Source organism: Lygodium microphyllum, chromosome 2 (assembly GCF_053477565.2).
Source record: "Lygodium microphyllum isolate KBCC chromosome 2, Lygodium_microphyllum_v1.1.10, whole genome shotgun sequence".
NCBI classification, from domain to species: Eukaryota; Viridiplantae; Streptophyta; class Polypodiopsida; order Schizaeales; family Lygodiaceae; genus Lygodium; species Lygodium microphyllum.
Genome location: NC_141136.1, coordinates 97,577,663 through 97,721,841, shown reverse-complemented (window position 1 = coordinate 97,721,841; position 144,179 = coordinate 97,577,663). Strand labels below are relative to the sequence as shown.

At 41.9% G+C, this 144,179-nt stretch overlaps 1 protein-coding gene across 6 annotated transcripts; it reads right to left on the bottom strand.

The window, feature by feature from the left end:
- Positions 1-42,758: 42,758 nt before the first annotated feature.
- On the bottom strand, positions 42,759-108,165 carry LOC148040060 (magnesium transporter MRS2-I-like). Of its 6 annotated transcripts, none has more exons than XM_087696547.1 (14): positions 108,025-108,165; positions 107,781-107,880; positions 107,273-107,508; positions 88,519-88,548; positions 88,253-88,439; positions 88,018-88,139; positions 86,737-86,811; positions 62,785-63,012; positions 62,577-62,621; positions 62,456-62,500; positions 62,324-62,353; positions 43,515-43,634; positions 43,282-43,416; positions 42,759-42,895 (listed from the first exon to the last, which is right to left on the bottom strand). In XM_087696547.1, the coding sequence occupies exons 3-13, from the start codon at positions 107,465-107,467 to the stop codon at positions 43,330-43,332; spliced, it is 1,164 nt and encodes a 387-aa protein (XP_087552673.1). In that variant the 5' UTR covers positions 107,468-107,508; positions 107,781-107,880; positions 108,025-108,165; the 3' UTR covers positions 42,759-42,895; positions 43,282-43,329. The 6 variants fall into 6 exon arrangements, 5 of the variants coding, with proteins under 5 accessions (XP_087552673.1, XP_087552667.1, XP_087552677.1 ...); XR_015693663.1 differs by lacking the exon at positions 42,759-42,895 and adding an exon at positions 44,189-44,379; XM_087696541.1 differs by lacking the exon at positions 42,759-42,895 and having other exon boundaries at positions 42,902-43,416.
- Positions 108,166-144,179: the final 36,014 nt, after the last annotated feature.

Here is a 144,179-nt window from a genome sequence, read left to right as displayed (position 1 = left end):
GTGTACCAACTGCTACTGTAGGTTGTCCAACTGGCTGTGTAGGAGCACGTGGCTCCTCCTAGAATATAACCTTGCGTATCTCTACCACCTGCTTAGGCTGCCTATGTATCTTGTCTTCATGGAAGACTACCTCATCGCTACGAATGACTTTTCGCGCTTGCAGATGCCAGAGGCGATAACCCATCTCACTTGCATCTCCATAGCCAAGGAAAACACATTTGACACTCTTAGGATCCAACTTAGTATGCTTCTTTGGGCACATGGCAGAATGCTTCACATCCAAAGACACGTAGATGCACATTAGACAGAGGTTTCCCAGTCCATACCTCCTCTACAACCTGAAAATCCAAACCACTGGAAGGTGATCTATTTATGACATGCACAACTATCTAACTGCCTCAGCCCAAAAGCTATGTGGTAGGCCTGCATGGCTAAGCATACTGCGTACATGCTCTTGGATGGTTCTATTCATCCTCTTAGCCAAACCATTCTGGGGTGGGGTATAGGGGGCAATCAACTGATGCTTAATACCCCTCTTATCACATAGTTGCTCAAAGGCACGTGTCACATATTCTCCCCCATTGTTAGTCCTAAGGCATTTCAGTCTATGTCTAGTCTGGTTCTCAACCAATGTAAGCCATCTCTGAAACATAGCCAAGACTTCTGACTTGAGCTTAGTGGGATAAGCCCAGAATTTACACGAAAAATCATCAATAAATGTCACAAAATACTTTGCACCACCCATAGATTGACATGGCATGGGTCCACAAACATCCGAATGTACCAATGCTAAGAGCTCACTAATGCGTGTCCTACCAGACTTCTTATGCATATTCCTAGTTTGTCTACCATAAAGACAATTCCCACATGAATCAAAACATGTATAGTCAAGGGGTGGTAAGTATTGCAAACCAGAAAGCATTTTCATTCCCTTCAAGGACATATGGCTCAAACGGGCATGCCAAAGAGATACATGTGGGATGGAATTGACTTACAAAACATGGTCAACAAAGGACCCATAAACTACAAGAGGATAGAGGCTGCCAACCTTGGCACCTCTAGCAAGCACAAGTCTGCTACGGGTGATCTTCTAGGCAGAATCCCCAAATGAAACATGAAATCCAGCACCATTAAGTTGCCTTGCAGACATAAGATTGCAGGTAAGTGCAGGTACATGATGTACATTTTGTAACAGAAAAGTACTACCAGTAGAGAACTACAGTCGTACATTCCCAATGCCAACAATAGCAAGTGACTTGTCATCACCCAAGCGAATTGAACTAGAGACAGTGCAGTAGGAGTGAAACTACTCACGACATGGTGTAACATGAAATGAAGCACTAGAATCCAAAAGCCAACACTATGCATACATAGAGTGAACCTCGGTCAATGGCATAGCATCACAAAAACTAGCTACAAGTATGTACTCCCGATCGGAGTCATCAGTCTATATGACATCTATCTCAATTTTCACAATGAATTTCACAGGTATCATGCTGCGATCAGAGAACTTTTCATGTACTTTGTCTTTCCCCTTCTCTTTGCACTTCTCATTGAGCAACTCGTGACATTGTGGGCATATATGACCCTTCTTGCCACAATGATGACATGTCACATTAGTATTTCTCCCATGAGACTTGTTGTGCGACTTACCACATGACTTACCACGCGACTTAGACCTAGACTTCTGCGAGTCTCTGCCACGGCCATTCCCACTTTCATTCTTTACAGTACCATCTCTACCTCTAACAATTAAAGCATGCGACACACGAGAGGCATCCAAGTTCTTATGGTTGATCTCTTCCTGCAGAAGAGCACTCTCTACATCAGGCAAGTTCAAAATAGAAGTAGGAGCACATAAGGTAGTGTGGAATACATCCCATGACTCACTCAAAGTCCCAAGCAAAAACAATGGAGTAACCTCATCGTTGAAGGTAATGCCATGTGAAGTCAAGTTCTTGAGAATAGCATGGAACTGGCTCAGTTGAGTAGACATCGTCATATTCTCCTCCATGCGTAGGTCCATAAGTTGCTTTAACCAATACATCTAACTTGCCAGACTTTTTTGGTCATAGAGTTTTTTTATCTTATCCCAAAGCTGCTAAGCACTCTGTGCTTCCTCAACCACATTGTAATGTACCTGTTCAGTGAGAGACAAGATGAGGGTGGACTTGCATAACTCATCAAGCTCATCCCATTTGTCATCAGTCATAGTTTCAAGCTGCTCACCATGCATCCTTAGTGGCTTTATTTGTGATTTTTGCACCAATACTTGCCAAACTTGGCTCTTCCAATAGGCATAATTTGTACTATCAAGCTTAATGATGTTGAAGATAGCACTATCATTGGAGGAAGAACCCATAATGCAGTCCAAAACGGTGCAAATAGTTCAAAACTGCTTGCTGTTTTTTGTTGTAAACAACCAAAATACCACCAAAACCAAGGCAAAATGACAAGGAATTGATAGCTAATGATGTTTCCCACCAAGTACCATCAAAAGTAAATAAAATCAGGATGATTCAGCATGAAGATTCCACGTCAATCCATAAATAACTGCTTGTTGTAATAAATTATAGCCAGGTACAATTAGAGCAAATTGCAGGCAAAATGAATGCACCAAGTCAACTACTGACTGTCAAAGCATAACCAAGATCAAGTGGGCATAAATCGGCATGTGACAGTCATATGAACATCGAGTAAACACCCAAGCATGTCAAATGAATTCGTTAGTAAGCCAGCACACCCCCTGTGTAATAGGGCAAAGTGTATACAACACTGACAAGACCTGACACAAATAGGTGTATGTTGAGAGAGTACAAAGCCCAAATCAGCCTAAGTACATGCATGCGGACCATGACATATCAACCATGCAACATCCAAGTGAAGAAGATCCCAGTCTCAGAAGACTCAAAGCTCAATAGCACAAACCGCCTGCTCAATGTCTATCAAGCATCCAAAGATGCTCCCACTGGCACAAAAGTCATATGGATCAAGCCAAGAAGCTCAAGAAAGGAAAATGATTGCACCGATGATGGAAGATCCAAGACCAAGCATCAATCAAACATCATGAGCATATAGGCTATGTAGCCTCCAATTATAGCATCCATAGACATCAACTGTACCCCAAATACAACTCTGGAAAGCCAAGAAATATCCCAAGTAAGTTTTGGGAATCCAAATTCAAGCCAAGACAAGGCTCTAGTAGCAATGGGCTCCAAACAATGTAACTAACATGTAGTAGTGGCATAGGCCAAGCATGTCAAGACCAGTCAGGCATAAGCAAAGTACATGCCATGAGTACATCAAAGATGAAGCATCCAAATGCTTTCCAATGCCAAACTCAAGCTCAATCAATGATCTGGTATGAAAGCCAAGTGTAAAGTTGATCCCGAATGTCAATACATCATTGCATACATCCAAGCCATAGCTCGAAACCAATAGGCATAACCAAAGGCAATCAGAGGCACTTTAGCCCACTGTTATATAGCAGTGATTTACTGTTTAAAACTGAGTATCTTTAGGTCCAAATCATCACCAAAATGATGACAAAGCATTAGCACAACATCCATGAAGCATAGGTATTAATGGCATAGCATACGGGTATGCGATAGTGTATGTAGATGAGCTCTAGGACTTGTACACTTTTGTTGTAAACTTGGATAGACCTGCTGCTATATATTACAACCAATGTGTGCTCAAATCAATGCCCCAAAGCTCAAGAGAAGCATCGGTAAATTGCAACCAACATTGCCAAACATTGTTTTAGTGCCCAATGTAGAGGGTAATGACTAGGGAGCCAAATCATGTAGCGTGTAGATGCAGTCCATGCCTGTAGAAAATAGGTGCAACCAACATGGCAGGGAAGGAGCACATCTGTGCTTCAATATGACTGATGGGGGCTTGGGTAAGGTGCTAAAGATGGCCTACAATAGGCCCAAGCTAGCCTCAAAGAGCTCCAAGTAAGGCAGTCGGCATAGGAGCTCCAATGAGCACGAGATAAGGCTGCCCCCTTCCTATTAATACCATGTGTGACTAGTAAACCAATGAAAACTTTGAAGAAAAAGAAGCAATACCTCTAATACAATGCCCTAAGGATGCCTAAAGGGGCCGAGTAGGTGCTTGGGAAGTTGGGGAGTGATAGAAGCTCAAGAGAATCAGCTATGGTTGCCAAGAAGGAGACCCAATGCGTGTAGGTAATCAATAGGGAGTTGAAGACCCGATGTGAGTAGTCATGAGTCCATGCTCTGATACTAGTTGAAAGGTGAGAAGGATCAAAGCTTGCTTGGAAGAGCTATGGCAAGAGAGCAAGAGCAAGAAAGAGAGAGACCAACAGTCACCATGTGTGATTGAGCCTTCCTTTATTCAAACTATCACTAAAAGAATAAAGAATAAAGTGACAGTGACGGGCGCTTGCCACCTGCAGTGTGTAGTGGCGGGTACTGTCAGTGTAGTAATACATCGGCGGCTAGAAGGAGGCACCTTTACCCCCAATAGTTGAAAGTAGGATGGGCCAATTTATTAACTATATATAATGTACATCCTCTCGGTATAGTGAGAAGTGTAAAGTTCTTATCAAACACTTCCTTGATGGCATGTTTTCAGCAGCCCATCAAGACCCTAGGTGACACCATCCAAAGCTCCCTTGGAATATTACGGACTTGGCTACCTAGGATCGCTTGAGTCTACCTTGTAGGAGAAGATCTAACCAATTCACATGAGAATTAGCCTGAAAATAAGGTCTCTATGCAATACTAAGGTAACCTAACAATTTATATAACAACATGCAATTGTTTTTGCAAATCAGCCCGAATCAAAGCGGTCCAAACCAAAGTGGATCTATGTCAGACTTGGTTGTTTAAAGAGGGTAAGAAATGAGGGGGACCTAATGCATTGCGCAAGCCCTCTACCTTTAAGGCAAAGTCTCACCCTAGCCCCCTAAAATGACAACGAGTTAGTTTCTAATTACCTTATCTTTTGAAAAGCCTTTGTTCATGTAGATTTAAGGAAAGAAATCCCTTATGCACATATGGTTCCTTTCTATCTCTACTGTATTTAGCTAGTTACTCAATCTTAACTTTTAGATGGTTGAAATGAGAAGACTAGTGTTTTCCTATGGTTAAATTGGAAAGCCATGTTGGGCTCTTTCTCTAGTGCTATATTTTTTTCTCCTTCGGTAGGAACTTGATAGAATCAACTTAAGTCTATATCCTTAAACATATTTCAATACTTCATAACTTTAATGTTGTGAGCCTAACCCTCCTTAGATCCAACTCTCAAAAAGGGTTTAACTCCCTTTAATTTTTTTTAAAAAAATGGTATAATCTACTTGTACAAGGAAAAGTATGAGTTCCACTAAAGCCTCTTATCTAATGTTTCTTTGCATTGTTTAACATTCGCTACCTTCATCAATCATTTATCCATATAAAGTTCATGGTCAAATTCTACTAGTTATTGTGCAATAACTTGGGTTCAATCCCATCATGGAAGAGAATGATCCTTCCAAAAAAATTCCTCTAGAGTATTGTTGGTTTAGAATTTGCCTATTGAGCTATGAAGTACCATAAGATGTCCAAACCTAGGGGTTGTATTGCATGCATGACTAGTCTATTAAGATTAATAACATAACTTTTAGTTAAGATATATTGTATTATAACAGAGAAAAAACTTGGGTTTGGCTCAATGCAATGTCGTTTGCGCATGCCACCTCTGGCCTTGCTCCCATATTCCTTCACTGTGGCATCATCAACAATCTCTACAACTTATTAGATGTTCTACTCTCCTTGCACTCTTTGATGTTCTTGAAATCATGCATTCATCGAATTTGAGGCTTGCAAGGATATAAAGACAAGGTTGATAGATAATATGACTAGGTTAATGTATGGCTCTTTGTGTAATATGTTTCCTCAAGTTTGAAAGGTAGATCTTCTTGAGAGCTATGGGAGAGGGAATAAAAGAGTATAGAATTTCTCACAAGTTTGAGTAGGGAGGGTAGGGGAAATTATGATCTTGAGAGGAAGGTAGTGACTTGTAGAGGAGGATTTTTAGGGAATGTGATGATGGATGAGGAAGCTTCAATGATGATGAGGGTATAAAGGATGGAGGATATCTAAGTGGGAAGGTAGTATGATGAGTCTTCTATGCTCTTTCGATTCTTCTAACTTCTCTCACTCGTCCACCCCCCCCCCCCTCTCTCTCTCTCTCTCTCTCTCTCTCTCTCTCTCTCTCTCTCTCTTAATAGTGATTGAGAATGATTAAGAATGATCAACCTTAATACCCTCATGTAAGGGTGTTATATAGCCCCTTTATTACGTGGCTAATTGTCCTCCCCCCTTAGAGCATATCACCATTTAAGTTGAGTGGACAAGGAAATAGATGATTCAATTTAGTCATGATTTAGGTGATAAGGTTGAAGGCACTTAAATTGGTATGCTTAATATGCACTCCTTCATGAGTGTAGTCACAATGCAATTCTTCTCATGGGATACTCTCTTCTTATTTCTATCGATTCTAGATCATTGGTTCAGAAACGTCACATGGTTTAGAAGCATCACATCCAAAATTAGTTGCCTTGTTTGTCTCTTGAGACCAGCATGGTAGCAATGTTAGGTGAATGATGGGGTGATAGAAACAAAGGAGAAATAAAATAATGATTTTTTCGTTACCTTTTTATTCTATATGTTGTTTATTTACTCCCTCCTTCACATCTATTATGCCCCCTTGGTATGCTTAATATGCACTCCTTCATTAGTGTAGTCACATTGCAATTCTACTCATGGGCTAGTCTTTTCTTGTTTTTATTGATTCTGAATCATTGGTTCAGAAGCGTCGCATGGTTTAGAAGCATCACATCCAAAATCAGTTGCCTTGTTTGTCTCTCAGACTAGCATGGTGACGATTTTAGGTAGATGATGGGGTGATAGAAACAAATGAGAAATAAAATAAGGATTTTTTCCTTACCTTTTTATTCTCTATGTTATTTAATTGCTCCCCCCTTCACATCTATTATCCCCTAGTGACTTGTAGAGGAGGATTTTTAGGGAATGTGATGATGGATGAGGAAGCTTCAATGATGATGAGGGTATAAAGGATGGAGGATATCTAAGTGGGAAGGTAGTATGATGAGTCTTCTACGCTCTTTTGATTATTCTAACTTCTCTCATCCCTCCCTCTCTCTGTCTCTCTCTCTCAATAGTGATTGCGAATGATCAACCTTAATACCCTCATGTAAGGGTATTATTGTGTGGCTAATTGTCCTCCCCCCTTAGAACATATCACCTATTAAGTTGAGTGGACAAGGAAGTAGATGATTCAATTTAGTCATGATTTAGGTGATAAGGCTGATGGCACTTAAATTGGTATGCTTAATATGCACTCCTTCATGAGTATAGTCACACTGCAATTCTTCTCATGAGCTACTCTCTTCTTGTTTCTATTGATTCTGGATCATTGGTTTAGAAGCGTCACATGGTTTAGAAGCATCGCATCCAAAATCAGTTGCCTTGTAGGTATCCATGAATGGATGCACCTATATAGGGAGGTGTAGTAGTCACTCATGCTCGGCTTGGATTGTGCTTCTACATGTGATTCCCTAGGCTTAGTAGTGAACCCTCACATGTGCAGTGTCACAAGGGTGTAATCTTGAGATATGCCTCGATGTTGTATCTTTCTATATCATGAATACAAGGACCCTATATTGACATATCTTGTGTGTGCCTTTTGACTATGTCCTTTTTATGTCTCATGACAGTTTACCCCATTGGAAGTCTTATGAAGGTCTGTAACACTTGGTATTATAGCAACTCTAGCGCAAAGCAAACTAGCTCAATAGGGGAGCCGTCTCATGGACACAAGGAAGATCCTAGTGTAACGTGATGTGATGACCCCAACACAACATGACACGACGTGACATGACATGGTGTGATGCCCCCCGGGCATGATACCTACTAAAAAGTAAAAGTGAACCTAATGTGCCAACAAAGTTGAGAGGGAGCCATAGCACGATAGAGACGTGCAACATACCATTCAAAATAAGTTGGAGAGAATTGAAGCTATGGAAGGGCACTTTTTTTGAAGAGGAAAATGAGTTGTGTCATTGTCTCAAGATCACATACAGGGAGGAGTTGCAACTCAAACTGGTGAAGCAAACATGGAAGATGATCAAGGAGTTAGAGAAGACTCACAAAGGAACAAATGTGTTGTGCAATCTAAAAGAGAATGCTAAAGAGCTAGATGAGGACCTGGAGGAGGTTGATTAAGAACTAATCATGGTGCATGAGAGAGCTAGGTTGTGGCAAGTCAAGATGGTCCAAAACCTTAACACAAAGCAAGCATCATGCTAAGGTGGGACTAGGAGACACATCTTGATTTGAAGAAGCCTAAGACCGGGACTATACTTGAAGTAGATGAGAGACTAAAGAACCCAAGAGTTGAAGAATGGATTGAAGCTAACCAAAGAAGAGAAAAAGAGTCAAGAGAAGAAACAAGTGATAAGTGAAGAAGAGTTTGGGTCAAATGAAGAAGAGGAAGAAGAATATCGCCAACTAGGAGCTGACTGCTATGACCCCCAAGACCATTGCATAGAAGAAGGATATTGTGAAGATCAATATCCAATGCTACCTTGAAGACTACCCAACAAAATGACAAACCCAAGGAGTTCAACCATGAGAAGAAGAGATATAGTATTATATGAAGGGAGAAGGATGAATAATGGATGTGAGTTCAAAGATAGAAAATATTATGTAGGGGTTAGGTTACAAGAAGGAGAATGAAGATAGGTGGATATGTGAGAAGGACGAGCCCTTGCACCCACAGGTTGTAGCCCAACTTGAAGATGAACTAGTGTTAGAGGAGATAGAGTTTGAGAAGGGGAAGGAGATGCTTGATACCAATCAAGAAACACCTCTGCTAGTTGAGATTGAGGGTAAGGCTAGGTTGGTGCCCTCCTTTAAGGCACATAATACATTTGATGATGAATAAGATAATGATATAGATGAAGAGATAGACTTGGAAGATGAGAATGGAAGGGTGAAAGTAACTTGGGTAGCAAGGCATCCACTACATGGAGCCAATAGTTAAAAATTAGATGAGGAAATAGGTGATGAAGAAGAGAAGTAAAGAAAGAAAAAGAATGCAAAGAAGAAGAGAATGGAGAGGATGAGCTTGATCCTACTCTTGGAACACCTCATTCCCAACAACACATAGAAGAAGAGAAGGGTGAGGATGAGTAGATCTTGGAACACCTTTACCCCAACAATCCAAAACCCAACAACAAACCAACCCAACCAAGCTCAATGATGATAGATTATAAAGAGAGTTGAAGTAGCAAATCATGGGAATATGGGAAGAGATAGAACAATATCATAGAATAGAAGGAGAAAATGACTTTTTAGATGGAGCCATTGAAAAGATAGAAGAAAAGATGAGATAAGAAAAGAGAAGAAAAGAGATAGAAGAAAAGATAAAGTTAGCTAGGATGAAGACGAGTGAGAAAGAAAACATAGAGCAAGTTGAGAAGAAACAAGTAGAAGAAACTAGGAAGAAGAAAGTTAGGAAGAAGAATGAGCAAGTAGAAAGAGGTACAGGAGCCAAACTAGATGACAGAGTATGGAGAGCTAGAAAACCCAAAAAGGAAAATGAGAAGTAAGGGAAAGTTGAGTTAGAAGTTGCACAATGCATGCTAGGTCTAGGCATGAGTGCCAAGGAAAAGAAGATAGAAGAAAAATTAGGCAAGAAGATCAAGGAAGAAGAGGAGAAAAAGATAGACCTCAGCAAGCAAGACCAAGAAGATAGAGGGAAAGAAAGACAAGAAAGAGAATGAGAAGAAGAAGAAGGCAAAGGCAAATGCCAAGACATGGAGTTAGGCCGCTCACACCAAGATGAGAGATGAGAATGAGGATGCCTCCAAAACCCCCCAAGTTAAACTTGTGTCTAAGGATGAAGCAACCCCTACATTCAATCTAAGGCCTCATCCTATCCAAACTAAATTAGATCAAAGTAAGAACCAAGTGCAGTTTATAAATGGAGTCATTTGCTATGAATTTGAACACGAGGAGGTGAACCCTTATGAGCTTGGATAGAATGAGTTAGAGGATGAAGTCTCAAAGAAGGGAGAGCATGAGAGAGTGCTCACAATATGGTATGATCACCAAGGTGACTTGGTGCCATGGAAAGGAACCTTGTGAGTTGAGCCTTGGAGAACCCTCCAACTCACTCTTAAGGTGAACATCTTTGGACTATGGAACTCTTTGGGACCATACTCAATATTGATAAAGTTTGAGATCTCGGCATTCAAATGGTATGCAATGTAAGACAATGCCATCCTAATCCTATCGATTCGTGACTCGCTAAGCACTCCAAACATGGGTACCACCCAAAACCAATTTGCTACCTCTACTTTCAATGCCAATAATTGGATCTAAGTGTGAAGAGTTAGTTCATACTTCCCAAAGAACTTTAAGTCCAAATGAAGCTAAGAAATTCCAAAGAGATGCTATATACCAAGACCACACCATCCATGCAAAAAGACAAGCTAAACCAACTAGTTTGTCTAAGTTGAAGGCAAATAAGAAGGATCTAGCAAGGATGCCAAGGAAAACAACCCAAGTACTTGACTTGGCAATGAGGGCAAAGCATCTTGGTAAGCAAACCAAAAGACTTAGGTCTCCAAGGCCTAAGGCAAAGGCAAGAAGGAAGGAAGGAATTGTGCAATGTATAAGATAATGGACTGCTTCTCTTAAGGCATGGCATAACATGGTGACAATTGAGCTACCATGCCTTGATCCCAACAACACAACAACTTGGGATTGCACCTTCAAAGCTTGGTATGCAAAGCCAGAAGAGAAAGCCAAATAAAATTATGACTTTGAAGCCTCCACTCCTCAAATTTAATTGAGTCAAGGGTGGATTGGAATGAAAAAGAATAGAAAGGATTGAGACTAGATCCGTTGAGTAGGGGTGCATGTAAGGGTAAGGGATTTATATGTATACCATGAGATTTTTTTACAGATGCACCTATCTAGGGAGTAGTAGTCCCTCAATCTTTTGTTGGGTTGTACTTCTATATGTAATTCCCTAGGCTCAATGGTGAACCCTCACACGTGCAGCCTCATGAGGGGGTACTCTGAGATGTCCCTTAATGTTGTATCTTTCTATATCATTGATATAAGGATTCCTTATTTGATATATCTTATGTGTCTTTCTACTACTCCATTTCTGTGCCTCATGATAGATTACCATTGGAAGTCCCATGAGGGTCTATAAACCCCCCCTCTGTTGTGACACACACACACACACACACACGCGCACGCACGCACGAGTACAATTATATTGGGACTTATTACAATTGTATTGTAGCCAAGAATTTGAGATCCATCATTCAACTTGGGATATTACAAGGAGTATTCTCAAGTAACACTGCTTCCCACATGTGAGTGGTGCGAAGCAAAGTAAATATGTCCACCTATGTTCCATTTCTTTCTCTTAGTCCATGATCTCCTCTATGCATTCCACACCCAACATAAGGAGATTTTGATGCATATGATATCTCACCTCAATGAGTAACCTATAATATGTAAAACATTATGTCTAGATGTTTCCATTATCCATAACTTTGGCAACATTGTTCATATCATACCTCAAAATGCAATTTAATTTATCCTTGATGCATATGACATCTTGCCTCAATAAGTAACCTATTACATGTAAATATTATGTTTGGATATTTCCATTATACATAACTTTGTGAATAATCCCCTTCCAAGCATAGAAAATCTGCCATATCTCGGGCAAGAGAAGCTGCAACTACACTTGCATGGCCTCCAAACCTGCAAGAAATGCTCTCTTCAACTAAAAAATTAGCCTTCCACTCAACAAGAATGAGGCACACATAATACATCTTCATCATCTTCATCTTCATCCTCACTCTCTCCCCCTTCCATGGTTGAACGAAACAAGAAAAGCACAAGAGAGGGAAGAAAGCAAGAGTTGTGCCAATGCAAGAGAGAAGGAAGGATACATGCAAGTGGGATGATAAAGAAGAGAGAGGAGGTTGCAACTACCTCTCTCAACTACTTTTCCCCCAAAATCACATGACTCCCCCTAATCCTACCCTTTCATTTCTTCAAGGGTTTTTTTTTACATGAGTATTTAGACCTTAGAAAGGAGGCCTATGAAAATTGAAACATTAAAACCTTTCGACCTTTGTAAAAAACACACACAATTTCTCATGCTCATGGCTTTACAATGCAAACTTGTCAAAATACCATGGCCAATTATGAAGAATTTAACAATGATAGCACACATTCACAGGAATTAAAAAGCCAAAATGCTTGGATTTCTTGGATCTTTATTGATGTAGACCACATACTATGCATTTTCTTGCACAAATTTTAGGGTTATCATTCCTCCTCTTCCAATCTTGTGAGCTCTCACTAACACTTTGAAAAGACACTTTGCCTTGGAATAAGCACACCATATTGATGAAGAACTACAAATCCACTTCACTTCACATTAGATCACCTCAATTTGCACCCATCCAAAGACACCCTACTTCTTTGCACTTCACTTTTATATAAGCTTCAGCTTCTTCTTCACACAAACACTATTAAAATCTTCTACTTTCACTTTGAAAAGAGCAAGGCAAAACACCCCCCAAAAGGAAAATAAGCATGCTCAAAATCTTAAGCAAAGAAGGAAATGTGAATTACCACCTTGAAGCACATCGTCCTCTTCTCCATGGAAAATACTATGGAAAATTAACCCACAAAATATTCATCTTTAAGTGCACCCTCACTCAAGATCCAACTTGAAGAACTCCATCCGGTTGATGCATTTTTGTGTTTGGTACAAAAGGGAAGAAGGTGGTTTTATCTAAGAAAAATAAACTATCCTAATGGCTATTTTGATTCTTGTGTAAGAAAGTAAGGCTTGTAGAAGCACATGAAGGGATAATTGTAATTGTAGAGGGCAGATTAAACTTTGAATGGTTAAAGCATTAAGGATTTGATTTTCTTTTGTAAGAAAGGAGAGTTGTCGTTAATGACAAATAAGGATGAGGAAGAGAGATGTGTGGTACATATGTAGTCCATGTGGATTAAGTGAGAAGAAGATGAACATGAGGTGATGAATCAATCTTGCATAATGGCAAGATGAAGTCAAACTTGGTGTGGTTTTAATCTTTGCCTCATGCTTGATTGGCCTAGAAGATAAAAAATCTCATGCGATGAGAAGAGCTCATTGTAGATGGTGTTGTAGTGAGTGCATTGGATGTTGGCTTGCTGGTAGAAGGAGTGCGGGCATGGCAGCTTGTTGAATGCTTACATTTTAATTTTCCCTTGATAGATGCACTTGCAGATGTTGTATATTTGATTTCTCATCTTACAAAGCATATTAAAAAATCCAACTACATGCTTTAGAGCTAGACTCAGTGTGTGTATCTAGTATCTGTCCATCACATCTACATCACTAGTATCAGTAAAAAGGATTGCAACTATGGCTATAGTAGCCACTTTTATAGTCACACAATTCTGACATTTGTTAATAAATTCATAGACATACTTATTCATAGCTACTCTTTTGATGCATATATCTATTTTTATATGTGCATTGTACCTTTTGCTCAAGTAAGGGTTATAAGGAACCATCTATTGATTATTGATATTTCCCTTCATGGTGACAATTGAGGTGATAGTGTTTCCATCATCTCATCTTCCATAAAGAGGATACCTAATGCCATCAACTATCATTGTGGATGATATATTGCACATATACCACTTACTGCATCAAACATTATGGATGTAAGGACTCTTATAGTTCAACGCATGGCAAGGAATATGTATATTGTAGTAACTAGTGATTCTTTTGAAGAGGGCTAGAAATCTCTCCTTGTTAGACAAATCTACAAAGACTAATATGTGATTGTGGGAAACTTAAGTGGGCTTGAAATAACTTAATAATGACAAAAATGTACGTAGATGGGGAAATTATCACTTTTGAAATTCAATTACAACAATGTAGCCAACAAGGCCACCAAACAATTTCTTTTGCAAGAGTGTTCACATCATGTCAACATGTTTTGCATGGAAAACCCAAATGGTAAGACCAAACTGATCATATGTAGTCTTACTAGGAAAAAGGCCATCATTGACTTAAGGGCATTTTGGATTCTGTCTCATAGTCCCCAAAATGTTTTATTTTCCTCTACTTCACACATTTGGTGTTATGTATTGCTACAATTGGCACATGTGTCTCAAGGCCCCTATGAAAGAGAACAATAGACATATGTGCATGTATACATGCAAACCTAGCACTTGCACATCGGAACCATCTATAATACTAAGCATTTATGCAATTCGTGATGCAATTGTGACCAAAAATTTGACTGATTCCATTGATGTCAAGCAAGTCTACATCGCTCAATAGTATACAAGCTATCCAAGTGAATTCTTGCAACAAACTAGGACCATGTAATATATGTGCCTCTATGCACTCAGTGCAATTAGTAAGCAGAAAATTGCTATTGAGTGACAATTCCTTGTTATCCAACAAGCATCATGCATAAGAACATTTACATTGTTGCAAGGAACTCTGTCTATCACCCATAATCTCCCAATGGAAATAGGAGCACATACAACATCGGCATGTAGGATTTGTGTAGTATAATATGGACATATAAAGCCCATTTGAAAATATAGACATGACTATCACAATATTCCAATGCATCATTGTTAGTCTACTAGCATTATAATAGCAATCTTTGTTCTTATGGGCACAGAGCACTATCTAACAATAGGCCATGCACCCAAGATGGACATTCATAATTATTTAGCAATGATATTATATAATCATAAACCCACTAATAAAAAACATTGTACATACACATTGAGATAATGCATCATGTTCTAAAGTTCACTAAGCAAGTCTGACATGAGATACATTAAGAGATTGGGCATAACATGCAAATGTTGGGAAAATCATGGTGGACAGTGTGATATACATACATTGCCCAGACTTAGATCTTTCTTATTTTTGCACCTCATAAAAAATGTTCTTATACTATGGCATATTGAGCTATAAAGTCTAAAAGTGCAACAAGTTTCCTATGAAACTAAGAAAACATTTGTACCAAGAGATGCAAAGGTGAAAGAGCTAATGTATGCACAAATGTTTTGCAACAATGATTTCCAATTGAAATGTTACGTTGATCAATCTTAGTCTCACAACATCCCCATCGCTTCACAAAGCAACAATACAAACTATGAGAAGAAAGACAACCAATAGAATGCACCTCAAGATCTCAAAAGGTCAATGTATGGTGCTCGAAATATGACATGCAAAACATGGAGGTTAGAACAAACGCCACAACTCATAGGATCAAACATAGGCATAAAGTATATGTATTTAAAATTTAACATCTGAATCACAATATGCTAGAGACACAACATTATTAGTGTTCATTGCACATGATCAGTGTCCATTACTATGATATTCACACCTTGGTGACAAGCATGATTGGTATATGTTTATGGAAGTTATTAGTGAAACATGTGTAGAAGCATGGTGAGTCTTCCTTCTTATTCTTGAAACACATTGTTGTACATTTATTGAGCTCTCAAATACATACATATGGTTCAATAAAGCATCCTCCCTTTGGAATCTATGAAATTAAGCCCTAATTATGGAATTCTCCCTATGCTTTTGCCGCTAGAGTTTAAGATACATCTATGTAAACCCAACATATAGTTCCTATCATTGAACAAGGAATACCACACATTGAGTAGGAACATCATACTACTTGCAATGAAATTGAACATGGTAGTAGATCTCTTGAGAAAAAATCCATAAGAATAAAGAGTGATACACATGAGTAGATCTCGACATTATAGTACTTTAGGGATAGATGATCATGACTTGCATCACTCTTGTTTGGACATAATGCATTTAACAACACTCACTTTAACTTTTTGAATGTTAGAGCACAATGATTACTCTTATGTCTTTTATCCGCATTGTATTTATTTCTTTTTTCATTTGCCACATCAAGCACATAACCATGCACATGCACACATAAGCATATTCATGGCTAGACACTCTACCCATACCTCCTTGGGTAGTTCTTTTAATACTTCTCTAGGAGCTAGTATGAAATGGGTGGCCTTAGCCGGCTATTCTGAAGTAAATACCCTTTTTCCATGAAGTATATATTAGTATTTCAAGATTCTAGGGCAATCTTTTTTAGTGAGAGACTATAAACAATTCTTGACTTGAAGCCCAAAAACATATTTAATACAAGAGATTGTAGGTGTACTAAGAAAAATGTGATGTAGCCTTGTTAGATAAGGTGGTTGAGTTAAGCAATATTGTGGACATATTCCCGATTTGTGACCTTTTCCAAGCTTTAAGTTGATCCCTCAAGTCTCCATTTTGCTCACTATCGCACGGGCATTATGCAATCCTTTTGCATTATTAATGAGCGAGGAGTCCAATATCGTTGCTTCTCTCTCTCTCTCTCTCTCTCTCTCTCTCTCTCTCTCTCTCTCTCTCTCTCTCTCTCTCTCTCTCTCTCTCTCTCTCTCTCTCTCTCTCTCTCTCTCTCTCTCTCTCTCTCTCTCGTATTGCAGCACTTCAACCCATGTGATGCCAATGCCAATGGCTAGTTACTTCAAAGGCTTTTATAGCCCCGGGGTAGCATTCTTCAAAGCAACAAAAAGAATGATGCAATCGAAAAAGAGATAAAAGGTCCTAAAACTTTCAATGTTGGAATCTATTCTCTAAACCCACTATAAGGCCTTCAATCATGAACCATAAATACTCAAAATTTGGTTTCCTTGGATGCACAAACCCACTAGCTCAATGAAGATTAATGCTTGTAGCTAATGCTTACGGATTGATGGAAGTGATGATCTTGTCTTCTCCTCTCCTTAACTCTCACTCTCCTTCTCTTCTTGAAGTAGGTAGCACCCCTCTTCAAATAAGAATAGCCCCAAAACTTACTCTTCTTTTCACTCAAGTACTCACCCTTTCTACTTCCCCTCATACAAGCACCCCTCCCTTCTTCAACAACAACACTTGCATGTTGAATATAGATCTACATCTTCTCTTCTTCAACACACAATCATGTGGCTTGCTTCTGTAACCTCTAGAACAATGTGCCTAGACTCTTTATGGGCTGTCATGACATCATCTCCTCCACACATAGCCTCACAACTTGTTTTCATGAAGTCTTCATCATCATGGATATCTTCAAGATCAGTTTGCTCAATGTTTGTCCTCCCACCCCAGCCATATGATGAATCATGATCAGCATGGGATTCAAAATCAAGCACACCCTCATGGGCTATTTACTAATCACAATCCCACTAAAAGTGTCAAATTTTTGTCAAAAACTGATCATCAGGATCATACTATACCTCATAAATATAGTATTTATAAAGCATGGTAATATGGAAAACCTTAAACTCGCTTACAAAGTTAGTGCACCATAACTCAAGAGTATACATTTATGAAACAAGAGCATCCCAAAATGTCTTCTTCATGAGATACATGAGATTATGGATTTTCATAGGTCCATGAGAAGTTAATGGCTAGTACTTTCTTTATTTGTGGGGGCCGGTTATGTAAGCATTCCCATATCTCATGGATTAGTTCTCGATTTCCAAAAAAGTCATCATAATGTTTTCCCTTGTTTGAATTAGGTGTTTTAAGTGGACTTAGTCTTGACAAATGAGGAGTCTAACATGCTTGGAATTGCTAATACATCTAATAAATGTAGAAAGGTTAGTAAGAAGGAGGCTTGTAACAATGTACTTTTATATTAGAAATGTTGTGAATTCAGTTGGAGTACTTGATCTATAGGTAAGATTTGCATATAATTTGAAAGGTTTTACCCCATGCAAGATGGTTACCACCTTTGTCTTAGTTTTCAGTAATTCCTAGCTTCCTTGTCATCTTGCCTTAAAATATACTATGTATAATAGGCAATCTAGTTTAGGGTAAAGAGTATCCACGCCCCTTATATCGTACTTGTCATTGATGAGCTCAAAGCTAATTGCATATTCAATTGAAGGTACGAATTTTAGGTTTATTGAATCTATACCTCTCTTAAAGGGTCATATGCTTTTGTTGTAGATATGTAGACAAACGTTAAGCTTGTTGGAGGATATGGTGCTAAAATAACCAAAGAGAAACAATATTGTCACAAACTTATAGAAACATAAACTCCATTGGTTATGTTACAGAGAAGGAACAATAATATGAAGATTCAAAAATAATTCGAAGCTAAAACCTTTTTCACATCTCATCTTTAGGAAGAGAATTAGAACCTTTCTAATCTTACAATACATAAGTTTTTAATCCAAATCTCTCTTCATGCTCTCTAGCTAAAGTATCACTTGTGTGCAAACAAGTGATGTACAACACTTGTTCCCACATCTCTTAAGTTGGAAGATGGTAGATAAGTTTACTATCAAAAGGAGATTATGCACATCTATGGGAGGCAATTTACCATATAGGTTAAAGCCATTAGTTTCATGAACAACCATTTGAGAGGCAATTATGTCATTGATTTCTATAGATGAGAATAAAAGTTTTCAATTTACCTTTTTCTAGGGAGAACATTTACGGTGCCAAATCCTAGGAAATAATAAAGTCAATTTCCTTGATGCCGTTAATAAAGGTTTCTTACTGAACTTTTTGGATAACTTGGATGAACCACTTAGCAAACTTTGTAATTTGGATTATCCACTAGACTTGTGCCAAGCTAACTATGCGTGGTGTTACTAGATTAATTTCCAAGAAGGGTATTGGTATTGTTTCCCATTGTTTTGGGCCCTAGTGTTATAGGGCCATTGCTAAAGTGTGACAGAGAAGATTAGCACATTTTCTTTAAACAAACATTCATCTAGCTTAATATGGCCTTATCAAATGCAAGATTATCATCAAAAGATCGACTATGATAGAAAATCCTAGCAAAACTTTAGTACGATTCCTTTATACATGAAAAATGCTTTCAATAGTTAACATAATTATCTAAACATGATGTGAAAGCTTGGACCTTCAAAATTTAGTCATCCACAATTCAATGTTAGGGATGAATCATTTAGTAATCCCATTCTCATTATCTTAGCTTCTTATTGCTTGTTTTTGCAATTTCAAAAACCTTTCAAATGATGGGAAATTGTTTGTCTAATATAATCAACTACTAAGGAAATATTAAGTAGACTACTTATGTTTTGAGTCTCAATGTGTGTTCCCCATGAACTAGGTGGTGTCAATTCAATATTCACAAGTAGACTTATTAGCATCCTTGAAGTTAGTATGGACAAAGGATAAAGTTATCGACAAAGGAAAATTGTTTAGGTTCTTTTTGAATTCTGTAAGTGTTGTCCTATCTGACAAACATTAGATTGATGTATTCTACAAGTGTTGTACTATTAACATAATGATATATTGGAGCTAATATTTTCATTTTGCAAACAAAAACCACTACCTTTCTCTATTTAATAATACTCACCTCGACTAAAACCATCCCACCTTGAAGTTATTATAAGATCTTAACTTGATTTATTGGGTGGTGAAGATGCATCACATGAATAAGTTGAGAAAAGTGACCTAGTTCAAAAAAGATGATGGTCTAGGAACTTCCCACTTAAAGAATCACATTTCGGGCCCTAAAAGTGCCAATTTTATTCCTGCTTAAAGCAAAAGAAATCACTTTGAATAGATTGTGATGAAACTTATTTTATCCCCTCCTCATTGTTACTCCTACTTGATTCAAGGTAAATCACTTTAATCCTTAAGCTTTATCCATGAAAGGAAAAATCAGATCAATTGGAAAACTTGGGTGAAGGAGCATGTGTGGATATGTAGATCAACTAGGTAGAATAGTTTACGCCTCCCAAGTTTTCTCTACTTTACTAGCCAAAATGTTTCAAGATTAACCAACTTTTCATGAATATGAATAAGATTTTAACTTATAGATGCAAAGACAAGATTCACCTAAATAGTTTATTGAAGAAATAGTGGATATATCCCATAAGTAAAATATAAGCTATTTCGAACTTTTTCCTATGATCCATGTTTTAAGAGGTTTGAGCATCATATATCTTTAATAATAATCCTATTGATAATCTTTCTTTAAAAGGACATTACTCTAATATTTGCAACAAACAACGATTGAAGTTTAAAATGTTGAAGCTTTGAGAAATCTAGAATCTAATCAAATATACAAATTTCCTAGTTTTCTACGCATCAACCAAAGAACATTCTCCATGATAAAATTCCTCAACCAAAAGCCCTCCTAAAAAACTTGTTCATTTTGAACTCTTTATTTAGAGTATTATTGTTCTCATGCTTGCAATTGGACAAAACTTGCTATCCCCTTTGTACAAGCCTTTGGGAATCACATATCCAATTATTTTTGGTATAATGCCACATAATACTCCTCTTATGTAACTATGCTTCCACTTCCTATGGCTATTACTTCTCTTTTAGAGGATGGAACATTAGAGATTTTGGTTTAAACCTATTATTGAGATTTTCATATTTAGTAAATCAATCATTTAGTGTTTTGAGTAGTTGGTCTATTTTTTACCTTGGAAATAAATTGTTCATTCATGGAAAATAGTTTAATGTTGGTTGGCTTATTGAAGATTGGCAATGATGGCTAGAAAACATGGTTGTAATGATTCTTGTCTAATACATTTCTAATGTCTCACGAAAAAACTTTATGTTACTAACTATATCACTAGCTTTTGAATAGTGTTGAAAAAGCACATCACAAATGCCTTCAACACCCTTACCAATAGAAGTAAAGATTATTCACACACACCTATGCTCATGTGTGTGCACATAGACATGCACACGTACGTACCCAATCTCTCTTGACCATCAATTTAATTATATTCATATGATTAGCATTTTATCAATTAAGCAAGGACACTGTCAAGATATAGTTGAAATACAACACATATATCAAAGGTTTTCTCTATATTTCATGAAAGTAAGGACTCCAAAATACAAACCAACATATTATGTAGCATATGAACATGCATTTGTATTTTCGACTCCTATCAAGTAAATTGAGATATACATGTGAAATATTAATAATTATGAAACTACACGTTCTAGTTACCACATGTGGCCCAAAGCTCATAGAGGGAAGTTTTTCTTCATATGGTGTACTGGTGAGGTTGTTCTCTTTCTTTTGTAGATTAATCCACTAATGTAATTAAGAACATGCTATTTCTTCCTTGCAATCTCAAAGTTTTGAAATTAAGAACATAATGTATGAAACCGTATAGAAATGAAGATGCAAAAGTCAAAGTTAAGATTAGATAAGAACAACCACAATCAACAAAGTCCAACATGTTTTAAAAGTTTGATCCTATAATAGTGACCTTAAACAATCTCATGATTCATGATGAAGGAACTTTTGTGGAAACATTGCAATCTGTCATGTCAAATCCACTTTTATAGGTAGCCCAGATTTTATTCCTTTCTTCAGATATGAATTTTTACAGAAGTTTACTTTTTTAAACCCTGATAATTGTGAAATTGTCACCCTCATTTATAATATTAAATAACAACATAATCAACTCTATGTGGGTGCCCACGCCTTTTAGACAAGAACCCTTTTCTATAATAGATTCTTTATGAGTGTGATTGAATCTAAAGATAAATAACAAGCAACTTGTCTAGATGATTCTTATGGCCCATTTACAACCAAGCACAAGAAACAAATAAACATGTTGCCAACAAGAGAACATTCTTTGAAAACTCATGTCTTCTAAGCTTCATACACTATCTATAGCCTTGATAAGTAAGGATGAAAACCTAGCCACATAATGGAAATGTTCTCACCTCAAAGTTTAGGCAAATCAAGCTTGTTTACCAAAATTCATAATTGCATTAAGATCTTTCATTGACTTATTTTTCACTCTCTTGCTCGATTAGAAGAAGTTTTTGCATATATTTCTCAATTTTTTAGAATGTGTATATCAAACATAAAAAGTACACACTTAAGGTTTTTTATGTGAATAAACAGAGAGAAATTTCTCATAATAAGGAACATTCTTATATATGACACACCTTTTGACCTAGAAACTTCATCTTCAAATATATGTACCTAGTCATATGTGATTTATTCACCTAAATAATGTGTTTCACTTTTGTAATGATTGTAGCTATGTGCAACACTCTACCTAGGAAATTTGTTTTATACAGTAAAGCCCACTTAACAAGTATGCCACACAAAGCAGTTGTATTGTTAATCATTCAAGATATGCAATCCAATCTTTGTTGTCTAATAAGAGAACAATAATAAAGATCATTAGTGCCTAAAATGTGATAGTTTCATATAATGGTCTATGAGTAACATTTATAATAGTCACATGTGATAGGAACACATAGACTCACATATGCCAAGAGTCATTGTTGGGATCAATATGAAGGATGATGTGACTATTTTCCTTGTTTGCATTTTTTTCTTTTTTTTTGGAAAAAGTGATATATGCCAAGGGTTATTACTGGGATCAATATGAAGAATGATGTGACTATTTTCCTCATTTACATTATTTATTTTTTTTTTGGAAAAAATGATATATTACATGGGTTTTTTATCATGGAAGATTAACCAAGTCACCTAGCTAATATGAACAAACTTTGTAAATGCTATTTGACTTGGAAGCCTCAAAAACTATGGTAGGGTTGGACATTTTAGGCTAGAATAAGTTAATTCTTGATGCTTGCCAACGTAGGAATATCTTCTTCACTTGAGGTGTGGATTGAGGCTTGTGATACTTCTTCCACCCAAGCATCTTTCATCTCTTGATTTGTATGCAATCTTTGATGAGAGGATCCAGCTACATGTAACAAGGTAGACAAAGTGAGATTATGATGTTTGGAAATGTTATTGCTTTTAAAATGTAGTTGCATTTTGAATAGACCAAATATATTGAAGGATCTTGGCTCTCTTCCAAATATAAAGGATTGTTGATAGACCATTAGCTCCACCAAAAGAATTTCCATTCAATTAACTTTGAAGGTGTGGAGAGACCATGATGATACTGTCTAACAATGATAGAACATCTACATTATCTCTATAGTTTAGAAAAAAGATGAGGTAGTGTCAACAAAGAAAGCTAGCACTTTCAAGTAGGGGTAAATAAAGATGGCACATTGGGGAACTCAATCCACATTGGCACCTTGAAGGGTCACTTGGATCAAAGTCCATGGTCCACTGAAATAAAATGAGTGGGTAGTCTTTGAGCATCCACTATCCATGGATAAGAGCATTTAGATCCATTTTCTCATACTCAAATATAATAAGAAAAATTTCATTGAGTAGGTGTTGAGAGACTAGAATTTTACACCCTCAAACTTCATAGTTTTTCGTAATCCAAGCTTTCAAGTATTCCATTGGGTCTAGCCCCATGATAATTAATACCCTAGCCTAGTAACAACTAATCCATTGATTCATACCTTCTTTAGAAACAATGATAAAGGCCTTACTTGGCTTCCTACTTGATGCTTAATGCTTGATTGTTGTTAGTCACATTGGCGGGAGCCTATACTATTAACTACTTGTTGAGGCTGTAGTTGCTCCATCTCCTCCTCCTCCTCCTCCAGCCTAGGATGGTATCTAGTGTTATTGAGGTCGTGGTGCTATTGTCAAATTATAGATGTGATCATAAACCTTCTTTCTGGAAAAGTTGCTGAAGACCTACTCTAGATACCCTGCGGGCCAAATTCTCCATATATGAGTAAGGTCCCATGCCTTGTTGGGTTGTATTAGTGCTAGTAGTGATAACCTATTGGACCCTAGTCTAGTTAAACTGGTGTTCGTTTAATGGATTATCTAGAACAGAACTAAACGAAGCATCTAGAAGATCACCATGATGAAGATTGTCTAGTGTGTGGATGAATAAGTAGAAAAGAGGGACTCAGATTTGATAAGGCTCTTTCTTTATCATGTCTCAAATAGAAGTAGTTCTAATGGTGCTTGAGCACGATGTGCATCACAATGAGGTCCATTTGAGAAAGCAGTGCTTGAACAAATGTTGGTACATGCACATGAAGTATGCATATGGTGACCAGATGTTTAGTCATGTGTTAGCCTCTGATATAACATTGAGGCAAAGTGTTGAGAGGTAGTTATTGCGATTTCATGCATTTAGGGTCATCTCATAGCTTTAGCTTGGACTATATCAAATCCCAAGCTTTGGGGGGAAGAGGGATACAAGATTACATTGTTGAAGAGGGGATGGAGCCAAAAATGAGAGAGATCAAAGCCTATGCAAAGGCATCATTAGCATTAGATGGGAGGGGAGCAAAGAAGAAGGTCATCTACATGAACCTCACCTCCAAGCAAGGTGCATAAGGGAGTGTTCCTCTCAAACCAAATTGATGTGAGGGGAAGGAGCATGCATGCTCATATGATAGTGTGTCAATCAAAGTGGATTTTTTGACTCTTAAGGATGGTTGAACTCTTCAAAGAGCCATTTTTATATAAAACCTAAAAAGTGCACCTTGTAGAAGAAATTGCAATTGTGGGTAGGTTTTACTTGTTTTATGACACCTTACTGAACCATGGCTTGGTGAACTTTAGTGTTAATGAAGGTGCACATGCAACCTTGCCTTTCATCTAAAAGAAAATTTTATGACACACCTTGTATCCCATTTTGAAATTGAAATATAACACTATATCAAACGAAGTGCATTCTTTTCATGGTGATGATGAGGTCCTTCATACATTGTGACACCAAAAGCATGATGAGTCTAGAAATCGTCAAGGAAATGAGAGATTTTCCTCTTGCCTAGATAACCACTTTCCTCAAGCCATCATCTTGCCTTTTCCTAACAATAAATTTTGAAAATTGGGACTTAACTAGCACTAGCTCTTTACTAGTGCCTTTACCGTGGACCAATGCACTAGGACATTTCTAATTTATGGGTTGAACATGATATTTTAATAGGTTGAACATGTCTACAATACTAGTATGAATGACTACTTTTAAGTGTTTTCAAGAAACTCAAACTTCCATTTAATAAGACATGTCCAATCCTTAGAATATGAAATCTCAAGAATTTGTAGAATTTTTTATTGAAAACTATACCTCAACTAGATAAAGAAGCTTTTGATTACTTTAAATTTTTTAAGGTTATTGTAGTTACTATACTTTGGTTAATCTAAAAAATATGCATGAAATGGATTTCAATCATTTGTATAAAAAAGAGAGAGAAATTTATTTCACGAAGGGCACTTTAATGTTCTATTGAGTTGTGGTTTGATTTGAAAGTGCCTAACCCATTGATGCTAGTCTATATCTTGAACTCTCATTTTTGAAGGATTAATGATGTTATACACCTCCATAAGTGGGGGTAGGTCTCCATGGCTCAAAACATGCACAACACTAGATACTTTATTACTACCCCTTGGGAGGGTAGGACTCCTAGAAAAATCCATTATACAATAATTGCTTGATCTATCTTTGTTTGAGTACTATTGGGGGTAAAGGCGCCTTCGCCTGGCCGCCTATGTATTACTACACACTGACAATACCCGCCACTGCACATTACAAGTGGTGGGTGCCTGTCACCGTCACTTTATTCTTTATTCTTTTAGTGACGGTTTGAATAAAGGAAGGCCCATTCACACATTATGACTATTGGAGTTCCCATTTTATGTCTCTCTCTTTCTTGCTCTTGCTCTCCTGCCACAGCTCTTCCAAGCAAGCTTTGATTCTTCTCACCTTTCAACTGGTATTAGAGCATGGTTGCTTGACCATTCCGACTTGGTTTGTGGCGTCTTCAGCTTCCTATTGAATCCCTATAGTCATTGGGTCTCATTTCCAGTAGCCATAGCCGTCTCTCTTGGGATCCCATCACTCCCCAACTTCCCAAGCACCTTCTTGGCCCCTTTGGGCACCGTCAGGGCATTGCATCAGAGGTATTTCTTCATTTTCTTCAGGGTTTCATTGAGTTCATAGGTATAACAGGGTTTGGAAGAGCAGGGGCAGCCATAGCTCCCACCATTGGAGCTTGTTCACACCAAATTGACTCATGATTGAGCCCCCTTTGACCTTGGATAGCCTTAGTAGTAGCAACAAAACCCTCCAACTTGGCAGCATGATTTGTGCAAGTTCATAGCAGCCCTTGGACAGCTCATTTTCCACTTGTCGATGATCACGGTTGTTTTCTTAAGCACTGTGGCATTCTTGGCAATGATCTTTGGCATGTTTTGAGCCTTGAAGAGGCCTTGGGCAGTGAGATTGAGCTCCACATTGGCTATATGTATAGTAGTAGGCGTGGTAATTCTGCAACTGAAGCTTATTGAAGCATTGGAGCTCACTCCTATACCGATTCATACCCGTATGCCTATGCAATGCTTGCGTAATGGATGGCACTCATTTGTTGCTGATTTGAGCCACTATCTACTCAGTTTTGGAAAGTGAATCACTATTGTACATAGGCGAAGCTCATTTGCTTATGTTTGGATATCCCTATTGGATTGGGGCTATGTCTTGGATGTATACATTGATGTAGTGACTCTCGGGGATCGACATAGAGCTTGGATTTGCTCTCAGATCATTGGTTGAGCTTGAGCTTGCTTCACATGGCATTTGGATCTCCATCTTTGATGTACTTATGGCATGCACTTTGCTTATGTCTGACTAGTCTTGACATGCTTGGCTTATGCCATCTCTATACATGCTAGTAACATTGTCTTGGAGTTGATTGCTAATGCAGCTTACTTGGGCTTGACATTTGATTGCTCGGAGCTTGCTTTGGCTATTTTTTGGCTTGCCAGAGTTACAGTTTGGATGTAATTGATGTCTATGTATGCTATGTATGGATGCTACATGGCCTACATGCTCGACATGTCTCATTGATGCTTGATCTTGAACACTTGTCGTTGGTGCACTCTTACATGCTTTGTTTGAGCTTTCTTGCTTGACATTTACGTCTTTTTTTCCAGTGGGAGTATCTTTGGATGCTTAACAGACATTGAGCAAGCGGTTTATGCTACTTGAGCATTTGGATACTTGAGATTGGGACTCTCATTTGGATGTTGCATGGTTGATATGTCATGGCCTGCATACATGTACTTGGGCTGATTTGGGCTTTGCACTCCCTGAGCACACACCTATTTGTGTCAAGTCTTGCCAGTGTTGTGTACACTTTGCCCTATTACATAGGGGGGGTGTGCTAGCTTACTGATGGATTCATTTGACATACTTGGGTGTTTTCTTGATGCCCGTATGACTGTCACATGATGCTGATTTATGCCCACTTGATGATGGTTATGCTTTGATAGTCAGTGATTGACTTGCATTCATTTTGCCTACAGTTTGCTCTCATTGTACTTGGTTGTAATTTATTACAACAAGTAGTTATGCATGGATTGTGATGTATTTTTCATGCTGAATCATCCTAATTTTATGTACTTTTCATGGTGCTTGGTGGGTAGCATCATTAGTTATCAGTTCATGGTCATTTTCTGCCTTGGTTTTGGTGGTATTTTGGTTGTTTACAACAGAAAACAACAAGTAGTTTTGACTTGTCTGCATTGTTTCAACTTGCAGTATGGCATCCTCTTCCACTGACAATGCTATCTTCAACGTCACTAAGCTTGATGGTATGAATTATGCCTATTGGAAGAGCCAAGTTTGGCAAGTATTGGTGCAAAAATCACAGATAAAGCCACTAAGGTTGAGTGGAGAGCAGCCTAAAACTATGACTGATGACAAATGGATGGAGCTTGATGAGTTATGCAAGTCCACCCTCATCTTGCCTCTCACTGAACATGTACATTACAATGTGGTTGAGGAAGCACAGAGTGCTTGGCAGCTTTGGGATAAGATCAAGAACCTCTATGATAAGAAAAATCTAGCAAGTCAGATGTATTGGTTGAAGCAACTTATGGACCTCCGCATGAAGGAGAATGTGACAATGTTTACTCATTTGAGCCAGTTCCATGCTATTCTCAAGAACTTGACTTCGCAGGGCATTACTTTCAATGATGAGGTTACTCCATTGCTTTTTCTTGGGACTCTAAGTGAGTCATGGGATGTATTCCGCACTGCCTTATGTGCTTCTGCTACTACTTTGAACTTGCCTGATGTAGAGAGTGCTCTTTTGTAGGAAGAGATTAACCATAAGAACTTGGATGTCTCTCATGTGTTGCATGCTTTGACTGTTAGAGGTAGAGATGGTACTGGAAAGAATGACTGTGGGAATGGCCATGGCAAAGACTCGCAAAATTCTAGGTCTAAGTCACGTGGTAAGTCACGCAACAAGTCTTGTCGGAGAAACGCTAATGTGACATGTCATCATTGTGACAAGAAGGGTCATATACGCCCACAGTGTCATGAGTTGCACAATGAGAAGCGCAAAGAGAAGCGGAAAGACAAAGTACAGGAAGAGTCATCTAATCGCAACATTGTGCCTTATTTCCAGTGTGAAAATCGAGGAGATAAATCTCATGCAGACTGAGGACTCCGATGGGGAGTACGTACTTGCAGCTAGTTCTTGTGATGCTATGCCATTGACCAAGGTTCACTCTATGTATGCGCAGTATTAGCTTTTGGATTCGGATGCCTGATTTCATATTACATCATGTCGTGAGTGGTTCCATTCCTACCGCACCTGTCTTTGGTTCAATTTGCTTGGGTGATGACAGGTCACTTGCTATTGTTGGTATTGGGGATGTACGACTGCAATTCTTTATTGGCAGTACTTTTCTATTACAGGATGTACATCATGTACTTGCACTTACACACAGTCTTATGTCTGCAGGGCAACTTGATGATGCTAGGTTTCATGTCTCTTTTGGGGATTTTTCCTGGGAAATCACATGTGGCAGACTTGTGCTTGCTAGAGGTGCCAAGGCTAGCAGCCTCTATCCTCTTGTAGTTGATGGATCCTCTGTTGATCATGTTTTTTTTGTGGGTTCCATCCCATATGTATCTCTTTGGCATGCCTGTTTGGGCCATATGTCCTTGAAGGGAATGAAAATCCTTTCTAGTTTTACAGTACTTACCGCTCCTTGACTATGCATGTTTTGATTCATGTGAGCATTTTCTTTATGGCAGACAGACTAGGAATATGCATAAGAAGTCTAGTAGGACACACATGAGTGAGCCCTTAGCATTGGTACATTCTGATGTCTGTGGGCCTATGCCCTGCCAATCTATGGGTCGTGCAAAGTATTTTGTGATATCTATTGATGATTTTTCACGGAAAGTCTAGGCTTATCCCATTAAATAAGCTTAAGTCAGATATCTTGGCTATGTTTCAGAGTTGGCTTGCATTGGTTGAGAACCAGATTGGGCATAGGCTGAAATGCCTTAGGATTGACAATGGGAGAGAATATGTGTCACGTGCCTTTAAGCAGCTATGTGACAAGAGGAGTATTAAGTGTCAGCTAACTGCCCCCTATACCCCACCCCAATATGGTTTGGATGAGCGGATGAACACAACCATCCAAGAGTGTGTACGCAATAGTAGGCTTAGCCATGCAGGCCTACCACCACAGAGCTTTTGGGCTGAGGTAGTCAGTATAATTGTGCATATCATAAATAGATCGCATTCTAGTGGTTTGGAATTACAAGTTGCAGAGGAGGTATGGACTGGAAAACCTCCGTCTTATGCACACCTACGTGTCGTTGGATGTGAGGCATTCTGCCATGTGCCCAAGGACAAGCATAATAAGCTGGATCCTAAATAAGAGTGTCAAATGCGTTTTCCTTGGCTATGGAGATGCATGCGAGATGGGTTATCGCCTCTGGGATCCACAAGCGTAGAAAGTCATCCACAGCCATGATGTAGTCTTCCATGAAGACAAGATGCATCGGCAACTTGAGAAGGTGATAGAGATACACATGGTTATATTCCAGGAGGAGCCACGTGCTCCTACACAACCAGTTGGACAGCCTACAACAACAACTGGTACACATGACTAGGGTATTGGATAGGATGTTTGACATGCAGTAGAGCCTGCAGTGAGACGCTCTACAAGAGATAGATGTCCACCTGATATATTTGAGCCCTCGATACATTATGTCTTGGTTTACAGATGTAGGAGAGCCTCTCACCTATGATGAGGCTATGCGCAGGGGTGACAGTCACTCCTAGGAGAGGGCGATGCAGTCTAAGATGGACTCCCTGCATAAGAATATGACTTGGGATTTGGTTGCATTGCCTAAGGGCAAGAAGGCTTTGCCATGCAAATGCGTGTACAAGCTAAAAGGTACCCTTGGGCACCCCAAGCCGGCTTATAAGGCAATACTTGTTGCTAAGGGTTTTAGACAGGAGCATGGAGTTGACTTTGATGAAGTCTTTTCTCCTGTGGTCAAGATGACCACCCTACGCTTGGTTTTGGCCTTAGGCGCATAGCTTCATTGGATTTATACCAGATAGATGTCAAGAGTGCATTCTTACATGGGGATTTGCATGATGAGATTTACATGGAGCAACCTAAGGGCTTTGCAGAATCTGGCAAGGAGTACCTAGTGTGCAAGTTAAAGAAAAGTCTTTATGGCTTGAAGCAGGCACCTAGGGAGTGGTATCATAAGTTTGATGCCTTTATACAGTCACAGGGCTACAATAGGACTGCTAATGATCTGTGTCTTTACACGAAGAAAGTCTGTGATGGCTCATTGCTTATTTTGGTACTTTATGTGGATGATATGCTGATAGCATGGAAAGCTCATGATGAGCTAGATGCTCTTAAATCTCAACTGAAGAAGAGCCTTGAGATGAAGGATTTGGGACATGCCTCTCACATTCTTGGTATGTGCATTAAGCATGATGGGCATCGGGGACTACTCCACCTTTCAGAGAGGGAGTACATTTATAAAGTCCTTGAGTGTTTCCACATGTAGGACATGAAGCTTATTGGTTGTCCATAACCTTCTTATGTGAAGGTCTCAGAGACCGATTGTACATAGCAATGTCCATAGACAAATGAGCAGAGGGTCAAAATGGCCATGATCCCTTATGCATCAACCGTGGGCAATTTGATGTATGCCATGATAGCTACTTGTCTATATATTTTCTTTGTAGTTGGTGTTGTGGCACGCTATATGGCTACACCTAGCAAGAAGCATTGGGATGCCGTGGGTGAAGGGTATCATAAGATACCTAAAGGGCACAACAGATATGTGTATTTGCTATGGCAACTAGGATACAGGAGTTGTGGGGTGCACAGACTCCGATTATGCAGGACATACAGATAGTAGGAAGTCCACTTCTGGCTATGTATTCACCTATGCTAGAGGTGCTATCTCTTGGATGTCCAGGGTTCAAAAGTATACGCCTCTATCTACCAGTGAGGGCGAGTATGTTGCAGCCACTGAGGCCTGCAAGGAGGCCATATGGTTAGGCTGTTTGGTTCATGACATTTAGATTAATGCTATACCTACACTGCATTTGGATTCTATGAGTGCTATTCAGCTAGCCAAGAATCCGATCTTCCATGCAAAGATGAAACACATTGAGGTGAGGTATCACTTCATATGTGGGGTTGTGGAGGGGACACGTTTGTTGGCCTTGTCAAGTTCTCCACTGACAAAAATCCTACAGATCTGCTCACGAAAAGCCTCACTACTAAGCGCTTTTCCTTCCTCAAGAGATCGATGGGCGTTGGATGAGATGACGCTTTTCCTCATCCTGTTGTACATGTGTATATTGTACTATCTTTTTTTTTCTTTTCACTCCTCACTGGGGCAAATTCGCCTTTAGGTGGGAGGTTGTTGGGGGTAAAGGTACCTCCACCTAGTCGCCCATGTATTACTATACTAACAGTACCCGCCACTGCACACTACATTTGGCGGGCACCCATCACTTTCACTTTATTCTTTATTCTTTTAGTGAGAGTTTGAATAAAGGAAGGCCCGATCACACATTGTGACAGTTGGAGTTCCCATTTTATGTCTCTTATTTTCTTGCTCTTACTCTCCCGCCATAGCTCTTCCAAGCAAGCTTCGATCATTCTCACCTTTCAAGTACTACCCCTTGGGAGGGTAGGACTCAAGGAGAAATCCATTATAAAATAATTGCTTGATCTATCTTTGCTTTCATAGACACCATATCCATTCAACCACCCACAACTGGAGCTCTCTCTATCCTTCTCTATTAACTAGGATCAAATTGGTATCCCTAGTACCCACCTAATTAGATCCACATGAGATATATCATTCCAATATTTGATCCTCCTCTTCTTTGGTGATGGGGCTCTAAATTATGGGTTTCCTATATATATCCTTTAGGTAAACAAAGACCTTTAGATCAATGAAGCTAGGAATCTCCAAGTAGGATGGATCATGTGAAGAAACTGGATCTAAATGAGAGCATGGTCCTCTCTTGAGGAATAAGGCCATCTTTATATACTTGGTCTTATGGTTAGGTAGTTGTTTGAATAACATCTTCCAAGCCTATTTTTCAAGTAATATCCTACAATGCGTAGGTTTGCTACTTGAAGGTACTTGTTGAAATCTATAGCCTATCATGTGGTGTAGGTCACCTACTATTAACCAAGCCAATGTGACTCTATTATATCAAACTCTAGTTTTTGGTCCAAAAAATCAAAACTCTTTAGGCTAAGATCTAATATTAGATACAAAAGAAGCATCTATGTGAAATAAAAACTATACAATAGTTATCTGTCCTTTAGGCAAACAAAGACCTTTAGATAACGAAGATAGGAATCTCCAAGTATGATGGATCATTTGAAGAAACAGGATCTAAAGGAGAGCATGGACCTCCCTTAAGGAATAGGGCCATCTTTATATACTTGGTCTTATGGTTAGGCAACTGCTTGAATAAATCTTCCAAGCCTATTTTTCAAGTGATATCCTGCCATGTGTAGGTCTGCTACTAGAAGGTACTTGTTGAAATCTATAGACTATCATGTGGTGCATGTCACCTACTATCAATCAAGCCAATGTGACCCTATTATATCAAAATCTAGTTTTTGGTCCAAAAAATCAAAACTCTTTAGGCTAAGATGTAATATTACTTACAAAGGAGCACCTATGTGAAAACATGATGGGTTGAGATCCTCTTCACCGGCCATGTCATAAGCCACTCACAACAACTTTGCTAAGAAGGGACTTTCTGTACACATGTGAATCCATAATGATTTGACCACTAGACCTTTGAGAACCCAAATATCGACCAAATTACATTGGTCTTATTATCTTAAGCTCCTAAAAATAAATCATTTGACCACCCTAGACTTTTTTATGGCCCAACTATTTACCAAGCTACTTTGGATTTATTATCTCAAGTTCCATCATTCCTATCCATAGACTTTTTGGTAGCCTGACTACTTGCCAAGCTACTTTTGCTTTATTATGTCTAGCTCTACCATTTCTAGCCCATAAAGAATTGTATCCTTGGTTTGAGCTGCCCAATATCATTTGCAATGAAATGTGTACATGGATCAACAAACATGCAATAGCACATCCATTCTTCTATAGACACCCTTCTAATGGCACATTAACTCACCTACGATGGAGTTCCTTAAGCCATTTCCCTCTCCTTGTTTGTGTTTATCCATGGCTTGAGAAAATGTCAAATTGTATTTGCTAATAATGCAGGCTTGTTCCAAGAGAGGACTCAATTTAAGCAACATGCACAAGAATAGGACACTAATCCACCCCAGACAAGACATCAAAAAATTATCCAAGTTGAACAATTTGACCTAAAAGTCAAAGGTTGAGTTTTACATTGCAAGAAATAAGATGGTAATGCACTCAACAAAAGACATCAAAAAGTTGTCCTACTTCAACGATCAAACCTAAGCAGCATTAGTGGCTAAACTTTTTTCAAGTTTGATATCAACAAGTCTTTGTAAGATAACAATAGCTACAATTGTCCCAAGCAAAGCAATTGAAAGGAGTAAACTACAACAAGTTTTGTTGGGACCAATAGCATTTGAAGGAAAAAAGAAGAAAATCGCTACATTTAAGCATTTAAATGACACATGTTTATTTGGGCTACTTATGGCATAGTTGTCCCTCTTTCATTTTGATTATAAGTTGACTAAAGACATTGAGCTGTTTGCACACAATATCAAGATCTACCTAAATTTTAAGTTGATTAAAGATGTTGAGAAGTTGCACAAAATATCAAGATCTACTTGAATTTAGGCCATTGTAACACTCAAAATTTAGGAACCTAAAGAAGCTAATGCCAAAAGAAATAAGGTCTTAGAAATTTATTTGCCTTGATTGATCTCATTAGCATCATTTTAAACAAGGTTTTGCATAAGTTCACACAAGGATGTTGCACCTTTATGGTATTTTCTTGGAAATTGATATGCTAGCATCGGCATTTAGTTTGTCCATTTGTTAGAGATTTATTATATAAAATATGCATTAATGATGCTTAACGTCTTTGTTAGTATCAAAAAATGACACTCAATGTGTCCTTTAGCTTGAGATTCAATTTTATATCTACAATTTGATGGTGTTCATATTCTTCATAAAGATTAGTGCTACGAGGTTATCCAAATAGACTTGAAGAAGTAGGGAAAGTTGTTACTGAACATGACCAAACCACATCCATTATTTAGTCAGAGGTAGTAGCTCACTTTAGTGCATCTCAAAGTGAAGACCTTGAAGTGCATGGACCATAGAGTATGAAGCTTCTATGGATGCATCAATGCAAGTTGAGAGAGAGAGAGAGAGAGACAATGACACAGTATATGCGGGTACAAAGATTGTACTGCTAAGGTTTTAGATAGTACTTCCCTGATGAAATGATACTTCACCTATATGTGCTTTGTCTTTGCATGAAGGACAAGATTCTGTGCTAACATGATAGAACTCTGACTGTCACAATGGAGGAAAAGAACCTCTGTGATACCAAGCTCTCCAACCAAGTGAAAGCCATAGGGCCTCTTTGCATGCCTCAGTGGTAGCCATGTACTCTGCCTCTATAGTAAGCAATGTAACTCACTTCTGTAGCTTGGATATCCAAGAGACCAATCTCCTTGTGAAGTTAAATACATACCCTAAAGTAGACTTCCTGTAGTCTGCATGTCCAGGATAGTGTACATCCATAAAGCCAACGACAGATGCCTTCTTCTTCCCAAAGCAGATGCACAAATCCTTTGTGCCCTTGAGGTATCTCATGATACCTTTCATTGCTTCCCAATGCTTCTTGCCAGGGTTTGCCATCATGTACCTACTAACCACTCCCACTGCAAAGGCAATGTCAGGACGTGTAGCAACCATAGCATACATCAAGCTACCAATACATGATGAGCATACGAAATCTTGGCCATTCCAGCCTTCTCATCATTAGATGTAGGGTTGTCCTCTCTGCACCGAGCTTCACATATGGAGGCAATGGAACATCGATTGGAGTCCAAGGCATGAACATCCTTACTTGCAATCACCATGTCATCGACATACAAGACGACCAAGATAATCAAACTTCCATATGTTGCCTTCTTGGTGTATAAGTAGTGATCCACTTGAGTCCTATGAAAGCCCTGAGACTACATGAATGTATCAAACTTGTGACACCATTCTTGAGGTGCCTATTTCAGCCCATACAAACTCCTCTTGAGTTTACATACCATTTTCTCTTTGCCCTTTGCAACAAAACCCTCAAGATGCTACATATATATGTCCTCATGTAGATCACCATGTAAGAATGCAATCTTTACATCCATCTATAATCTTCAGCTGCAACTAAGCCTAAGATGGCTCTCAAAGTAGTCATTTTGACTACAGGAGAGAAGATTTTGTCAAAGTCAATCCCATGTTCCTGCTTGTACCCCTTTGCAACTAGTCGTGCTTTGTACTTTGGTGAGGAACCAGAAGTGACTTTCATCTTATAAACCCACTTGCATGGAAGAATCTTCCACCCTTTCGGCAGATGCATCAAATCCCAAGTACCATTCTTTTAAAGAGATTCCATCTCTAACAACATAGCCTTAAACCACTTCTTGTTGTTGTGTCTGTTCATTGCTTCCTTGAAGCATGATGGTTCACCACATTCCGTCACCATGACATAATCAGTAGTATACTGAGCACCAAGAAAAAACTTATCAGGTGGCCTTGAAGGTCAGGTCAACCAACAAAGTCATGGTTTAAAAATTGCGGGCTGTGGGGCCTACAAATCTACATTTACAACTTGATGTCCTAAAATTTCAGCATGATGTCATGCCACATATAGCTATCCTAACTACATGTTATCTTGTTGAGAAGACAATGGTGCATCATGGGTAACACCTTGCTAATCATTTCCTGCATTTAAAGGAATATATATAGCAAGTATTCGTTGTTGTCAACTGGGCACAATTTGTTGTCCAACATCTATATCTTCTCTAAAAACAACCCTTCTCACCTTCTCTATCTTTTTGAGTTGCTTATGCATGTGATCTTCATAGAAGATAACATCATTGTTGCATACTACTTTCCTTTTCTCGGGATCCCATAATATGTAACCCATTTCACCCTCATCACCATATCCTAGGAAAATGCATTTACAAGACTTTGGCTCAAGTTTGCTGCGTTTCTCTTTACGAATATGCACAAAAGCCTTGCAAAACCAAATAGTCTCAAGTAAGCATATGAAGGTGGCTTGCCCAACCACTCTTCCTGAAGGATTCTCCCCCCCCAAAGACCTGTTCAATGAGGCTGATTGATCAAGTGAACCACTATCATAACAGCCTCTACATAAAATCCATGGGGTAATGTAGCATGAGACATCATAGTGCAGATCTTATCCTGAATGGGTGGATTCATATGCTTTGCAACTCCATTTTAGGGTGGATTATGAGGGGCAGTGATCTCCCTCTTTATCCCTTTGTTATAAAAGTCATGAAAGGTTTTGGACATGTATTCCCCACCATTGTCATATTTTCAACCAATGCCACGAATTCCTTTGGACTCTTTAAACCTCTAGCAATGACCCTAGATCCCTTACAGATCTTCCATTTTTCATCACTAAAGGTGGTATGATAACCATTATCATCTAGTTGCCTCCCTAGGCTAATCAAGCTCTTCTTGAGCCGGGATACATGCCTTACATTCTAAATCATGCTAAAATAGCAGCTGCACACTCCCAATACCTACAATATCACATGCATAGTTGTCCCCCAAGTGGACAACACCATGTCTACCCACAGTATAATCGGAGAATCACTCACATTGAGGAGTAAGATGAAATGAGGCACCTCAATCCAAGATCCAAGTATGCATGTCATCATTTGTATCTACTACCAAGGCATGTGCACTAAAGCAAGAAGAGACAAAGAGTACATCATTACTACTATCACTCTCATAGACTACATTCACTTCTTCTATCTTGACACTACTCTTCTTTGTTGGCTGACTATCCTTCTCATCCTTGTTGTCATCAGTCTTCTTACCCTTCCCGTTCTCTTTCTTCCATTTGTAGCAATCACGCTTGAAGTGACCCTTCTTGCCACAATGATGGCATTCTACATTTCCCCCCTGAGATTTACTATGTCCTTTGCTTTCATATTTCCCCTTCTGTTGAGACCTATCTCTAGTATGCAAAGCACTGGAAGACTTCTTGGATGCATTCTTTTGTTAATTCATCTCTTCCATAAGCAAAGCACTCTCTACATTGGAATACATCAACATAGAATTCGAGTTGCTCATGGCTATCCCAAAAATATCCCAACTTTCAGGTAGAGTACATAACAAGAAAGTAGCCTTAAACTCATCATCAATATTGAACTTCAAGGCAACCAGCTTGCTGAAAATGGAATTAAACTCCCTGAGGTGTGTAGACATGGCTATAACCTCTTTCATGTAGAGATCCATTAACTTCTTCAGCCAATAAACTTTAGTTATAGTACTCTTCTGAGCATACAACTCCTCAAGTCTCTTCCAAATGGCATAGGCAAGATCCAATCCTTCTATGTTAAACAACAAGGCATCAAAAACTAAAAGTTCAATGGTTGAACGAGCAAGCTCATTGAGCTCATCCCAATCCTCTTCTTCCGTGTCCTCTGGCCTTGCTCCCTTCATCTTGATAGGCTTCACTTGCTTCTTCTGCACCAAGATGTTGTAGCATTGCTTTTGCCAAACTAAAATATTATGTGCCCCTTTAAGCTTCTTGATGTGCATAAGATGACTGCTATCACTGTTGCTACCCATGATTTTACATATCAAACTGATAAGAGAACAAGCCTAACCCGTCACACAAGAGGTACAAGAAACCAACTTGCAATATACTTCCAAAATATCAATTCTAGTTAACAATCATATTTTAGCATGACAGTGACATTTCAGACCAGTAGCATGCATATAGACATCACCAAATAGCAACAAACAAATCTAGGTATACAAACTACCTACAAATGGTCTTTGCTATTCACAGTATACAACAACAAGATGTTTGCACAAACTGATTTGTTTTTAGCTCAAAAAATGAGGCATAACACATATCCAATCACTGCTCAAGCATGTGACCTTATGTTAGCATCAAAACCATGCGTATGAGCTTGACTGAAAGCATACAACCCTGTCAAAATCACTTGCAGATATAGCAATTACTGTCTGCAACTTCATATAGCCAAGACAACCTTTCCCAAGCTCCAAATCAAGCATAAAACATCTCCAAAATCACTTCCAAGTGATTAGCATTCATGGTATGCATTGTTTCACTAGTACCCAAGAGATGACCCAAATGCAATAGGCATACCACTAACCTCTACCAAGTATATTCAACCCTACTATAAATAGCAGTAAAAATGACAGTAAAACTGAGTATAATATTTTTTTAAATGGGCCAAATGCATCTTAGACCCAAGGCATATCATCTCCCAATGTAGTAGCACCAATACATGACCATTCGGGCATCCCGAGAAGCGTATATGAGCTTGAACAATGAAGCAGATGACTTCTTAGACATGTTAATCATAGACTTATTGTTGTGTATAGCAATGAATTCATTGTCAAATGAAGCTCTTTTAGTGCCAAAATCAGCTCCAAATCAATCCCATAACATAGGCATAACATCTCTTAGTATTTAGGCATCAATTAGCAACCAGTAGGCATCAAATGTTGATGTTGATGCCATGTTTTACACTATTTGTGGACTATTATAATAGTTCAGAACAAAAGCAAAACAGTCCCAAATGTCAATGCCACCATAAGATCCAATGTACAAGCATAAAACCAAGCGTTTGAATGCTCAAATGAGCTGCCAACCAATGAAGCCCAAATGGAGTAGGGAAGCTAATAGAAACTAAATGTCTATTGTAAACAAATTTGTTGTTGTCCATGTAGTTGTGCCTGTAGGTTTGGAAGGGCTGGGGCCTGCTCTTGATGTTGAGGAAGGTGAGGAGAACCCTCAAGAACCCAAACAAGCTCCTAGTTGAAGCTCAAATGCAATGGTGTGACCAATGCTTCCCAAGAAGCAAAGAGCAATGGTTGCCCTGCTATGAACTGAGTGCAATGTCTTTCTCAAGAGACACAAATGCACTGCCCAATCAAGCTCCTACTCCAAAATGCCAAGCTCTTATACCAGTTTGAAGTGCACGAACCACAGAGTACGAAGCTTCTATGGATGTAGCAATGCAATTTGAGATAGAGAGACAATGACACAATATATGTGGTTACAAAGATTGTCCCGCTAAGGGGGGGGGGGGGGGGGGGGGGGGGGGGGGGGGAGGGGGGTGTGTGTGTGTGTGTGTGTGACATAGTATAGTGCCCTAATGGGTGGACACGGGCACGGTGGCCCTTTATTCCCAACAGACCTCTTGTTTCTAAGGCATCTTATTGTTCACCCTACTAAAGAGACCATAATGTGAATATTTTTTAGTCTTAAACTCATATTGGTGGTGGAGATATTTATTAGAGCACAATTGGAGCCTCATCGTTTGTATTTGACAGCTATTACATGGCATGGAGACTTTGTATGCGTGAGAAGACATATGCAATAAGCTATCACTGAAAAGTAACTTGAAATTTTGCAAGAAGACAAACTTAAAAAGTACAAGTCAAATGTGTGTATTTGTCTCAAAACACTCAAACCTTTTAAGCACACTAGAGGCATATGACTAGCATCATGAGTCATGCATTCACCATACTCTATTCACGAGTTTTACAAAGTTAACTTTTCACTTTCCCATTACCAAAATTTTTAAGTCCAACTTTTGAGCATAAACATTTGAACACAATTCCAAAGTTTCCTCTATCTCAAATTTTTCAAGGTTCAACTTGTGTGCTAAATTTAGAGCATAACTCCAAATTTGTCTTTATCATTACTATTAATTTAAATTCTAATATTGTTGCACTTCTTCTTTCTTTTTCTCTCTTTGCTTAATTTAATTGACTCCATTGTTAATTATATCATTGTAGTCCTCTCACTTAGTTCAATAGCTACTAAAAGGGGACCATCAAATGCTATCCATGAGTGCTTTATGCACCTCCAAAAAAAAAAACATGCTTGGATTTACAACTCACCCAAGTCCTCCCTTATGGTTGCTTTTCTATTTAATGTAATTAATGCCTAAGATATACATTTCAATGTCAAGTCAATATCACACCATAGTGTCTAAAAACATTTTATAAGGACATAACTTGTGTTTTGCTTCATTTTTCAAGTAGGTTCTATAAAACTAGCCTTGAAAACATCAAAACAAATATCAATATGAGTTGGCAAAACTAGTAGGTAAGATGCATCATGAAGATGAGTCTTACAAAGTAGCTTTTACGTTTCTTCACCTAAGGACAATGTGGTTAGAGATTATTCTATTAGGGCTACTAAGACATTCATGTAGAATGTCTCCTAATTGACAAGATTTTTTTCTCTCTCTTGGATAAATAGGCCAAAGCTTATGGTAGCCTAGAATTTATGTAGAAAATTAGCTTCAATCTCTTTGGTGTAGCTTTAAAAAACTACAATGTCTTCATATTTTACAATGGTCTAATTCATACTAATGTTTAACACCATGCAATATTAATGACCCAATATTGCATAGCCTTGGATTGATGGCCATTACTAATTACCTTTCATAGTAAGCAACAATAGCCTTGGATTGATTGTTTAAGAAACTAAAGATAGATTCAGATGCCATATATCAAATCTCTACTTGTGAAAGCATCCTCAACATGAAGCAAAGTTAAAATTTACTTCCCCTATACCAATATCCAAGACCTTAGAAGTAAAGGAGTCCAATGAAGTGTGAAAAAGTTGAACATATAAAATATGAATGTTGCAATCAACAAAGCTAATGCGTACAAATGTGAATGACTAGGCATCAAGTAGCGCATTAGAGTAAACAAGAAAAGTAAATAGAGTATGAATCTATTGAGCCTTGAAAGGAAGGTTATTTTAACAAATTGTCTCAAATTATTTTAAAGAGGTGACCATCACTTGCAAAAAAGAGAAGAGAGTCATCAAACTTATCAATACCCAACAAGTTCTAGTAATCGTAAGGTAGCCATGGAATATTGCAACATGCACCTTTTCACGATTGAAAGCAAAACACTAGGTGAGATCACTGAATACTTTGAAAAATACATGTATACAACACTAACACATATTTAGACATTTGATATTATATTATTAAATTATACAATTACACCTTAATTTTTTTTTAATTATATTTATACACTATATACAAGAACTAACTATGCGTAATATATTTATAATATACAAATCTAGAATGCTTTCAATTAGAATCTACACTACAATTTGCAAGTTTTGCAACATGAATTTGAAATATAAAATTAGCATCACGATACATGCATGATGGATCTTCCAATGGTAATCCTCTCCATTTGATCAAGCATATTACCCTAAGATACCCTCTGTTAAAGTACTAAATCTCCTTCCTATAACTCCAACGGACTTTTAGTTGTCGTTTTGGCATTTGTTGCCACACACATGCACGCACACGCCCACAAATCTTGCTCTCAAAAAGGAGCCATAATCAACCTAGCAAGAGAAGCTATCCCGTAAGAGTATAATGCTAAGTGTTATGATTGTGGAGTTGGTCTATTTAGGAATATGAATTTCAATTCACACATTCTCAACTAATCTTGCCACATCTATTAGATATTTCGCCAAATATGAATACGAGCTTTGGTTCGCATATTCTCAACTAATCCTACTGCATATGTTGTAAACAAGCTACGTATTTAGCCACCCGAGCATAATATCATACAAAAAGTTTCAAGACAACTCTAATGCAGCTAGAAGGATACTACATAACTACCATGAACACCATAGTTCTGTAGCCACCTATCACCATGCTACCTTCTCTACTATCACTTGATAACGATGAATTAGGGACTAAACACTTCGATAATGCAAGAGACCCCATGGAACTCAGATGATCACAACCACATGTTCTCACTTTTGTAGATAGTGCAAATATTATAGCTTTAAACATTTTTGACATTACAGCCAATATCTAGAGGAAATAAGGCCCAATGCCCATCATAATAGGTGAAGATTGCACCATTATCTGTCCCGTATCCATATGTCCCTAGGAGCTTACCAAATCAAGTACCTCTCTTGTGATTACCTAATCCTATGTTTGACTCTGTAAACCTTTCAAAGGTGGGTTTAGATGCAACAGACAAAAGACACAATACATAACAAAAATGTACATAATTCTCATTTGATCCAGCGCCAATCATAGGTCATTTCCTTGGCATGACCTGCTAGTCTTTTTCAAGACCTTTCTGGCTTGTTTAGATCAAGCTCTAGTTTGTCTGTTAACTCCATAACCTTGTTGACCCACATCTCTGGCATTGGGTCAGAAATCCTCCCGAACATTTTCTCGTGTAGCAAATTATACCCACAGATGGGACGAAATGGCCCTTGATGTGGCCACGTTCATGTACATATAAGAGGCAAAAGGTGCTAATGTACAGATTATTGAAGGCATGTATACCTGGGCCACAAGAAATACATACGCCTTGAATCATTCTATAAAGTTGCGAGGAGATCAAACAATTTGTCAGAGCATAGCCTTCAACCATTCAGAGCTTTCATGCATGATGTTACAAGGACCAGGACCAGGACCAGGACCACTATCTAACAGCTCTATCATACCTGGTGAATAAGTCGTTCCATAACAAGACTAATAGCAAAAAATTTGGTTGGAAGGACAGGCAAGAATTTAATATATAATCAACAACTCATTTAAACACCCACAATATTTACTTTCCACAAGATCTTTCTCATATATAGCTCAATTTTCATTTAGATTTCCAGCCCACCCATTGCCATCGTGAATTCATTAACAGATTACACGACCAGAATACTAGCCCAAATTACCTAAAAGGGCTCCAGCACAAATAAGAAAACCAAAAAAAGCCCAAACGATTAGCTGCCAATGAGGCCTTTGTAACGGGCATAGGATATTATGGAAGAGAAGAGGAGAAAACACATCATCCCAGTCAACAGGACCACCTGCAACAGGGAGTCCATTATACAGTTATTATATAATCAGATCAAACAATGAAGCACAAGTTACTCAAAACAAGAAGGGATGTAGCTGGGCAGCTTACCCATTTGAACACATAGTTATGATTATCATTCCAAGGGTAAGGGATATTCATTCCGAAAATTCCAGCCACCGATGCATACAAAGCCATAACCACGGTGCCCGCATTCAAAACCAACTCAAGCTGCACTCAACAAATTTAACTTCTCAGCAGATCAAAACATGGGCCAGCCGAAGCTATCATAAATTAAGACGAATAGGAAAAATAGAAAACCGATCTACTCCAGCGGTATTCAATAACATCACCAGAAAGAACAGAAACTAAACAAAGTGTGTCATATCTAAAAGAGAATGCTACTGGACCTGCTCTAAAAGTGTTTGCCTTCTGACCATTCTTTAGCCAAAATTTATATCAGCAATATAATATTTTTAGTCTCAGAAGTTTTTTTATCAATTAAAGATGTTTAAAAGGCCTAAATACATACTGAAACGGGCACCAAGTTTTTGGGCCAACAAGTGTCAATGTGTGGTGACTGAACACTCTAGCTCCAGTTGTATGTTGATTTTTCTTCCGGAATATACTGTTCAGCTAAATTAATAGTTTGCTAAACTGTGGTCTACTGCCCTTCAAGCTTCCAAAGGCTGGAGATGACTTAATCTAACGACTCAACAGTGGAGGAAGATAAATGCCCATAACAATGCCCTTATATAGGGCATTTTTGGTGTGTTTTGTCTTACCATGTAAAATAAAGGTTATAATTGTAGCAAGGGAGGTCCATAACTTTTGTTGCTATGGTCCGCAAAGAGGTGGCAGCTCCATGGATAAAGATCATTTGTTCCACCCAAGTTTGACCCACTTTGTAACTTCCTTTTTTTGTTATAGAAGCCCCTGGCTTCTTATGTTGTTTTCCATGAGTCTTTGACAGTACCTGGTTGACCATATGGCCCTATATAAATGATCATGTCCATACTGTGAATACATCATTAAATGTTCCATGAAATGAATTACGATCAACTACAATGTAATACCGAAAAGATCATGATTTATCACCTAAAGTCGTCGTCTTCTCTACCTCATCCACCAAGCTACTATTAGTAGTACTACCACTACTACTATACAGAAAGGAGACATCATCATCATCATTAGGGTGAGAACCCAATAAAGCTTGTTCTCATTTTCAGTCTGGAGTCATGGACAACAAAGGAGGAAGGTTGAGCGCTGCAGGATGAAGGCGGAATGGAGTGTGAAAAGCAGGAGGGTAAAAACTGCAAGCAAAACTAAAAGAGAAACAATACACATGGCCGTAACTAGGACAAACCCTTGTTCCCAAAACACTTGTCTGGAAGCATGTTTCATCTGAGCCAAAATGTGTATGTTTCAGGAATGTTTGTCATAAACTTTTGACTTTTGCATCTCTGATCAAGCATTTCTTTGCAGCTTCTTCTATCTTATGAACCATCAAAAGAGGCAGCACAACTCACTATGCTTGAATCACCTTATCTTCACCTCTATGGAGTCATGCATGAATGGCCAGCACTCCTCGTTGACCCAACTGTTTTGCAGCACAGTCTCACATAGTGGTCTAGATCTCCCTTGTATGTGAGAAGGCTGTGATGGTCGATGCATGTAGAACCCCACCAAGAAGAGAAGTGAGCTCCTCTAGTGGTAGCTCTCAACCTATGTAAAGGATCTGTTTGTATACTTAGTCCATGTATACACGACTGGTGGCTAATCAGAAGCAGATCCTTAGATGTGTATGTACATGCATACATACATACATACATACACATGTCACACATGCATTGTGTGTGCGCACGTGCATGCGCGGCGTGCGCGCGCGTGTGTGTCTGTGCATACATTGTTATGATTCCAATACATACATCTTACAAAAGAAACAAAAAGTTGTCTAAGCTAGAGCTTTAAAATGCTAAAATTGATAAAAAGCGTGCTAAACTTACATGCACATATATCTCATTAGACAAAACAACAATGGGAAGGGGAAACGAGACTCATTGAGAAAAACTAGCTCAAGTAGAGAATTGTATGTCTTTTAAGAATGGTCCTCATGGGACATTAAGCCCTGATGAAAATATCCCCCTAAATAAGGTGGCAAGTATGGTGCCCTCAAAAGCGCATAATGATGGCATGGACACATCAATGGTATCAACCTCAGTTTCACCCCTTCTTCAAACATGGGTGTCAAGCTATGCTGATATGTCAATCTATCCAAGATCACCCCCTCGTAGGTGCATGTCCCCATCTTTGCAGGAGGAGGAATTGCAACCAACGGCACTAAAGCATGGCTGGTATCAAATGTCAGCCCCCTGGGATGCATGAAGTTTGTCAAGGCTCTCTATGTGAACCCCTTGTGTTGGCGCAACTACCACCATAGTAGCTAGGATTCTCTATGCTTACAAAGCTCAAAAAGATAGAATATGAGCTTACACTAGTCTGTCACCCTTTTCATGTTGGTGTGCGAAAATGCTTAACCATGGACATATTACATGTGGACAGACTAGATGATAGTGTAAATGCCATTTGCTTAACTTTTCAATGCTTACCCGCAACGGGAGTTGTATTAATGGATGGGAGTCTCGAGTTGTAACTTGTATATTTGCCACATGTTTTTGATATTTAGTTTTGAAATCTATTCTTATTGCAAGAAGTGCAGTCCGGCTGACAAGATTTGCTTAATAAAGAGGAGAAATGTGGGAGATGGGAGTAAGAAGTGAAACACACAACGTGATGAAAGAGACTTGCAATAGGTGATTGAAGTTTCCGTGGTTTTCAGACAATATGGGATGCTAAAGAATGCAATCGTGAGATGAAGTCTATTGCTATAATTTCCATCAATTAAAAAGGGAAACAAGAGTTTTTTGGTGATTGAAAGATTGGTATGTTGCAAAGATCATGTACTGTTATTAAAGGATGAATATAAGACTTTAATCAATGGAAAGTTCAAAGGATTCACAACAGGAGTAACAAAATTGCAAGTTTCTTTGGAATGGAAAGATTTGCTCACATAGTCATGTTTAATACTCACATGATTTGAAATTCTTGAGCTCTTAAAATTCTAGAGTTTCTAGTGCTTATCCACGAAAAGGATGCTGAAATGTATGTTTTTCCACACTGGAATATAGATCTGGAATAAAAGTGGCAGTTACAGTTGCAGTCCAATCCCTGCAGCAACAATATCTGCAATGGATCTTGAAGCTTTGTAGTATTTTATCAAGGGAAAATATGTTGAAATACATGTTTTTCATGCTGAAATACATGTATAAAACTAAAAGAGAGAATTTGCTGCATGTAGCTCTATAGTCTTCGCAGCACTCCGCACTACCTGCAACAGCAGTATCTTCAACGAGCCGCTCCTAAATATAAGGAGACCTGTAAATCTAAATATTTAAGCTCTTATATGGCTGGCTTGAGCTCTCAACGGAGATATGCTATAGGAAACCTTGTTTCGCTTCCCAAGGAGCTGATTTGAAAACTTTTCTTAAGAGAGATTCTTGACTTTTGTCTTGTGGTGTTGTCTTGGGAGTCTATACTGTTGAGAAACCCTTCACCCGCAGTTTTACATTTAGGGTTTCGCATTTTGCGTTTAGGGTTTCACAGTGGACAAGCCCAAAAAGGTGTTGGGCGCCCACAGTTGGGAGCCACTCTAGACAGCCAACACCCTCCCTCTGCCTCTATCACTCATTCTTCACGGCTAATTCATTCAGTCCGTCACCTCTTCTTTCCAGCCTCTCCACTACCCTCACACCCCTTCACGAGGACATTGCGGTTCTGTCTTCATCATCTTCCTTGTGCTACAGCACCCTTGTTCCCTTGTATCACATTCATTGTTGGGAATAAAGGCCTCGTACCTTTAAATGTGCTCGAGTGTGAACACACCCTTAGCACTCATACTTACACATACATATCTATCTAAAAACCTTAAGGTACACTCTCGTCATTGTACCTACAAATGTGCTCACTCTCTACATTGCTCTATCTTACTCTCTCTGTCTCTCACTGCGCGTAACAACTGACTATCTCAATCTCCGTGCCGGACCCATCACTACAAACTAGTATCAAAGCTGACAAGAGATAGCGCAGGTGTTACAAGAGTCCCAGGTGGACTCAACTAGCAAGAGTTGTCACAGTCGAGCAGTCAGTTGTGGCAGGCAAGCTCGTGAGCAAAGGAAATAGTCTCAAGTGACCAGCGACATGAGCAGGACCAAGCGACTGGTCCAACATGGACCAGCGGGCAGCAATGGGCAGCAGCACTCGACACTTGACGGTTTAGCATGCAACGGGCGACGGCTGTTGGTGCGCGACGGGGACAGGACCAGAGGGGCGAGGATAGGTATGACACCCATCATCCAAAAAAAAAAAATCTCTTCAAAAAAATCTTTTTTCAAACTCCTTTCTCTAACCAGGGTTCGCGCGCGCAAGTACAAAAGGTCAGATTTGTGCAATTTTGGCCCAAAAATTAGGGGCTTCTCAAGACTGAGTGCTGTTCATGGAAAATTGAGGCATCTATGTCAGAAATTGCAAACATTGTATGCATTTGAATTGGGGATTTCACCAAAATTATTGAAATTTTGCTCATCTGAGTGAAATTTCTCAACATTGGACCTATAAAATTTGGGGCTTTTATCGTATTGGTGAAATTCTACTCAACTGAGTCAGATTGCCTGACATTAGTGCACATTTCAACCCGAAAAATTTGGGGCTTTTGCGAAATTTTATGAAATTTTGCTAATTTTGCCCGGTTTATACTTTCGGGAACATGTATTAATGCAATTGGGACAGATCAGTCGGTATAATTTGGGGATTTTGCTGAAATTGCTGATGTAGAAAGTGATCTACTCATGAAAGAGATGAATCGGCAGAACAATGCATCCAATAAGTCTTCCAGTGCTTTGCATACTAGGGGCAGATCACAACAAAAGGGCAAATATGATAGCAAGGGACGCAGTAAATCACGTGCCAAATATGTTGAATGTCATCATTGTGGCAAGAAGGGTCACTTTAAACGTGATTGCTACAAATGGAAGAAAGAGAAAGGAAAAGGCAAGAAGACAGATGATAGCAAGAAAGAAAAGAAGGATATTCAGCCTAAGAAAAGCATTGTCAAAATTAAAGAGGTGAATGTAGTCACTCATGACAGTGATAGTGGGAGTGCCATACTCTTTGTCTCTTCACACTTTGGTACACATGCTTTACTTGCAGATACAGATGATGACATGCATACCTGGATTCTCGATTCAGGTTCTTCCTTTCATCTCACCCCTCATCGTGAGTGGTCCTCTGTCTATACAACAAGTCGACATAGTGTTGTCCATCTTGGGGACAACTATGCATGTGAGATTATAGATATTGGCAGTGTGCAGTTACAGTTTCAGAATGGCTCTGTCTTTACACTTCAACATGTACAGCATGTACCTTAGCTCTAGAAGAGCTTGATTAGCACATGGCAGCTAGATGATGATGGTTTTCATACCACCTTTGGTGATGGAAAATGGAAGATCTGTAAGGGATTAAGAGTGATTGCCAGAGGTTGCAAGAGTGATACTTTGTATCCACTTCATGTATCTAGTGTGCGTGACCATGTTGTTGCCGTGACTGAGCAGCCAAGTGTTTCCTTGTGGCATGGCCGGTTGGGACACGTCAGTCAAACAAGAATGAAAATGCTTTCTCGTTTGGGTTACTTGCCTTGTCTTCGTTATGCTGATTTTAGGCACTGTGATCATTGTATTTAGGGCAAACATGCACAAATGTCTCATAAAAAGTCTCTTTCTTTGAAATCTTCTCCTCTAGAGTTAGTACATTCGGATGTATGTCAAATGCCAGGATTATCTTTAGGGGGAAAGAAATATTTTGTCACCTTTGTCGATGATGCTACACGAAAGGTATGGGTTTACCCTATTCATAGCAAGGATGAAGTGCTTGACAAGTTTAAAAATTTATTGGCATTGGCTGAAAATCAGACAGATAAGACACTTAAGTGTCTTCGCTCTAATAATGGTGGAAAATATGTGTCCAAGGCCTTTCAAGCATTTTGTGACAGCAAAGGGATAAAGAAAGAGCTCACTGCCCCTCATAATCCGCCCCAAAATGAGTTGCAGAGCGTATGAATTGGACCCTACAGGATAAGGTCTGTACAAAGCTGTCTCATGCTGCATTTTCCCATGGTTTTTGGGGAGAGGTTATTATGACAACCATTCACTTGATTAATCGGTCACCAAACAGGTCTTTTGGGGGGGGGGGGGGGGGGGTTCCCCAAGAAGCGTGGTCGGGCAAGCCACCTTCATATGCTCACCTGAAAGTGTTTGGCTGCGAGGCTTTTGTGCACATTCGTAAAGAAAAGCGCAGCAAACTTGCGCCAAAGTCCTGTAAATGCATTTTCCTAGGATATGGTGACAAGGGTGAAATGGGGTATAAATTGTGGGATCCCAAGAAAAGGAAAGTAGTACGCAACAATGACGTTATCTTCCAAGAAGATCACATGCATAAACAGCCCAAAAAGACTGAGGAGGTCTGTTGGGTTGTATTCCGGGAAGAAATACCTTTTGGACAGCAAAATGTGCCAGCAATACAGCAGCAAATACCTGCTGTAAATGAACCTGTAAATGCAGGAAATGATCAGCCAGCTATTGCCCATGATAATGAGCCACTACATGTGCAGGAACAGCCAAGACAGCAAGCTATTAATGCTGATTTGACGGCTTAAATGCTAGAACAACATACTGAGAATAGATATTTGCAAGAACAGCCAGCAAACAATGACCATTGGGCTAGGAGATCGTCTAGGGCTACTAGACGACCTGACCGATTTGTCCTTGGTGCAAACAATGTGGCTGGTCTTGCTTCAAGGAAGCAATGGATAGAGAGGACAATAAGAAATTGTATAAAGCCATGTTGTCAAAGATGGAATCTCTTGAAAAAAATGGCACTTGGGACTTGGTGCAGTTTCCTAAGGGGTAGAAAACACTTCCATGCAAATGGGTTTACAAGATGAAGGTCATTTTTGGTTCCTCAGAATGGTTACCGCAAATCGTTTCTGGTCTCAAATCTTTGGGGCCAAAGTACAAAGCAAGATTGGTTGCAAAGGGGTAGAAGCAGGAGCATGGAATTGACTTTGATGAGATTTTCTCTCCTATAGTCAAGATGACTACATTGAGAACCATTTTGGGCTTGGTTGCACTTGAGAATATGGACCTCATACAGATGGATGTAAAGACTGCATTTTTACATGGTGATTTACATGAGGACATATATATGCAGCAACCTAAAGGATTTGTTGAACAAAGAAAAGAGAATATGATATGTAAACTCAAAAGGAGTTTGTATGGGTTGAAACAAGCACCAAGAGAATGGTATCATAAGTTTCATACATTCATGCAGTCCCAAGGCTTTCAGAGAAGTCAAGTGGATCACTGCTTGTATACCAAGAAGGCAACAGATGGCAGCCTGATTATCTTGGTTTTGTATGTTGATGGCATATTAATTGTTGGCAAGGATACTCATGCCTTGGATTCATTGAAGCAAAGTCTTCATGGCAACTTTGACAAGAAGGATCTTGGTGATGCATATCACATTCTTAACATGCGAATACTCAAAGATAGGTCAACAAGCTTACTCTATCTATCTCAACAAGAGTATATCGCCAAGGTTTTGCAACATTTTAATATGGAGGGGGGGAAAACAATTGGGGTTCCATTGCCTCCATATGTGAAACTCAGTGCACAGGACAGCCCTACATCTGATGATGAGAAGGCTAAAATGGCCAAGATACCATATGCTTCAGCTATTGACAGTTTGATGTATGCTATGGTTGCTACATGTCCTGACATTGCCTTTGCAGTGGGAGTGGATAGCAGATACATAGCAACCCCTGGCAAGAAGCATTGGGATGCAGTGAAAGGTATTATGAGATACCTCAAATGCACAAAGGAGTTGTACATCTACTTTGGAAAGCAGAAGGCATCTGTTGTTGGCTTTACGGATGCAGACTATGCTGGTCATGCGGATTGCAAAAAGTCCACTTCTGGGTATGTGTTTACTTTCACATGAGGAGTAGTCTCTTGGATCTCCAGGCTACAAAAGTGTGTTGCATTGTCTACTACAGAGGTAGAGTATGTGGCTGCCACTAAGGCATGTAAGGAGGCTTTATGGCTTTCACGTTTGGTGGGAGAGCTTGGCATCACAAAGTTACCTATTCTCCATTGTGATAGTCAGAGTGCTATCATGCTAGCACGGAATCTTGTCTTTCATGCAAAGACAAAGCACATACAAATGAAGTACCACTTCATTAGAGATGTACTTGGCAGCAAGAGCATTGAGCTTGTCAAAGTGCATACAGATGATAATCCTACAAACCTTCTCACAAAGGGTCTTCCAGCAGAGCGGATTGCTCATTACCGACAGATGATAGGAGTTGGATAGATATATATATTTCAACTTTGTACATACCCATACTTAGCTGATTCTTTTCTCCTCTTAAGGCACATTGCCTTTAGGTGGGAGGTTGTTGGAAATAAAGGCCTCATGTCTTTAAATGTGCTCGTGTGTAAACACACCCTTAGCACTCACACTTACACACATATCTATCTAAAAACCTAAAGGTACATGCTCATCATTGTACCTGCAAACATGGTCACTCTCTACATTGCTCTATCTTACTCTCTCTGTCTCTCATTGCGCGTAACGAATGATTGTCTCGATCTCGGTGCTAGACCCGTCACTTTGGAAATAAAGGCCTCGTCCCTTTAAATGTGCTTGGGTGGAAACACATCCTTAGCACTTGTACTTACACATATATATCTATCTAAATACGTAAAGGTACACTCTCGTTATTGTACCTACAAACGTGCTCACTCTCTACATTGCTCTATCTTACTCTCTGTGTCTCTCACTGCGTGTATCGACTGACTGTCTCGATCTCCATGCTGAACCCATGACTACATTCACTTCATAATTCAGATCTTCATCATTCCATTCATTAGAGTTTTTTCTCTCTTCTCTTCTCTTCTCAGTTTTTGCTAAGTTCACTCTGTGTTCCTCCCTGCAAACCCTACTGTCTCGCTGGTACGTCGTCTTTTTGACATGGTATTAGAGTTGGATCTGCTCAAACATAGCAAAGATCCTCCACTCCAATGTAGGCAAAGACCGGTGGCGGGTTCGGCATCCACTTCTCTTCTTCTTCCGTTGCATCAACATCCTAACTGGCGACTGCTCCCTCCCGCATTTACTATTTTCCAGCTTGCGTTCAGGGCTCCTGCTTCTGCCTTCTACTCCCTGTTGCTGGCGACTCAGCCAAACTACTAGCGGCTCCTTTGTGCTATCATGGCTACTGTTCTCTGCAACCTGGCGGATCAACTTGACTACTAGCGTCTCAGCCAAACTGCCGACGTCTCATCCCTAACTACTGGCGGCTCCTCCATGTCTGCTGGCGGCTCCTCCCTAGTCTGGTGCAAGCTGCATTTGCACCTAGCAACACCCTCCTCCAACTAGGAGCTCGCTTCCAGCCCTTCCACTACCCTCCCACCCCTTGCAACAGACATTGCAGTTCGTGCTTCACACTACCCTCACACCCCTTGAGGCGAACATTGCGGTTTATGGTTCGTGGCTAACCTCTTCCATTTTTTCCTTCTTCAACAAGGCTCACTGGAATCCATGGCTTCTTCCCCAATAGATGACCAGTATACTGGGTGTTCCTACTGCGACAAGAACGGTCATTCCACCAATGACTGCCAACTTCGAGCTTTGCTCCCCATCCCCCGAAGTATATGCATCTCCCACCCGGCACTACCTTTGCCATCTCTCCTTTCTAGGCCACACAGATCGTTCTGCATCGACTATCAGAGTACTATGCTCAAGGCAATTAGACACATTCGATGCACACTAAGTCCTTTCGAGCACATGGAGGATAAATTGGTGCCACGACCTCCTGGAGATCGTCGCAATGCCAACGGCAATCTTCTCCACCTATTTTCGAGTACAATGGCTATCATGGCCTGCAATTCTGCAGTCTGCTCCATCAAGAGCAATGATTGTTTGATACCGTCTCCTCGTTAATCCACTCCTTCAAGAGTCCACTCCTTCAAGAGACAAAGGTTGCTCAACTCCTTTCTCTTCTTCGGCTTCTCGGTCCACTCCCTTGAGAAGCAGTGACTATTACCCACTCATTGCTCAGTCTGAGCCCCACCCTTCACCCTCGCCTACTCAGGTTTGAGAGGCCAACTCTGGGCATTCTTCACCACCCCAGATACCTTCTTCGGCACGATTGGCGATACTTCCTTCATCCTCAAACATTTTGGAGTCCGTGATCCATGAGTTTTTGGATTCCCTATCTACCTCAAAGGGGGATGATCTTTCTTTGCTCTCGGAGGGGACATCTACATCTACTCCGCCTTCAGAGGGGACTCCTATTTCTCCAGTTTCAAAGGGGATCCCCATCTACCGCTCAATCCTTTGCACACCCTAGCGAAGGCCTTTTGCCTTCTTCTTCTAAACTTGGATGGGGTGGCTTTCTTCCAACGGTCAGCTCACCAATTGATACCCAAGATCTCAAGAATCTACCTAGATCCGGGCCTTGAAGGTTCAGCCACGACTTAACAAGGCCTTCATATTCCTTCTTGCATGGATGCACGGAGCTAGTGGCTTCTCTCCCCAAGTTGAGTTTCGGGTTCTCCAGTTCACTCTGTCTACTGTTCTTTACTGCAGGTTCCCTTTCAGGTGGAAATCTTGAATCTTAGGGATCCTCTACATCTTCTTTCTTCTCTTCTTGTCTTGGTCACTTGGTCAACATGGAGGCAACTCCCAAGATCGAGTACAGGCATATCCTTATGGTTCTAGGCACCACACAAAGTCTGACATTTCTCCTATGCATTACATGTTTTCATCATCTTTGTACTAGGGCGCTTGGGCAAGTGAACAATTTCCCCACGAGAGACACCGTCAAAGTGGCACCTATTGCATAAGCATTCTTCAACATGTGGCATTCCATCTCCACCTCACTCCTCTTCTTCCCCTTTTTGGGCTTGAGAGGGGGTATTGAGAAACCCTTCACCTGCAATTTTGTGTTTAGGGTTTCGCATATTGCAGTTAGGGTTTCATAGTGGACAGCCCCAAAAAGGAGCTAGGCACCCGCAGTGGGGCGCCACCCTAGACAACCAACGCCCTCCCACTGAGCCCCACCCTAGGCAATCTGTTGTCTATTTATATGCTGCCTCTGTCACTCATTCTTCACAGCTGATTCATTCAGTCTATCACCTCTTCTCTCCAGCCTCTCCACTACCCTCACACCCCTTCAAGAGGACATTGCGGTTTGTGGTTCGTAGCTATCTTCATCATCTTCCTTGTGCTACGGCACCCTTGTTCCCTTTTATCACATTCACTCCATGATTCAGATCTTCATCATTCCATTCATTGGAGTTTCTTCTCTCTTCTCTTCTCTTCTCTTCTCAATGTTTGCTAAGTTCACTCTGTGTTCCTCCCCACAAACCCTACTATCTTGCTCGTACGTCATCTTTTGACATATACAGACCCACCACGCAATTCACCTACCAACGTATAACAAAAAAGCACATTCATTGAAGAGGATCTCTTGATATGCCAAGCAATGGCCAAGTGTAATGATCCTCTAAATCTACTCCTTTTCAAACCTAGCATGGGGTGTCCACAGCGTGCACTTTCTTTCAAGGTATCCAGTGGTCATACCAAGAAGTCATTGAGTGTCAGAGAGAGTAGATGGTCCTAATAGAATGCCATGTTTGTGCCCAATGTGTTGTTCTTCTTTGCCAAGTCCTAACTATGTCCAATCTAACTATGCCTTGTGTAATGACATGTTGCTCATGCTCAAGTTGACCAAATGCATAAGATGATGCCTCCAAGCTATCGCAAAGGTGGTATTGTCTGGGGACTAATCTTATGTAGCACAAATGAAACATCAATGTATAAATACCAATACCCTAAGTCTTCTATTGCTAGTGGTCATGAGGATTGTAAGCCTTGTCTAGTGTACATGTCCTTAGGGTATCCTTGGATCCATACTCGATGTGGAAAATGCACACACCAATGTGTACATACCAAACACCCTAAGTCGCTATCTATTGAAAGTTGTTGCAAGGATTCAAAGGCTAGCCAAGAGTAGATGTCCTTGGGGTGCCCTAAGTCCCACACTTGTTAAAGAAAGTACATTGTCTTAAACAAGGCCTCGGTCACAACCTTGTATATACATTGTCTTGTGCAAGAAAGACCTTACTTCAAATCATATGAGAGGTCATCTACCTGCCATCCATCATAATACTCCTCAGTCTCCCATGTATACTCTACCCCTATTGTAATATTCACTACACCATCCTCATCCCCCTTCTACACAACATTGAGGGTATCATCCTCCTCCCATTGTCCATTTGCATACCTCCATCTATGGATCAATCTATGTCCCCCATATAGGAGCATCATAAATAAGTGTGGTTATTACCAAAGTGTCAAATAACCAAACTTCATCCTCAACTCGTGGAATTATATACAAGTACATGAAACTAGCCTTCCTTAGGAAAGGATGGTGAAATACATGATTTCTAGCAAATCACGAAAATAATATTTGAATATAGCCTGAAATAAATAATTTACGACTTTAAAATGAATAGATCACTCCTAATTGACCCCTAAACTAGCGTCTCTTGTGGTGTTTCTTAAAGTTATATTCCTCGGACCTCGATCTTGTAGTACAACTGAGAATTAATTCCAATCCTCACAAAGATTGAAGGCCTGGGCACAAACTCAAGAGATACAACTTCGATTCTCCACTTTCTCTATTGGTTGAGCACCGTTTCCTACAAAATCTGGAATGTGTCTCGCCAAAATGACCAACAGCAAAATCCCCAAAGCTGCCCCTTGATTTGAAACCCCTATGGGTACAAATTTGGTCTTCTCCTCTTACTCGCAAGTCAATCTTGCTGTGGAATCTTCTAACAAATCTCGTTCGTGCATGACTAATATTTGATGGCACACTTCCCAAGACAGCTGAGACATATTAAATGATTGAGATTGATTAATAAAGTAATAACAGGAGACACAGCATGTGAGTGAGTGTGTGAGATTTGTCAAATATGAGAGCAAAATCAGTGTTTGCAGGAGAAAATCATCAATTTCTGCCGTTGACTGCTCCCAAACAGCCCAGAAATCAATCGCATGGTTTCTACAGGCTGTTATCAGCTGCTGGGTGCCTTGAAAGTGCTGTCACCAGCTGAATATTCTCTCTTCTCTGTTGTCAAAAGCATCTGAGCAGCAATCACCTGCTCCCACAGCCCTCTCTCTGTATCTCAGCCAGCCTAGTATGCCCTCTCCCAGCTTCCCCAGCCGTGCACAACATTTTTCCTCCCTGTGTGCCGAGTCGCAGACCTGCCCATGCATAACTCAATCTCTAGAAATGAAATGAATTTCCAGCGATTAAATCGTTGTGGAAAATCAAAATTGCTTGGCCCTGACCCAAACTTAGCAATTGCCCATCCACATTTAAGATCCTAAGCCTTTGGACTTGAAAGTGATCAAACTTCCAAAAACCTTAGCCCTTGGCATCAAATGTTTAGATTCTCTAAAATCCCTTGGTGATGCCAGGAGGCATATTTCACAGTGGATTCCGTGAAGTTTTTATTCCACGGTGGATTCCGTGAGGTTTTTCAGCAGATTTCGTAAAACTATATTTATTTGCCGGGGCTCGTACACAAGAGGGATTCCTTGTGCGAGAAGTTGACGGAGACGCATGACCTTTTCGAGCGTCAAATTAATTTAATGTGCACGTGGATGATTCCACAAAATACATAGTAAATTAATGGACGCTTATGAGTTTAGAGTGCACTCAAATTAAATTAAGGTTAGGACAAAGTTCCAACCTATTTAATTATTTTGTAGCCAAAGACTGCTAGGTATTCATTTTTGTGGGTTTTATCTTATTAATTTCTAACAATTGTGAATGCTTCAGTTGATGTGTAGAGCAGGCAACGGTAACGTTGGGAAGCACCGGGAGATGGTGTGAATTCAAAATACCTAGAATAATTATTATTTTTGCTGGGTGTGCACCTTATCACTAAAGGTATGGCACTAATATTTATTTAGGCGTGCTTATTTATTAAAGCGCTTGACAAAACATTTATTATTTTGTAAGCGCATAGACGCTCGGTTTAATATTTCATTATTTGACATTGTATTTGGACACAACCCGACTTTTGGAACGCCCAAACGCTTTACTCTTTATTTGGGCAAAAGCAAACACAAAAGCCAAAAGCATGCCAATTGTAAAGTGAGCTATTTTTGAGCTTGGAGATTAATAAATCTATAAATACATGCCTTGTGAAGCGCTCACATAAGGCATGGGGGGGAGATAGCACCCAATTGGTCTTTTTGTCTCATGTCGTGCAAACTCTCTTATTGCTTTTATGAAGCTTTTGTAGAGTTCTTTGTTCTTGGGGACCTTCCGGCGTTCACTACGCACGCATATAACATCCGATTTGCGCACCACTTGGCAACAAAAGTCAATTCCAAGGGACATTTAATGCCTAGAACTAGGATTTACCACCAAACACCCGATGGTGCCTACCCACCATAACTTCGGCCAATGTCTCCCATTGCCCAAACCACAATTTGATTGTCATCATGCCCACAATTTATCCTGCACTTCACATGTGCACAACTTAATTATTTCAAAAAAAGTAAAACATTCACATCCCCATGATAGCACATCAAGTCTCCAACGTACTTAAGGTTGCGTACCTTCACGAAAGCAAGTCCTTAGCTTCTTCAATACTCATGCAAATATGGCCAAGCAAAGGTAACCCCTAGGCAAACATAAGAGGTCACAATCTCGAGTCTTGGCTATCTTTCCATATCCAAGTTTGGTGATCCAAGTACAAGATGTACTGAACATCTTTACCATGGTCTTTTCTAGATTCACAATCAGGTCCTAATCTACACAAAACTTTTGCAATGCATCGCAATGACGTTGTTGGCTCTTGGGTAAATTTGATATGAGCAAAATCCACAATAGGCAAGATCGGTCGATTTGCCAAGAAGGGGTGCACCAACTCCCCCTTGTGGATAATGTACAACTTGTAAATATATAATCCAAAGAGTGTGGGTCAAAGCGCACAGACCTACTTCACTCCCATAGTACCAACAATCTCCTCTAAATAGCCATTTAGAGCTCAAACCTTGCCTATCACCTCCTCCTAGATCAATATGATCCCCCAAAGCATCTCACTAGGGAATCCCAAGTTCTCTCCCTTCTCATGAATCTATCCCTCTATACAATGTGAAAAGCCTTGTAGAGCATCCACAAAGCAATAGTAGATGCTTCCTTCTCTATGATTCCCTAATGAAAGAAGACTTGATCGAAGGTAGAGAAGCCTTGCTGCAAAATTGCATGCCCTCTAGCTCTCACTCTTTGTTGTCGGACTTGATGTTGAGTTCATACTCAAAAAGAGAACAAAATCTCTATACAAACATTTCAAACCATACTCATCTTGCTCCATGGGGGTCCCTAATCTTTAGAATATACACAATGGTATTGCACAACCAGCCAATGGAAAATCCCTCACATATATTATGTTTGAACATGTGTGCCAAGAGGTGCCAATACATGTCATGCGAGAAATGCTTCGCCACCAAACCATCATTACCTTGTGATATCCCAACCAAGAGCTTCTCAATCTCCTCACAAACTTTGCTAGTGGTGAAGAAATAGCATTAAGGAGGGTAGGGCTCTGCAAATAAGGGTAGCGAGCGAGAGAGAGAGAGAGAGAGAGAGAGAGAGAGAGAGAGAGAGAGAGAGAGAGAGACCTAATCTAGCACTCATCTGGATTATTCTCATTCGAGCTCTTGCCAATGTGTGTCATACTTCTCTGCCACAAACAAAATGAAAATGGAGAAAAAGAAGATGATGAATGAAGAATGAATGATGAATGAGTAGGATAGAGATAAAACTGTGTACTCCCACTGTCCAACAGCCACTCTCTTATGGAAGCAGGCTAAGGGAGAGTGTCTAAGAGAGGCTTCCTCCATGAGCAAAACCCAAGTGCAGCAAACTGCCAATCTCGAGGCAAGAAATTTTGATGTAGATCACACTCACAGCAGAGTAGACAAAGAGGACTGTCTCATACAACAGTTCTGAAGAGGATGAGTGATAAAGATGATGACATAGGGATGACAACAGCAGGCCAACAGGCTGAAATGTCAGACACAGCTGAGTATGAAAGCTGAGATGGCAAAATAAATCTGTCCGCATCCTAGTGACAGTCCCTACAAACAGCAAGAATGAGTCGCTAGAATCAAAATGCAGCAAGTGCAGTAGGCTGAGCATGCAGATGCAGCATGTGGAGAGGAGGAGAGGCTGAAACAGCAGGCAAGAGAACCAGTGTGTGCTGAAGGAGCACAAGGGTGAGTGTCTAAAAGAGCAAGCCTCCATGAAAAGAACCCAAGTGCAGCAAACTACCAACCTTGGGCAAGAAATCTGATGTAGACCACTCTGGAGCACAATAGACAAAGAAGACTGTCCCATACAACAGTTCTGGACAGAATGAATGATGAAGATGGTGACAAAGGGCTGACAACAGCAGGGCAGCAGGCTGGAATGTCAAACCCAGCTGAGTATGAAGGCTGAGATGGAAGAATGCAGCTACATGCAGCCTGGTGACCGTCTCTACAAACGGCAGAAATGTGTGGCTAGAATCAAAACGCAGCACATGGAGTAGGCTGAGCATGTAGATGCAGTATGTGGAGAAGGGGAGAGGCTGAAATAGCAGGCACAACACCAATGTGTGACAGGACAACAGACGATGATGAGAGGAGAGAGAATGTTGACTAATAGCAAGGAAAGATAAAATGGCTGGCACGAGGTGAGAGTGAATGATAGAAGTGGCAGTGCACAATGAGTCCCTATTCAGAACTTTCTAACCCAGTTGTCCTACAAAATGTTCTAGATTCCATATTGATTGATTTAATTCTTTTTGGGATTGTTATGAGAGCCAAAAAAATGCTAGAACTAAATGATTGATTAAGTGGCAATTTCTATAATTGGCTAACACTTCGCACCTATATGCCACACCCAAACAAACTTAATTGCACATCAGATCGAACAAATGTTTTACCGCATGGTTAAAGCTATACTCCATAACCAAGACTCTCCCGAAAGATTTTGTTTCCCCTTGCTCAATCTTTATAAACATGTAGGACAATCCGAAGATGTATCAGATTGCAGCCCATATCAAGATTTTTGCACATAAAACTGAACAACTATAAGGCAAGCAACTTGTTCCATGTACCACCAACAGGGAGGTGTTTGAGAAACCTTGTTCATCTTCTTCAATACCCTCTCAACATATGGTAGTTTCCATATGCGAGTGAGTGCGTGTGTGCACATGTCACACTCAGAGAGAGAGAGAGTGTGTGTGTGTGAGAGAGAGAGAGCTTCAAAATAATTACCATTAAAGCTCCACAGTTGAAGGAAATGCCAACAAGGGACATAAGGACCTTGAGTTAGATCACACATTCAATGCAATGTGATTGAACTATTAAGCTCAAGGTACATTGTTCATCTTCTTCGATACCCTCTCAACATATGGTAGTTTCCATGCTATCATTTGTGAATACTTAAGATGAGAGAGAGAGAGAGAGAGAGAGAGAGAGAGAAAGTGTGTGTGTGCACACGCTTCTCAACAACGATTACCATTCAAGCTCCACACTTGGAGGAAATACCAACAGGGGACATCAACGACCTTGAGATAGATCGCACATTCAAGGCAAGATGATTGAACTATTAAGCTCAAGGTGCCCACTCTGTGGTAACAGTGGGACATCTTGCACGCTTTTCACTGCAAAGCTTATGCTGTCCTTTAGCTGCGAATCGTCCCAAGGGATGACCCTCAAACAACATATGTCACTTATGTCTACCAGATACATCTCTAATTTGCCAGTAGTTTGGCATTTTAACAGTGATGATGGGCAGTTCTGTCTGAGGTGAACTACTTTCCAATTGCTTATATGAGAGAGAAAGAGACAAAGCAGGTTAGCACAGTTGGTAGTTTCAACGCATAGCACTGAACTAACAATTGCACCATGCAGTTATTACCCACACCATACAAACTTCACTGCACAGCCAAGCTTTTTTTTGCAGTCTTGAAGTTTTAGAGATATAACCTGCATTTTGACTTGTAACCCTAAATTTAGTAGTGTGCCACATTTGGAGGTTGCACGCCTTGTAGATTTGTTCTTCATAACATTATAGCCTCTCCATCATTAGTGAACAACAGTTTCAAAAAAGTGAACATAATGGCATTTGAAGGTTGGCATCAAATATTTGCCAACCTTCAAATTTTCAACCAGATCCTACAATGATAATGAGAGATGATGTAAGTTCATATATAAATTCATTGATAACAATGACATTATTCACATTTCCTATACAGACTCACTGACAACATTGACCACTGACCATGTCCTAATGCTATGTTGTGTTTTAAAATAATCTGAATTATCTCGTCTATAACTGGCATTTTATACTGTTCCCTGTGTGATGTCAGTTTTCACCTGTATTACAATGTTGTGACATCTATAAACCGACTAAAAGCTGTCTAAGTTTCTATTTTCTGGTCTCAAGTAATGTGGACGTCATTGATAGTGTCCAATGGTGTAACAATACACAAAATTGTCATTTTCAGTTCTTGAAATGTACATGCTTGTTTTGTTAATGATTGTGCTATGGCCTTGAAAGATAGTTTCTTTTAAAAGATTCACCTTAAAACCAGCTATGCTACTGATCAACCATAACAGTCAAAGCAACACTCCAGAAGACCCCTGTAACCTAAAAATGGGAATGATTATACCTGAATAAGCTGATTACGGTGATTATCCAGCTGCGACAATTCAAAATTGAGTAATTAAGTATGCTTTCTGCAATACTTAGATAAAGAAAGTTTGCCAATAAGTTGACTACTACTGTATCAATGTTGCTATACCTGAATGTTGATGTAGTCTTCTGTGTCATCTATGTACTCCCGAAGCTGACAAAATGCAACCATTAGTATAGAAAGGTTTAAGCTTTCAAGGGAAACCAAGAGAAAGAACAAGATACTTAACAGTGATAAGTTTGTTCAAAGTCCCATCAATCTGCATGAAGTATGCCTGCACAAAAGACAATTTATTCACCCTAGAAAAGACTCATCTGAGTCAACATCAAAAGCATATGGCTACTCAAAACAATGTACAAACAGCAATCTCTTTTAGAAGGTGATTGGAAAGCTCTATAAACAGTTGTAAAAGAAAACAGACACGAGAAACTACAGACCTCCAATAGCATTTCAAGTTGCTCTACATCATTTTCTGCAGTGTAAGTTCCTACACTGGCTCTACTTGCACGGGAAATCCTTGATGCAATTGTAGGGGAACCGGCAATCATGACATTGGGTGCTAATGCACTTCCAACAGGGGAGGCAGCACTTGCCATCTTTCGTGTCAAGAAAAGGTCAGCCATGTCGTCATCATCATCTAGCAGCTGCTCCAACTCATCCCGGACCTATCAACTTAAAACCACTCTTTATTGGATTCATTAAATTGAGATTCAGAAAAACAAACAGCAAGTATGACAATCATAATTCAACAGTAGCTAGCTTGATGTCAAGTAACGTAATCAAAGTTAAAACTGCACAAAATTGAGAGATACTGGCAAAAATGATGCTTGAACAAAAAAATTCCTCCTGTCTGCAAGCCTAAGTGGGGTTTAGGAATACTAGGATCTGACCACATTGTAAGATTAAAAACCATGGAAAACACAGGTCAGAGTGCTAAGCACATGTAAATAAGAGCAATTGATAATCTATATTAGCTTAAGAGAGATGAGAGGATGCAGCTTTAGTTCACATTTTTTGGTTGATGCATCACTAGCAGAGTTGAAGAAGGTCCATCCAAGGACAAATCAAGCAACAGAGTCCTAGAAAAGTTTATATTCTGGACCTAATTCCTATACAAAAGTTAGGGTAATGAACTAGACCTAATCCTAAAGACAGGTTAGTTGGGCTGCATTGGGCACAGAAACTCACTCCTTGTTCAACGCACAGCACAAACGGCACCTTTCTCTGATATTCACTCCCATGTCAAGGAGAAATTACAAACTAACATATCATCAACAAGCACTACACGTCATTGTTTAGCTACCAAGTATGTTGGCCTACGTTAATCTTAGAAATGGCTATGATCTTCAGCTCTCCTACAGCCCCAAACCAAAACTTGAGGCCATTAATTCAAAAGACCTGATTCTGAATGATTTTATAGGAAAATTAAATTAAAACCTCCTACAAAACAGGATCCTGAGCAGGCCCTCTAATAGATTAATTTTAAAGCAACATGTGCAATGAATTGTTGATTCACCTCCCAACCTTGGTGTGACCCTTTTTATGATTAATTCACTCAATCCTTCAAACTAGTCTACATGCCTACCACATCACCATTTACTTGCTCTAGTACTTATTCACTTGCATTAAATTGCCTGACCACCATAAATTAATTGGCATTAACCCCAGGTCACCCATACACCCTATGTGTGCTAATAGTCATGCCCCCTAAACCCCATATGTGTATATTCCGTAATACACGTAAGCTCTGGACTCCTAATGATGTCTCCCCATAAACATCGGCTTTTAAATAAAGCTATGTGACACTTCCTCCCCCTTAACAATTGTTTTTATCATCAAAAATAGTAGGAAAAGACTGAGCAATCACATCTAGACACAACTAGCTTTGTCCTGTTGAGCCACTCCATTGTCTCTCACAAACATGTGGGGTTTCATGCAACAAAACTGCCCAGAATCACTTTCTTCCTGCAATTGGGTGCCAAGAAACTGCTCCAATGCTGAGAATCAATGAAGATCTTACCTCCAGGACTGAGATAATTCAGATCAGAAAAGACAAACAACAATCCCTGCTGCAAATGGAGCTCCACGATTTCCAAGCTGATCCTCCATGCATAGGTGACTGATCCGCCCTAACTCTCAAACATGTTGCACTTCAATCTGCATGGCTGTAGCTCTTAGACTCCAAACAGATTTTGGCTACGTGAGAGAGAGAGAGAGAGTTGAAGGTGATTTCTACAATCTACCAGTCACACCCTACTATTCTTAAGGGCTGGCCATCTATCTTTAAAAGGTTTGACAGTGGAGCTTTGCCAAACTGAGGAAGCAATCTGTGCTGCATGAAGGCCAATGTGAAGAAAATCATCACCATAATCGTGGACCTACAAGCTGTTTATGTGGTACATAGCTCAAGAACATAGACAGTATGGAGACTATAACATGTGGACCTATTGACCACCATTGCCAGCAGCAGATGCAGCTAAGGCATTACCACCACTATCTCCCACAAACAAGGATGCCAAGTTTCGTATCAGATCAAATCCAAATGTAGTGTACCTATAACGTGTTGCTGCCATGGTGAGCAACAGCCATTATATCACCTAGAAGGTTGGGGCAGTAATCATGCATGTCATGGACATGTGACAACCATCATGTAGTTCACAAGCAATCAATAGATTGGTTATTGATTTTGATGACATGGCAAAACAAACATAATGTTGGTCAATTGTTTTATCGTGACATGCAAGTTTTAATCATAGCAATAATTTTACGAGTGGTTGGGCGGAATAATAGTAGCGATGTTACGTCCTCAGACATCTGGATGGGTGCTAGTAGCATTGGTCATAGTGATCATGAAGTGAATAGTGCATATGTCCAAAGACATAACAAGCAGCTTATTTGAGTCATGGCTAGGGATTGCATTGGGGAGATCCTGGTCAATAGGTCCACATGTTATACAAGCCTCTCAAGGCGGTCTGGGGGGGATGGGGGCAAGAAGCCATGGAGGGGGGGTGTATCACCATCTGGGGCTGCCTGCCTGCATCACGAAAAACAGGTCCTGGCCGCTCCAAGTGCGCATGAAATGACATCGAAGCTCCTCACGAGGAGCCCTGGACTCACCCTGCACCTGATCCCATCAGCCACAGAGGGAGTGGATGATGGAGGTCCAAAGCTCTGCTAAGGTTGCTTGTACTGAAAGTCTCTCTCCGCCGAAAGCCTCTTGACACCACGCTTTCCAGATATGCCAACCCGTAAGACTCCCTATGATCTCCCATACCTCAGGGCAGTCTGCTGTGGACTCCAGTACCTAGCGGATGGGTAGAGCCTCCAAACCGACCACTGCGCACGACCCTGCCTCGATAATGAATATCGTGTCTTGCATCCCGACCTTATACAGAAAGTGATGGCCCTAGCTGACTACCTACCAGCAGAAAGCTCCACATGAGATATATCCAAGGCAGGGTGCTATACGGCAAAGGATGCGGCATGCTCCTCTCCACACAAGTTGCGCCGCCTCACACGACCAAAGGCAGCGCTTTGGGGTTTCTAGAGACTGCTCTCTGCAGCACGTACAATCTCCATCCTGCATCTGGGCAAGCCAACTTCCCACAGCCAAGCCTCCATATGCCACCAGCCATAAGAAATACGATACCCTCCTCAGCCCCCAGCTATCCCATAGGTGGCACCAGAAGGTCCGTCGGAAAGGCTCCATGATGCTATGCTCGGCCCAACGCCTGCTACATGACAGTGCCCAATCCATATCCTCCTGCATTAGTACGTGTCTGCCAATCCTGGTAGTGTGCTCCAGGAACCTCGATGGCTTCTTGGCGACCGCACTGGCCGGCCATAACCACTCTCCCGGATCCCACTCCAGCTCATCAAGTGACTTGCCCTCCCAAATCCAAAGGCACCACTCCCTGAGCTCCGTCCAGAAGACAAAACGGTCCAGCCGCCATGTCTTCCCGTGCAGGCCAATCACCCAAATCCTCCTCCATGAAAGGACAGCTATCCCCTCAACCGGCTGCCCTCTATCAAGAGCCAAACGCCCCCCCCCCCCCCCCCTGTACAATGAAGAAGGTCCCAAGTGGAGCGCTGCCCACTCTTCCTGCCACCTGTAGGGGGATGCCTACAGGTGAAAACCTAGCGACCCATACCTCCCCGAGCTCTATCAGCTCTCGAATAGGGGGAGCAAGCCACTCCTCAGGTATTGTTGCATCTACCTCTCTCCTCAACTCCACTCCTCTCTAGCAGCCTGATACTCACTGCAGCACCTCGTCCACCATCCTGTACACCTCCCGCCATGTCCTAATGGAGCAAGCCATGCCGGTCTCCCAACCAGCCCACTAGATGTGGGAATGCTCGCCAATTTGTGCCCCTTCCCGATCTCTGGCCTGGGGGTTCCAAAACCTCCGGCTAACGGTCTATCTCCTCCTAGCAGCTTGCGGGGCTCTAGATTAGGGCCTTACAGAGGCCTTGCCACACTCGGAGCAAGCTGCATAGAAAAGATTATGTGAGGGGGGTGATCTGGGCTGACATGAAGATCCATCTCAAGGACGGCCTCCACTCACCGCCAAGCCTCGGTCTACAATCCTGAAGACCCTCCTGCAATAGAACCTTCCAAGTCTGCCCTCTTGGTGTGAGGCCGTGGACAACTAGCTTGCCCAAGAGAGCCATACTCTGATACTCTAGGTCTATGATCCCAAGCCCTCCCTCTGACCAATGCTGTATGATGATCGCCCACGCCACCTTGGCCTTGGAATCCTTGGAGCCGTCTGACCCGGACCAAAGAAAGTTCCGCACTAGGCGGCGAAGCTACACTACATAGAATGAGGAGAAGCACCAACATGAGGCGATGCACCAAGCCGTCGCTAGGAGGACCTGGTTAACCACCAGGGCTCGGCCTGCTAGTGAGAGGTGAGCCGTGCTCCAATAGGTCAGCTTCCTTTCTTCGAATAGAATCGAGGACTGGAAGAAACTGTTGGGCAAGAGTAATGTCGAGTCCCACCTGGAACCCTAGGTAACAGACAGTCTGCCCTCTGCTCACTCATCTAAATCCCAGGTGGACTGGGCAAGAGTGATGTCGAGTCCCACCTGGAACCCTAGGTAACAGACGGTCTGCCCTCTGCTCACTCATCTAAATCCCAGGTGGACGCCCCACTCCGGGCTAGAGTCCGGGTCTGTGAGGAAACCAACTGACTTTCACCAGTTGATTTTCGCTCCCGCTGTAGAACAGAACACCTCAAGAGCCAGCCTCACTCTCTCCAGCATCAACTCATCGTCCTCTGAGTAGAGTGTTGTATCATCTGCATACTCTGAGTCTAGCAACTCAGTCTCCTCTCTCACTGGAAGTCGGAGGCCGCGTAATCCGCTCACACGTGACCTGAGGAAGTGAGACATCGCCTTTACAAAGAGTAAGAACAAGTACGGGGCTAGGGGTCAGCCCTGCCAAGACCGATCTCTCCAGCCGAAACTCCTCCCCTCGCCTACCACCTATGAGAACCCTATTGGTGGCCGATCTGTAAAGTGCAAAGACCCTACGAATCCAAGCTTGGGGAAAACCCAACCTCACCATGGTGCCCTCTAGGAAATCCCAATCCACCCTGTCATAAGCTTTCTCAAAATCCAAGAGTAGAATGGCCAATCTCTGCCCACTGTGCTAAGCCCACTCTGTCGCCTCAAAGAAGGTGAATACATTGTCTAGGATGCTCCTATCCTGAACAAAGCCTGTCTATGTGTCATGAATGATGTCTAGAAACACGAGGCATAGTCGCCTACCAATCATCTTTGCCAATGCCTTATAGGCCATTGACAATAAGGAGACCGGTCTTCCCCTTTGGGGAAAAGACTGATAAGGCCTACCAAAAGACTCCCTAGCATCTGTCCTGATGTGAAAATCTCCTAGAAGGCCATCAATAAGGGGTCCAACACCTCCCAATAGGTAGTGAAAGGCCTTAGAAAGGCCATTCTCTCCCGGGCATTTCTGCCCATCTTGTGTGTGGAAAGCCTCCTCTGATTCCTCCTCTGTGAAGGGGGCTAAGAGGGAGCGTCCCACCTCCTCTGTGAGGAGGGATGGGATGTGATCCCATACCCATTGTCTGCAACGTTGTTCTCTAGCTGAGATTGTCTCCTACTGGAAAAGGAGTCTGTAATAGTCAGTGCCAATCTCCATCACCTTGTCTGCGCTAGAGCAAATCCTCCCATATTGATCCCGAAGGCTACGTATCTGCTCTCTTGAGGTGTGGGGCTAGTATGCCTAAAAGAACTCCCTGCACATCGAGTGGATTCGAGTCCCCCTTCCGCACCCAAAAGGCTACTCAGGCGCAGAATGAGAACTCCGAGCGCCTATCCTCTAGACCGGCGATGGCTGCTCGTGCGCGCACCTCCTGTGCGTGGAGGATGGAATCCCCTAGTGTCTCCTGTAGTAATCTCTGCGTAGCTGCTAGGTCCCACCGGAGTGCTCTCTCCTCCTCCCAACACTGTTGTCTGGCCTATAGGGCTGCCTCCTGGCAAATACTGCTCGACCCGACTAGAACCTTTGCAACCTCCTCTGCAATCCGGTCCCTCCTGCTCTAGTCCCTAGTCCAAATCTGTTCAATCTATCTCTTGACCTCCTCTCTCCTGTAGATCGAGTCAGGGATCTGACAGGATCGTGTACCTAGGGAAGATGCTGCGGAATCAAGTGTCAGGAGGACCAGGCAGTGATCGGACAGAGTGATGCCAGCCAACTGCCCTATCTAGCCTCCACAAGAGCATCCCCACTCTCCCACATAGAATCTTTTCAATCGCTCTAGCAAGACTTTGCCTAGCCACATGTATCCCCACGAGAAGTCCAACGACCTTTCCCTCCTATGGAATGCTGGGTCTATCCAAGCATCGCAAGCTCCTACTACCAGTAGAACGACCTCCTATGCTGCCTCCTCCTCCGTAGCCATATCTTGGTAGTTTCGGCCTCTACCCTACTGGTCCTCTAAGGCCTCCAAGTTGTTGAAGTCTCCTCCAACAATCTAAGAGTCCACCTCTTGGGAGTCCTGCTGCAATCTCCACCCAGAACCTACTATGTGCCTTGACCTCAGTGAGAGCATAGATATTAAGAACTCTGATGCGCAAGTCCCCAATATCCAACCTGACCCATAGAACCCTCCCAGCCACAATCACCCCATGATCACATACACAGGCAGTAAGGGCTCAAGTCAATAGAGGTGCATACGTCTCCACTCCTGCCGTGGGCACCGATGGCATTTTCCCAGTAGGTGTGTGACCTGTCTAGGAGAATCTTCCCTACCCAATGGGCATGGGCGGGGTGAGCTTGTGCTCCTACAGAAGTAGGATGTCTATCCGTCCTGCAAGGGCCGGCTACAACTCCTGCCGAACAATCAACTTCCTGGAACCACATGCCCCACTTTAGTGGAGACTATTCACATTCCAGGATGCCAAGTGTAAGCTCATGGGGAAACATGTGACTGACCGAACAGGCATCTGTTTGATATGGAAGCCGCTACTAAGGATGAAGAACTATGAGGCATACAAGTATGCTTTGCCGCAGACCTAGACGACTCAAAAGATAATGCTCAAGTGTGGGACCTCGGCACCAGCCCACCAGTTAATGTCTATCATGCAACCTGGCCACTACTATGCAAACAGTGCTAGTCCTTCTCCCATCCACTGAAAGATGTGGTCTGCCACCTCACTCTTCACCTTCTCCTCTATCTGTGTCATCGTCCAATCCCCTAAGTGAGAGGACTGAAGAAAAAAGGCGTAGTTTGGTCCATCCGATGGTGCTAGTAGATGGACCTTGCCCCTCCTTGACTTATGCACTTCGAAGATCCCCACCTCTAGAGGTAGTGGGAACTCTCCACGCTCTGCAACTCTCAGGTAAATCCACGAGCCACTCCGGAAGAACTCCTGTGGTAACAACTGCATCTGTCTCGGGAGGTGACGTGCGGCAAGAACCACCTGTACGGGGTGCGGATCAGGAGGGGTACTCGGAGGTGGTGGGGGGGAAGAGGATCGAGGGATGGTGGAGTGGTCAAAGACGCATAGCGAGAATGGGAGAGAGCTAGTGGCCCTAGAAGGGGGGGGCTGTGGGGCAGGGTCAATGAGGGATCCGAGGGGCAGGGGAGGGGGGAGATGTGGGGACTGTGGGATCTCAGGTGAGGGAGTCTATGGCACGGGTGGTGGATGTGGGGGATTGCGGTCCTACCGAGTGGAGCGGCCAAGGGGGGCTGCGGAGTGCTCTGCCAAGGGGGCATCACTCACCCTCTTGCTCCCTGATGACGAGGCTATGTCTGAGGAGCTGGCCATGGCCCCCCCCTGTCGTCTCCCTCTCTATCATCTCTGGACCCATGTGAAGCCGTTAGCGTCCACTTGCAGGCCTGCCTACGGAGCCACTTTGACTCCGAAACGCATACAATCTGCTGCCTGATGTCCAAAGTTGTGGCAGCGCAGACACTGCCTTGGTTGCCCAGTCACAATGACCTGCTGCCTAAAGGAGTGACCTCCTGCCTCAATCTCTAAGAACTTGGGTATACTCTTTGTGTCTTTCACGACCACTCATATATTTGGGACTCCTGCAGCTCTCATTGCATCCCTAAAGAAGGCAGAAAGAACTGTACCGAAGAGCCGTCCAAAGTCCTCCACTAACTGCTGGTACTCTATCACCAGTCTGGGAAAAAGTAAGGTGACTGGATGCCTGAGAAATCTGTTATGGAGCGCAAATGTCTCCACTATAAAGCCGCTATACCAAGGAACCATGTAAATGACCCCCTTCATGGAGACATTGGGTGAGCTCTCCACTAACTCATGAGTTGTGTCCACAGAGGTGAGTCGAACCATGAAGATCCCTTGGCCCGTGAGGATTGCCTCCACGATCTGCGTTGTGCCAATGCGCAGCGTGGAGTGGAGCCAATCCCACAGTTGAGCCCTCAATGGGGAGTGTCCAACGACCTGACCAAAGATCGTTGTTTCTTTCAACTCCAACTCTATGGCACGGACGGCTAAGAGCTGTTCCTCAGAGAGGGTAATGCACAAGGTGTTTGACTGGGGGGCACTCGCAGAATGGGCTGGCGTCTAACCAAAGGTTTCCATTGCACGTCCCTGATGAGAACCTACCTATCACGCTATTGTGCTATCAAAGAGGGAAGTTGCTGAAGGGGGGAGCAACCGAGGGGGGGGGGGGGAGAGGGGGTGGGAGAGGGGGGAAGGGAGGAGTGTAAGGGCTTTGTAGCTATACCATGCCGTTGCTACCGAATGCACCTATATAGGAAGTAGTAGTGACTCAAAGCCCTACCTTGTTTCCACACTACGTGTGATTCCCTATACGTAGTGGTGAACCCTTTTATGTGCGGCGTCAGGAGTGTGTAGTCCTGGGATGTGTCTATGTTGTCCCGCTTTTTGGATTGAATAATACAAGAGTATACCTTGAGATCATATATCGTGTTACCTTTTTGTGCCGTGTTGAGTGCGTAACGAGTGCAGGTTTATCACACTTGGTATCAGAACGACTCTTGCTCTAAGTAAAGGAGTGCTCACGGAAGCAGGAGAGAAGATCCAGTGTCCCAAAGAGAACAAAGTTGTAACGACCACAACGCAAGAGAGAAGATCCGGTGCCCCCGGCGTGACGCCCCAACCCCGACACCCCACCGTCTGAAGACGTGATGCAACTTCCCCGCGGCACGACCCACCCCACCACAGGCGAGACACGGCTTCCCCGCGCCGACATCACCACCAACCACATGGAGGACAAAAGGGAGAATGTCACCCTTCCAACAATGGAGGAGAGAAAGAAGAGTAGAGGGCAAGAATGGAGAGTGGCCCAAGAGGAGAAGGTGGCCGGACTAGAAAGGCAATTAGATGGCATGTCAAGCATGCTGGAGTCAATATGGAGGAACATGCAGATGAAGGAAAAGGAGGAGGAAAGGAAGAAAAAACTAGAAGTGGAGCAGGGCTATAGAGAATGGGTGATACAACGGCAAGAGAAGGAGAAAAGACACAGAATACCAGAGGAGATGGATAGAATGGGTAGAGAGGAGACGTCTAGAAAAGCGCAAGATACAAGGAAAGAGAAGGAAAAAGTAGTAGAAGCAAGAAGTAAGAAGAAAGACAAGAAGAAGGAGAAGAAGCACCACCGTAAAGAGGAGGAAGATAGTAACAGTTCAGAAGACGACTATGGAAAATTCAAGATGCCCCAACCAGCCAAGTACAAGGGAGAGAGAGATGGGCTGGTCCTGAAGAAATGGATTGCAGAGGTGGATAGGTACTTGAAGTATTCACGAATAACTGAAGACAGGAAGGCAGAGGTGACAGCCATTGTGACATTAATGTGACATTAAAAGGGATATTTAATGTCACATTAAGGTCATAAGTGTGAAATGTGACATTAAAAGGGATATTTAATGTTACATTAAGGTACATTTAGGGGAACATGCACGAGAGTGACCGTCCGGGCTCTTGGGCGCCCGAACGGGGTCAAGGGGAGCCTAGAGAGTAAGGGAGTCCAGGAATAGTAGGACTCCAGCAAGTTGACGGCTGGCAAAGAGATAAGATTGAGGGCCAGCACTTATCTAGGCGTGGCTAGGAGGTGAAGAACACTCGTGCTTCCATCAGTTTTGAGAAATCTGTGCCCGTAATCTAACATTGGTATCAGAGCCTATGTTTCTGATCAAACAATAATCTGGGAGGTTGTCAGTCAAGAAGTGGGCCATCAGTCAGAAGCGTTCTTCCTGTCGTGTCTTCACGGCACTTAATTCCTGACCGTCACGCGATCTGACGGAGTACTCCCGCCCTGCCCCGTCGCTTCAGAAAACAGGCCGTCAGTCAGAAGTGCCTGTCCCGTCGCGTGTCGTCTGCCCTGTCCCGTTGCGTGCCGTCATTTCTGCCCTGTCCCGTCGCGTGAAAATTGACGAAGCCGTGAAGAAAACGGAGAAGTTTCGTCACATTGGAAGGGCAACGCCACGTCACGTAAGTGACATTTAGTATTGGTCTAATGTTACGGGACCTGTGGCAGAAAACGTAACGGGCAGAATATATAAAAAAAAACGTAAGGATTATGGTCACGAAGACCAACCAGACCAGCGTGAAGACCAACTAGACCAGGAGTAGAGTCGCCAGCATTCGCGAGGACCAATCAGCTCAGATGAAGCTGCCAGCAGCCGCGAGAAACAGATCAGAAGTGGAGCTGTCAGTATCAGATTGCTGTTGACGGATAGGACTGCCGGATAGGACTGCTCCTGAGGCGGATAAGACTGCGACTGCTGTGAGACAGGCAGAAAACTTCATATTCAACTGAAGCTACAGCCTTCATACATAACGGAAGCCACAGCCTGCCATAAGAAATCAGGGAAGTATTTTATCTTGTATGCAAATTTCTTATTTTTGCTTTCCAATTCCAGTGTATTAATGGCAGAGAAAGGCAAAGAAAGGGTAATGGAAAGTTCTAGTTCTGGGGATCAACCTATGGCAGATCCCCATGAACCAGACATACAAGAAGAACAATGGGAAGAATTTTTTGCCACGAGAGAGCAATTTGATGATCTTTCTGCTCGTGTGCAAACTCGGGGGGTTCAAATGGAGTTTTTAACTCAAACACTAACTGAAATAAAATTTCAGTTAACTTTATTGTTGGAAAAAGACAAAAATAAGATAGAAATCTCGGATGTCCCATCTTCATCGAAAGATTTAGATGTGACTATGCGAGATCCTAAGGAACCCCAAACCTACCATAAATTGAGGGATAATCCGGTTTTAAAGGATATGAAACCACCTCAATTTTACGGGGAGGAAAAAGATAGGAATAAAGGTACAATCTTTAATTTCCTCCAGAAATGGGAAGATTTACATAAATTAAAAAACACCCCACCACATCTCCAAGCATTGGAGGCCAGTTTAACTTTGGGGCCCAAAGCATATAAGTGGTGGCGAACCTTAAAGGAGGCGAATAAAATACCTGAAACTTGGGCTCAATTTGAATCCGTATTTTTAAAAGAATTTCTTCCTGAAAATGAAATGGAAAGAAATTGGGAAGATTGGGATTATGTCAGACAAAAGGGACGACCCCTACTGACATATTTGGAGGAATATCGTGAGATAATCCTCAAACTGGAAGGAATTGATGAATTCCAAAAAACAAGAGGATTCATTAGGGGACTGGATAAAGCCTGTAAAAAGGAAGTAAAACGGAGTTTACCTAAGACGCTTGAAGAGGCAATTAAATTTGCATTAATTTATGAAGATAGTACGCGTCCAGGTACACTCACCAGTCTCACTAATATGGAGCCCAAGTCTAAGGAATTAGAAACCTCAAAATTTGTGGGCAAATTTAAAAGAAAAATGCCATTTTTCAAAGGTAAAAAACAACCTTTTGAAAAGAAACCATATATGAGGCCAAAGCTTAGTCCTGATGACTTTGATAAGACCAAAAAACAAAAATTGTGTTTTAATTGCCTATCCCCTAACCATGCTGCTTGGAATTGCCCTCAAAAGAAAAAGGGGGAAGACAAAGAAAAGGACAAAGGCAAGGGAAAAGAAAAACAAATCCATGTAGTGCAGACCTTAGAATTAAAGGGCCATGAAAAGTATAAATCTTTAGAGGTCTTGCACATGGATGTACAACATAAGTGTTGTATGTCAACTTCTTTGTGGCAGCCTACCTTTGGGCCACATGATTTACTTAAGAGTACATGGATTGATAGCTGGAAAACGGGTTAGAGTCATGATTGATGACTTTGCCACACATAATTTTATAAATTATGCACTTGTCAAAAAATTGAAACTTCCCCAACAAAACAGTGAGCATCAATACGTTGTGCGTATGATGCAAGGCCAAGACAATAAAATATGGGATACAATGGTATCCAATTTGAAAATCGAGATTCAAGGATATAAAGATAAGCTTGATTTCCAAATAATGAACATGGAAAGAGCTGACATTGCTCTAGGGAGGGAGTGGCTATGGGGATTGGAACCATCCTTAAAACGTAGCTATCATCATAATACACTGGAATTTGAAAGGGATGGTAAGACTTTTGTCATTCAAGGTGAACATGAAGTATCTGATAATCCTTTGATGTGTTCTACTGAAGTTCAGAAGCTGATAAAGAAGGAAGTTTGTGAGGTATATATGCTATGGTCTCTTCCTGTACAGAGTACTTTTACTTTCTGTAATATAAAGCAACAATTTTCTTATGTTTGCGAATTGAATGTAAATAATGAATTAAACAGTTTGTTAGATGATTTTAAAGATGTGTTTCCTTCTGATTTACCTAGTGGCCTTCCACCAGATAGGGGTGAAATAAATCACCCAATTGATATAAATAAGGACACACACCCAATTTCAAAACCACCATATAGGTTAAGTGAAACACAGCATCAAGAAGTTGAAAGACAAATTAAGAATTACCTGGATAAAGGGTTTATTCAACCCAGTAATTCACCTTGGGCTTCACCAATTTTATTGGTAAAGAAAAAAGATGGTTCTATGCGACTTTGTGTTGACTATAGAGCACTTAATAAAATAACGGTGAAGAATAAATTTCCTATGCCCAGAATGGAAGATTCTTTTGATCAATTGCAAGGGGCAAAATTCTTCACAAAGATAGACTTAAGATCAGGTTATCACCAAATAAGAATTAAGGCACAAGATATTTCCAAAACGGCATTTCGTACTAGATACGGGCATTATGATTTTTTAGTGATGCCTTTTGGTCTCACTAATGCACCAGCTACTTTTATGAAGCTGATGAATAGTGTTTTACGGCCCTATCTAGGACATTTTGTAGTAGTCTTTTTGGATGATATCTTGATCTTTAGTAAATCAAGAGAAGAACATTTGGAACACTTATTATTAGTATTCCAACTGTTAAGAACACATTCCCTTTATGCGAAGAAAACTAAATGTGAATTCTTTGCACAAGAGGTCAAATATTTAGGGCATATAATCTCGAAAGAGGGAATCAACATGGATCCAGAAAAAGTAAGGGCAATTATTGAATGGCCACCTCCACGGAACCTGGAAGAGCTGCAGATCTTCCTAGGTTTATCTGGATTTTATCGTAGATTCATTCGAGATTATGCCAAAATAGCTGTTCCAATGACAAACCAACTTAAAGGGAAAGGGAAAAGTTTTAATTGGGGAACAGACCAAAATGAAAGTTTTCAAAAACTTAAGGTAGCTATTGCTACAGCTCCAGTATTATTAATAGTGGATCCCAATAAACCATTTGTGGTTGAAGCTGATGCCAGTGACAAGGCAATAGGCGCGGTCTTATTACAAGAAGGTCGACCAATTGCTTTTGAAAGCAAGAAATTAGATCGTGCAAAACAGAATTATTCTGTTTATGAGAGGGAGTTGTATGCAATAGTACATGCAATGAAGAAATGGAGGCATTATTTGTATGGTGCCAAACTTTTGATCTTATCGGATCATGAAAGCATTAAGTGGCTTAATGATCAACCAGATTTACATGGGCGTAAAGCCAGATGGGCCGAACTCCTCCAAGAGTTCGACTATGAAATAAGATATAGAAAAGAAAAGTATAATATAGTAGCTGATGCACTCAGCAGAATGCCCATCATTAATGAATTGAGTTTTACTCAGTTCACTCCCAACTTGCTTGAATCTTTAAAAGGGAAATGTCAGGTTGATCCGGCATATTCCAACATATGGGAAGCAATAAAAAACGGGGATCCAAATGAAAGTGCTTCTACTGAGGAAGGAATATCTGAGGATATTCAACTAGGAAATGGAGCATCAGGGGTTGCTCAAACTGGATTCAAGTGGAAGAATTTTACCATTGATAATGGTTATTTACTCTACAAGGGTAGGGTATGTGTCCCGAAAGATATAGAAATAAGGCGCCAGATACTCTTTGAGTGTCATGATACCCCTAGTGCGGGACATCCAGGAGTTAATAAGACTTATAGTCTTATTAAAAGGCAGTTCTATTGGCTTGGAATGAATAAGGACGTCCTTGACTATGTGGTCAAATGTAATAAATGCCAGGTTAATAAAGCTGAAAAATTAAAAATGGGAGGACTTCTCCATCCATTAGAAATTCCTTCGGGAAAATGGGAGAGTATCTCCATGGATTTTATTGTTGCTTTACCTAGAACACAGAGGGGGCACAACTCTGTGTGGGTAATTGTGGATAGGTTAACCAAAATGGCTAGGTTTATTCCAACTTCAACTGATGTTAAAACACCAGAATTGGCTAGATTGTTCGTAGAGAACATATACCGATTGTATGGCCTTCCGACAAATATAGTTTCTGATCGGGATAGAAAATTTGATAGCCATTTTTGGCGTGCGGTATTTAAGAAATTGGATACTAAACTTAGCATGAGTACGGCAGATCATCCGCAAACAGATGGGCAAACTGAAAGGGTTAACCAAATTCTTGAAGATATGCTTAGGGCATATGTAAGCAAAAGGCAAACTAATTGGGAAGAGTATTTACCGATAGCAGAGTTTGCATATAACAGTGCCAAACACTCTTCCACTGGATATAGTCCGTTTATGTTGATGTATGGGTTTCAGCCCAGAGCTCCTTTTGCAGTAGGACTGCATAAGGAAAAGGTTCAGGCAGCTAAAGACTTTTTGGAGGATATGAATAATATGTTAAAATTTGCTCAAGAAAATATTAAAAAGGCTCAAAGTCGAGCTAGAGCATATGCAGATCCTCACGGAAGAGACATCTCCTTTGAAGAAGGAGAATTGGTCTATCTTAAGATGCCTGAACAAACTAAAACTATGAAAAAGGGACATTGTCCAAAGCTTTCACCAAGGTATTGTGGTCCTTTCATAATACTTAAAAGGGTGGGAGAATTGGCTTACAAGCTCCAACTACCTGCTGGTAGTAAAATACATCCAGTTTTTCATGTAAGTAAACTAAGGAAGAAGCTGGGGGATTTGGATAATCTAATCCTAAATGATGATATTGAGTAGTTATTCTATGACCAATCTAATCCACATGAACCAGAAAAAATATTAAATATTCGTAATAGACGAACGAGGAATACTATTTATCAAGAATGTTTGGTTAAGTGGAAAGATTGTTCAGAGGAAAGCTCAACATGGGAGCGAGTAAGTACTTTAAAGAAAAGGTTTCCCGATTTACAGTTAGACCTTCCAAATATCGTTTTCGAGGACGAAACCGATTCTTAAGGGGAAGGAAATGTGACATTAATGTGACATTAAAAGGGATATTTAATGTCACATTAAGGTCATAAGTGTGAAATGTGACATTAAAAGGGATATTTAATGTTACATTAAGGTAAATTTAGGGGAACATGCACAAGAGTGACCGTCCGGGCTCTTGGGCGCCCGAACGGGGTCAAGGGGAGCCTAGAGAGTAAGGGAGTCTAGGAATAGTAGGACTCCAGCAAGTTGACGGCTGGCAAAGAGATAAGATTGAGGGCCAACACTTATCTAGGCGTGGCTGGGAGGTGAAGAACACTCGTGCTTCCATCAGTTTTGAGAAATCTGTGCCCGTAATCTAACAGCCATTTACTTGGAGGACGCTGCCAGTTGGTACCTGCTGGAGCAAGAGCAGGGCCACACCATCTTTTCGTGGGAAGAACTCCAGGAAGAATTGAAGGACTACTTCATTCCAAAGATGGAAAAATTCAAAGTGAGAGATGAATGGAGGAACCTCAAGCAAACACAAGGAAAGATGAAAGAATGCGTCATCAAATATAGGCAGATCATGCTGCAGCTACCAAACATGGATACAGACACTAAATTACATGGATTTTTGTTTGGGATGCAAGAATGGGCTAGAAGAGATGTGGAGAGACAGGAGCCAATAAGCTTAGCAGAAGCCATGAGAATAGCCGAAAGACTAGTGGACCTGGAAGGTAGAAGAACAGCACAGGGGAACCAAAGCAAGTTCAACAACTCATGGAACCAAAGGCCCAATGTTCCTAGAGGGGCATTCACAGATACAAGAAGCCAAAACACCACCACCACCACGGCCGTGTCACAAACCGCTTTAATACCAAGAGGAGCAGCAAGAAGATGGGGAAACAATCACTACAGGCCAACTCCTAGCACATCATATGGGCCCGCAGGATCAAATACATCATGGTGGAGACTCCCAGGCCTGTCCATCGGGATCAGATGCTTCAGATGCGAGGGCCCCCACTACCAAAATAGATGTCCGATAGAAGGATACAGCGTCATCAAGTGGGTCAAGGGTGAATGCGACTAGCGCATATGGAGAAGAAGAACCACAACCACCGCGCATCCAAGAAATCCCAAATGGAAGTGAGGAAAGCATGGACCACCCAAGGGTAGGGACAGTTAGCGCCCGACCCCAATGCATGGCAGCCAGAGTAGCGGCAGTTCACCATCTATACATCAAAGGCTGAGTGGGCGAAGAAATCCAACCCATCATGGTGGACACAGGGGCAAGTAACATTCGCACAAGGAGAAGCCAAGGAAGTGAAACAAGTCTTTGCAGTCCAAGTAGAAGCTGACAAGTGGAAAGCAAAACTCAACTTCTTAGAAATCCCCATGGATGATTTTGAAGTGATATTGGGCTTGGAATTCTATGACAAGTATGTCATTGCAATGTTTGGTAAAGGTGTAAATGAAATGATACTAGATATGCAAGGAGAAGGCATCAGAGGACCATGTGAAAGAATGCAACTGCCTGGCAGGACCCCAATCAAGGTGCAAATGAAGGAGAATAAGCCAGGAGTATCATGCCAAACAATGAAGCCAACTACAACCCAACCAAAGGACCAAACCCAAAATGCACCGGTCCAAGGGACCATTACTAGGCCACGTATCATGACATGCAGTGCCAAGCAGGTCGAAAAATCAGTCAAACAAGGAGATATGGTTTACCTGTGTATGATCCGACCAATTGAAGAAGAAGAAGATAGCAAGAAACTCAAACAACAAAGCAAAAACACAGAAGTGGTAGAAATAATTGAAGAATTGAAAGATATAACGCTAGCCGAGCTACCCAAGGGTCTACCACCCAAACGAGATGTGGATCACAAGATTGAGTTTATCTCAGGGTCTACCCCATCAGCCCGAGCTCCCTATCGCAGGAACCACACCAAGCTCATGGAATTGAAGAAGCAACTACATGAACTAGAAGAATAAGGGTTCATTCGCCCTAGTAAATCCCCCTTTGGTGCTCCAGTGTTATTTGTAAAGAAGTAGGATGGGGGACTTAGACTTTATGTAGATTATAGGGCCCTTGACAAAATCACCATGAAAAACAAATACTCAATGCCTCTAGAGAAAGACCTCTTAGATAGATTGCACGGAGCCAAGTACTTTAGTCATATTGATCTTAAACCAGGATACCATCAAATCCGCATAGCCGAAGAAGATATCCCAAAAACAGCCTTCCGCACACGATATGGTAGTTTTGAGTGGTTAGTATTAGGATTCGGCCTAAGCAATGGGTCAGGCACATTTTATGGCCTCATGGATGGAGTCTTTAGACCGGAGATAGATATCTTTGTCATTATCTACATAGATGACCTCCTAGTCTATAGCAAAACCTAAGAAGAGCACAAGCAACACTTACGCCGAGTTTTTGAGAAACTGCGGCAGCATCAGTTATATGCAAAGCCTGAAAAATGTGAGTTCACAGTGAAAGAGTTGGAGTTCTTAGACTTTATTGTAGGAGCAAATGGAATCAAAGTGGATCCTAAGAAAGTGGAAGCTGTCCAAAGATGGCATGTACTGAAAACTGTAAGAGAAGTGCGGGAGTTCCTCGGCTTCACAATATTTTGCCGGATATTCATCAAAGATTACAGCCTCATCACAGCCCCCCTCTCCCATCTCACCAAAGAAGATCACTCTTTTACATGGGGGAACGCGCAACAGGAAGCCTTTGAGCAAATGAAGAAGTGCATGAGCCAAACTCCAGTCCTAAGGTGCCGAATTTCACCAAACCCTTTGAAATTTCTACAGATGCATCCAACTATGGCATAGGAGGTGTACTGGTGCAGGAAGGTTATCCCATTGCTTATGAGTCCAAGAAATTTACCGATGCTGAAACAAGGTGGAGTACACATGAGAAGGAAATGTTGGCAGTCATCCACTGCCTCAGAAAATGGAAGCACTATGTTCAAGACAAGCACACAATAGTTTTCACCGACAATATCTCCCTCAAATACTTCCAATCTCAACCCAAGTTATCGGCAAAGCAAGCCCGCTGGCTAGACTTCTTAGGAATTCGACCTGGAGATTAAACACAAGTCCGGCTCCACTAACAAGATAGCAGATGCCTTGAGCCGGAAAGCTGACTTGAAAGTGGTCAGTGTGGTCAACAGCAACTTCATAGAACTAGTCAAGGAGGCCCTAGAGCAAGACCAAGAGATACACAACATAATCAAAGATGTGGAAGCAGAGAATACCCCACATGGAATATACACCCTAAAGGAGGGTATCCTATTTTTAGGCAAGAGATTGTATATCCCCAACAATTTGGAGTTGAAGAAACTCATCCTGCATGAGATACATGATGGCAAAATTGGAGGCCACAAAGGGCAAAGCAAAACCTTGGAGGCCCTTAGGAAGCAGTTCTTTTGGCCGAATATGAAGGAAGAAGTAATAAACTACATCAAAACTTGCCCCACTTGCCAACTGGTCAAAGCACCACAATCAAGACCAGCAAGACTACTACAACCATTACCGGTACCCAATCGCCCATGGGATGTCATCAGCATGGATTTCATTGTGGAACTATCCGAGTCCTATGGGTTCACAATCATTTTTGTAGTGGTGGACTATTTTTCCAAACATGCCCACTTCATCCCGGCCAAACCACTACTAAATGCCAAGGAGGTAGCACGCCTCTTTTTCACACATGTATTCAAACTTCATGGCTTACCACTGGCCATAGTATCAGATAGAGATGGAAGATTCATAAGCGACATATGAAATGAACTTTTCAAGACCCTGGAAACACAATTGAGATTCTCATCATCCTTCCACCCAGAGACAGATGGACAAACAGAACGAGTCAACCAAGGCATCGAAGACTATCTCCGGAGCTATACCCGAGTGGACCAGAAAGATTGGGCCCTGTACCTTGATGTTTTGGAATTTCACTACAATAGCTCCATCCATTCGGCAACGAGGTACATCCCCTTTGAGTTAGCTACAGGAAAAGAAGTCATCACTCCACTGGCCTTTATATCCAGAGCAGCCAAAGCGAAAGATCAAGATGCAAAAGAGTTCCTAAAGAAATGGAGAGACTAGAATGCAGCAGCTAAGCAAAGCCTCGAGCAGAGCAAGATCACCATGACCGAGCGAGCCAACAAGAAGAAAAAGGTTGTACTATTCGCCAAAGGAGACATGGTCCTAATCAACTCTAAGAATATGTCACTTCCCAAGAACATGACTCCCAAGTTCAATCACCACTACTATGGACCCTACCGAATCACTCGTGCTGAACGAAGTAACCTACAAACTGGACCTACCAGACAGTGTTTATATTCATAATGCGTTTCATGCTCGTCTTCTGCGCAGGTTCTATCCAGACAACCAATGGGGACAACGCGTACCGATGCTCCATTCCAACGGTCCCTTCGAAGTAGAAGCATTCCTCCGACGCCGGGAACAAAGAGGCTTCTCCGAATACCTCACCAAGTGGCGCGGGCGTCCACTCAAGGAGGCCACTTGGATCTCAGAAGCAGAGGCCCGCGAACGGGGAAAAGATACCTTCGCCCTTTGGCTCGAGAAGAACCCCCCTGCCCCTTCCAACGACCCTTGAGCCTCTCCAGAAAACCAAAACAAAGCGGTTCTCAATCATAGACCCCAACGTGCCTCCACTCCTCAAATGTAATTGAGTCGAGGGTGGACCCACATGGTGATAATCATCAATAACTCCAAAAACAAAGCCCCAATAATCCAGTCTAGATGGGCAGACACTGACCGACTTGCTAGAAAAGGCTGTGTTAAGACTCCCAAGTCCTAGTGCAGTAGACACTAGCCAGTCTGATAGTATAGACTGTGTTAAGACCCCGCGGTCCTCTTAGACCGGCAAACACTGACCAGCTTACTAGGAAAAGCTGTGTTAAGACCCCGGATGAGTCAAATAACAAACGCTACCCTTAGATTGCTGAGGACAACAATCCAGTAAGCGGGGGTGAGTGTAAGGGCTTTGTAGCTATACCATGTCGTTGCTACCGAATGCACCTATATAGGGAGTAGTAGTGACTCAAAGCCCTGCCTTGTTTCCACACTACGTGTGATTCCCTATACCCAATGGTGAACCCTCTTATGTGCGGCGTCACGAGGGTGTAGTCCTGGAATGTGTCTATGTTGTCCCGCTTTTTGGATTGAATAATACAAGAGTATATCTTGAGCTCATATATCAAGAGTATACCTTGAGCTCATATATCGTGTTACCTTTCTGTGCCATGTTGAGTGCGTAACGAGTGCAAGTTTATCACGCGAGGGGGAGGGGAGGACTGGCGCAAGCGGCAATTCAGGCGGAGGCGAGCGGCAGCTTTGCGACACGATGGCAGGGTGAAAAACAAAAAACCCATGACATGAACTAAATCCTTTCATTCACATCACAGCATTGATAATAAGCCCTCGTGGAAACAAACACAAACTCTTGTGGATGAGCTCTCTCCCAATTCTTCATTTACTTGAGCGATAAGATACCCATGAGACACATGCTTTCAAGCATCAAGAGGCCATAAGACATCATGAAGCCATAAGCCCTCCTAGAGACAGTGTAATGCATTTTGGAGGCTTCCCCACCTACTTTCGAGTCCAATGGCTTCAATGACCCTTGATCTGCAGTTTGCTCCATTAGCAGGCAATGCTTGTTCACCTTACACGGTCTACTGCCTAGAGAGAGAGTGGTTGTCACCCACTTGGGGCTCTCCAAGAGCGGCACCTTCCTTCTCCCCCATATGACTCTTCAAATACAAGTTCCACTACAAGCATTGAGGAGATTATTTGTGGTTTCCATCCCTCTTCACCCATCATTGAAAGGCAATCTCAATTATATGCTCAGGGGATTGCATTTTGCTTTTTCTAAAACAATCTCATGTTGAGCCATCAAAACTGGCCATTAATTTATCCTATTTTTCTAGCATTGTTAACTCATTAAAAAAGCCCAAAAAGGCATTTTAGCCGGTCTCTACAACACTCCAAGCAGTTGTAAGACAGCGTGACTTCTTTTGGCGCCACATGTTTTATAAAGGGACTCCATGTGCACATCACACGTGTGATCTCTAGCTCACACAATTAATACCATCATCATCTACCCAAAGGTGCTGCCCTTACTACCAGCCATCTGCGTCAGCATCTTGGCTATTGTTAGCTTATTCGTGAATGCTCCCTGCTACCATCAGCTGCCATGTAGCATCCATCAGCTGCATGCGAATGCTGCCAGCAATCACAACCTGGTCTGCTACTGTTCAGAGGCCCTTCTATCTTGCTCCAGCTGCCACAACCTGGTCTATAGCCCCGTCTTCATCATCAGACAGCAAGTAACATCATATTCAGCAGTTGCAGCCCCTGACCTCCAACCCTTTCCTGTCTAGAGGCCTTAGGGTGAGCCCTAGATTAATGCGGTTGATGGCTGGAGTTCTGATCTTGAGGTTTAGACCAAACGGGTTTGATTGTTGAGCACAAATCATCTCCATACCTTGAAGATCACTAGTCTACACAAAAGTAGAGGTGTTTTGGAAGAGAAAGTCCATGATAAAGACCAAATCTGCAGATATTGCACAATTAGATATCATTTTAACAACCACCAACGGCGGGTTGCTAGAGTGCTCTTATCCTGTCTAGTGTAGCATTCAAACAGCACTTCCCTTGAAGTCTCAAGCTTGGCTTGATGAACTTCAAACCATGCTTCAGCTCAATTTTAAATCTTTCAGTATTGCTATCTAATAAGCTTACTGATGAAAAAACATTTCTTTTGATGCTTACTAGATATGGTAACACCTGTACAAAGAGGCACTAGCATAAGAGTAAGAAGAAACCACATAAAAGGCTGCTAGGTGTGTTGTTATATACTTGGTATGAAAGGTTGTAGAAGACTTGCTTACTATTTTGTATCAATTCTGTGATAATGGCAAAGAACAGTGAAAACCCAATCATTGAGAAGTTAGACAAGAACAATTACCTATCATAAAAGTTTCAAGTGACGAACTTTCTTATTGGAAAATGCCTTTACAAGCTTGTTTCAAGTGAAGAAAAGGAACCACAACAAAGTTATCCTACAACTACATAACAATTAAAGATATGGAAAGAATGGAATGTAAAAGATAAAAAGGTAATGTATTGGCTATCTGTCGTCATAACAATATTATACTAGGACATATCAAAAATGCAAAAAATTCACATGTAGCTTAGACAATTTTTTAGAACATGTTTTCAATAAATACAAAGGCATGAAAGAATGTGGCATACAATATAAAAAGACATTTAGTCTAATTGCTAGGATGGCAATTGTTAGATGTGTGATTGTTTTAGCAACAGCCAAAGGTTGGAGTTAGCATTAAATAGATGTAAAGAATGTCTTCCTGTATGGTGAATTGCAAAAAGAGGTGTGTATGGAGCACCCAACAAATTATGAGGATTTAGAGAGGGATTTTATTTTTGCAAGCTTTTATTTTTGTTCTTTTGCAATCAATCCTTTTTTTTTCCGAGCTTTTTTGTGCAAGGTACCCATTCTATAGATAAATACCGCTACACAACATATCTCCACATGGGAGTATCCTAGGTTATACATGATTTACATGCATAGATTCATAGCACGGTTACTAATTCATACCGAACATGGCATTAAAAAAAAACAAAACCAACATTGCATATTCTCAATATAACCAACCAAATCTAATATCCTAATGCATGCAATCTCTTAGGCAGAGTCTCCTTTGCGCTAGCAAATATTTTTCAACATGATATATTGACCATCCTCACTTGGGCTAGATACTTGAAAACCATAAGCAACCAAAAATTCCACAACCCTAAAGATGCTAACACCATAGCGTTTACACACATCTAATGGGGTGTAAGCATGGGTGGGTGCATGTGTTATCGTGCATTTTTAGCATATCAAGATACCACCATGGAGAACATTATTCTTTTGCCATCTCCAAGTGATACGTAAATTTTGTCTTGACACTTAACTTTGGCCTCCTAACCTCTTTAGCAAGAGCTCTTAGTTATACTCCTCATATTTTCTACTTCACAGTGCTTTTCCACCCCTTTCAAGGTTTCCTGCAAAGTCATATAAGTATTACCAGGAACTTTTTTTTTCCTATGGGCCATGTGCGCACCAGGCGGGGGGGTGTGGTGTGTGTGTGTGTGTGTGTGTGTGTGTGTGTGTGTGTGTGTGTGTGTGTGAGCTAAAATGTTCATTTTACCTTTCCAAAGCTATTGCAAAGAATTTGACTATTACCTTTTGTACCCGTGCCGTAAGCCTTGTCATTCTGCTTTTCAGCTTACGCACACGATCTAGATTAAGACTACTGACCTGTAATAACATTAAAAAAGGACACTTAATCTCTCAAATTATCTATTGATCCTGAACGATAATACTTAGTCACCAATGCATATAAGCACAAAAACCAGTATAATATGGACAAATTCAAAGAATATATAAAGCTGGGTAGCATAGATCACCACAGTCTTGAGGGATATAAACAAAGGATAACTATTAACTCACAACCAAACAATATATAACCATATTACATTTTCCTGCAAGCCAGTACAAAGTTCATAGTTGTTTGCTATTACTTGAAGTTCACTTTTTCATGTAAAATGTCAATTTCTATTCTTTACAAGGAGAACTTTCAATTCGAAGGATCTCCAACATGCTCTAGACAATTGCAGACAAAGGAAAGCTATTCCTTTATTACATTATGGAAAAAGTCCTGCAATGTGAAGGATCTCCAGTTTTCTACATCAACTTATGAATCGCAGAAACATGAAAATACATTTTTGTACAGACAGCACACAGAGACGTGCATAACATAAGTCACAAAAACAGATGTCATATGCACACACACACAAACAAACCATGCCTCCCATTGCATACAACTGCTAAGGTGTTGAGATAGTGAGAGCTATTGTACGTACAACCAAATTGCTTTCAGACCTCAAAGAGGGAAGTTGTCGTATGTATGTGACAAGATGGATTGACCCAGGCCACCAGCTATGCCACCAAATTGACAGCAGACACAGTAGATCCAGCAGAATATCAAGTCAGCCAGATGGCCATTAAAGTCAAATGTCAGATTAGGTCAATCTCAGGCTAGGCATCTAGAAGAGCAGCTGGGCACATGCTAATGAGTTTCAAAAGGGGAGCCTAACTATCAAATACTGATTGCTGGAATATGAATAATTTGTACTGGCAGACCTTGAAACAGGACTAAAATCCGCATGCCGACAATTGCCCTGATTATGCATATTGAACTGCATGTAACAGTTTGGAAGAACACCAATAAAAATGTTTTTAACAAATATACAAGGTCATAACAGTACAAATACAGCATGATTTTCAAAAACATTTACTGCAGTTATGATCTTGAACCAATCTCAACAATGACCATGTAATGAAGACCTCAATGACAGTAAGAAAACGTTATGCACCAACAGTCCAACTCTCACAGAGCCACCTGGATTCGTCAATATACAGAAACAATTAGTTAAAGATTTTCTGTATTTTACAAATTCTCACCTTTCTTGTCAGTTCATCTAAAGCTGGATAAGCTTCAGTCTCTAGCTCAGTTGTTCGGGCATCCAGAAAGCTACATATTGCCTCTAATGCCACCTCCAGAGCTCTAAACTCAAAAGGGGGCTCTGCAAAAAAAAGTAGATCAAAGGTAAATATACGAGATAACTTCAATCAAACAAAGCAATTCACTACAAAAATAGTATGACACAGTTCATCCTACACAAAGGAATTGACCCACCTTCATCAGTATCTAGGTTCGCAGGCAGTCGTGACTTTGACAACAACCTTAACTTTGATGGTTCCATCGCAATCCCTTCTGCTGTGGTACTGCCAGTTACTCCCAGGTCTTGTCTCATTGGTAAGCGCCTACCAAATTCTTCTACAATAGGAATGACATTCTCATCTCTTGGATTACGCAGAAGTACCTGCATCAAATGGGGGCGCAAATGAGCATCAAATAAAACATTAGGAGAGCCTTGTACAAGCTGTATACATTTACAATACCTCTTCTGCAGTAATAATTGCTTTGATATGCTGCATCAAAGAATCACAACAAGTGTAGTCAGAATTGTAATACCAAAACAAAACCCATTTCTGGTTAAAGGTAAAACAAACAAGCATTTTCCTTCTTACAATCTTATGAATAAAAAATGGTAGCCTTCTTGACACTCTTAACATTAATGTAAACCAATCAAAAGCCAACCAAGTTTGCAAGGCCGGTTGACCTTGTCTCTTAAGCTTACAAAAGAGAGAGTGAGGAGAAGTATCAATGTGTATTTACTTTACCAATTTAGATTATATCATAAAAGCCATTAGAAGTCCCAATAAACATATAGTTATTACTTCACCAATTTAGGTTAAAGCATATACATTAGCAGTTCAAAAAACATATTCCTTCTAGTCACATTGATATGCATATATCCCCAACCACCATCATTCCTATCCATTCACAGACACCTGCCCCCTCAGGTGCACCCCCCTGTTCACAAGCACAGGTGTCTGTGTAAGTGTATTCCAAAACTAAAACCGCACAGAGGACTGCATGAAGTTCAAGGTAATGTTTGCCTTTGGAAGGAAAATCGCATAAAACATTTGCAATGTCTGTGTCAGCATTGAATAATAGTGACAGCAAGATGTGATAATGCAGCTAGCATGTTCATTCTCTTAGGAGGCTGCCTACAGCATAGAAAGCTTTTCCTTTACCTGCCCTCCCCCTTCTCTCTCTCTCTCTCTCTCTCTCTCTCTCTCTCTCTCTCTCTCTCTCTCTCTCTCTCTCTCTCTCTCTCTCTCTCTCTCTCTCTCTCTCTCTCTCTCTCTCTCTCTCTCTCTCTCCGTCTCTCTCTCTCTCTCTCTCTCTCTCTCTCTCTCTCTCTCTCTCTCTCTCTCTCTCTCTCTCTCTCTCTCTCTCTCTCTCTCTCTCTCTCTCTCTCTCTCTCTCTCTCTCTCGGCCATCGATCCGCCGGAGGGAACCATCACGCCACGCTCCGAGTCGACCTGCTCCCGCCACGGCTCATCTCGCTCCCGCCATCGCTCTACTCACCTGCTCCCGACATCACGCCGTCCGAGTCCCCAAACCTCTCTCCCGGATCCCCAAAAACCCCAACACTCCTCGTCCGAGTCCACTGAAAATCGGACGCCCTCTCGTCCGACTCAGACACTGCCACGTGGACTAAACTGTCCGAGTCTCCACAATCAGACGCCGCTCGTTCGAGTCTCCGCCCTCATCCGACTCGTACACCAGCCCCTCGTCCGAATCGCACAATCGGACGCCCCCTTTCCACGTGACCACGCGCCTCGTCCAAGTCGACGACCGGACCATACCGTCCGAGTCGTCGGACCACGCACGCCAGCCCGCCCCGGCCATCGCCCTCCCTGCTCCCTCGACAGGAGCAGTCGCCATCCCTCCTCTCCTCACAGGCCCTGGCCTCGGCACCCATACCACCCCACCGCCACTAGCCCTGCCCATACCCGACTTTTCCACCACCTCCCAACACCGCCCATCACGCATCCGCAACCACAATGAGGCCGGATGCTCACATCCCTTGAGCAAGCCCCGGAACCGTGAGGAAGGGATGGGCTCGAACAAGACATCCCCGTCACCAAGCAGCCGCACAAGGGGGGAGAAGAATGAGAAATACTCAGCGATTTGGAGCAGCATTGACAAGGTGACAGACTACCACACAAGGAAAGGCATGGAGGCCCTCCGAGATGTATGCAAGGTGCATGACCAAGACATCAGCAACATCAAGGAAATCATGGCAGCAATGTGCGCGGAAACTGCATACCAAATCAAGGAGGAAATAAGCACGAAAGTGCAAGAATGGAAGAACGAAATCTACGCCGAGATCACATCACACTTCACCTCCTGGAAGGTGGACATTGAAATGTCCCTCCAGGAGAGAAACAGGGTGATCGAAGAACTGAGGCACGAGCTCAATGAATATAGAAACCAGCTGGACCTACTCAAGAAGGAGGAAGGAGAAATCACCGAAACAACGCCCACCAAGGTGCAATCCGAGATCAACAAGCTGAAGACACAAGTAACAAAGGAGCTCAACACGTGGGCGAATATAGTGAAACAAGCACAAGCCGAAGTGGCCGAGAACTCCAAATAGATTGAGGTAGCCAAGAAGTCACCAACAAAGAAAGAGGAGTTTGTGAATGCAGCACTGGAGGAGGAGAAAAGGAGAAAGCTCAGAGCGCTCCACATCCGGGTGGTCGGATGGAAGGAAGGGGATAGCCCCCTGGCAGATGCCCAACAGATATGTGAAAAGCTGGGAGTAGAGGACCCTCAAATAGTGGGGAATGCATGGCGTGTAGGGAAAGACCTCACCAAGGGAAGGCCTCTTATCCTCAAATTTGCCAACCTAGAATCCAGACGAGCCTTCCTCTCTAAAAGGACAGCTCTAAAAGGGGAAAAAGTCTACCTGGAGGATGACCTCACACCCGCACAGGTGGCACACCGTAAAGAATGCATGCCACAGATCCTGGAGACTCGCAAAGCGGGAAAATGGGCAGTATACAGAGATGGTCGGGTCATCATCACAGATAAGCGCCAACGACGAGGCGCGGCCTATGAGACCCACCTGAGTTTTGCAGTGTGGAACTGCAACGGAGCTATGAAAACAGATGCAGGATTATTCCAAGAGACCTTCACCAGCAAGGACATCGTCCTCTACACAGAAACCCACCAAAGCCCAGGCACCTACTTACCAGAAGTGAGGGGATATAGATGGGAGACGGCATGCCGCCCTAGAGCCCGAACAAAAGGAGGGACCCGAGGGTCCGGAGGGGTGGCTGTGTTGTACAGGGAGGAGCTACAACCCATGGTGCAAGTCATGCGGAAAGATGAGGAAGCCCGGTTCATGTGGATCCGGATACACACAGATCGCCCCCGAGACATATACATGGCGGTGTGCTATTTCCCACCAGCACACTCCCCATACGCACCACAGAAGGGCGAGTCACCATACCTACCACTGTACGAAGATATCATGCACTACTCCAACTTGGGGGATGTCATGTTGGCTGGAGACTTCAACGCACGCACAGCACAAAGGCAGACCCCCTTCTTCGAGAGCGAAGACCACATGTACAAAGAGGTTGCACTGGAGGAGATAGGACTCAACCGGGCGTCACAGGACACAGCTGAGTGCACCGAATATGGCGAACACCTACTGGCGTTAGGGGGGGCACACGGACTGGCCATCCTCAACGGTCTCGACAGATGGCCCGGGTTGGATGCCCTCACATGCTTCCCACACAAGCACGCGGCCAATTGCATCGGACGGGGGGCACATGGAGCACACACACAGAAACTGGGAGCAAGCACAGTGGACTATGTCCTCGGCTCTCTATCACTTATCCCCGACGTCCAATCCTTTAAAATATCACCTCGCCCACTCGCAGTGGCTGCCGACCATGCATACCTGCAATTTGACATAACCTGCAGGTATGACCTAGCCCCCCCAGCAAGCAACCCCCCAAGATTCCCCAGGTACCACTTTACCAGGCTAACTGCGAGCGCATACTCCGACCATCTCTATTGGAGCCTGCAAGAAATGAACCCCCACGCACCCCTGGAGGAGGTCACAGCACAGTTGGCGGGCACACTACACACCTCAGCTGCCGAATACTTTCCCCACACATCCCCCTCCCCCCACCCCACCCCCCCGAACAAGAATGTCCCACAGAATAGCTGGTACAACGCAAAATGCAGGGAAACCCGGCTCCGTCTTCAACAGGACGAAGCACGGGGAGTACACACGCATAAACAGGCACGCTTGATCTTCCGTTGCACTAGAAACGAGCCTACCTCTCCAAAGTGGAACACGAATTCTACCAGCTATTCTTAGGACAGGACAGCAAAGAGGCATGGAAGGCGTTTCAGGAACCCCGAGCCCAGACGCCCATCACCTCCCCGGACATTTGGCACGCATATGCAACCTCACTATACCAAGTACCCAAGCAGCCCCAGCTACCCCGGCCCCCAGGGGGCAGACCCGGATCATCCACATTCTTCAGCACGGGGCGGGTTCGGGACGCCATTGATAGACTCCAAAATGGCCGTGCCCAAGACCACGAAGGCTTGGTAGCAGAGCACTTGACCCATGCTAGAGACATACTGGCACCTCTCCTAGCACACATGGTCAACAGAGCCCTATGCGAAGGCTTCCCAGCCAATTGGTCAGCTAACACCATAATACCTATCCTGAAGGCCGGAGACCCCATGGTTCCCACGAACTACCGAACAGTCATGATTGGCCATGTACTAGCCAAGCTCTATGGATCCATACTGGACCACGAGCTGAGCAAGTGGGCGGAGCAACACCAACACCGAGCAGCAGGACAAGCAGGGTTTAGGAGGGGGTTCTGCACCCTTGACCATATCCTCACATTGAGAGCCATCATAGAGGAGGGCAGAGCACATGGAAGACGGGTGTACTGCTGCTTCGTGGACTTCCGCAAGGCCTTTGACATAGTCCCACGAGCGAGGCTCACGCAGAGACTACAGGAATTGGAGGTACCAACTGAAATACGATGGGGGATACTGGCACTATACGAATCGGTAACAGGGCCGAGTTCGGGCACCGGTAGGGCTGTCAAAGGAGATCACCAGCACCATCGGAGTCAAGCAGGGATGCCCACTCTCGCCCACCCTATTTGGCCTCTACATTGATGAGATCTCAGAGTACATAGATAGATTGGGCGAGGAGGGATCGAGCCTAGGAGGGACACTGATACCTATCTTACTATATGCGGACGACATAGTCCTCATCTCCAGCACACCTGAAGGGCTACAGCGCCAACTGGACGCACTACAGGCCTTCTGCCAAGACAAAGACCTAACTGTGAACCTGGGGAAAACCAAGGTCATGGTGTTCAACACGTCAACCCAATGGCTCCGACGGTCGGTACCCCCCTTCACATACGGCGGAGAAACCGTGGACGTGGTCCAAAGATACGTCTATCTGGGGATTACATTCTCTGGACCGAGATTTACCCTGAGAAAAGCCGCGGAAGATAGACTAACCCGAGGCTATGCAGCCCTCGGGTCAATGGAGAACCAATGTGCCCACATACAGTTCCAAGAACCCCGGACAAAGCTCTGGCTTTTTGACACCTTGGTCACACCAGCCCTCATGTACGGGGCTCCCATATGGGGGTCCAATCTCTACCACACGCGGAGGGCCCCACAGGATCAGCCACTGCCTAAGGAGGAGGCCACCTATGAGGGATGGGAGCAGATGGAGAGACCCTTAATACTTATGATCTCACGGATGATCCGAAGCAAGCCCTCCATACCACACGAGATCATCCGCGCAGAGCTGGGGGCACCGCCCCTCGTGGCTGAGGCCCTCTTCTAGACCGTGACCTTGCGCCGAATATGGAACCTGCCCCGGCACAGGTACCCCAAACTCGCCCTGAAGTCATCCAAACAGCTAGCAACACAAGGGGACACTGAGTGCTGGTATGCCCGAACAGAGACCTGGCTACGGCTCCATGGCCTGCACATGGACCACCTTCCCCCACTACAATACAGCCTAGACTGCCCACACTTGGAGCTCAGCCGAGAGGAGGTAAATCGCATCACCAGAATGGATATCATCCAGACAGACACCACCAGGACATGGGTGACCCCCACGTCGAAACTAGGAACCAAGAAGGCTTTCTACCGAGAACACTTCCTGCATATCTCCCCGGACGGCTTCATCACCTGCCCAAGCTACATGGACACACACCTGTCTCACGGGGTCAGAAGTGCCATCGGACAGATCCGCACATCCTCACACCAACTACGGGTCGAAACGCGCAGATACGGGGCCAGCCCCCTCCCCCCAGAAGACCGAATCTGTCAGCTCTGCCATCTCGAGCCAGAGACAGAGGAACACTATATCTATAGATGCCCAATGTACTACGAAATCCGGGGACGCTTCCACTGCCTATTCAGCGAAGGATTCGGACCACTCTCCAAGGTGATGGAATTCAAAGACCAGAGATGCCTGGGGCTCTTTCTACTGGAAATACGACGCCACAGAGACCACCTCCTACGAACCACGGAGCAAAGACAAGGAGCCACCAACCAACGCACACTCAACGACTTCTACCAAATACCAGCTACCCTCCCCACCACCGAGCCCCCACCAGCCCAACCGGCCTCCCGGCCCCCGGGGGCCACCTTAGAAATAGCCACAGCGAGAGGTTAAGCCCGGTGCCCACGCCCCGCCGGCCCCCATCCCCGCAAAAGACACTGATCGAAGATACAAGGGATACTACGCCGCCATCGGAGGGCCCTGCCCCGCCGCTTTAGCCTCTCCATGCTAGACCGACCCATGCGGGACATCTTAGGATGAACACCCCAGGAGCAGTTCCACACCGCACTGGGAGTACCTCTAGATTGTATCTAGTCCAGATATCATTTTGTACCTACTCAATTTAGTTCAACATAGCATAAATGTTAGCTTCACTGGGACTTTTGAAATCTCCCAGACATTTGTATGCAACATTTTGGTCTCATAGGTCAACTTGGCCTGTTGTAGACATTAATATAACTTTCTTTCTTCTTTCTTTCTTTCTCTGTGTTTGTGAAAACACATTTGTATTTGGTTGACTGCTCCCACAATCCCTTCCAAAATGCCCACTTTACTTACAATTATAACAAAGAACTGTAATTAGAAGAGCAGAAGCTCAATTTTCAAAGAGATAAGAAGAGCAGAAGCACTACTTGGGGTCTAAGCATCCTTTGATTCAAAAGATAGAACATTTGCATCCTTTACTTCTTTCTGACCTCAGAAAAGCTCAATTTCTAAAGGGATTAGGAGGCATAAGAGCATTGCCTAACTTTTTTGATGATGAAAATACAACATTTATGTCCTGTTGGCAATGACATCAATACCTTGACCATCAAGAGTTGAAATGCCTGTGTCGATGGGCCATTGAAACCAGCCTTCGGAAACCATCTAAAGGGCAATAAACATAAACAACTTGCACACATAAATAAATCACTAATAAACGAAAGACTCACTGAACAAGAGAGCTAGAATGCTCCTACATAATAAACGACACATGATAGGCCCCAAAGGTTTACATCCCTTTCGGTATTTCTTTAGCATTATTCAAAGCTTGCATAGATCACAAGTGATCTGCTGTCACAAACCAGCACTCTTTTAATGCCTGTGTTTCCAATCTGCCTTGCTGTTGAATCAGCCCAAACTTGTCTCGAATGCATTCTTCTCAGTTGCTCTCACCAACTTTGACCATATGCATAACAAACATATCCATTCACACTACAAGTGTAATACATGAGAACATATGTTGGCCTCAGTTCAATTGACTTGCAAAAGTGACAAAGGGGGTGCAAACTTTGTCCCCACACACTTGCACCCTACAAATGATATGTAATACATGTAGATCTCAATTCCAAACCAATCTGACCTGCTTGCGAAGCCTTGGCCCTGTTCATGCATCAATCCCACTGCTTTGCCCTAACCTTTGCACATCTAGTTCATTGTCAAACTAAGTAAATTCAAACCTGCACCATTGCCATAGCAAACAACATTTGATTCATGCACTAACATGAGGCAATTACTCTAATTGCATTCCCCAAAATTTCCTATACAATTCCCATGACATAAGAACTACAATGTCTCTTTGCATGCTCTACATGAGTGCCAACAGCTATACTTCAGCGTTTTCAAGTGACATAACTGTCCAAACATGAACTTAACATCCATCTTACTATTCATATTATGCTTGTATAGCTTGTGTCATGTCATATATGCAAGTTGGAGATCTATGCGGGCATTTTCATAGTTATCATCACCAACATGCTCAATATTGCATGATATGGTAACGTGCACAAAACCACTGGAAGTTCACATGTTGTGTGCAAGTTGGAGATCTATATAGGCATTTTCATTGTCCATGACCAACATGCTCGATATCATGTGATATGACAACATGCGCAAAACAATTGGAAGTTCACGAGACCATGATGATCCAATGCTTGATAGGTTCACTTTCCTCTCAATCAAAGCAATATGGGCATTGGGACACTATTTGTGCGAGAGGTGGGCATGGGTGTCACATCCAAGCAAGTGGTAGATATGGTGATAAAGTCTTGGTTGATGCTCATGCCATGCTTACAACATATCTATGGCATGAAGGAGTATGTGCACAATCTCCTCATACTCGAGATAATCAAAGGACCTATGGAGGCTACCACGCCAAGGCCATGGCAAACCTTAATAAATCACTCAATGAAATGCAAGCATTTTTTTTTTCCAATTTTTTTAATTTTTTTAACAAGAGTAGAGTACACAGTATAGGCTTTCGCCATCACTAACAACATCATCTAAATTGGCATAATACCCAATACAATAGTATCACATATCTACATCAATGCCTATTTGCCATACAATCGAAGACTATTGGATGCATACTTAAAGACGAGAAAAATCCATGGTCATGATGTGCTTTCCATGGGGCTAGTTCATGACAAGCAATGAGATTCAGCTCTTTCTACTCTCTATGGTAAAGGATTAATATGATAGTATCAACATCAATGTCTTTGAGGCACCTTAACGGGTGGCTCGATCACCCATTGCATGGGTATCCATGATTCTCCTTAATTGCCATGGTTGTATGTACTTGGTGGTACATGTTTCTAGAGGATCATTGTTGTAGGATGAGACATGGTGATGGCTCCTAGAGGCTTGATATTCCCCATCAGCGTATACTTCCGTGGTGGTGCAAGGTTCTAGCACATCATTAATGTGTTATGGAACATGGTGATGGTTTCTAGGGGCTCATTATTCCCTATCAACATATATTTCCTTGTACTTGTCACCATGATCTAAGGGGTGTGCTACTTTTGTACATTTATGGGCTTTATGGGCTTCCATTGGGCATTCGGGAGGCAACTAAGTGGGCAGATAGGTTGGGCCTATTTCCTTATACTTGTCACCCATGATCTAAGAGAGAATGCTAGTTTTGTACTTGGTTGTTTCGGGCCTCATTCTACCGCCCATATATGTCAGCTCCTCTCCACTCTCCATTATCACATCTTGAATGCTGGCATCCTATGAGGGGCAACTACTAAGCACTTTTAAGAAAAGTAATTAGCATAGCTTTTTCAAAAGTGAAATGCAATCCTTATCCGACTTAGAAACACTTTCAACATTTTCATTACTATCTTTGTGTCCAACGTGGTGCAACAATGGAAGCATAGACAAGTGCTGAAATAAGCTGCTGAACACGAGACAAAAGAGAAAGAAAACAAAAGAACAATGCAAAGGATGAAAACTCAAAGATGTGCTCAAGAAATGGAATCCGTATACCAAACACGAGAATGATGTGTACAACAATGAGTCACTGGCTGCATGGACACCGGCACTAACATTGGCTGCTCTCTCCAATAGGAAGACCACCTAAAGAATGATGATAACTAAAATGGGACGATAATAAATAGGCCCAAAATATGCCAAATACGGCAGCTGGTCGGCCAACATTTAATGTTGGTCAGAAATGACCACCATAAAATGCCTAAAATACCCAATAATGTCAAGCATAGCCCAAACTCACACATGAGTTGTTTAGACTGTTAGCACCCTCTCTTGGTTCTTCGGTAATTTGATACAATACAATGATGCAATGATAATCAAATACAACAAAAAACTACCAGAGTAGAACCATGGATACCCAAGTAGTGGGTGATCAAGCCACCACCAAGGTGCCTTGAAGAAAACCTGACATCGATAGCTATCGTACCAGCCCCTAAAAATAGAGGAGAAGAGTCATAACACATCTCGGTATCTGTCAACAATGTCGCACAATAGCATACAAGACCATCCTGTCAAAAATGCCTTTGAACATATATGACCATGGATTCCCCGCCTTTGGCCAAGACAGCCAACGTGTTCATCATGTGAGCTCAAGACTAGGAGCCAATCCCACTCACCGTCAAATAACAGCCCATGATGAACTTGGATATTAATCCCATCCCCAGGATTTAAACTTACCAGACTTCAGTTGATGCGTCAAGAATGTCCCTCTAGAACATGTGGACCTATATATCTTTATAGATCAGGCTCGGCTACACCATCTCACCACTCTCACACACTCTCTCTCTGGCACCGGAGAATTACGAGGGATGACCTCATCACCTAGACTAGAAAGCAATTGAGAAAGGGGCAATCAAGCCTTTCTCGTGGTTTAAAGAAGTGGATCCCTTCCGCGCCATGGACTTATCCTTGGCCAAAGGATCAGAGTCGGAGTTTAAGGGGGAAGAGGATGAGCATCATAAGAGTTTGCATACTGCTTCTTCTTCCGTGAGGCTACTAACACCTTGCAATCCTGCAAGTGGCCCTTTTTACCACAATGATAACACTGGATCTTCGACGTCTTCTTCCTATCACCCCTCTCTGAAGTTGTAAAGGCCTCACTAGAACCTCCATAATGAGATGAGAGCCTCCCCTATAAACGCAAAGATGCCTCGTGCTCAAGCAGCATTGAGGACATATGTGTAAAGCTCACAAGTATAGATGATGTCTACGCCCTCAAAGCATTCCCCACTCCATCAAACTCTAAGGGGAGCTTGTAGAGTATCGTTTCCACTAGATGTGCCTCGGGAAGGGCAAACAGCATGTGTCAAAGCTAGAACTGTACCTCTATAACATGGAGCAAAAATGACTGAATTGTGTCCCTAGACTCAAACTTCATTTGCTTAAGCTGTCCATAAAGGTACATGGCACACATAGGGGAAGGTGTCTTATACAACATCTGAAGCTTCAACCAGATTTTTGGTGATGTTCTATAGAAGATAACTGCCAATAGAACTTCTTTAGAAATACACCGAGGCAGCATAGAAGACGCACGTGTATCGTCAAAATCCCATGTAAGCACAACTTTCTCATGGTTGTTCTCGTCAAAATCTTCGAGAAGAGAAAAAAGACACTAAGGCTGAGGAATAGCTCCACATACAATATACAAATCTGATTCTGCACAAACCAAGCTTTCATCACTGCACTCCATGTAAGATAGTCAGGTCCATGTAACTTACCATCTGTAGAAGTGCACCGAGGAGCCATTTGGAGAGGATAAGAAGAGAAGTAGAGAATAGAAGGTATATAGAGAGAGAATACAGCTAAACCAACAACAAAGACTTTCACAAAATGAGAGTTTACATACAGTGTCACCAAAAATCTGATCAAAAACAAAGGCTAACTACTAAAATGAAGAAAAACCAATCAAAAACAGCAAAAACGGCCTGTACAAATAGTCGCACAGCCACATTTAGGGATAGAAAATGAAAAATGCAGACTGGTTGAGCATTTAATGCAGCAAACTGATGATTACAGGCTGAAAACGCAGATTGTTGGTCTGAAAAGCGCAAGCCGGATCAGCAGGGGAAAGAAAGACCTATAATCAGCAGAAAAATCATAGCAAGAACCGAGATTCTACAATCTAATACCATGTCAAAAGTGCTGCAGCAATGGAAGCATAGACAAGTGCTGAAATAAACTGGTGAACACAAGACAGAAGAGAAAGAAAACAAAAGAACACTGCAAAGAAAGAGAACTCGGAGATGTGCTCAAGAAATGGAATCCATATACCAAATAGGAGAATGAGGCGTACAACAATGAGTCACTAGCTCCATGGACACTGGCATTGGCACTAGCTCCTCTCTCCAACAAGAAGACCACCTAAATAATGATGATGACTAAAATGGGAGGAGGAGGAGCCACTAAATAAATAGGCCCAAAATATGCCAAACATGACAGTTGGTCGGCCAGCAATAAATGCCTAAATTAGCACTAAGATGACCACCATAAAATGCCCCAAGATACCTAATAATGTCAATCATAGCCCAGTCTCACACTAGCTATTTAGACTACTAACACTTTGTCCTTGGTAGAAAGCAAGTATGTTAAAATATGGTTTTTCATTACTTTTGAAACAACAAAAGCTGATATAACCGGGACTAATTCCCCTTTTAGTTTTACATCCAAAGTATGGACCTTGCCCTTATGTTGAATAATAATAACTTTGCCATTGGAGTCAATCACTACATACAGACAATGACACGAAGGCACACCAAGCAATGCATCACAACCCTCAAGTGATGCAATGAAGAACTCTTTGTTGCCCACACAACTATGTATATGCAAGCAAAGCTTCACAAAAAGAGGTATGACTAGCTTTGAATGGCCCTTGCATGCCATATCAATCTCTCCCATGGGTCCCATCTCATCCTCTCTCATGTGTAGACGGGCTCCAAAGTCTATGAAGATAAAATTGGCTCTTGCTCCATTATCAAAGAAAGTCGATGTATGCTAATTCTTGATCTTCCCCCATGCTCTACAAAGCTCAATAGCATCATCATTGGACTCACCAATTTGACTACAATGGGCACCAAACCAATCAATGTTTTGGGCTTTCTCCCCTTGGAATCTCCATTATTTTCAGCTTTTATAACTTGTTGCCTACCAGGACAGTCCTTTGCCATATGTCCCTCTTGTCCACATACAAAGCATTTATTAGCAACCATTAATTATCTACATTGTGCAACAAATTTACAAATCTTTCCTTGCTGTTTTTGCCCCTTCTCAGTCCATTTTGAGATGTGCTTCTCTTCTCAACCTTCGAAAACTTTTTGGATGCCTTCTTGTCATCATCTTGAAAGCCCAAATCCTTTCCACACAACAAAGCATCAGCTCTGCTTGCCATCCTTATGAGTTGTGACATGCAAGCCACACCGGTCGTCATGCAAAGATTCATGATTCCTTTAGGGAGCCCACAAGAATACTTTCTCAATTTGCTCATGCAGGGGGACAGCACAATTATAGTTGCCAAGAAGCATGTTTCCTACACCTAAGAAATATAGGAAAGAGGTAGGCATTTGAAAAACGTAGAAAACATCCAAATTGATATTTTTTGGTCACAGTGTCCACAATTGGTACAAGAATGTGCAGCTATGCTCGCGTTTAGCCTCAACTCCTATCTGCCAACTAGGCCAAACTCTTTCAACTTGTGATTCATGGCTGCTACTATTGCATACATGAAGGGGCTTGTGATAATAAATCGTGGAATACATTGTACTATGTATGTGTTATGTAAGTTGTTGGTCTATTCATTGTTTTCAATAATTTTCATCTCAAAAGAAAGGCTCGAACTTCATCTCTCTACCACCCTCATTATTGTCCTTTACTGGTCCTTTTATTGTGAAGTTATCATAAACTAGCAACTACAAAAAGGGTGCACTTGCTATACTTCCATTATAACCAACACTATATGAAGCATTTCCATGACCAACATTCATTCCTTGAGCCCCATATACACAACAAGGTTTTGACACCTTACCATACATGCCACTTTGTGCCCTAAGCATCACGCCCATACTACCCAAACATGGGCCTTTGCATTCCGCTTACCATATCCAGATACATGGGTCTTGCATTCCATGCATTGGTTGATGCATACCATAAGGATTTGTACCATACATCCCCATATGCGATCCTTGACCAGCCATACGAAGGAATATTGTACCACCACCAAAGTACCCCTGGCTCTTGCTTGGGAGCTTCTCGCTATCCCTAGGCTTTAGAGAATGACATCTTCTTCTTGCCCTTATTTTTTTCTTCTAAGAGTTCAAGAGCTGCATGAATTGAGGACCCTTGGCCAACTAGGCAAAGATATGTGCTATTATTCTCAACCGAGCCTTAAACCGGTCGTTATATTCTTCATTAGCATCTTGTGGTCTAAAGGACCCACTTCTTACTTTAAACCCACATTCTCTTCTTGCTACCTATGCTACGAGCTTGTTTCAAGATTAGGCATTGCATTTGCTTTGTGTACCCTCAAATTATGAGACACCATCGTGACTTGAACCACTATATGATGACATGCTTGCTGTAATGCACTCAACTGATCACAATTTCAATAACATGTGACTTCACTAACTTGCATACAAGTGCCTCGGTCCCACCTACTCAAGGGCGTTGATGAGTGTTGTCCAGTGGAGACATATCCCAAGTGCAATAACCACTAGTCATACCAAAGGTTGATGAAGGAAAGTGTTGAAAACACAAAAATGACCTATTGTAGATGTAAACGCACGTCAGGACGATGCTGGAAATGGAAGGGGACAACAAGAGGGAAACCAAAACACGACAATCTCTAGGGTTGGAACTAGTAAATGCAACAATGTAACTGCCTAAAGATGATGGCATCTCATTACTCGCCACAATGGGAGGCTAGGCAACAGCTGTAGACCACATAACAGCATTCATTGGGGGCTGTACAGCTAGTGAAAGAGGGCCGATGGCCGAAACTTGCAAGGTAAGGATGGGCTGAATGGTGGGCAGCCTATCTACCTATAGATGCAACAAGATCCTCCCAAATTAGGATTTTGCTTATGGGATACATAAAAACTCTAGAACTGCGTACCGTTTGATGAAACCTTTGGTGATTTACATGTTTTGCGGCTGTTTTAAAGAGCTAATCAGTTTGTAATGCAATTTTAGCTCAACAATGACAAGCTTAAAGACCCTGACTATCTAGCTTGGAGTGGGTGACGCAAGCATAGTTTGTGCAAAAGCAACTTTGATATATTGTTTCAGGATCTACCTTGCATTCTTGAAAACGTTCTCCTATTCTATCTTGTTGGGATAAAGACAATCATGAGGAATCAATCCCAATTAGGACAACAACAATATCACACCATATTCAATGCTTCTACAATGCATCTCAAAGTCGGTCCTTCCAATGCTCACCTCTCCTAGAAAACATCTCCTAGGATGAGGAAGAAGGTCCAGCTTATGTACGAGGCTTCTTCAACCACATGAGTTGTCACTCTCTACAATTAATTGCAAAATATTAGGTTCGAGGCGATTGGTGTGATTGAATCGTTCATTTTTCGAGTAGCATTGATCCATGAGAGTTGCTACTCTCTACGATCAATTGCAAATATTAGACTTAAGGCAACTAGTATAATTCAATCATTCATTCCTCAAGTAACATTGATCTAAGATCAACTTTGCAACATGCAATCTGCTCTTCCTAAAGCCCATCTTGTGGGGACTGTACTCCATAAATTACCTCTAGAGTTTGATGGCATTGCCAATGCCTTACAAGCTCCAACATTGAACACACCTAATAGGTACCAATACATGACATCATTGCCACTTGAGCATGAGTCTATAAGTACAACAGAGGTTTCAATCTTAATCTAACAACCTCCCTTTGGATGCTTTGCTTGCTTCCAAAAGGGGTAACACACAAAAGAAGAAGAAGATGAAGAAGGGCCAATGCTACCATTGTGGTAAAAAGGGGCAGCCTCCATAAGGATTGCAAGGAGCTAGCAATGTTGTGGGAACAAAAGGAGAAGAAGAAGAAGAGCAAGGATAACTCCAACTCTTCATCAACCTCAAATTCCAACTCTGGCTCCGGCCATGTAATCAAGGCCAAAGGCCTCAAAAGCATTCTTCTAGACTGTGAAGAAAATACCCTAACACAAAAACACAAATAACATCGTACAACAAAGCACATACTGATAGAACACAGTTAGGGTTAGGGTAACTCAGAGACAATAACAGAATGAATAAAGTGATATGACTACTGAATATGCAATGCTCATGCAACAAACACACTATGCAATGAATGAACACTGTACCTCGAACTCCTGTGTCTCAAGAATCAAGGCAAGGATAATGAACTAGAGAGTGTGCCGTACTCTAAACAGATCCTGAATCGCAACAAGGCTACCTCTAGATGTCGAGCACCAGCAAATGCAGCCAAGTAAGGCTGAATCTAATGCAGATGGCAATGTAAGAAAGAGAAAGACTAAAAACGCAATGAGGAGAGAGAAATACTAAAAGCACAAGTGAGAAGAGAGAAAACAATGAACGCAAGCTGCAAGAGAGAGAAAATAGCAACAACAAGCTGAGGAGATGATAGCGACAACTAGAGGAGAGAGAAAATCTGCAGGGCGGCGACTGGGGCCCGCAAACACAACAATATGCTAACGTGGCAAGCTATACGGCTATACGACAGCTAGATGACGGACATCAACAGTTGCCTTGCTGAAAATAGTAGCAAATTGATGACAGAGGGCTGGAAACAGGCACCAAATGAGTGAAGACTACAATGGACAGATTGGACTGCGATGTCCTCCATGAACGGGGTATGGGCAGCAAGCTGAAAACACTTGAAACCTACAAAAACGAGATTAAGACTAAATGGAGGGCAGTATAAACATTTATAGAAAGTTTGGGCCTCCCAAGCGGGTTTGTGCTTATGGGATACAAAAACTCTCTAGAAACGCATTTCTTTTTAGATAAACAAGGTTTCTTCCTTAATTAAACCTGTTTTGGGGCTCTTTACGTGAAGCTAATGCATTTTTAGCTCAACATAGACTAGTGGTGTTGTCATCCCTCGCAACTCTCCAATGCCAAAGGGAGTGTGAGCACATAGTGAAGGTGGGACATCCAAGCCTCATCCATATATACATGTATAAACCCTAAACATGGCTTTCTATATGCATTGATGAAGTTTGGCAAGTTCAAATCCTAGATCTGATTTGGCTTTCAAGTTCATGATGGGAGGTGTGACAGATCGATTTTTGCTCCTAATGTTCTCACATGAGGGGACACACTAGCGGTCAAAGAATCCATGGTCATGATAGTGCTTTCCACAAAGCTAGTTCAAGACAAGCATCGAGATTCAACTATTTCTAGTCTCTATAATCAAGGATTGGTACAATCAACATCAACATCAATGCCTTTCAAAGACACCTAGGTGGTGGCTTGATCACCTACCACTTGGGTATTTGTGGTCCTATTTAATTGTCATTGTTGTATGTATTATGGTGTGCATCTTTTATCATTGTTTACTATACTTATCACCCATGATCTAAGAGAGGGTGTAAACAATGTACATATCCTAGGTACGCACACTCATAGGCTGAGTGCATTTCATTCCCCATGAGTTATATTTTTGGCCAAATTTAATGCTGACCAACCTACTTTTTATTTTGCATTATTTCTGCCCATTTAAGGCAGTCCCTCCTCCACTTCACTATCATTCATACATCCACACTGCATCCTTCTAAAGAGGGTGAGTGGGAGCACTTTGCTGGTTGCCCACAGCTCATGCCTTTGTACACACTCTTGTACCTTGTTATACAGATTCTATTTTCAGAGTTCATTCTCTTTGAGTTCATGTGTTCTTGTTTTTTTGTCAAGTTCTTTGTGTTTACAGCAGCTCTATCTTTTTGCTTCCGTTGCTTCACATCATTCTGACATCAAGTTACCAACATCGCAGTGAGTTTCTCTAGCACACATGAGAACTGACCCCATATCTGAATGCACAAAATGCCAGCTGATCTGCCACAAGCATCAGGTCAATATGCAACAGAATAGACAGCAGCACATGAACAGCAAGCTCACTAGCTGGCACTGAACTACTGGAAGAGGGCAGCATGACTGGGAAACCACCATGACCTGAATAGTGGCCATAAACCAAGGAACAGCAATAAAAAGTGCACCTTGAAAAAGAGCAAACTACCTGAAGGAGCCAGAGCAGGTTGACTTCACCCTACTACAATGAAGTTATCCAACAGGCAGCAAGGGGCAGAAAACACAGCAAGCGCGAACATTGCAAGCCTACATGGGAGATGAGCTGTCGATACAGTACTGATGAGAGGCAGCAAGAAGCTTGCAAGGCCAAAGATGGATATTGATAAAGCTGTTCAACCAACCCGACCATGGACTGACCTATTATGCAACAGCTTTGTCTTGATTAATGTGTCCCTGGTGATCTATGAACCACCATTGATGCTTGTCATTTTGTTAAGCCTGTACAGTTTGCTTTTATACAAAGTTGCATTTACATAACATCAACCATGCACAACACCTAGCCTGTAACATGCTATGTATCAGAAAGAGGTGGCGTACCTCCTCAATCTAAAAAACCAATAAGATTCAATCCCCAAGTAAAGATTTCTAAACTTATGGTCTCGTTCCTTGCCAACAAGAACTGCCAACAAGCATAGTCTTTGGTATTTACCCCAGAAAGCTCATTTAGACCACAACTTGAGAAGCAACTAGAACCATGACAAGAGAAGGATCAACCCTGGGTGCCTTTCTTGCAAGCTGTATAAGGACGTTGGACACTAACTTTGGCAATACTTTGCAATCCTAAATAGAGAAGGCAAAAGGAAAGCTTGTATCAAAAGAAGAACTGAACCATACAAAAGCCATTGACGTCACCATAATCAGTAGAGTTTAGACCAGCTGTTATTGCAAGCTTTGACAAAATGGACACACACTTGCCCCCCATTTTAACAGCTTAAAGTTGTCTGCTGCCCTGTGTCTAAAGGGCAGTGGACAAAGCATGCCAACCTAACATGTGTGCCACAAAAAGAGGCGCACATTTTGGTGCCCATGGTGAGGTATAACCAGCCTAAATAAACGGACCATTCAGCCTTTTCATTGAATTGTGAAGCAGGCTCCTGCACTTTTGAAAGTACAAAAAACATCAAGCAATCAGCACTGACAATTAGTGACAAGGTACGGTTGCTCAGCTTCCTATTGATAACAGTTCAGAAATTCACGCATTATAAATGCACCTAATAATTAGAAAACAAAATCACGGAACTTCAAATAATATCAAGCAGCCAGCTACCTTTTCTCAAGAATTAGAGCCTGCAGAATCCTTAAGCAGTGACATGAAGACAGTTCATTGAGATGTTTGCACTTACCTCTAGATTGAGAACTATTGCATGTTCACGACCCAGAATAGTGGATGGATATGATAGCAATGGGTCCAGGATCCTGAGGTCACGGGCATGAATGCCCACTCGGTGCATAATCACGTACTTGTCCACATCCAGAGGCGTGGCACGCCCACTGGAATCCAGAACCATCCATCGTGGAGAAGCAGCTGTCTTCTTCATTGCCAAGGCTATGCAGAGTTTCTACGAGCATAGCCTGCAAACTGGAAGAGAGATGAAGCATAATTGATGCGCGGAAAGACGGGTGAAGAAAGAAAAGACCGAAAGAAAGGAGCTTGTAAGCTTTCTGTGAATATGAAACACGAGAGACGAAGGAGGGAGGTAAACGGAGAGAGAAAGCAGTAAGATTCGTTTCATATGTCTGGTTAAAAGAAGCGGGGCCGTTCTGCAAGACGGGAAAAGGGAGAGGACAACGGAAAAGGCGAAGAACATCGGAAATGATGAAGCCGATACAAAGCTCACGAAAGTACCCTACCGTACGTTAGCAGCCTGTCGTAAGCCGCAGCCGTAACATCTAGCAATACGGACGCATATGCTGTTGCCCCTGCATCGATGCGCAAGTCCACCAACCTGCGCTGCAAAAGAATGGCATATAGGGTAAAAAGGATGCATCACCTACTCTACCATCACATGGAAAGGTTTATCATGCGTCCCTGCTCCTCCCGCCGACAGGTGGGAAGCGAAGGGAAAAAAAATGCCCCCAAAGAGAGCTCACTCACCGGAGGTGAAACTCAGAAAAGACGGGCCTCGCGCGCTCCAGAGGTTGCGAATCAGCCTCTGCGCACACAATGGAGTGCAAAGCATCAATGCGGCAAGCTACCTGCGGCCTGTTGTTCCCGAACGGCCACAGAAGGAAGCGACCTTCATCCGAGGAGGAGCAAAGGAAGAACAAGACGAAGAAGAAGAAGAAGGTGAAGGTGAAGGTGAAGAAAAGTCCAGCGGCGCTTCCCTTCGGCTTCCTGCTGACGGCAAGAAGAGGCTGCCTCCTGCCACAGCGGAAGGGTCCAAGAACGATCTCCGGAGCAGAGGAAGCGATACGATCGAGAGAGAGGCGGGAGATGCGAGTCCGCATTCAGGCATGGCCAAAGGCGATGATCGCTGGCCGGATTGGGAGCCACACGGAGGCTCAAGGTGCTGCTGCAAGTCCAGCATAAGGGGGGGGGGGGGGGGGGGGGAGGGGGGCAGGGGAGGAGCTGGGAATGTGCTTATCGCTGCTTTTATGGCTGCTCGGGAGGCATTGGCGGATCTTCGTTCACTGCAAATCTGTCGATGCTAAAGCTTTCCATTAACCAGTAGCCTGTTCGATGCTAAGAATGTAGCAATTAACTACATACGGCAATACTCTTTAATCGCAAACCCTATAATTCATGTCCGTATCATGCATGTGACCTTAGGGTTTCTCTTAATCTTTCTTTACAATCACAATTATAATGCCACCCTCAGCACTTCTCCTACATTTTTTTGGAAGTATAAGAGTATGTCTGCTAGGTCTTTTTTGGAAGTATGGAAATAAGGACCCCTTGCACCCTTGTCGAAAATTATGTTCTCAGCACATGGCTCTAGATTTCAAGCAATGTGCTTTCATTATAATATTGAAGTATTCCTTGTTCATGATTATATACTGATTAAGTAATTGTTGCACCATAAAATTGGAGTGTTGATCGGCAAGAACAAGCTTGGATTCTAGTGACACCACAAATGGATGCATGACAAGCACAGCAACAAGTCCATGTCAACATACACTATGCTTGTGGCGTTGTGACAACTGTAGTCCACACACATGAGCATTTTCATCAATTGTGGTAAGTATCTAGCTATAGCTTCTCAAAGTGTGAGAATTTTTTGTGTTGAAGAGTTGTTACCACCATGAGGACCAATTGGCCACTAGTCAAGAGATGATTGAGCTTCAATTGGATTGTTGTTAAAACAAGGCAGATGCTCCGTAATAGTGTGTTGTATAGCCATCAATGTTAATGTTTTATATCTATCATGGTAGCTTCTATATTGGCATCATATGCATAGGCTATGAATAGCTTCTTTTAAACATCAAACTTCCTCTAAAAGGAGATAGCTTTTGTTGCTAGACTTCAAAAAGTCAATGAGATTTCAGACTACACGCACATCTATACTGTCTCTTCTTTTACAATATATCAAACCTATCACCAAACCTGACAGGCTCCTATGTGGCATGCATTCTGAGAATCTTTTTAAAAACTTTTTTTTTCGAATTTTATTTTTTCAAGACTTTAGAAAAACCCCATCTTGCATTTTACATTCAAATGCCACTCTCTTGAAATAACAAGTTGCACCTCATCTCTCTCTTTTATGTCTTGCCCATTAAATATTCTCTCTCTCTCTCTCTCTCTCTCTCTCTCTCTCTCTCTCTCTCTCTCTCTCTCTCTCTCTCTCTCTCTCTCTCTCTCTCTCTCTCTCTCTCTCTCTCTCTCTCTCTCTCTCTCTCTCTCTCTCTCTCTCTCTCTCTCTCTCTATGTAGGTGTGAAGGGATGTGACCATCTAAATATAAATCTAATTTTGTCGTCAAGGGCATCATTTGAAAAGTATGAGTAGTCAATCAAACACACTAGCTTTTCTTGTAAGTATTAATCTAATTTTGCACATTATAATAGCATAGGGGACAACAATTTGATCACACAACTGATCTATCATGGTGTAATCACACTTGTAAGTTTTGTTCTATACCTTTTGTCATATACTCCAGGAATGAGCACTAGTAGTTGGATGAGAGGCCCACGATGTTATACACCAAGAGCAATACATCGAGAACCATGGATAAGTAATATTACAAAGGTAAATAAGTATAGTCATTATATTGTGATTCATTAAGAGAATATGTTCATTATGACAAAGATATGAAGTTGATGACATTATATGCAACTAGTGTGTATGGCTTACCTAGCTCCTAATAAGGTCAACTCACACCAATTGAAAGTGCCAAGAAAATCAAAGCCTTTGTTAATGAGGTTTTAAAGTATATCTACCACATGGAAACTAGCATGATGTGGTTGATGGAAGTGGATTGGAGAAAGGGGCGAGGGACATTAGTGCCATCAAACTAAGGGGTGGCCAAATGGATTAGAGCATGATGGTGTTATGGCATGGGCAAAGTGTCAATGTAAGCATTAATAAAGATAATAACATCTTAGAAGATTTACTACTTCAAGAGTGGCAAACAAGTTTTCAAAGGTTAATAGGTTGTCACAAGAGGGAGAGTATAACATAACACATACATAGTGTCCTATTTTTACATTGCGTGATGAGTTGCACAATGTCCATTATGTTGACTATATATGATCTTATGTGTGGGTTTAATCATCCACTTGTTAGGCAATGCCTACATTACTATAGATAATCCTCAATGATGGAAAGAGTGTATCATAAAGTTATACGCTTCACCCCATATAAAGAGCACACACACAAACTCTGTGTGTGTGTGTGTGTGTGTGTGTGTGTGTGTGTGTGTGTGTGTGTGTGTGTGTGTGTGTGTGTGTGTGTGTGTGTGTGTGTGTGTGTGTGTGTGTGTGTGTGTGTGTGTGTGTGTGTGTGTGTGTGTGTGTGTGTGTGTGTGTGTGTGTGTGTGTGTGTGTGTGTGTGTGTGTGTGTGTGTGTGTGTGTGTGTGTGTGTGTGTGTGTGTGTGCGCGTGCGCGCGTGTGCGTGCGGCTCTCTCTCATTCCCTCTTATGGTTACCTTGACAAAAAACAAAGACTTGTACATGGAAACTATAACTCATATTGATAAGTACATCTATGAAATAGATCCATCTCCTTCACTCAATAGATTATTCAATATTAAAACATGGGAAATCTTCCCTCTTATGCTGATAAGTAAAATCAAGATGGTACCATTCGCCTCCTCCACCTCCATAAAGATTCCTCTACAACCACCATTGAGCCTCTTCATCAACTTGCTCCAGCACCCATGAGCTACAAAAAATTTAGAGCTGCATTATAATCCTTGAATTGGAAATGTAAAGAATCCATAATGCAATCATAATAGTCACAAGAGGCTCTCATGTTGACACCCTCTCCTTTGCCACAATAGAGCAAGCCCTATTATTACCTCCTCTTCCTTTGCCATTGGAGACTTTCTTTGCATGGTGTGGATGTGCTTCTCTATCACCTCTTATCACTCCTCTTGGAGGCATCATTGAGCCATTGTCCAAAGTCACAATTTCAATCATTTTCTCCACCAATACCACCAGTGAGAGGTGCAATGGTGGTTGCACACCTCTATGTGAACCAAGCAATCTCTCCTTGTCATAACTATCTTTTGATATGCCTTGACTATATAGATTTGACACATGGCCCCCCGATGCTTCCTAGATTTGTGTCGTGCCACCTTGGAACTTGCTAAAGCTTGGACACAAGGCATTTCTTAGTCTTGCCAACCACCAAGGCAATGCAATCAATATTTGGGACATAGGTGGTAGCTTATCGAGATAAGGATGATGAGTAGCATTGTTATCTTGTACATCTTCTCACACCCCTTCTTATCAACCAATCACCTATAATACCTTAGCCAAGTGTGCCCAGAAACAACCCAAGTAGCACGATCCCATTCATTATTACATTTTGTCCAACTACATCTTTGTTTTATACTTGCTTTAATTTAGTAGGGCCCCAGAAGAATGCCCTTGGCTAGCCATGCCCCATGAAATGCCACCACACTAGTGATAAATTACTAGATGGCAAGCATACATGGACCAACTCACAACCATAGTGAGGTGCAATGTTCCACAACAACATTCTATGATTTTTGAAAACTAAAGAAGCAAGTCATTGATATAGGTTGACAAACAACCATAGTGAGGTGCAAAGTTCCATAGTAACCTTATATGAAATTTGAAAACCAAAGAAAAAAGTAATTGACATGCTCCCTATACAAATAACTCATAGCTCCAATTCCACAAACCACTCATATCAAGAGCAATCCTACTGCAATGGTTCCTTCCAAAAGTCATATCTCTTTCCTAATGCGAGTTAAATTCATCAATGGCTCCTCATTTACATGCCTGAGAATATCAATAGTACTTTCTCAAGTAATTAGTTATGTTTGAGGATCCACTAACAATTGCATACTCATCATGAGCTCATTTTGATCCAATTTGATATTGGACCACATTTTGCATAGCTTCCCTAATGCTTTCTTTTAAAGCAAATGCATGGGCACGACAAAGATGTTTGTAGTGACAAAGTTTGGGGGCTCTCTTTTTCCAATCGATTAACTAACTCAGTGCAAAATCAAAATTAGTGGGATTGGCTCAATTGAGCAAGATTGTGGACATTGATATTCCATCTTCCATCATTAGATGCACAATTTCAAGAGAAAATGTATAAGAAAATTGTACAGCATACCACCATGAAGACTAAAATAAAGATTTGGCCATGCATAGAGGAAAAACCAATGAAGAGTGTCCATGTTTTGGCGACAATTGCAACACAAGCAAGCAATCCTATGCTATTTGTGGGGCATTGATTATGAGGGAAGTGAGGGAAACTAGAAATTAGAAAGTTCAAAACACAAAGAAAGTCTTAAAGGTCTCTAGCGGAGCATTTTGGTAGTTGCCAATAGCAAGATTTGGGATATCATAAAGTTGAAATTGAAGAATAGACCTTTTAGGTAGCTCTGGCATTTTTTGAACATTTTGACCATTTGGCTCTAGCCCTTGAGGACAATATAAAGCTTTTTTACAAGATATGCATGCATGCATGTGTGTGTGCACACACATGCACATGTGTGTATTCCTAGTAAAAGAAAACTTAAGCAAGGTGGACTTCTTGCTTAATCTTTCCTTAAGGTGAATTTGCGGCTCTCTTATTTTTCCCCTTGAGTAATATTGGCAGGGCAACATACATGAAGGCCAGCTAAAAGTATTTGTGATGTGCTATGATGAAGATACAATCCACTTGGATACACATAGAAAGTATGTAGTTCTAAAGGTTAGATATTTTTATCTTATTACTTTTTAGCTCTATATGTGTACATGCTTGATGGATTATTTCCATGGAACACTTTAAAGTGTTTCTACTAACAACATGAAAACAAATCAAAACATAATACATATTCTTTTTGTGTTTGCATTAAAAAAAATCAAAACATATAATATATTATTTTTGTGTTCGCATTAAATTTTTTTAATTAAAACAAAACAAATGGATGGCACTACAGACAAAAACAAGCATTACCAAAATGCATTTGGGGTGGGTCCACTACTTTGCATGCACCCCCTCCTCACATCCCAAGAGTTAGAATGGACAGTTCTTATTATCTATTTTCTAGAGGTCGTGAAAAGAGTGCCAAAAATGCAAATGGTTTTGGGTCCATTTGTTTTGCATACAACTTGCAAGATTTAGAACACACGTTTAATATGTTGAGGTTATGAAAATAGCTACATTGTGCATGAGTAGGTTATATATATCTATATAGATCCATTACTCTTGGAGCATGTCAACATGCCACTGCACTTACACAAAATGCTTATAAAGATTATGTCTATTACGTCCATATGTATGTATCTTGTATCTGTGCATCAAAATCTGCGCAAGTGCATGTACATTTGTACAAAAGTATCTAAGTACACATGGTATACACATTTGTATACAGAGACAATGCCTATATATGGACACCCATTATTATATGTACATCTTATGCATATTTATATACGGACAATGTGCATGCTTCTAGGAATATTAGGATGTTCATGTAACATAGGACTAAAAGTTTATTAGTCCGATTTCTAATATGAACATAGACATAGTCTACATGGGTATGCATGTAACTATTCATCTATGTATTGTCTACCTAATTACTTACATACACATATACTATATCCAAATATATACACAAACACAATAACATGGGTATTATTATAACCACACAATGGACTAAATATACTTGTCATAAGATCCATCAAATCAAATAAAGCAATGAAATATTAATAAATAAAGTGTCCAATGCAAAACATCAATCGCTTTTTATGTGGTCCAAAAAGAAGAAATAAGCTTGAGTGGAATGAATGAGAGATATGATTAACAAAATATTCTTGGTTTATACTCTGATAAATATAAAGCCCTAGAATTCTCAAACTTTCAAATAAAATGTGTAAACACACTTCTCTCTATGTGTGCATTAACACACATCTATCCCTCTTTCTCTCACATACACATTGGAGCGTACCATGACTTATAAATTGCACTGACTACAAAGGTGGCATGCACCATGACTATCGTATATTGCACTACCTAGTAAGGTGGATGCACAACCATGATATCACATAATTTTATTCAACGCCTTGTACTATTGTTGTGACCTCTCTCTCTCTCTCTCTCTCTCTCTCTCTCTCTCTCTCTCTCTCTCTCTCTCTCTCTCACACACACACACACACACACACACACACACACACACAAAACTAGAGGTGCATCTCTTTCAGAGAAAAAAATTTACAAGTATAATAACGAATGCAAATTCATTCACATTGCCATGAGAGCTATTTTAGAGATACCACTCACAATAATGACTTCCAATTGATTCATGCGCTTGAATGTGCGTTGTGATATCCTAAGAAAACGAGGGGTTAAAATTAAAGAGAATTGAGAAAAGGTAAGGATTTTTTTAACTTTTTATTTGGGTGGGGGGGGGGGGGGGGGTGCTATCATCTATTTGTTTCCAATTCAATGCAAATAATGATTTGTGCTTTATTGTGATGGTAAATTTGAATCACCACATTGGCCTCAAAATGATAAAAAACACACTCCATTACTCTTACCGACATCACTTAGGTTGAGCATACAAGTGCATCCATCAAAATAGGATAATTTAACTTGGTCAAAATGTTCATTTTAGATTTGGACATTCCTTTGGTCATTCACATTTGTATGCAAGATGCATACACAAACATGCATGCATACATATGTGTACATACCCTAGATAGACATGACACATATGCAATTTTATACTATGTTTATACATGTGTCTACAAATGGTTGGTTAGTGTAACAAGTCTTTGTGCCAAGTAGACAACCTCTTAATATAGAACTTTGCACCCCATGGATAATCACTCTTTCTTTGAAGGTATAGTTAACATTCTTTGTTTCGATGATTTTCTTTATCAATCTTGAATTAGTGCATCAATTCATCACTAATTGATAATTTGTAGGATCCTATGTAGGTGTAAAGTAAGATAAAGGCTTTCATCAAAGGTGCTTTCAATTTGTTTGAAGATAGTGCTTGTTGGATAGTATATGCCAAGTCATTTAGAAGCGCCTATTCAATTTACTGCAAATAATAATTCATATTCTATTGTAACAGTAATTTTGATTCATCACATTGCCATTGAGATGATCAAATGTACACTCCATTACTCTTATTGGCATCAATTAGGCTACTCATATGAGTTCATCCATTAGAATAATGGCCAATTCAACTTGGTAGATGTGGGCATTCCTTTGGTCATTCATGTTCAAGTGCTAAATGCATAGGGGAAAGGTAAGGAATTTTATTACTTCTTTGGGGATCTATCAATAATTCATATTCTACTATAATGGCAAATTTGATTAAGCACATTGGCCTCGAGATGATCAAATGCACACTCAGATTACTCTTATTGGCATCAATTAGACTGAGCATATGAGTGCATCCATTAGAATAATGGACAATACAACTTGCTCCAAGTGTTCATTTTAGACATGGACATTCCTTTGGTCATTCACTTTCAAGTGCTAGATGCATATACAAACATGTATGCACACACATACATATACCTTAGATAGATATGACACACTTGCAGTTTATACCATGTTTTCTTGGCCCTCAAATAGGAATGACACATTGCAATTTTATATTATGACTAATACCTATGTTTATTAATGTATGGTTAGTGAAACAAGTCTTTGTGCTAACTAGACAACCTTTACATACAGAACTTTGTGCTCCATTGATAATCACTCTTTCTTTGGAGCATAGTTGATATTCATTGTTTTGATGATTTCTTTATCAATCTTGAATTAGTGCATTGTTGTGTCACTAATAGATAATTGTAGGATCGTATGTGGCCATGCAATAAGATAAGGGCTTCCATCAAATGTGCTTTATTGGATTGTATATGCCAAGTCACTTAGAAGCACTTTGCATCTACACACCTAAATTTCTATCAAACTAAGTACCCTAGTTCATCGAGAAGAAAGATACAACTCAATGTTTATATGGATGTTTAGACTTAGATTTCAAATTATGGAGATAAATCCATTTGTTTGCCCTTTTGGTGGTTGAGCCTTAACCTCTTGACATGGATGGAGAATTCAATGATATGAAAGCCTTCAAGAACTTAAAGAAGTAATATAAAAAAGAGTCAAGTGTTTTATCTAAATTTTTTGTTGTTATGAGTATTCTGTGTGATTGCTCTTGATATGTTTATTTTATGAAGAACTATTGGAATAATGTAAAATTTACTCTTCCTTTTTTGGAAGTTAAGCATATTATTTATGTTATGGAAGAGAAGGCAACAACACATGTGAACTTCCTATATCTATTAGCATCAATGGTGTAAAGATATTGGAATTCTTGGTTTTCTTGTGCCATTGCCATACTATCTATTTTGGCTATTGATTACCATGTGGACAAGATGACCTACTATATCTATGATGATGGTGGAGCTCTACTCACATTCAAGGCCATAGAAAAGGCTATAAAAGCTATGCATGCTTTCATGTCTTGTTCTATTAGAAGCATAATAGCACATTCATATCTGTGGATGTGCATGTGTGCGTCCGTGCGTGCGTGCATGCATGCATGTGCATGCACATGTGTCTCATATCATTGTGTGTGGAGTGTTCAAGTCAAAGAATGTTGTTTGGTCCATGAGGAGAAGGTGAAAGCACTTGTTTCAAAATCCTATATAGCTTCCTACATATATTGTGGATTAGACCAAGCGGCTAATGTGGCTATTAAAAGTCTTTCTCCAAATCATGTAGTGCCCTTATCTTTCTCCACAATCAGCAAAAAGACATATCTCCAATGTATAAGATGCAACACCTCTTTCTCTATTTCAATGGTGGTCAAAATGTTAGCTCCCCAAAGACGTGTTGTGGGAATCTTATTATTGAGTTTTGTGATATTTATGCTATTGATCTATACTCTTTATTATTTTGGTTGTAGGCTCGAGAGGTCCCAAACCTTCAAAAGGCCTCTAGAATTTGAAATCTTCACTTTCAATATCTTACAACACACACATTGTTGTTAGGATAGGATCCTACACGAGGGGATAAGCACCTTCAATGGTTCTCCCTTGTGTGCATGTTGATGGGATGAGTGCCTTGAATAGTTCACCATTAGTGCAAGGCACGTTCCTAAGAGTGAATTACTTTTTGTCTTGTGTGGAAGGTTAATGGGGATGCCTATCCTTTCCGAGTGTGAGACTTGCAAGTGTGAATGCATGTAAAGCCATACGTGGGTGATGCCATAACATTCATATCCCAAGTGCTAAAGTCTATGTGATTTGATTATTTAATGGAATTCCAATGATTAATTGATTTATTATGGCTAGCTGTATTTATTTAGTTAATTATTTTTGTAACATGATTTTTTAAAATTTTGATAGCTAATGTGTAGAGCAAGATGAATTGGATATACGCGACAAGTTTAATTTATTCCAAAGACTTCTTCATTAAATTATTTAAATGAACGTATCGTCGTTTATTCTAAAGTGTGTGTATATCATCTTTGTAAATATTTATTAATACTTGAGATTTTTAGGAGATATACTAAAGATATTTTAGAAATATTTTATGACTCTCAACAGTTGTGAGTTGTCCAACTAATTGTAACCATCTATTCAGTTAACTCAAACTCTTTTGTGAGAAGATTGATTGTAAACAGCTTATATTTGGGCAAAGCAAGATTTATTTTAATATTACGAATATGGCATGGATGAGATACCCACTCTATGTACAATGAAAAATTTCACCCAATAGTGTGTTGCTCAATTTCTCTTTACTCTTTTTCAAGTTTATTTTTAGTTTTATCAGCTGTGCTTTTAATTTCTGTAAGAAAAGAGAGTAAGGGAGAGCTTCTTCTGTTCACTACGTGCAAGTCTCACATTCAATCTGTGCTATAGTGATATTAGAGCTCAGCTTACATCTTCACATCCATGCTGTCTCTTTGAAAGAGTAAATGGGCTGAGGACATATAGCAGGCTGTAGGAATCCTATAGGCTTAGAGAGAAATACTGGCACCTACCCATCTCTATATAACGGTTGCCACATTCATGTGAGATGAATGCAATGGTATTGTCACATTGTTATTCAACATAGTGCACTTATTGCTTGTCTCCTGTACTTCAGTCAAGTCCCTTAGTCCTTACCATGTGAGTGTCTACATGAGTTTAGTCTATGTTAATGAGCCACCATAGTTGCCATGCTCTAGATTCTGTGTTTTAACAACATCTGGGGCTTCTAATCACCTATCATCTTGCGTAAAGGCAAGCTCTCCAAAGTAATTGGACTCTATTGTCCGTCTCAACTCAAATCGAATTCATGGCTGGATTCCTACGGTTTCAAAACCCCAAACCCCTATATCTGTGCTAAGAAATTTATAGTTCATCCTGATATTGAAAAATCAAACTCCCCTATCATAGCGCCATCATTCTGTGAATTTTACATGGTATCTATATAACGGTCTCCTGTACTTTAGTCAAGTCCCTTAGTCCTAATCATGTGAGTGTCTACATGAGTTTAGTCTATTTCTATGAGGCACCATAGCTGCCATGCTCTAGATCTTGTGTTTTTACATGGTATCAGAGTGCAAGCTGAGCATGGCTTAGCATGTCTCAGGTCCTCTCTCAGCTCTCCTCCATCATTGCCCAACTCAAGGCTAACTCATGACTTCATATTCAGCTCCATTCCCACTTCCAGCTCCACTCAACTTCTTGTCTGCCATAGCCAAACAACACATAGCTCTGACTGACCTCTTGGATTTTGCAATAGACGTGTTATCTCTACACTCTTTCTTCTAAGGATTTGTCTCTGACTTCAAGGCGCTCCACCCTGTCTCACAGAAATTGTTCACATTAGGCAATCCACATCCTAGCATTGCTGTTTTTTGAGCTTGCTGTCTCATTCTACACCCGTTTGCATCCGTACACTAGCATGCTCCCTGCGATGCACGATTCAATGTGCCATCATGGGTCTTTCGTAGCCTATCTACAAAGCTTCATTTCTATCTAAACAGTTTTGAAAATGATCAAGTATACATTGCACATAGAGTGAAAAACCAGGCTGCTCTCAGAAACCCTAATCCTTCCTCCATAGCCAAATATTCTTCAAGCTCAAAACCACCTCATTTTCTATCATTTAAATCCAATTACTCTCTAGAGATTCAAGCAAAGATCACACATCAAATCATTGAGGAGGGGAGATCATGGTGACTTCTTGCAAGGTTGAAACATAGTATCATAGTGTCTCTTGACACTTATTCAGTGACTCTTGTCACTTGTATCAGCTTTGCCTCAGATGAGGTTTGGGCTACTGCAGCATCCAATCAAGGAGGGAAATACAACATTGAAGATCATAGAAGTTCTTGAAGATCTATTGAAGATTTTCCAAGCATCTGGCTGCACAAGTATCTCTTGATACTAGTCACTTTGTGTTTTTTGGGCACTTGTGCTTGTTAGCACACTCAAGATTATTTCTTTTGCTCGTGAAATCTGAGAATTTTGGAGCTGATTTGTTGTTGTTCCTGCAACTCCAACACGGGCAAGGACTCTTCGACAATTTGCTTTAAGGGGTCAGGTTTCACACCTGGCAGACTCGCATCAAGCTTATCCTAATGAAGAAGGGGTCTAGGCCATCACAAGTGGCAAAGAAAAGAAGCCTCGTGATGCAGACATGTCAGTCACTAGGCAAAGGAATGATGATAAGGCTCAAGAAATTATCAAACTGGAGCTAGACGTCAGCTATATCCACCATGTGAATAATTGTGATACTTCACATGATACATGGAAGAGACTTGACACTTTATTTGGTGCACATACTAAGTCATCAAAGTATGGTCTCTTGATTGAATTTTTCAGGCTTGACATGAAGTCCAACACATCACTTGCCACACATCTAAATTACATGGAAGGACTTCTAACCCAACTTATAGGAATCGACATTAAAATGGAAGAAGATGTTTTGCATTGGTGTTGTGCTTAAAAGTTTGCTTCCTGAATATAATAATGCATCAACAACCTGAATCAATATGCCAAACTCAGGAAGCACCTCTAGAGATGGTATATGTTGGCAACAGGTACAAAAGCAAGAAGGACTAGCTTTTTTGTGATTTTTGCAAAAGGATGGAACACACTGAGAAGTTTTGCCATGCCAAAAAGAGGTCCTAGAAGGCCTATCTTGCTATAGTGAAAGAAGAAGAAGACCACCAGGAGAAGGACAAGCCTCATTAATCCTTCTATGCCTACTTTGATAAATTGTTTTAGCCTTGTAATGTTTAAACCCCAAATGCTTTTATCATAAGCTTGTAAACTCCTCATGTAGCCTTGTACTATAGCCTTTGTACACTTTGTGAGGCCCCTTTTACAGTCTCTGGATGTCCACCATGTTTGTGGTACCCACACAGTATTTTCTGCGATAGCCTCTGGTGTTTTGCCATGTTTATGGTGTACCCACATTTTGCAAGTGTTGCTTTCACTAAAGCCTCTACACACTTTGTACTTTTGGTTGTGACTGGGGAGGGGTGTTGAGATTTGAAATCACATCCATGTTGCCTCTTTGTAAGAGTAGATGGGCTGAGGACATGCAATAGGGTGCAGAAATCCCATTGGCGTAGAGAGAAAGACTCGATCTCTATATAACATTGTACTTGGTTGGCACTTTCATGCGAGATGAATGCAATGGCATTGTCACCTTGTTATTCAACATAGTGTACTTGTTGCTTGTCTCATGTACTTCATTCAAGTCCCTTAGTCCTTATCTTGTGAGTGTCTATATGAGTTTAGTCTATGTCTATGAGCCAACATAGCTGCCATACCCTAGATCCCATGTTTTTACATGGTATGAGGGTGCAAGCTGAGCATGGCTTAGCATGTCTCAGGTCCTCTCTCAGCTCTCCTCCATCATTGCCCAGCTCAAGGTTAACTCATGGCTTCATATTCAACTGTATGCCCACTTCCAACTCCACTCAACTTCCTGTTTGCCATAGCTAAATAGTACATAGCTATGATTGACCTCTTGGATCTTCCAATAGACATGTCATCTCTACACGCTTTCTTCTAAGGATTTGTGCTTGACTTCAAGGCGTTCCATCCTACCATATGGAAGTTGTTCACCTTAGGCAACCCGTAGCCTAGCATTGCCGTTTTTATACCTCGGTGTCTCATTCTGCATCCGTATGCTAGCGTGCTCCTTGCACTATGCGATTCAATGTGGCATCATAGGACTTTGATAGCCTATCTACCAAGCTTCATTTTTATCAAAGAAGTTTTGAAAATGATCAAGTATACATTGTACACACAGAGTGAAAAACTAGGCTGCTTTCAGAAACCCTAATCCTTCCTCGATAGCCAAATATTCTTCAAGCTCAAAACCACCTCATTTTCTCTCTCCTACCACTCAAGCCAAGGCATTATCATTTAAATCCAATTACTCTCTAAAGATTCAAGAAAAGTTCACACATCAAATCTCTGAGGAGCAGAGATCATAGTGACTTCTTGCAAGATTGAAGCATAGTATCATAGCATCTCTTTACACTTATTCAGTGACTCTTATCACTTGTATCAGCTTTGCCTTACATCCGGTCCGAGATTTTTTGGGCTACTCCAGCATCTAATCAAGAAGGGGAGTACAACATTGATGATCATAGAAGTTCTTGAAGATCTATTGAAGATTTTCCAAGCATATGGCTCCACAAGTGTCTCTTGATACTAGTCACTTAGTTAAGATCATTTCTTCTACTGCTGAAATCAGAGAATTTTGGAGTTGATTTGTTGCTGTTCTTGCAACTCCAACACGGGCAAGGAATCTCTGATAGTTTGCTTTAAGGGGGTCAGGTTTCACACATGGCAGAGATGTATTAAGCTTACCCTAATGAAGAAGGGGTCTAGGCCATCAAAAGTGGCAAAGAAAAGAAGCCTCGTTATGCGGAGCTGGCAGTCACTTGGCAAAAGAATGATAATAAGACTCAAGCCATTATAAAATTGGAGCTAGATGACAGCTGTATGCACCATGTGGATAAGTGTGATACTTCACATGATACATGGAAGAGACTTGACACATTGTTTGGTACACAATCTAAGTCATCAAAGTATGGTCTCTTGATTGAATTTTTCAAGCTTGACATGAAGTCCAACACATCACTTGCCACACATGTAAATTACATGGAAGGACTTCTAACCCAGCTTACAGGAATCAATATTAAAATGGAAGAAGATGTCTACATTGGTGTTCTGCTTAAAAGTTTGCCTCCTGAATATAATAATGTATCAACAACCTTAATCAATATGCCAAACCCTAAGCTTGTTGATATCCAGGCATCACTGTTAGAGGAGAAAAAGAAGCTAAAAAGTAAGGAAGAACCGAGCACCTCTACAGATGAACAAGTGTTATATGTTGGCAATAGGTACAAAGGCAAGAAGAACCAGCTTTTTTGTGATTTTTGCAAAAGGAGGGAAAACACTGAGAAGTTATGCCATGCCACAAAGAGGTCCCATAAGGTCTATCTTGCTATAGTGAAAGAAGAAGAAGACCTCGAAGTAAAGGAAGAAGAAGAATACCACCGGGAGAAGGAGAAGCCTTATCAGTCTTTCTACACCTACTCTAAGAGATTGTTTTAGCCTTGTAATGTATAAAGCCCAAATGCTTCTATCATAAGCTTGTAAACTCCTCATGTAGCCTTGTACTACAACCTTGGTATACTTTGTGAGGCCGTTGTTATAGCCTCTGGATGTCCACCATATTTGTGGTACCCATACTTAGCCTTTTTTGCGATAGCCTCTAGTGTTTTGCCACGTTTATGGTGTGCCCACACTTTGCAAGTGTTGCTTTCACTAAAGCCTCTACAGACTTTGTACTTCTGGTTGTGATTGAGGAGGGGTGTTGAGATTTGCAATCACATCGATGATGCCTCTTTTCAAGAGTACATGTACAACAGGATGAGGAAAAAGATGTCATCTCATCCAATGACCATCAATCTCCTGAGGAAGGCAAAGCGCTCAGTAGTGAGGCTCTTCATGAGCAAGTCTACAGGATTTTGCTTAGTCAGAATCTTGACAAGGTCAACAGACTTGTCCTCAATGACCTTGCGAATGAAGTGATACCTCACCTTAATATGTTTTGTCTTCGCATGGAAGACGGGATTCTTGGCCAACTGAATGACACTCATAGAATCCTAATGCAGTGTAGGCATAACATATGCCATACCAAGGTCTGCAATCAAACGGCCTAACCAGATAGCCTCCTTGCAAGCCTCTGTGGCTACAATATACTTGGCCTCTGTAGTAGAAAGGGTCGTACACTTTTGCCCCCTGGACATCCAAGAGATAGCCCCTTCAGCATAAGTGAACACATAGCCAGAAGTGGACTTCCTACTATCTGCATGTTCTGTATAATTAGAGTCAGTGTACCCCACGACTCCTATATCCTAGATACCATAACAAAGACACATATCTGATGTGCCTTTCAAGTACCTCATGATAACCTTCATAGCATCCCAATGGTTCTTGCCAGGTGTAGCCATATAACGTGCCACAACCCCAACTGCAAAAGCAATATCTGGACAGGTGGCTATCATGGCATACATAAGATTGCCCACGGTTGATGCATAGGGAATCTTGGCCCTTTGCTCATCTATCTGTGGACAGTCTGTGGACAATCGGCATGTGAAACCTTCACATGAGAAGGTAATGGACAGCCAATAAGCTTAACATTCTACATGCGTAAGCACTCAAAGACTTTATGTATGTACTCCCTCTGTGACAGATAGAGGAGTCCTTGAGATCTATCGTGTGTGATGCGCATACCAAGTATATGAGAGGCATGTCCCAGATCTTTCATCTCAAAGCTCTTCTTGAGCTGAGCCTTAAGAGCATTGAGCTCCTCATGAGCTGTCCCTGCTAAAAGCATATCATCCACATAGAGTACCAAAATCAGTAAAGAACCGTCACGGGATTTCTTCGTGTACAAGCAAGGATCCATAGTACTGGGGCTGTAGCCCTGTGACTGCATGAATGCATCAAACTTATGGTACCATTCGCTAGGTGCTTGCTTTAAGCCATATAGACTATTCTTTAGCTTGCACACTAGGTGTTCCCTGCCAGGGTCTGCAAAGCCCTTAGGCTGCTCCATGTAAATCTCATCATGCAAGTCCCCATGTAGAAAAGTCATGTTGACATCCATTTGGTACAAGTCCAGGTCAAGCTGTGCAACCAAGCCCATGACTAAGCGTAGGGTAGTCATCTTGACCACAGGAGAAAAGACTTCATCAAAGTCAACACCATGCTCCTGCTTAAAACCCTTAGCAACCAATCGATCCTTGTATGCCAACTTGGGGTGTCCAGGGGTACTTTTTAGCTTGTACACCCACTTGCATGGCAAAGCCTTCTTACCTTGAGGCAAGGAAACCAAATCCCAAGTCTTATTCTTATGCAATGAGTCAAGCTCAAACTGAGTGACAATCACCCCTATGCCTAGTCTCATCATAAGTAAGAGGTTCTCCTGCATCTGTAACCAGTATATAATCCATAGAGGGCGCAAAACGGTTAGGAGGTTGTCTATCTCTAGTAGAACACCTCCATTCAGGCTCTGCTACATCCTGTCTAACATCGGCATGTCTAACATTTGGGCCATGAGCATCAAGTGATGATGCACGCTGTCTAGCTGGCCGTGGAGCAGGCTGAACAGGAGTAGGTGGCTCCTCTTGAAAGATAACTCTGCGTACCTCAACCACTTTTTCAGGTTGCATATGGGGTTTCTGACAGCAGCCTGGTTTGTCGTTATTGGGGGTAAAGGCACCTCCGCCTAGCCGCATGTGTATTACTACAGTGACAGTACCTGCCTCTGCACACTGCAAGTGGCGGGCGTCCATCACAATCACTTATTCTTTATTCTTTTAGTGATAGTTTTAATAAAGGAAGGCCCGGCCACACATTGTGGTTGTTGGAGTTCCCATTTATTGTCTCTCTCTTTCTTACTCTTGCTCTCCCGCCATAGCTCTCACGTGCAAGCTTCAATCCTTCTCACCTTTCAACTCGTATCAGAGCTTGGCTTCCCGACTCTTGAGCTTGGCTTGTAGCATTCTCAGCTTCCCATCGACTCCCTACTCACATTGGGTCTCCATCCCGGCAGCCATAGCCTACTCCCTTGAGCTCCCATCACTCCCCGCCTTCCCGAGCTTCCTCCCAGCCTATTGAGGCACCCTCAGGGCATTCACACAAAGTTATTGCTTCATTCTTTATTGGGTTTTATTTAGTCCATAGGGTGTAGGTAACATGGCAACCATATCCAAGGTTCATGGAGCTCATATCTTGCTCCCCCTTCATGGTGGCTTGTTGAGGCCTCTTCCTAGGCTTCATTGGTGCCTACCCTACCCCCCACACTTGCCATTTAGGTGATGTGGCATTGCAGTAACCCCAGATCAAGTTGTGCCAGTTTTTCAGCCTGTTTCCAGTAGCCACAATTTGGTCTTCCTCATCTCCAGCTTCCCAAGGATTGGGCACTTGCAAAGGCTCCATTTCGGGCATATAAACATGCTTTGATGCTTGGCATTGAAGGTTTGAGCACTGACATTGATTTAGGATTGATTTGGCACTATTTTGGGATTGTCATAACACTCCACATGCAGTTTATAATAGTGCTACAATGATATTCGATGTTTATGCTTGCTCGGCATTGTTGTTTGATGCCCGGTTGGTCCTGCTTGATGCCTATTGATTCGGGGATGCATGCATATTGATTTCCCACCATTTTGGAACTGATTTTGATGCTGAAATATTCAATTTTTCATAGTGAATCACTATTGTAATATAGTGGCCTGAAGCTATTTAACTCATGCTTCGTTATGCCTATGCTATTTGGGCTATGTTTCGGGCATACATAGTGATGTATTGACATTTGGGGATCGACTTTGAGCTTGGCTTACACTCTAGATCATTGATTGAGCTTGAGTTCAGCTTTGGAAAGCATTTGGATGATTCATCTTTGATGCACTTATGGCATTCTTTGGTCTATGCTTGACCGTCTTGACCGCCATTACGAGTTATGTCACCTATCCATGCTAGTTACATTGTTTGGAGCCGCTTGCTACTGGAGCTTTGTCTTGGCTTAACTTTGGACTCCCAGAGCTTACTTGGGCTATTTATTGGCTTGCCAGAGTTTATTTTGGGATGTACTTGATGTCTACGGATCCTACATATGGATGCTCTACCGCCTACATGTTTGGGATGCATCATTGATGCTTGATCTTGGACACTTGTCACCAGTGCTTGCACATGCTTTGTTTGAGCTTTGTTGTTTGATATTTACGGCTTTTGTGCCAATGGGAGTGTATTTGGATGCTTGACAGACATTGAGTAGGTGGTCTATGCTATTTGAGCTTTTGAGACTATTTGGGATTTCTTACCCTTTGGGATAATGCATGGTTCATATGTCTTGGTTCCTTTCGATGCTTATGAGCTAACTCTTTAACTTGGGTCCCTTTCCTTGTCAGCTGACACCTACTTGTGTCAAGTCTTGGTAGTGGCAGGCACACTTTGCTCCGTTGATTGGGGGGTGTGCCTACTCACTAGTAGATATTCCATGACATGTTTGGGTGTTGGATTCATGCTTATCGACTGTCATATGCCTATGTTATGCATGCATGATGTTGGTTATGGTCTTGGCAGTATATGATTGACTTGGGATCTGCTTCTAGCATAGTTAGCTCTCATTTACTAAAAGCTCTCATTTATTACAACAAGCTGAAATCTACAGATTTTGAGCACTTCTCTGAGGGTAATGCTTACTATTTGATGTTATCTTGGTCATATTTGGTGGACAGTTATTTCTCTTGGTAAAATCCACTCTTTCAGCCAGTTTTAGTAGTGGTTTTAGTGCATTTTTTGCTAATTACAGCAACATAAAATTTTGCCTTTTTGCATTGATTTGGGACAGTATGGTTGGTCATCTGAAAGACACAACTCTCTTTAACATTGCCAAGTTGGATGGTACCAACTATGGGTATTGGAAGTCCCAAATATGGCAGGTTTTGGTGCAGAAGTTGCAGATTAAACCCTTGCATTTCAAAGGTGTGAAACCTGAGGATATGGATGATGATGTTTGGATGGAAGTTGATGAGCTATGCAAGTCTACCGTTATTTTGTCACTCTCAGAAGAGGTCCATCATAATGTTGTTGAAGATGAGAATCAGAGTGCGTGGGATTCATGGGAAAAGATTCAGGAGCTCTATGCACAGAGCAGAGTCCTGCGTCACAAATGTATTGGCTGAAGCAGTTAATGGACCTTCTCATGAAGGAGGGGACCTCCCTTTCATCTCATTTTAGTCAATTTCATGCTATCATGAAGAGTCTGTTGTCACAGGGTATTGAGTTCAAAGACAACTTGCACTCGTTGTTTCTGCTTGGCACCTTGTCTGAATCATGGGATGTCTTCCGTACTGCCATATGCATGAACAAGCTTGATGGGCTGAAAATCAAAGATGTTGAGAGTGCTTTATTGACCGAGGAAATCAATAGGAGAAACAATGATGCTTCCCGCTCTTCACATGCATTGACCGTTAGAGGTGGCAGACATAGCAGGCATGATAATGATCATAAGGGCAAGGACTCTCAGAAGTCCAGGTCCAAGTCACGTGGTCGCAGTAAGTTCGGTGACGGAAGTCCTATCTTACCTGTCATTATTGTGGGAAAGCAGAACATATTAGGCCGCAGTGCCATAAAATGCGCGATGATAAACACAAGGAAAAGGGAAAAGATAAAGTGTAGGAAAAGTCCTCTAAGCGCAGCATAGTACCTACAAAGTCTAGTGTGAAGATAGAAGAGGTTAATGTCACGTAGGCCACTGATTCAGATGATGATTACATACTTGCAGCTTCTTCATGCGATGCCTCACAAACAAGTGTTGGCTCTTCGCGGCTTGGAGTCTACTCTTATTTGTTTGACCATCTGTGTTGTACTCTATTATCTCAACCTCCTCTTCACTTTCCTTATTCAAGGAGTAGCAGTCCTCACACTCATTGTTTGAATTGCTACATTCTCATTGCTCGTCACATTGTCTAGGTCCCCATTCTCAACCCTCTTTTCATCCGCGATTAGTACCCAATCATATGTAAGGTTTAGGTCGTTCACCTTGGTTCATTTCCATTTCGGCTCATCCATGAGGTCTTGGAGTGGCTTGAGATGGTTGCTGGGTTACAAACTAGCTTCCTCATCAAGTACTTAAGAATCCCCTGGAGCTCAAGTCTACTAGGAGGCATATGGAAAGGGGCATGAGTTTGTTGTTTGCTAGGTCTTTTGACCATTATGCAAAGTGGCATTGAATGTGGGGTCTTACCCTTCAGTAGGATGGGATGCGATGGCTTTGAGAGACTCACCTATTGTCCTTGTAGTCTGCTTATAATCCTCTTCTTTGTCTGAAAATGGTAAGTCGATGGTGGCTAGCACATGCATCCAATCCTGCTCGTCTTTAGGACACGGAATATACTTGTTAATGGCCCATACAAATTCCTAGCCTGTGAGTCTCCCTTCAAGATAGAGTGATGGCATCCAAGTCGACCGACATGGTCTTCCAAGTGTCCATCTTGACTCTTACTACCTCTGACCTGTTATCTAGGAATATAAGACTGTTACCCCAGTCTTTGATTACTTTTGTGTTCTGCATCCACGGTCAGCGCCTAGTAGAATATCATAGTCTAATCCCTTCATAACTATGAAGTTCACTGAGAACTGGATACACTATTTTCAAGGGCTAGTCCTTTAGCACTTTGAATGGCCTAACTTTTATGCCATTAGCCAGCGTGAGGCTAAACCTTGTAGTCTCCATTGGTGGGTTACCCCATGTCTGTAGGACTGCATGTGTAGAGGTGAGATCAAGCTCAACCACTAAGACCCACGGACTGCTTATTTGCTCAAGCGTTTCAAGCGAGCACCTATAGCTATCTCTCACCTAATCGATGCACCTTCAATCCTATTGGGTGTAGTGAGCTTACCTCAATGCTTGAATGAGTTGCCTCCTCCCTCGAGCACACCGGTAGCTCCATGATTCTTGATGCAAGCTGAAGCATCCTCAAGCCTCCACCTCCAAGCTCCATCCTCCATAGCCACGCACGAGACAAGAGAAGAGAAGAGAATATAATAAGAGAAGAGGAGATGGTGGAGAGCTTCACCTCCTTAATCCCTCACCCTCACACACTCCCTCACACTCACACTCCCTCTCTCAAGCACACAAGCAAGCAATGAGAAGAGAAGAAGAGAAGAAGAAGAGTCTCTTGTTACCACACACCAAAGAATGAGCTCTCATTCACTTTTTGAACTTTATATACATGCCCTAAAATCCCATGGACACCCATCTCCTTTTTTGCATGACTAGTCATTGTGGAAAGGTCCTCTTTTCCATTCCCTTCTACTTGGCCTATTTCTTTAGTCTATGCATGTCTACCCTTTTACAATTTACATAGGAGGGAGCCTGGTGCTCTTTTACAAAAGTTTTAGGGTGCCTTTCACTTAAAAATGTGCTTTTGCCTTTAATTTGATTTTAGAGGCCGCCCTTGCACCTTTGCTTGCTCTCCATCCCGCTTCTTCCATTTCATCCGCATTTCACTTCTTTTGCTTCCATCTCGAGCTGGGGTTAATATTACCCCCTCCTAGACAAGTGCCAGTCCCATGGCACTTGCAGAGCTTTGTTGTTGAGGGTCTAGTGCTTCAAAGGGTGGTTGCCTAAGTGGATGATGGGGCCTTGTTTTGTTTGGTAGTGGTCGAGGAGCTTGGCAATGATTGCATTGTTGGAGATTGAGGGTATGTTGAGTGGATGGCGACCTCTCTGGCGTCCGATGTTGGTGGTTGCAACATTTGGGAGTACCTAAAAAGAGAAGATGCACTCTACTTAGGGGGAGTGTCTACCTCACTATGTAGTGCATCGTGCATCATGCTTGTGCTAGTGGAATGGGGAGATGTCCCACACTTGAGGACCCCATGCATGCGGAAGTAAGGTGGGGTGGTTGCGGCTCAGGGAGGCAGATCTCAAGTGCTACCTCCCTAGGTATATCCTACCCTTGAGGTGCCCTAAGCGTGTGTAGTGGGGGATCAAAAGGGGCTAGGGGTTAGACACGTAGCTAATGGCGGACCGAGGCCACTGGACATGCCTAACTTGAGAACCCCTAGGTGCAGTGCCTATGGTCTATGTGCATCGTGCTGTTTCTTTGTGTGGTTCTCTCCTTCCATTTCCATTCTCTTTGTTTTTCTTTTTGTTTTGTACTTTCTCACATTTTCTTTCTTTCTTTCTTTCTATCTTTCTTTCTCTCCTTTTTTTTGAGTTAGATAGTCATGACAAAAGCTAGTCTTTTTCATTAGAGTGAGGTGGAGAAGAAGGCTTAATAGATTTGTTAAGGAATTGGCAGCCTTGGAGATACCCATTGACGTCTAGGCGGACTTAAAGGGTGGTGGTGGAGAGGAATGGATGATTGCAATGGGTGAAGTGGCTATCATTCATATCCTCTAGAAGAGCTAAGCAAAATGAGGGTAGTAGTGTAGCTCGCATCAGTCGAGCTATTGCACAACTATTTATAGCATTAGGATCAAAATGAAGGGCTAGGAGGCCGCACTCTTGCAGAGTGGGGTCTTGCCCAAGGAGTATCCTAAGCAATCTAAGGTAATTACATGTGGTAATAAAGGCGGGGTCAGGGGACAAAGAGAATTCATTGATGAAGTCGACCATGTTATCATACAAATTTTCTGATGTGAAATAAGGGCATCTTCATATGTAGTACAATGTGAATTATAGATTATCGGGAAGTCATACTGACTGTGGAAATTGGGGTCAAAATCCACTTCTACCCTTCAAGGGTATGGCATGACTGTTGGGTTGTTCCGCTTGAAGGGTTGAGTGTTGCAAAATGCCATCCAAGTGTCCATGTTGATGTTGCAGATCTGCCTTCTCCATGTAGGTTGGCATTGATAACCATGCATAGACCTCAACACTTCAAAAACTTTGTTTTGCCAAAATTCAGCATCTTCAATGCCCCATAGTGTGGGGTTCTGTTCTCTCTCCTAGAGCACCACTTCTCCCAAGCCTGTCTCCAATATTAACCACCTCCTCCACCACCTTGATGGGAAAAACTCTACGTAGGGTAGTGGGCAATTGGAAATTAAAATTGAAGGGGTTTTTGGCCGTTTCTTGCCATTTCCAAATCACAAGAGATTGGCGTGGAAGCTTGCTGGGGATTTGTCCTTACATGGAAGGATAGATACCGATGGTGCTATTACTTCTATGGCATTCCATCTCCTTCTTGTTTCCTCCACCATTTGTTTTCTCCTTTCTCTTAGTGCCGCCTTTCTTTCTACGGAGGTATCTACTTGTCGTTGCTCATTTTGTCGTGGGGAAGGAGGCAGTGGGACAAGCTCTTGCTCTTGTGGTCCCATTTCAAAGTTCATTTCTGCCTCCTCCTCCTGCCTTGGCTCTTTCTATGCCCCTTCTGTGAATCCAAGTGCATCAACTTCTTATGGGGTTGGGCATGCCAGTAGGAGATAGTGGCGATGCTCTTCAAGGCTAAGGCCAACTCCCATGGGTTGTGGTGGCATGTGTAGGCTTGCTCTCAGTGCCCTGCATCCTATTCCTAACTTCTTCTTTACGGCTTCTATGGATTCTCTTTCCTCTGCCTATGTGACATCCATTAAGGTATTCAGGAAGGTGTGTTGCTGAGTTTGTAAGCCCACTTGGGTGAACTTTGCTCTGCTTTTAGCGAGTACTTTGTCTTTCTCCACTTGAGCCAGAAGGTGTGCCAAGGTTTTCACCCTCCTTTCATTGCGGGTTGTGCACTCTTCTACTCTCTTCTTCATCTCCCTGAAGATCTCCCCCTGCCTCTATGTTAAGGCTGTTATTGCCAATTCCTATTCTTTCCACTTCCGAGTTATCATCTCCTTCTCCTTTTCCAAGTCCTTGATTTCTCTCTCCAACCTGTCCTACTCATCTATCTCTACTATGAACACCCTAACTACTAGGTCTTTGACCTCTTGATGATGCTCCTCTTGTTCTTGCTCTGTTTCTACTTCTCTTGCAGCAAGCTCATCCATGCCTAGTTGGACTCTCTTCAGCTGAGCTTCTAGGTCCTCATGCTGCATTATTAAGAGTTTATATTCTCGTTGGAGTCCAACCAACTCTTGGTTCTCATCTTCAAGCTATTTTCTTTAGGTTTTCTCCTTTTCTTCCTTGGTACTGAGCTTTGCTTTTAGCTCGCTAATTTTTTTTTGGTACATGGCCACTTGCTAGGTTTTTTCCAGCTGGAAGGCTGCCACTAACTCTTTCTCGGCTTCCAACTTAGCCCCATCGCTATTCTCTTTTCCTCCTTGGCTTTCTCCAGCAGCTGAGAAAGTAGCTCCGTGACATACTTGTCATAGTTAGCAGGTGGTGTCACAGTTGTGGGGATGGGAGTTGTGGAAGTTCCCACCTTTTGCCACTTAGGGTCCTGCCTTGATTGGCATCTATTGCTGGTCTTTTTTGCCCTATGGTTAGAGTTTCCACGCTCTTCGCTTGAGCCAGTTGACAAAATACTACACCTAGGTCATAAAATTATTGGCATCGACCATAGTTGGTGTGCCCTGGGTGGGTGTTGCTATTGTGGGGGTAGGTACCAGGAGGGGCGGAATGGAGTGGATGGGGGCTTTGCCCTTGCCCTCCTGCACTGCAAGCATGCCTTCAGGTACATGTGTGCTTGATGAGCCCAGGCCCTCATCTCTCCTCGCGCTCAAGGTGTCCATCTCGCCTTGTTCACCTTGTTGCTCCATTGACTTGTGTTTGGCCAGCTCGATGTCTTCCTCTTCCTTCTTCCTCAACTCTTCCTTTTTTTTAGTGGCCTTTCTCTTCCTCTCTTCCTCGGCTCTTTTTGATTCTACCTCCAACCTCTCAAAGTCTTCTCTCTGTTTCTTCTTCCTTTCCTTCACCTCTTGCTTGGACTCCTTCTTGGCTTTCTGCAAATCTGCTTTCTTCTTTTTTACCTTTCTTCCTCCTGCTTTTCTTGCGTCATCTTCTTCTTGGACTTCTTTGATTTCCTTCCGTTGGACTAAGCTTTTTGCTCTCCCTCCTCTTCTCACTAACTGTCCTCTCACTCAATTGTTCTCTGTTGTCATGAATGATGAGGAGGTGCCCTGTCAAGTGTTTTATCCACTCCCTCCTCTCCATCCTATGTCTACTTTATTGCTTCCTAAATAAGAGTGGTTAAGATTCCTCCATACCCAATGAATGAGGCTTTGGTTAAAGGCTTCTCCCTCGCGGCTCCTTTTGACACTGGGGACTCTTCACCCATTGGGTCTGCTTCCAAGGGCTAGTGCTTTAGCTGATTGGTCAATGGTTTTTTGCACATATCCATTCCAATCCACCTCATCTAGCGAGTGGGCCACCATGCTCTCTAGCACCATCACGCTCATCCAATGCATAAGTGAGTTGTACATTTGGATGGAGAAGAGGGAGTGGATCACCTTAGCCTGCAATTTGACCTCGAAGTTAGGGATGTCTTGGATGCTTATGCCATCATTTTTCAATACATTCTTCTTTTTCATCTTCAACATGGCATAAAAATCTCTCTTCTACCTCTTTTCCACCTTTGGTTCCAATCCCAGTGCCTTCTCTACCAAGGTCTTACTGAGCAGGACAACATGCACTTGTTTGGTTCCTTCTCTACTCCTCACAGTTATTGTCCCACACTCCTTGTCAAGGTCGTATGTCCTTAAGAATTCCACACACTTAGTGTGGTTAGGCTCTTGTATTGAACTTTTTGATGTACTTGGAGAGGTTGCACTGTTCTACAACCTTCATGATAGCCTCCTCATTGGCCACCACCTCTTCGATATTGTGAATGCTCCTAAATTTTAGCTGGTTGTAGGCTCGACTTTCAAGAGAAAGGCCATACTTTGCTCTTTCCTCTTCTGTGAAGGGAAGGCGATGGGCTCGGTCTTGTTGTGACATCCTCAGCTCCTATCATGAACCACGGTTTATCATTAGTGCTTTCCAAAACAGTTACTTGCTGGAAGAAAAGACTTCATGCTTGGTGAATTGAAAAAATTTTAGTACAGAAATAGACTTTTCCTTCGAGCTTTATTTTAAAATTTTGTGACATTTTCCTCAATCGCTAGTTAATGTTTTCCTTCCTTTTCTATTCTTAGGTGTGGATTGAGGCTTTTAAGGTATGTTTTTCCTTTTCTTGTTTCCTTATGTGTTTGATTTGATTTTGATTCTCCTTACCCCATTACCCCCTCCTCCTCGGAATTGAGAAGGATCCTTCCTAGGATGAAGGCTAGAGGGTGTACAACACATGGGCATAGTGTTTTACTTTCACATGAGCCAAGCATAGAAGTTTGGATTATATGCCCTATACAAGCGTATCGGTCCATGTCAAAAGGTTGGATGCCTACCTGGGTGATGTAATAAGGACATCGAGCAAGAAGTCACCGGAGTCTATGCGACTAGCAATGTGCAGTTCCTCCTTGTTGAGGATGCGATCTAAGTAGGGGTGTCCGTGAGTGTGTTCTTCCATGGGTCGATCATGAATGGTTGTCAATACCCTATACAAGCTTAGACTCTGACATAAGTTGGGTCATACTCCGACGTTTTGATTACACATCATTGCTTTGCATTTGTCATGATCTAACATCCTTCGAGCTCCCATTGAAGATGAAGAGTGTACCATTTCATCCAGAAAGGGGAGTCGTTGTTGTTGTTTGCAAGCTATTTCAAGTCTTCTATCGCTTGATTGTTGGCATGAGCCGTGCGCTTGTCATACAACGTGATGAGGAGTTGTTTTTGTACTTGTTCGCAAGAAACATTGGTGGCAATCAGCTCCTCAGTTGCCTTAGAAGCCTTGACAAACACAAATTCCGATTCCTCCCAAGAACAAGGGAGTGTTCGTACTTCTGTCGCTATAGGGTCGTCCAAGAGTCCCAAGTCTAAGCAGTCGTAGCTTTCAGCAAGTGACATGAAGGTGGCATCTAGGCGTCTAAGATAGGCAACCAAGTCATCCCCTGTGTTCTCTGCTAAGTCCATAGTCACAGTCAGAATCGATCCTCGCTCATAAGAGGGTCTAAGGTTGGCGAGGGGTTGGGGTTTGATAGAACTAGAGAGTTCAGCACAGCTGATGGTGGCCACTTAGCTTGCAGTTGGACCTTTTGTACAGTAGTAGGCTGTGGGCTGTGTCTACGGACAGTGCACTGCGACACTCGGGTGATGTTCCATGAGTTGTAGGACTAGTCATGGTATGAGTGTGAGTAGTAGGCTGTGGTTTGGGTCGATAGACTCTCTCAATCTTCACTAGTTGGTGTATTGGTGATTCTGAAGGCTTTGAATCCAGAGACATTTGCGGCCTTGGCCTTGGATGTGTCATGTGGGTTTGTGTGGTCAAGTTTGAGGGAGGAATTTGATTAGTGCCTTTGGCCTTTTTGAACTTAGGAATCCATATCTAGGCATTACCCTTGTAATAGCCTTGTGCTTGCAATAGGGTCTTGGGGATCCATCGTGGCTTTACCTTATGTCGATGTCTATAGTTACATCTTGGCCTCCTAGGGTGCAAGGTGGGGTTCTTAGCCTTGCGAGGTTGTGGGTGTCTACTCCCAGGTGACGGTCCTTGCAGTTTAGGCATCCATTGAAGGTTTGGCTCATGGGCCTTAGCTTTGACTTCATGATTTGTTAGTCTTCAGGCTTTGTGGGTTGTGATGAAGCACTACCCCCCTCCTTAGACTTGGCGGTAGGTTTCTCTATCGATGGCTTTGTGGACTTGGAAGGAGTCACGCAGCCCTTGATGAAAGCTATAACTATGCGGATGTTGCCCATGGCTTGGTGGCTATGCTGTGACTCATAGTCGACATTGTAATGAGCTTGCTTCTTAAAGGTGTGTCCTAATAGTGACTCCATGTCTACATCTTTAGTGTTGGGCAACACATAGAAGATCATCGGCATGCTTTCAGCAGACTCGAAAGTAACTACAACCTTGCACTTTCCTGTTTGAGAGTGTGTATGATCGACCCCCATACTGGCTAATTTTAGCATAAGTGGATTGTTGTAATTGCAATTTGCCAATTTGGGTCCAATGATCATGAGTTAAGATTAAGGTCAGGTCCCTTATCGATTAATGCATTAAAGGTGCATGTGTGCTTGGTCATGACCGTTATGCTTAGGTAAGTTGGTTCTATAACTTCCTCATCCTCATCATTCATCTCAATGATAGTGGCTACTCGTACATTGACCGGGGATGCCAGCATTGGAGACTCATATAATGGGTGCGTGGGAGGGTAGTACTTCTTTATGCGGCTGCCATTGAAGAAGCCGATGCCCTCACCCTCTAGGGTTTTGAGTTCTATGTTGCCAGTTTGGCTAATGGCCTGAACTCTGAAAGGACCTGACCCCCTAAACTTCATTTTCTGTTTATGTCCCTTGATTGAGTACAACAGTACTAAGTCACCCTATTCAAAGTCTCGCTGCTTGACATGCTTGTCAAGCCACCTTTTGCGTCTTTCCTTTTCGCATATTAGCGCATGGGTGGCTAGAAGCCGAGTTTCCGATAAGCATTCGAGCTCAACTAGTCGTTCTGTCCATGCCTCCTTCCCTTCCCATCTCTCTTGAAGGGCTATCCTCAGGCTAGGAATGAAGAACTCCAAGGGTAGAATTGTGTTAGTTCCATAGGTCAACCTAAAGGGAGTTTGACCCACAACCATTTTGCAAGCCATGCAATAGGCCCACAAGGCTGCCATCAACTTGTTGTCCCAGTCATTGCACGAAGTAGAGACTACCTTGGTCAGGACGTTCACCAATATTTTATTTATGGATTCAGCTTGGAAGTTTACATGAGGATAATAAGGCGAAGATTTCTGATGGATGATTAGGAAGGTGGATAGGAGATAAGCTATCACTTCATTGATGAAATGTGTGCCATGGTCACTAATAAGTTCAATGGGACATCTGAATCGTGAGATCACATGCTCCCATAAGAACTTGGCAATGGTCCTAGCGTCATTTTTTCTCATAGCATGTGCTTCTATCCATTTTGTTAGATAATTGGTAGCGACAATGATGTCCGATGAAGTCAATCCCCCATTTCTCAAAGGGTTGTCATGCAATGATTGGGGTTAGCTCCATGTGATCCTTACAAATAGGGATCTTGGTCCATTGGCACTCATCACAACGCTTTACGAATCGTGTTGCATCTCGAAAAAGAGTGGGCCACCACAATTGGGACTACAACACCTTGTGAGCTGTCATGTCTCGACTAAAGTGTCCTCCTACGATTCCACCTTATGCCTCTATGAGCCCATTGTGTATTTCATGCTCACATATGCATCTGTGCAGCAACCCGTCTTGCCCCAACCTATAGAGTTGGCCTACTATCAAAACTGATAGGGTTGAATCTTTAGGATGAGTTGCCTAAGTTGGGCCTTTTCTATTGGTCGTTCAGGTAGTCTGTGCTCAAGCACTTGGACTACATCATCTACCCAATATGGTATCATGTTGGCTCTAAACAAATCTCTTTCACTAGATAAGCTAAATAGATGCGTATCTGGGAGTTCATCTACAATGCCTTATCCAATAGTTTCTCTTGTGGGGATGTGAGACATATGGTCAACCATGTAGTGCTGCTTCTCTTTACCTACCAGTACGAAGAAGTAAAATTCTAAAAGCAAAAGTAGCCATTGAGCAATGCGTCCTGTAGCACAAGGTTTATTAACAAGATATAGCAAGGCTTGATGGTCAACAAAGAATGTAAAAGGCGTAGCCAAAAGATAATGCTGAAATTTCTTTATAGCAAATACCATGGCCAAATCCTCTCTCTCCATTGTTGAGTAATTCGTTTTAGTCTCGGAGAGTTGTCTGCTAGCAAAGCTCATGAGGTAATCTAGGTTGTCTTTCACCAGGCTAGCACAACACAACTCCTACGACGAATTTCAAAGCATCAGTGTGCACATGGAACATGAGTGTCCAATCCGGGGCTTGTAGAATTGGTGCAGTGGTTAGAGCCTTTTTTAGTTCCTCATATGCGCGTTGGCATTCCTTGGTCCATTTGAATATGATCAATAGCTTGTATAGAGGTCTAACAATCAATGCATAGCTTAACAAAAACCACTGATAATACCTTGCATGGCCTAAGAAACACTGAACACCCTTCTAATCAATTGGGGATGGAAGATTGACAATGACCCTAACCTTCAAGAAGTCTATGTCAATGCCGTTCTTCCACACTATGTGCCCTAGGATGCGTCCATGCTTTACCCAAAATTGGCACTTCAAGGGGTTCAACGAGAGATGATATAGTTGACATCATTCAAAGACCGCTTAGAGTTTGTTTAAGTGTTACCTCCAAGTAGAGTGAACGCACAAGTCATCCACAAAAAACTCTAACTCCTTCCTAAGCATATCTTTGAATATAGTGCACATAAGTTGTTGAAAGGTAGCTAGCGCATTAGTCAACCCAAAAGGCATGACTATGTAGGCAAAGATGCCCCACTCAATGGCAAACACGGTCTTATGCCTATCATTAGGATGCACTTGCACCTAATTATATCTAGAGAAGCCATCCAAAAAACTATAGGCCTCTTTGCTAGCAACATCTACCTCCTTGTAATTGATGCACACTCTAATCTTTCCATTCTTCTTCAATACGATGACTATGGGTGAAACCCAATCTATGTGCTCAATTTCATAGATGAATCTTGCTGTCACATTAGCTTATCAATTTCTTCCTTGATAGTGTGGGCATGCCTTGTATTCATGGGATACGGTCGCTACTTTTTGACCGGCATTGTGTCAGGTGTCATGGGTATATTGTGAGTCACTACACTCGAGTCTACCCCTTTGAGCTCTTCTAGGAACCAAGCAAAGATGTCTATATACTCTCGTAAGAGAGCAATGAGACTTGCTTCCTCTTCCTCAGTCAAGTCATCGACTATAAAGACAGGTTGGGGTGTCTCCCCTTCCTTAACTAAATTGGCCTCCTTGACCCTGGCAGGTCCTTTGATTGGTTCGCTTACTTGCCCCTGTCATTTGGCTCCTAACAAGATCACTACCCTATCTCCTTTTTTGAATTTTGTGAATTGCTTTGGTAGGTCTTGCGGTTGTCACTCTGTTCTTCTGCCTGCATATCCTTGGTTAGCTTATATTGTTCCTCCCTTAACCATTGGTGCCTTAGGTGGACAGGTAGATCCCCCTTGGTGCATCTAGTCTCCAAAGGTCGAGGTATCTCAAGATCACTATCTGAGCTGACTTTTGACTCAAAATCAAACTCTTCATCTTTGCTAGAAGAGGGAGTCTCTCCTAGTGGTCACAACTCGAAAGACGATTCTATTTTTAGCAACGGTGCGACACTTGGTTGCGTTAGGCCTACCCGCTCATAGTCAATTGCACCTATGTGCTCCAATCAAGTTCGATCACAATCCATGAGCATGACCCCTCTCTCTATCCTAAAGGTGCTTTGCTTGCGTGGTCTAGAGTCAGCTCGTATTTGTTCAATTACACGTCCCCCAATGTCGTATTCTATAGTGTCTATTTCCCATTCTCTCTCATCACTGAAGGAACAACAGTATTCATATTTGTCGTTAGAGCTATCTTTGTTCGACTACTCATCATCTCTCAAGTCCTGATATGTCTCTTCTTGTTGGTCAGGGACTAAGGCTCAATTGTACATCAAATTTAAATCGTGCACTTTGGACCATCGCCACTTAGGCTCATCCAAGAGGTCTTTGAGTGGCTTGAGATTCATTGTTGGATTGGCAACCAACTTGTTAATCAAATATCCTAGGATCTCAAGGAGCTCAATCACAGGGGTGGTCACCAATGCATTAAGGAGGTTGCTAGCTGCTTGTTTCTCTCCTAACTCCGTGGTTTCTGGCCAATGGCCTTGACTAATTTGCTAGCCTATAGAATTTAGGCTTTGTCTAAGTGGTGTTGCTTGTTGTGCCATCGCATCCCTCGATTTTGGTTGTGGGGATGAGATTGGCGTGCTTATGCTTGAGAGATCATCATTCTCGTCTTCTAGCATGGACTCAATATTTTTTAGGTGCTCTTGGGCTTCTTTCACCCACTCCTTCACTTTCTCGATGGCTTCAAGTTGGCACTTTGGGTTGGGGTACTCCCGCCGTTGACCTTAGCACTTTCCTTTTTAGCCATCTTTGGAGTTGACATTTCTGCCTCTGCGTCAGTGACTTTCTTTCTAGCACGCAGTGTTGTGGCACTTTTGGTTTTGAGCATGACCTTAGTGTTTGGTCTCTTCTTCCTCTGTCTCCGACTCTTCTTTTCGATTGAGGTAGCATTGAGATTGCAAGGCCCTGGCAATGATACGGCCTGCTTTGTCTATGCACAGGTAATGCCATGCAATGGGATAGTTGTGGCCTTCCCATCGAGTGTCTTGACACCAAACAACCCAATGGGACCGATGGCTCATTTTCCAAACTAGGGGATGGCTTTTGTCTAGGGAAATTGACAAAGAGATGAGTGATTCCATACTCAGCGCATCTTAGGTAAGCCTTGTCTCTATTTACTTTCTCCCTCTCAGGGTAGTACGAATAAACGAGTCATGGGTGACTACAAGTCCAACATACCATTGGCTCTTGGGTCTACCCCCTAGGCCTATGCCTCTCCCTCTACCTAACGCCATCATTGATATTTATCGGTAGTCCATAAGGACTGCATTTCCTTCTTCATCGTATGATACACATACTGGATTGGAGTGTCACTCCATCAATGGTGTAATATTCCCACCCGTGAATATTGACTTCCCGCACACGACATAAACCTTGTGCAAAGGTTATCTCTCGTATTGAAATTATTGGCGGTGTGATGTGTGACCCGCACGCGAGAAATGGGGTTCTCCACATTGGTAAATTAAACCCGGAAGTTTGAAACCGCAAGTCTTACATAAACACCCTCTTGGGAGGGGCAATTTGAATATTCAAGGCAATTTTTTTTTATTTTTATCCCTTTTTCCCCAGCCGATGCACGACTGGAGAAAAGGGAGTGTGGGGGGATGGGACATGGGAAAGTCGTGGCCTGCATGGGAGGGGGGAACCCATGCAAGGGGGCCACGTGGTGGAGGCCTTCTCTCCCCCCCCCCCCCCCCCCCCCCCCCCCCAATGCCTATAAAATCATCCCCTACGTGCTGAGGGGAGAAGGTGGGATACACGTCGCCGTGCTGAAGAGGGGAATGCTAGTCGGAAGGCTGCGTGAGGGAGGTTCGAAGGAGGAGGAGGCTGCCGTGACCACCGTCTGCTGCTGCGACCAGGAACGCCGCCACCTTGCTGAAAGGCCCAGGCCGCCGCCCATCCTCTTCTTGACCACGACCTCCTTCCCAATCATTGGGACCCCCCGACGTTGCTGCTGTTGCCCAGAAGCTTCTAAGGATAAGGCCATAGGCCTTGATCCTATGCGGACTTCTCAGTTTTAAAACCGGGATCGGGAAACTCGTATTCCTACGCGAGGAGAAGGTATCGACCTCCTAGCCGTCTCGAAGAGCAAGAGTAAAGGCTAGAGGGAATCTGTGGAGTCCGTATTCACGTCTACAATGGCTCCCAAGAAGACGCAAGGCGCACCTGCGGGAGGTTCATCTCCTAGCATTCAAGTGGACATCTCCCCGAGCCCACAGACCCAGGTTTTTTTTATGATTTTTGATTCTACGCAAAAGTAATGCATTAGGTATAATAACTCTCACGGAATAGAAAGCACATATGCATGTTCAAATTTACCAAGCCGAATTAAAAAGGCAATTGAGGAAAATTTGTCTATTTGATTGATTACTAGAATTAGCTCATGACATGAAATGGAGTTATTAACATTTTCAATATGATGAAGTGAGTTGTCTATCCATCTTACGACCCTAGTATTATGCTGCCTTATCATGCATTTCAAAGTGACGAGCCTAGAACACCTACCGCCTATCTTTATAAGGCTGAAGTTATTAAGTGTATTTTTGACTAGACATGGAAAGAATAAGCTTATGTCGCAATTTAGGAAAAATCTTTATTGTAATGGTTCATGGGGAAAAACTGTTAACACCCGTAGGAGGTTATCCGAAAAGTAATGGTGGTGTATCAAAAATGGATCTAGAGATTGGCATGTGGCATGTGCTTGCAAGAAAGAATATACCAACACTAACTCTACAATAACCTCATTTAACTACGTTGTAGTTATGAAAGGGTTGCATGTTGCACTTTCATCGTGCATAAAATTGATTCATCAAGTGTTGCATTTGGGAAAGGTTGCAGAATTTAAACAAAGCATGAGATTCTAAAGTGTAGATAACAAGGTAGTAGTCTTGATTATTTGAAGTAAGTCCTAAGAAAGTTGGTACCCAGCTTATCATGTATTTTTACTTTACCAATAAAAGATAGAGTGAGTCGCATGTTTACATGTATTGTGGTAGTCGAAACCATTTTTCTTCTTTAGATCTATTTTATTGTCTCTAGGGAAGGATTCATCCTTGTCGCGAGACAAGCATAGTGAATTACCCAAATCACCTAGCCGGAAAGGATTCGTATGGGCATGGTTCAGTCAATACGATAGATACCCCAAACACTAACTAGGGATTAGCACGTTAAGGATTCGGACAAGTTTTCCAATTGTCGCTAAGTCGAAACCTTCATGCCCAATAGTCCTAATCACATTCCCAAAATGTTGAGTTAATTGGATGCTCATGCAAACAATAATCTAGGGTTCCTACCTTAAGGACCAATCGCTCAAAATGATGAAACTCGAATTGAGTTGGAACCCTAGGACTAAACGTTGTCGATCTAGTGAAATTAGGGATGGGACGGGTAAAAAGACACCCTAAACCCTGCTTCTCGTCTGAAGATAATTCCGTGACCAGAAAATGCCATTCAATAGGTGAAATGATCTCTTGGAATGGAGGCGACACTTGTGCAACTAGTTGCAACGTCGCATAGCCTTGTGGTTTGATCGTAAGAAAGTTTTGCCATTCCTTGGAATGAGGTTGGCAGGTTCTTGCGCAAGTTTAACTTGAAAAGGGATGGGTAGTCATCCTGTTACATCGCCCTCATTAGGGAAAAATTGCCAAGTTAAGGGAAGTTAAGTAATTGCTCGGCGCAAATGATTAGTCAATAAATTAAAGCGACATGGTCGCCGGGATCTACTATTAATAAAACCTAAGGTGTTGGTTAAGTTGGGTATGACCCTAACCCAAGGACGATAGGAATCTTGCCAAGTTGCAATTGATTCCGGATCGAATGCGGGATGCATTCGGAGAGAAGGAGTCACTCCTTAACAGTTTGCCAACTAAACGACCACTGGAATTGATTGTGCTTGTAACAGTTTAGAAAGCACTGTTTGCATTGTTTGTTCAAGGAATTAAAGGATGAAAGATATATAAATGCTTCAGGTTGAAGGCCTGAAGGGAGTGGCAGCTCAGTTACCCCCGACTGCCTGCCTGACCCTAACCAAGGGGGTTGTTGACCACGCCGGGAACGTGGACCGAACCCGCCGCAAGAGGTCTTTCCGTTGAGCTCTACTTGGAGCAAGAGGACGCTTGGGTGCCAGGGGGGGCTCTGGCCGTAAATCCCTCGCCTTCCGGGTCCTGCACAAGAGGCTAACGTGACTCGGGATTGGATCCCGAGGCCCGCATACTAGTCTACGGGCAGAAGCTTGGAATAGTGATCCCTAGCGGATTACTGGATAGCCTTCG

Bases quoted from the DNA above. Each gene is read 5' to 3' on its own strand.
- LOC148040060 (XM_087696547.1), bottom strand. From the start codon at position 107,467: ATGAAGAAGACAGCTGCTTCTCCACGATGGATGGTTCTGGATTCCAGT. The intron at 88,549-107,272 runs GTAAGTGCAAAC...TCTTTGATGCAG, and splicing joins CAATAGTTCTCAATCTAGAG to CATATCAAAGCAATTATTAC. The intron at 43,635-62,323 runs GTATAATCATTC...TGTTGAGTGCAG, and splicing joins ACCGTAATCAGCTTATTCAG to CTTGAGTTGGTTTTGAATGC.